The 128,663-nt window shown below is 44.1% G+C and overlaps 2 protein-coding genes across 7 annotated transcripts; both read left to right on the plus strand.

Annotated features, from left to right (window-relative positions):
* Window positions 1–689: 689 nt before the first annotated feature.
* FHOD1 (formin homology 2 domain containing 1) lies at window positions 690–89,656 on the plus strand. Of its 6 annotated transcripts, XM_075189270.1 has the most exons (26): window positions 690–954; window positions 28,470–28,576; window positions 54,132–54,196; window positions 54,514–54,581; window positions 55,100–55,205; window positions 55,752–55,846; window positions 55,964–56,075; window positions 58,214–58,308; window positions 61,739–61,762; window positions 61,943–62,086; window positions 66,053–66,411; window positions 67,832–67,945; window positions 69,510–69,533; window positions 70,610–70,663; window positions 71,783–71,961; window positions 72,889–73,032; window positions 74,042–74,922; window positions 75,994–76,149; window positions 76,790–76,972; window positions 77,102–77,221; window positions 77,709–77,870; window positions 79,255–79,445; window positions 83,975–84,167; window positions 84,642–84,801; window positions 84,965–85,141; window positions 85,991–89,656. In XM_075189270.1, exons 1-26 carry the CDS (start codon window positions 790–792, stop codon window positions 86,071–86,073), a joined length of 4,161 nt encoding a protein of 1,386 aa, XP_075045371.1. In that variant the 5' UTR covers window positions 690–789; the 3' UTR covers window positions 86,074–89,656. The 6 variants fall into 6 exon arrangements, with proteins under 6 accessions (XP_075045371.1, XP_075045375.1, XP_075045373.1 ...); XM_075189274.1 differs by lacking the exon at window positions 72,889–73,032; XM_075189272.1 differs by lacking the exon at window positions 69,510–69,533.
* Window positions 89,657–100,236: 10,580 nt separating this feature from the next.
* On the plus strand, window positions 100,237–110,956 carry PLLP (plasmolipin). Its single transcript, XM_075189276.1, has 4 exons — window positions 100,237–100,528; window positions 104,334–104,507; window positions 105,136–105,255; window positions 108,126–110,956. Exons 1-4 carry the CDS (start codon window positions 100,400–100,402, stop codon window positions 108,219–108,221), a joined length of 519 nt encoding a protein of 172 aa, XP_075045377.1. The 5' UTR covers window positions 100,237–100,399; the 3' UTR covers window positions 108,222–110,956.
* The last annotated feature ends 17,707 nt before the right edge of the window (window positions 110,957–128,663 follow it).

Genomic DNA, 128,663 nt, shown 5'->3' on the forward strand with positions numbered 1-128,663 from the left:
ACAGTCTCTCTCAGTGACAGTCTCTCTCAGTCTCAGTGACAGTCTCTCCCTCTCTCAGTGACAGTCTCTCTCAGTGACAGTCTCTCTCTCTCTCTCAGTCACACAGGGACAGTCTCTCTCTCAGTGACAGTCTCTCTTTCTCAGTGACAGTCTCTCCCTCTCTCAGTGACAGTGTCTCTCTCTCAGTTACTCAGTGACAGTCTCTCTCTCTCTCAGTCACACAGGGACAGTCTCTCTCTCAGTGACAGTCTCTCTTTCTCAGTGACAGTCTCTCCCTCTCTCAGTGACAGTGTCTCTCTCTCAGTTACTCAGTGACAGTCTCTCTCTCTCTCCCTCAGTGACAGTCTCTCTCTCTCTCCCTCAGTGACAGTCTCTCTCTCTCAGTCACAGTCTCTCTCTCTCTCTCCCTCAGTGACAGTCTCTCTCTCAGTTACTCAGTGACAGTCTCTCTCTCTCTCTCCCTCAGTGACAGTCTCTCTCTCTCAGTCACAGTCTCTCTCTCTTTCAGTTACTCAGTGACAGTCTCTCTCTCAGTCACAGTCTCTCTCTCTCTCCCTCAGTGGCAGTCTCTCTCTCAGTCACAGTCTCTCTCTCCCTCAGTGACAGTCTCTCTCTCTCTCTCCCTCAGTGACAGTCTCTCTCTCTCTCTCTCTCTCAGGCCCCGCCCCGCCCATGACGTCACGGCCCCGCCCCGGTGCCCGGTGACTGTGGGGACTGAGGTATCTCCGGGCTGTGCAGCAGACACCGGGCACTCTCCGGGCACTGAGCAGCGGTGACTGAGGAGCGGTGATGGCGCTGATCCCCTGCCGGGTGCAGTACCTGGATGACAGGGACCCGTTCATCTGCACCAACTTCCCGGAGCCCCGGAGACCCCCGGTGTATAACTTCCCGGAGACCTCCCCGCTGGGCGAGCAGCTGCCGGCGCTGTACAAACTGCTGGAGGCCCCGCTGAAGGTACAGTCAGTATGGTATATATATATATATATATATATATATATATATATATTATATTATATTATATGTATATAGGGGGGGTCCTGAGGGCCCCGCTGAAGGTAGAGTGTATATATATATATATGTAGGGGAGGGTCCTGGATGGGTCACTGTCACTGGGTGACACAGACAGTATCAGCCCCCATCATACACATGGAGCAGCAGGATCATTGCACCTAATCCCAGGACTGTGAGTTATTTGTGGCTGCACAAGTCACTTCTTGTAATGTTTTCCACAGATCTGATTGGCTCCTCCAGAGATGCCCCTGACTGCCCCCCACCCCAGTGCCCTGCAATCCCCTATAATATGGCTCCTTAAGAGATGCCCCTCACTGCCCCCCACCCCAGTGCCCTGCAATCTCCTATAATATGGCTTCTCTACAGATGCCCCTCACTGCCCCCCACCCCAGAGCCCTCAATCCCCTATAATATGGCTCCTCTACAGATGCCCCTCACTGACCCCCCACCCCAGTGCCCTGCAATCTCCTATAATATGGCTTTTCTACAGATGTCCCTCACTGCCCCCCACCCCGGAGCACTGCAAGCCCCTATAATATGGCTCCTACAGATGCCCCTCACTGACCCTCCCACCCTAGTGCCCTGCAATCCCCTATAATATGACTCCTCTACAGATGCCCCTCACTGACCCCCCCCACCCCAGAGCCCTCAATCCCCTATAATATGGCTCCTACAGAGATGCCCCTCACTGACCCCCCACCCCAGAGCCCTCAATCCCCTATAATATGGCTCCTCTACAGATGCCCCTCACAGACCCCCCTCCCCAGCCCTCAATCCCCTATAATATGGCTCCTACAGAGATGCCCCTCACTGACCCCCCACCCCAGAGCCCTCAATCCCCTATAATATGGCTCCTCTACAGATGCCCCTCACAGACCCCCCCCCCAGCCCTCAATCCCCTATAATATGGCTCCTGCAGAGATGCCCCTCACTGACCCCCCCCCCACCCCAGAGCCCTGCAATCCCCTATAATAATCCTCTTCTGCAGACCACAGTCCTTCTATCCCCTGGGGCAATCTGACACTTCTTCTGCAGAGCAAGATTGAGGAGTGCAACCCTATAATATAAAAGGCTGTCACCCCACCATATTCAAAAGAGAAATCTGTGCACCCCAAAATTGTGTCTGTTAAGCCTTAATGGGTTTGCAGACGTCTGCTTTGCTTTGTGTCATTCTGCATTTGGATGTTCTCCCTAATCCGCTCCACTGCTAATCCTGGGATGCAAGTAGCTCTGCCAGGTGAAAGGGTTAAGCCCTGTGTCTGGGAATATTTGATCACGCCCTCCTTCCATATATGTGTCTATCCCAAATTTAGCTGAAGTAACTGTTGGCAGGCCTGGCGTAGTCTAGATCCCTGGCAGGAACATACCTTCTCTCCATGACCCTTTGATCACTCCTCTCTGCTTGTACTTAAATCTCTCCTGGCTCCTAAAGGAGTTTGCAGTCTCCATAGAAATCGGGCCCTGAGTGAGATATTCTGGCCTGGCTCATAGCTTGTACACCTGTCACTATGCGGGCACCCTGGTAACTGGCATCGTCCTATAGGACCCACCTTGGGGGGGGGAGATCAGACACAGAGAGTCTGCAGAACAGGTTTCAGTGCATGTGTTGTTGTCAGGTATATTGTGCTGAGATCCCAGGTGTGGGTGTCTTCCGTTACAAAGGAAAGTTTAGGAATGTCTTGTCCTGTGAAATCAGAGGTCACCGTGAGTCATACTTGAGGGTATAAATGACTAACTACACTGTCACAGTCTGCTTACTGCTAATACATTAATGTACTCTTAATCCACGATTAACAATGTTTTGCCTTCTCATTGGTCAGGCGTTTGCATCCCAAGTGCTAGATTTACTAAACTGCAGGTTTGAAGAAATGGAGATGTTGCCTATAGCAACCAATCAGATTCTAGTTATCATTTTGTAGAATGCACTAAATGACAGCTAGAATATGATTGGTTGCTATAGGCAACATCTCCACTTTTTCAAACCTACCGTTTAGTAAATATACCCCCATATGTGTAGCTGCTCTACACGTTAGGAAATCAACATAATAGAATGGCTTTGGGATTCTTACATGTATTGTTTACTAGTATAATGTCGTGGTTTTTTTGTGTCTCATGTAATCATTGCAGTAAAGTTACAACATGCTCAGTATCTTACAAGACAAAACACAACAGGGCTTATTTAATAACCTGGTGCGCTTTGTGCAAAGGTATTGTTATCCATTACCACTACTAAGAAGTTTGCTTTTGACTATATAGACTGCACTAATATATATATATATATATATATATATATATATATATATATATATATATGATCTGACCTGACTCGACTCGACTCTGGCTGATACGTGTTTTGACATATTGTGCAGCTATTAAATAAGCTGTTATATCAGTTCGTTGCTTTATATAGGACATCCATTCTCTTTCTTGTCTCTGCACAATTTCCTTGCCCCGTTGAGCTGACAATCTAATTATGCATGTGACACGGGCAGGAAATGTTTATAAAGTGGTCATTCTTCCCAGTTTTTTGTCCATTATTCGTTTGGTACACAGATCCAATGGGTATGGGACAGATCTTGCAGCGGCACCGATCCTGCCTTGAATTATTAATAAGCAGCGTTGCTGATGTAAAAATAGAAATTACTTGGTTTCCTGGTAAAGCCAAACGACTGTGCTAGAGGAATCCAAGGCCTACGTTGCTTGGAATCCACTAATATATCTGCTATTTTGCCTACCGTGTCATGTAGCTGCCAATATCCCTGATGTTTTTTCTACCTGTCAGTAGTCGCAGCTGATATGTTGACATAATGCCGAGGATGAATGTTACTCCACTTTCCATACTCCTGTGTTTGTTTATATTCCATCTATCCTACAGTTTTAATGCTAGACTTGAGGCCCTTTCACATATGCATTAAAAACAATTATTTTGCATGTGTCCAGGTTTATAAATAAGTGCGGTGAATGGGATAATTGTGCGTATTTAAAGAAGTATGTGCATTTTTTTTTATTCCTAATTGCCAAGAGCCATAATCCTGCTTTCATGTGATCTGAAAAATCTGCGTTCTACACTGCATTGCCTTGTGGTAATCTGGGAATGTTTCCCTATAACTAATGTTGTTTACACTGCACGTTATGTTCAGCATACACATGATTATGCAAATGTGAAAGGGCCCTTTCAAAGACATATAGTTGTGAATTGACCAACATGATGACCGGAAATGATACTGACTCTGCAGTAGGGATTAATTGATCCCTACAGATCGGCAGTAGGCAGCTTATGACACTATGGGGTATATCTACTAAACTGCGGGTATGAAAAAGTGGAGATGTTGCCTATAGCAACCAATCAGATTCTAGTTATAATTTATTTAGTACATTCTGCAAAATGACAGCTAGAATCTGATTGGTTGCTATAGGCAACAGCTCCACTTTTTCAATCCCGCAGTTTAGTGAATATACCCCTATATCGGTGATGGGCCACCGTATACGCTTTGAGAGCCACATGTTCCCTATGCCTGTTTGAATTCTATTTGTGCCCCCCTCCCTCCCCAATCTACCATATCTGCATAAATACAAGCATTAATGAGGAAGATAAATTTTAATTTGCAATTGTCAGTTGCATATATATATATATATATATACTTATGCAAGGATTGCACCACGCTAGGTTATTAAGCCCTTAGGGTGTAATTTGATCCATACTAAGCCATCGCTCTATGCATAAATTTGTGTGGTAGAATGCGGTGTCCTGCTAGCTCTCGCAGAACAGATGTGGGATCAAGTTTTTAGTAAAAAAAAAATATAAAAAAAAATAACAATGTGTTTATAACCTTTCCTTGGCCAGCTCGTATTGTTTTTGTTGCTTTTCTAGTACAAATTGATCCTGTGTAGTTTCTGGGGGGGATTTTGCGGCGGTGCATTGTGAAACTGTAAATAAGACACTTAATATCCTCTAGATGCGACTGCAAATTCCATTGTCTTAAATCACATGTCTTATGGAAATGAATGTCCTTTGTTTGTATTTTGGGTTCTGTTCTCGGGAGCCCCTTAGGAGGCCAGGACTCACTTCCTATTGTGACTGCTGAATATCCTGCTCGTGGGTCATTGCACTTTTGTATTTCTTAGATTTGATCGTTTTAAACATTAGTTGAAAAAATTAATTGCAGGGGAGGAAGTTATTGTGCAGCCGAGATCCACAGGCTTAAAGTGTTGTGTGAATCATTATTCATGTTCCTGCACATGCATTTAACACTCCAGATAGTTCATCAGTATTATTCAGCTCATTGATACCCAGGGGGTATATTTACTAAACTGTGGGTTCGAAAAGTGGAGATGTTGCCTATAGCAACCAATCAGATTCTAGTTATCATTTATTTAGTACATTCTGCAAAATGACAGCTAGTATCTGGTTGCTATAGGCAACATCTCCATCAAACCCGCCGTTTAGTAAATATACCCTCCAGTCTTTGCTCTATATATTTATGTTAGATACTTTAATTGTTCTTTAAACATCCCACAATGTTGTAACAAAAAAACAACATTCTGCAACTTGTTTCAATCTGGATTTGTTTTTCCTCCCAAGCTGTTTGTCTTTCCAATAATGTTGTTTTCTGGTTGTGCAACAAGGTGAGATGGTGACTTCAATAAAAGTCAATGAGAACAGTTTGCAGGGAAGAGATTTGTAGCTTCAGACAAGCTGAGCGCATTTTACATTGCAGACTCAGCCGTGCGTTTGGCTGCGTAAGACGCAGTGACCGTACACGGGAGATCCTCTTTAAATTGGAGTTGCAACATCATCACCCTTGTGCTCGACACAGCTTTATAAGCACTTCCATCTGTTCCGCGGAGATCTCATTACTATTTTGGTCCGAACAACAACCTATTCGATGATACATGATGGTTATTCATCCTATTTTGAAATACCACAGTTTTATTTTTCACCAAGTACACTATTAAGGGATTTCGAAACCCGCGTTGCTCTATATGAACATGTTGAATGTGATTGCTTCACTTTAAAGTGGAACTAGACACAATAGATAAGCACAGTCTTTATACTCCCCCATATACTTCCAGTTTTGTTTACTGCCTAGAAAACACATCCATTCTTCCTTATGGCAATGCAGCCTCTAGAGTTCCAGCTTCGGTCTGTGTTTCACATGGGTTTTATCATTATCATCAACATTTATTTATACAGCGCCAGCAAATTCTGTAGCGCTTTACAATTGGGAACAAACATTGATAAGACAATACTGGGTAATACATACAGACAGAGGTATGAGGGCCCTGCTCGCAAGCTTACAATCTATGGGACAATGAGAGTTTGAAACACAAAGGCATGTGCTACATTATATTGCACACTGGACCAGCTAGACTGCAAAGGTAAAAGTATTGAGTGGACTGTGTGTGTACCAATGTTGGTCAGAGGGTTGTCGTCTTGTGTTAGCTGTGTAGAGGGTGGTAATAGGGTAACCTAGGGAGATTAAGATGGTGGTTGAGGAATATTATAAGCTTGTCTGAAGAGGTGGGTTTTCAGAGCTCTATGAAGGAGGAGCCTTGTGTGTGTGTGTGTGTGTGTGTGTGTATATATGTATATATATATATATATATATATATATATATATATATATATATTAGTATTATATGCTGAAGTCATGTGACCAAACTTGCAGTGATTTTGTCATTTGTGCGACTGATCTACATAAAATTGGGAGCAGATCCGATTGTTTGATTATCTGGCCGATTGGATCTGAGTGCGTCTGGCCAACATTGCACCAACTGTACAATCTTTCAAAGTACTTTAGTGTATTTGCCTGAGTACACACTGTACAAACTATACAAAATTTCTCCCAATGCGATATCCTTAACGATTTTACCAACTAGTAAAAAGAAAAAGCCACAATCAGCATGTTGATTCCTGTGTACACATTATACAAGATTTACCTTCAGATCTGTGCTCTTCATCTGTCATAACAATCGGCTGAAAAGACCGTGGTTCTGTAAACTGAGGAGGACACTTCTGGTCGGGAGTGCTGCGCACTGCAGAATTAGAACTAAATTATTCCATCGTTGAACGAGATTTTTAGTCCGGTTTAAAAATCAAATAAAACGATAAGATTAGCTTTGGAGCTGTAACTGTTCATCGTTGCATGGTACGCGCTAATGCGATATCGGGCCGAGCGGTCGTTTATCGTGTGATTGACCGTATATTCGGCTGCAAACCCTGTAGTGTGTACCCAGCCTTTACGAAGAGTGTAGGCAGGTCTGTGATTATGGAAATGGTCTTATTTGTAAAAGAAAATGTGATATTAAAAAAAGTTAAATGCTGTTATGGAGGAATGATTGGCTAATTACAGTAGCATCTAGCGAGCCCCTTGTAAAATATTTTCCACTAAAGCACCAACCAAGGAAAAGTAACGTAGAGCAGTAAAGAATTCAAAATATTGACCTGCTTAAGGGTATGTGCTCCCAGGCGTTTGCTGAGCTTGCAGATTAAGCGGACCTGTAAATAGTGATCTATCGATCACCATGGGAAACATTTTGTCTATAACCACTGGATGTGGACCAGGCTTCTGTGTCTGCCCAGTCCTGCGGTACAGTGAGTATTGACAAAGCTTCCTCATGATGATCAATAGGGCGCTAATTTAAGGTCCGCTGAGACTGCGCTCTGCTAAAGGTGGAAATTTAGTTACTTTTGGGGTTGCCACAAGATGTTTACAGTGTTTTATTTTGAGAACAGTCCGCTGCCTTAAGCTGGGTGCACACTACACAGTTTTCATCCAATAATCGGCTAAATCAGCCGACATACGACCGCTCGTACAAAAGTCGGGTCAGTGTGTGCAGTGACACGATGGTCGAAAGTCTGCCCAAATGGACGATTGTCGCCTCATTTGGTTGGTCGTACCGTTTAATATTTTCGTTCCAATCTCGTTTCCGCTGTGCAGTGTGTATAAACTTCCGACCGATCCACAACAGTGAGTACGAAATTACAGTCATTGCTCATGACAACATGGCTGTAAAAAGTCGCTAAAGGGACGTCCGCTCTTCCCTTTATCGTCCTAAACAAGGCTAGTGTGTATGCAGTCCATGGACCGAGCGATCGGAACATCGATCACATGTAAAATCGCTCTACATAAAAAGTTGGTGGAAAATTCTGTAGTGTGTACCCAGCTTAACAGACTCCACAAGGGATATAACGCGAGATTAGGTTAGTCCTTTACACCAGATAGTAATTGCACTGATCCTGCAGGATTGCCCTCAGAGATTCCTTATCACAGACCCCATGTTTACAGATACTGGCTGAGAAAACACATTCATACAAACATCTCCTTGTTCTTTTATTACTGTTGTAGTGCAAACAACATGAAATACATTTCTAACTACCTCAAAAAAAAATATTATACAAAAAAACATGGATCTCTGCACTCAGCAAATGCACAATTAATGCTGTTGTAACTACTGTTCTATATTAAAAAATGGGGAATATTCATTGCACTTATTGCAGTATATGTTAAACTGACCAACTTGCGCTAAGTCGTCCCATTCCGGCTAGTCCTAACATGATCAAGTACTATGCTGTTTATGTGGGTTAAAGCAACCTGCCCACAGCTTTTAAAGGTAAATCATCCCCAAGCGCTAGAAGGCATAGGACACCTGGGACTCGTCTAACACCATTTGGAAATAATTCATGTAAAGAACTAAAGATTGGGCTGCAAGAGAGCTGGGACTTCAGCTGGGTGCACACTACAGAAATTACTGCATATGTGATTTCTGTAACAATTTTACCAACAACTGAAAGTCCCAATGAGCATGTAGATTCCTGTGTACACACCTACACCATTTACCTTCTGTGATTTTCATCTCTCATAACCATCTGCTGAAAAGATCCTGACTCTGCAAACAGCTATGGACGCTGCAGGTGGTGAGTGCGTACACACTTCCATATTTGCCCAACATCGTTCCATCATTGAGCGTCATTTTTAGGAAGTTTTATAAAGTCAAATCAAACTTTACGATGTGCTTTGGTACGACAAAACATGATCGTGGGAGCGTGCACAGTAATGGCACACACATGGTCCTCTATCGTTTGATTGCCGCTATAATGGGATGAACAACAATTAATGCGATTCTAACTACTTTTCTGTATTGGAAACCGGGAATGTTAGGATTAGCCAGGAGTGAAGGAAATCCTCAAAATATGACGGAGGTGTGTACCCAGCTTTATAGTGACGGTAGTTTAGTCCTACAGAAATGTCAGCTGTAAGATAAGAAGGATACTTGTATTAGATTAGAATTACAGCAGGATATTGGACAGCACGGTGGCTCAGTGGTTAGCACTTCTGCCTCACAGCGCTGGGGTCATGAGTTCAATTCCGGACCATGCCCTTATCTGTGAGGAGTTTGTATGTTTTCCCCATGTTTGCGTGGGTTTCCTCCGGGTGCTCCGGTTTCCTCCCACACTCCAAAAACATACTGGTAGGTTAATTGGCTGCTATCAAAATTGAACCTAGTCTCTCTCTGTGTGTATGTGTGCATGTTAGGGAATTTAGACTGTAAGCTCCAATGGGGCAGGGACTGATGTGAGTGAGTTCTCTGTACAGCGCTGCGGAATCAGTGGCGCTATATAAATAAATGGTGATAATGATGATGATATTGTAGTGAAACTGGTGGTTCGTGTGAATTATTGTCCTTGTATGTCAGCCAGTCTCATTGGCTTCCTCTAGTTATAACAATCTGCTTTTATAACCGCGGTCTTAAATCTCACATAAAGGATACAGAAAGCTGACGCCCACCCCTGGTTTAGTATAATTACATTTATTCATTAATGCTTCTTGGGATTGGCTGACACTTCACTCCCCAATAGATTGCAATAGAGTAAGTACCTCACAAATGACAGAGGAAATAGTTATTCCAATTGTATTGTTCTCTATGTGACATTTGCATAGCAAAGCTTAATTACATTACTAGTAGTTCTTGAACTACCGGTGTACATTAGGGTCTATAAATTAGCGCCACCTAATGGCCACATTTGTATGACAGTTGCAGGATCCTTGGTCACTGAGCAATAATATTTTGCAGTAAATATTTTTCAGATATGTCCCTGTTTTTATCCCGTAGGAAGTGTTAATAGACTAATCTAATGTTTCCATACAGTACAGTATAACATTCATAAATTATTATATATATATATCCTCTAAACCACTCTAGCATGCTGGGACTTGTAGTTTCACAGCAACTGGAGAGCCGCAGGTTGTTGGCCGCACATCATTAGGACCATGCTCTTTGGAGAAGCCACTCCGCCAGTTGTCCTTGTATTAACGATTTAATTAGCAGCACTTTTACTGTGTGAAAATAACTTTTTATTTAAGGTGGGATTTGTTACATTCTCTAATGAGGTTTAAAGAGCAGCCTGTCCCCCAGATTAGGAACTAACACCAAAGCGTTACCATTGTGACCGCTTTGAGGTTAGTTGGACACTGCTGTTAAATTGCTTCATTTAAGATGCTTTTCATATGCAGGTTACGCTCCTGTAAATAAGTGAAACTAAAGATCATTGTGCCAAACGAAACTGTGCATAATTGCATTTTTACCCGGTATGTTTAAAAACCCCGCCAAAAAAATGCAGACTGAACGCCTTTAGATATGCACCGAAATGCATACATGAACGCAATGCGGTCTTTAAAAAAAAAAACACACATTACAAAAAAGTGCATACGGAGCCTTACACTCCCCCGACACCTCTCCGTCAGATATTTCCTTGTACAGTAACTGCTTTTGTAGCTGGTGTATAATGGCATTCCTTAATCTCCCGGGAATGCTAATCATTTTCAGGGTAGAACTCTCCAGCAGGTAAAGAGGCATTGTCAGCATACAGACATTATCCTGGGTAATTGTTTGCTAGTCAGTAAGAAAATGACCAACACTTCAGTTAAATTCCACCCAAGCTGCATGCACCAGTGCACTGGGGCCCGACTAGCATGACAGACCTCTAATTTTTTTTTATTTTTTTTTTGAGGCTACTTCTTTTGTTTTTAGCAGATTTTGTCATTTCATATTTAGGTGTCAAAAATAAAATATTATTTGTTTAATATAAAATTGTATATAAAATGTTTGTAAAGGTTGGCTGTTCAGGGGAGCTATTGACGCAGAGATAGGGTGGGGGGGCTGGTGACGTGGAGATGGAACAGGGGAACTGTGGCTGGGATTATGGGACTATCTGTTCTAGCACTTAAACATTACAGGTTTAACATTCCTTTCCATGAAGAAAGGTGACTTTGTATAACCCCACATCCTTCTGACAACAGTCACTACAGTCCCCTCCAGCGAGGAGTTGGCTTGTTCCTTGGAGAGGTCAGGGGTTGTGTTTGGCTTACCCCTGTGTGCTAACTATCTTTTCAAAGGCATGTCGACCAAGCCATGTTGCATTTCTGTTGTTGTTCTGTAAGATTGACGTCATTCTCCTTACATATTGCTTTTGTCTCTAGAAATACCAAGTACAACATGTGATTATGCATCAGCGGTACAGAGGTATTGTGACACCCTCCACGAAGACACAATAGTAGCACTTTAAAGGTTATATCTAGCTTTAAAAAAAACCCACTTATTTGTCAAAATGAATCCCTCAGTCTCCTTAACCGGATTGTGGCGACGGGGGATTCTCCTGAAACACCCTCTTCTCTGGACTGTTGGTTTCCCCTGATGAAATTGCTGCTCAGCATAGGAAAGCCCGGTGTTCAGAGCAGGCCGCAATCCTGCTTCCTACTCTGACTTTAGACAAACACAAAATTATGTTTTAAAATTCTACCACCACGACTGTCGGCGCTGGGACTTTGTGTCCTTTTTATGTCGGCCGCCTGAAGTAGCGCAGGAGTTCTAGCAGAACTTTGCGCGGCTTATTTTGTAAATTCGCCCTCCCTCATGTAGAGGCGCAATTCTATCAGGAAATCGCAACAGCTCCGAGCAAGTAAATGAGAGGACAGAAAACAAAGGATTGTGCGTAATATTTTCTATTCGCTGACCAAGGCTATACCGTCGGATGCTACTAAAATTCCGTTGGATCTATCGTTTCTTCGCCTAAGTGCGCTATTCAGGAAATACATCAGAAAAGCGCGCATTGTTAATAATGCATTTTGGATGGTGTTGTACATAACATTAAATAAAGTGATTGTTTAAGGTGACTCTACTTCTCTCTATTCCCTCACCTTTGTATGAAATTTACTGACTTTGAGCACCTGTCAGGAAACAAGAGGGTGTGAGTTGAGGATGTTTTTATGTTGTGCAGTTGGAAAATGACAGATTCACTTTGCTGGATGCCTACAACTCAGGCACACAAACGGTTAATGTGCGACAAAGGTGTGCGTGCATTTGGCGCCCTTGTTTGACCGCAAGGTACAGACTGATTACAGCAGGTGAGGAGCACTGACCGCAGAGGAGTGAAGGCAGCTGGGATTTCACTTAAACTGTACCCACCCGGACAGCTGCTGTCTAATAACAGCGCAGAGACTATTTATAACGTACGAGGTAACCGTTCCTGACCCGACTCTAGTGATGTCACAGCGTTATTTCTGCATGTCCTTCCAGTGTGACACACGGACGTATACACCTTCTATATCCGAATACTCTGGTACCTGTATTCTGTCCACTTGGAGCGACTACAAAATTGTATAGAGATTAGGTAATTAAGTCAGACTGGGGCTGTCCATTAAAGATAAAAATGGGGATTCAACTAAAATTTCCTAACAAAAGGAAAATGTGTTACATCGGCGATTTGTTCATTGAGAAATACGAAGCACGAAATTTGACATAGACATGTCTCTCATCATCATCATCACCATTTATTTATATAGCGCCTAGATCCCTTAGATTGTACGCTCCTCTGAGCAGGGCCATCTCTCCTCCTGTTTCCACCACTTCTAACTCTGCTCTCCAGCTACTTAGCCCTCCTCCTCAAAGGTCCTCCACCCCACATCCACTTTCGCTCCCTCCTCCCCCCTGGGGGTCTCCCTGTCTTCCACGCCCCCCTTCTTGGGCCCCGTCATTTTCGGATCCTCCCTCCCCCTTCCCCGCCCTCTCTAGCTGTGCATTGAGCGTACTGAGTTGCTGTGTTTACTGTACTGTGCTGTCTCCCATTGTATTGTGATTTTGTTTGTCTCTGTGCGGCGCTGCGGATGCCTTGTGGCGCCTTATAAATAGATATTAATAATAGCGCCACTGATTCTGCAGCGCTGGACAGAGAACTCACTCACATCAGTCCCTGCCCCATAGGAGCTTACAGTCTAAATTCCTGAACATACAGAGAGAGAGAGAGAGGGACTAGGGTCCATTTAGATAGCAGCCAATTAACCTAGCAGTATGTTTTTGGAGTGTGGGAGGAAACCGGAGCACCCGGAGGAAACCCACACAAACACAGGGAGAACATACAAACTCCACACAAATAAGGCCATGGTTGGGAATTGAACTCATGACCCCAGTGCGATGAGGCAGAAGTGCTAACCACTGAGCCACCATGCTGCCCAATGTCAAATGCTCTTATGAGGACCGGATGTTTGTCCTGGAGAGGGAGGTGTTGGGGTGAGCGAGGGTGACGCTCGCTATTTACGGAGTAAGCGCGTCTAGTTTTGTAGAGCAACGTAAACACGAGATCTCTCTTGTGGAAATGAAATAATTAAAGTGATGTTGAGCTGGAGAGGGTGTGTTTTTTTGGGGGGCTTTCCTTGCCTTGTGGAAGGGGGACACTTGAATTTGATGCAACATTTGCACAGCGCAAATCTTCAGATTATTCGCACGGTTAATGAGGACCAGTCAGTGTGACTCCATTCCCCATCGCTCGCTGACGGTATTAGTCACCATCCATGTCCGCACACAGCATCGCTCACTCACACATCTGTTACGGGTTAGGCTTTTTCTCTGCCAGTTCCCAATTTTAGTTGCACTGTGGCATGGGATGAACTGTTTTCACAGTCTGGCATCTGCTTTAAGAGGACGGGGTCCCTGGCACAGGGAAGCGTTTTGGTAAATTGGAGTCTGAAAGCTTTGCTGATCCCGTTGTGAAGCAGATGGCTGTTTACTTGTTTGTGTTATTGATTCTCAGAACATGACAACATCACCGAGTCTTGGTTATGTTGCAGACAAAATAAACTGCAGTGTCACCCGTCTGTCGTTTGCTGATAACATTTTTTACAAATTGTCTGGCAGGTTTTGGAAGCATTTTTGTATCCGGTAGCGATAGTAGCTCCTCTAGTATCAGACAATGCTCTTTGTTTTTAGACTTTAAGGGTATCTCCCAGCAATAAAAGCCAAATGCATTGTGGGTCTGGGATTGGAAGGAGCATGTGGATCGTTGTCCTCTTAGGCCCATTAGTGAGGTTCCAGTTTGCTCCTAAGCTGTCGGGCTTTTGGGTCATGCTCGTAATTTGGTTGCCATGCATGCAACAATATCTGCCCCTATAGGGGCCAGACAGAATATTTATTCGGCAATATTTGCAGGAGTTGTGTCGGCAGCTGCTGCTACCAGTCAGTCCGCGGAGATCGCCAAAAAACGAACGTCTTTGGCGACAACGATGACCGTCGAAGCCTCTGGGTTCAGCAGCTGATCCGAGATAGTATCTGGTATCTCTTCTAAACAACCCAGTCCCTGGTTATGACTCCTCGGTCCGACTCTGTAATTTTCCACCGTCGGTCGCACCTTTAGAACAGTTTTTGTGAGAAGATGGTTGGGTAGGAAACTGCGCGGATATAAAGTGCCCATTAGAATCAAGCAAGAAATAAATGAACGCACTTTGTAGTGTGGGACGTTATAAGTGGCCTTCAGATGTGCTGTATGTGTCACGGTCATACATGTGTGAGGAGGATTCATTCCCGGTCTTTAATCCACCTTTGTTTGGCTTTGTCACGTCCAGCGTTAATACTGTAGAGGATTTAAAGGCGCAGTAGACCGGTCACTGTGGACTAAGATGAACAAACCATAACAAAGCGGCTCTATTACTGCTCTCCTCGGCAGACTGATGTCTGATTATATGTTTTATGATGTCTGTAAGGGGTCAGGTGTAATCCTGCCTGTAAGACGTGTTTTATGGCGAGACACCTCCGATATGTGTCACATTCCAGCCGGGGAGGCGTGTAGCAATTCATGTATATGGGTGAGGCCGCCGTTCTGTGACCTGATCTAGAATACACGAGAATGCACATCACTGAGGCATGAGGCACAAGGTGCCGCGTTTTCCTGAATTCTCTCTTGATTGGATTCCCAAACTAGAGCTTTTGGTTGTTGGGATTGCAGTCCAACCAATCAGATGTTGTCATTGTACTAGTACACCTTAGAAAATGAAAGCAAACATCTGATTGGTTGCTATGGGCAATACCACTTTTCCTAAATAGGTACCTGTAGAACAGTTTTCATTAATGTCTTGAACCCACTGCATGCCTTCTGTACACTGGGAATATGGGCCCCCAAGTGTCTGTGTGACATTGTTCTAGGACCCAAAAATAGCCAGTTCACAATAGAGTGCAGAGGACCCCAAAAAGAGATATTGTTACCCCCGAACCATAGGCTGTGCTCCTGTGTTGTATGGACGGGGTCTAGAGTCCCTCAGGGTTCTGGGTACAACTTATACCAGAGTCCTGCGGTTTTCAATAACTTAAGTAAATGGGCGCTGCTCTGGTCACATGGTAACCCCAAAAAAATAACAAGCTGGATCATTTGGAATATACCCCACACCTCCAGCATGGTGTCTGAAATGTCAGAGTTTACCTTATCTAATCTCGAGTGTCTGCGACCTGTCAAAATGTTTTCGCTGATTTTCCACGATCAAAGTACTAAACTGATCATTCATAGATTCACCTGATTCTATGCTGAGAAATCCGTGAACGGGAGTTTGTAGGTGGATTTGCCTGTAATAGATTCAGTGAGTAGGGAATGGATATGTAAAACACTAAAAATAGTGATTTATTATTTTTATTTTTTTTATTGTTCTGCAAATCGACCTTTAGTAGATGCCCCCCACGCACCTCTTCTGGCCAGATCATCGTATAAAACGATTGCTGGATTCAACTCTGTGTATTCTGTGGTCCTTTAAAACAGTCTTTGTCTGTACCCCAGCTTTTTGTTTTTAATATAATCCTTTTGAGTTTATGTAATTATACCTCCTCAGTGAAATCAGAATGACCTTTCCTCTGCAAATCGTACCAGCATTTGTGCAGCAAAACTTTTTCCCCTATACGTAATATTAACCTTTTATTATACAGCACCGACATACTTTAGTCCACAGAGCATTTCAGAGAACGTTTAATAATTCACATCCGTACCCACAATCTAAATCCCCGACCACACAAACAAGCACATGGGACAATTTCGTCCTCGGCCTACTGGTATATTTTTGGACTGTGGGAGGAAACCGGAGCACACGGGGGAAACCCAGGGGGAAAACCTATAAACTCCACACAGATGGTGGCAACGTTCGGAATAGGACCCTTGGCTCCAGTGCTCTGAATCATGCAATGCTCGCCACTGTGCCACCCGGAACAGAAGTAGAAAAGAACCCTACTTAGTAATTCTTTGACTAATGTCACTGTGATTTCGGCGCCCTTTCACGAATAGGCTGACCTGGTTTTGTAGTTTCCTGAACCGTGGCGATACCAGCGCGGTACGTCTGCTGGAGAGAATACGAAGCGTTCTTTGCCAAGAGCTCCCTTTGTGATCCTAATACTGAGCTAAGTGCACAGATTCTATACATTTACTTACTGTGTGTGCAGAATAAACAGGCAGTAAATCCTGAGCTGTCACCGTGTCTGTATTTGATTGACTGCAATAACAAATAGGTAGACTGGTGCAAAGAGATCATTTATTTCCTGCAAGCATTCCTCAGGTATATTAAGTGTATTACTTATTGACTGATATTAACATGCCTGACAACAAGACTGTACGTCTAGAGAACGCTGACACTTGACCTCTGAGGAGAGGGTCCAAATGTAGTGTTGCAACTATCCTGTGCCATCCACACTGATTCTGATTGGTGCATCGGGCAAAGGACACATCATGCAGTTAAAAATAATAATAATGGCGCATGGTTTTATGGCCGCTACGTGCCGTGGTATGATGGAAGGGAGAGATAATGCCTGGCTGGGTGGGGGTTAGCGGTGCGGTCAGCCGTCACACACTGCACTTTTTCAGTGGCGTGTAATTTTATGACGTTTAAGTACTTGGCAGCCCCTCCCCCCCCTCCCACCTTGCAGTCCTGCAGCCAGATGTCCGGGGTCCACCAGGATGGATGTCTTTGCCACATTAATCTCCTGCGACCTCATGGAGCATAGCGCAAAGGCCTTGATTACCTCTTGGCACTGCAGAGTCCCAGGTAAATCCGGTCACCCCCTCCCCATTTTTTAACAATGAGACCTCGCCCACAAAGAGGCTGATAAGTCTCTGCCCATATTTGCATGTTCTTAGAGGTGCGCCTTTGCCATCCCCACCTACTAGGAGTAAATGTATTGTGCATCCAAAGCGCGTTTCAGATCAGCCTCACGCGTTCCACGACACAAGACCGATCTGAAGGAGCGGCACGGTTCTGAAAGGCGTTATAGACTCCTTTATAGGCGGTTTGTCTCCTCCGCCTGCGGTCTGAGACAGATGCTTGGTTTACGAAGGTCTGGTTGTAGCCTACGGTAAGGTCGCTGGTTCCTATTCTCATGGATATTGGGTCAGTACCCAGAATTGTTGCCCTCGCTGTTTGTAGGTGATAGTTGCGGAGTAAAGCAACACGGCCATGAAAACATATCTCATTTGGTGTTATGTCAGTAAGGCCTCGTCCTCCTGGAAGGTGTGAGTGTTCTTCTAGCCACATTTTAATAAGACGGATGAATGTTCTCAGGCTGCTCAGATGCTCCATTGTTACCCTACATCTGCCCCGGAGCGCACAAATTATCGTCCCACTTAGACAGGATAAACCAGTTCAGTGTTTAGTTAAAGCTCCGTCATTTTTAATAACAATGTTTTTTCTCATCCCTAACAGACGTCTTCTATGCTTCACTCTCTGAAGTTTGAATAACATTAGCCGGCATTCAGTGAAAATACATATGTACGCGGCGTTGTATAATTATCAGTCCTGCTAATGGCGTAATATATATTGTATAATGAAGTGTTTGCGTTTTTCCGGCACTGTGAATGTGAATTATTATATAACGCCTCTCTGCCTTGATGAATTCATCAGGACATGGCCTCGTAAGAGGGAGGGGGGGACTTAACATAATTAACCATGGTCTCAGAAATGTTGTAACATTCAAAGAATCATCAGAAAGGGACAAATGAGATGGAAATGATGGTAAAGAAACATTATATTAAAACATTACTTTATAGTTTTTGGTAGATGTATTGTTAGATTAAATAATGATATTCTACATAGCCAGAAATATGTGGACACCTCTTCTAATGAATGTGTCGCCAACATTTATTTGTATATCGCCAGCAAAGGCTGTAGCGCTGTACATTTGGGAACAACCACAGCAATACTGGGTAATACAGACAGACAGAGCGGTAAGAAAGATCCCCTGCCCGCAAGCTTACGATCTACAGGATACCTCCCAACTGTCAGCGGGACAGTCACGATTTTAGGATATGTTTCTCCCATGGATGAGAGCATGAATTGGTGAATGGGTACAGCGGGGGCGGGTGCTGCGGTGTTTGGAGGGTAAAGGAGGTTTCTATTGGGGAACCTAGTGCTGTAAAGCGCTAGGCAGCCCTGGGAGGCGTGGCTTGGCCCCTATTGTAATGTGACCACGCCCCCCGGTGATGTTCTGTTAATCCCTTTGCTGTTGCTGAGGATCAAACTATTAAACGGATGGAAAATGTAGCTCTGTTCCCATTTCCTGGAGCTCCGAGCAGTCACCGATGTTAAGAAGCGATTTGTATTTGCCCTTTTTTTTTTTTCAGTTCACACAAAAAAAGGCAGAATAACTCCATATTCACTGCAGCTGTTTATAGCTGAAAAAAACAAAACCTATGAATCGCTCTTGAAATGAATCAAGGATACAACAAGTCCATGATCCTCCCAGCATTTGTACAAACCTGCATGGTACAGGTCCAGCGTTTGTCTTAGTGATGTGATTATACAGTGCTGGTACACCGTGCAGGGTAACCCTCCGAGGCCCAGATTAAGCTGCCTGAGTATTGGGGTGCAGGGCGTTACCAGGGCAACCGCTGTGATTGACAATCACTGGCACACCACAAGGAATTAAAATAAATTTAATGTATTTTCGTTTAAAAAAAAAAATATATACTTCTTACCAGAAAATCTTATCAGCATAGATGAAAAAAAAAAATGTAGTCGATATAAATTTTGTTATTTATCTAATTTTTCAACAATTGTTCCGTTTAGGAGACGCCAGCCTTTGTAATCTACATGTGCTCGGTCTGGTCAGGCTGGGTACACTCTACAGACAGCTTCTCCCAATGCAAGATAGTTTATGATTTTACCGATGAATCAGAGTCCGGATCAGCAGCAGCCGATTCCTGTGTACACATTATACAAGATTTACCTTCAGATCTGTGCTCTTCATCTGCCGTAACCATTAGCTGAAAAGATGGTAACTCTGCACACTCCATAGACATAGGCAAGCCGAGGGGGGTTTCCTAGTGCCTGTAAACCCCCTCCAAGCCTGGGGCACTGTATATTTGAGGTGGCTGGACCCTGCCCCCGCTTCACACAGCTCTGCTTGAAAAGAGAGAGCTGTGTGCACCTAACAGTAGTACACGCAGCATTGCCCATGTATATTATGGGGATAGGTAGAATTGGAGAGAAGCCAAGTACTCTATAAAATTATAGCTACGCTCCCATGCATGCTGGTCACGCCCACTAGCGGCGTGGTGTGGAAACCCCCCCTCTGCAAAGTCTACGGTTGCCCCTGATTGAGATCTATGGACGCTGCCGGTCCTGAGTACATACACACTGCAGAATTGGAACGACCTTGTTCCATCATTTATAGAGATTTTTAGTCCGTTTATAAAAATAAAATGAAACGCGATGGGGTTTGGAACAATATTGGGCCGAACTTCCGTTTATCATGTGACTGTCCTGATGATAATGTGACAATCCTCTAGTGTGTACCCAGCCTTACCGACCTCATAATTGACAACGCAGCTCATGATTGAGACAGAAGGGGGGGACACAACCCCCCCTCCCGATATGTAAGCTCCATTAGTAAGAAGGACATGGTGTATTTTTCCACCAACGAACACGGCTGCACCCCAGTTATATATACAAATGCATCCTCTTATGCTGCCTGTTCTGTCCTATTTAGAGCCCGGGGCTGGTAGGATCCCAGAATAAATCCACCCTCCACCCTCCTGGCTGCTGACTGATGCTGTGTTTGTGTCTGATATGCTCTGTGTGATCTCTTATGTATGTGTCACACGCTGAACGATCTCTTGTATAAACACTGATGTTTTATGGGCGGAAAGAGCCCTGGGAAACCCGCTGTAGATGAACGAGAAGGCCTCGGCCTCCCCAGTCTGTCCTGAGGCTGTAACCTTGTGACAGGAGCGAACTAGGTGATCTAGTGATCTATATCGTGCCATCAGTGAACTGAAACTTATCTACATGTGATACTGCATTGATGTCTTCCAAGGCCATGAGAGTACTTGGATTTATTGTCCTGTTCATTTCCTCCTGACGCTCTAAGTAAATATATGGCTTTATTTTCTCTTTTTCTTTTCCTGCTTCCGTCTGTGCTTTTGAGCCCCGTGTTTGTATTATCAGAGTTGTCTATTTCTGATGCTTGGGGATCCGACCCAGAGCTGCTGCCCGGATACAATTGTATCCAGTATATAGAGCTTATATGTGCTGTATTCAAGGGATAGAAACCCTACCTTACACTAAAAAGACATTGCTGAAAGGCACAGAAAGAAGGTAGTGTATTTAGTCTGAGTTGTTAGAGGATGTGAACTGAAACAACAAGGAGTTTGTTTAGAGGACCACGGTAAAGACAGAAGGAACTGGCGTTGTTCATCACCCTCCCAAATGTCCGGTGCTAGTAGGGGCCTTTCTGATGATTAGTTGCTGCAGTACCATATAGGTCCAATAGATGGCAATATAGAGCAACGTCCTTCTTCCATTCCTCCAACAAGATGTTCTTGGGCGTTCTTAGTGCGTTTAGACCATTTTAAGGCCAGATTGATGTACGCTCTACAGTTACTATATGTTTTTACCATTCATTTATTCTTGATTTTATAGGATATGTGTTTAAAAGTAGACAACTTAGCAGCTATTTATAAAATATTGCCACTTAACAGGAAAATACCTAAATATCAGAAGAGTCACAAGTCACATAACAATGGCATGTTATATAAAACAATATTAATTATTGATTAGCTTTTGTCTAACAACAAATATACAAAGGGTTAAGAGAGCCCGGATTGCAAGTTTGCAATCTTTAGCAGAATAGGAGTTTGATAAGTGAGGGTGAGTGCCACACACTGCACATCGGTCCAGCCAGTGGCTCAGTGGTTAGCACTTCTGCCTTACAGCACTGGGGTCATGAGTTCAATTCCTGACCATGGCCTTATCTGTGTGGAGTTTGTATGTTCTCCCCGTGTTTGCGTGGGTTTCCTCCGGGTGCTCCGGTTTCCTCCCACACTCCAAAAACATACTGGTAGGTTAATTGGCTGCTATCAAATTTGACCCTAGTCTCTCTCTGTGTCTGTCTCCCTCTCTGTGTGTCTGTGTGTGTGTGTATATTAGGGAATTTAGACTGTAAGCCCCGATGGGGCAGGGACTGATGTGAGTGAGTTCTCTGTACAGCGCTGCGGAATTAGTGACGCTATATAAATGGTGATGATGACAGGTGTTGGGAGATATTTTGAGACAAGGGAAAAGATTTATTCAGCTGCGGTTCTGTCAATGGCTTTATATGTTAGTAGAAACCGTTTATATCAGATTTACAAGTTCAAACAACCGATGCAGGGACTGACAGAGTGGAGCAGCAATGCAGCATTCGGTGAGGGGAAATCAGATTGAAGACCAGTAAGGAGGGAATTACAAAGTTCAATGCAGGAGATTGGGAGTGCGTGATTTAAGGTTTTGCAGTGTCTTGTGTGAGAATCGTAGACATGTTTGTTAGATGTATGTAAACAGGATGAGGGGAACAAAGGACAGTCCTGCATCATGGATGACACCTAGGGAGCGAGCTTCAGGGATGGGGCTTATTTTCGTATTGTCCACAGATACAGACATATCAGAGAGGCGACTTCTGGTGGGAAGTGTTGGCTCAGTTATTGAAAGATGGAGTTTGAGGTGATGAGGACGTCCAAGATGAAACGGCAGAAAGACGTTCCGTAACGCTGGCCAACAGATTCGGAGATTTGGGTATCGTCCACATAGAGCGGACACTGGAACCTAGAGGAGCGTAGTAGTTTTCCCAGAGTAGTAGTATAGATAGAGAGCAGCAGAGGACCTCGCACATGTTCTGGGAGCTAACAAAGAGAATTCAACATCACCTGTCGCCAGCTCACACCGGAGGCAGCCATTTTGTAGCCCTGACCAAAATTCACAATAACGCAGCCTATTAATTGACCAGGAAACGCTGACATCACATTCACGCTTTCACTTGTCCCTAGTGAATTAAAAGGCTGCGTTCTTTATAAACGTTTGTTCTACTCACAAGAGTGGCTGCTTCCATTTTGAGTCTTAGGGGTGTATTTACTAAAGGGTGGGTTTGAAGAAGTGGAGATGTTGTCTATAGCAACCAATCAGATTCTAGTTATCATTTATTTAGTGCATTCTACAAAATGAAAGCTAGAATCTGATTGGTTGCTATAGGCAACATCTCCACTTCTTCAAACCCGCAGTTTAGTAAATCTAGCCCTTAGACAAGATTATTATGTTGACATATTACACATTTTTTTTTAAAAAACTGTATGTCTCTGTAGAGCTGTAGCCTTATTCATCAGGAACCAGTGATATCACTGAGGTACAAACTGAGAAAGTCACTTGTCGTTTGTCTTATTGTCATGAAAGTCGTTTCGGCTCCTAAAATGGCCGCCATACCACAGGATGCACCACATGGCATAGAAATGACAGCTGAAACCTGATTGGTTGTTACCCCCTAGATGTGACCCTGTGCGTTAAATTAAACAGCATTTAACCAGTTAATTTTACCCTGTGCTGTGCAGGGTCAGGAGCCCCCTGCTCGTATCATCACTGCAGCGCGCTGCTTGTACAATGCGATCCAGATGTGTATGTGTCATAGATAAAATAGTTCACATTTCTGCACCATGTTACAATGGGTGTCATGGCCGCCTCCAACCAGTTCTTACCTCTTCTCGTGTGTTTTATTTATGAGGTTAGTGTGAGGGGAGACTGGTGGATATATAGGAAATAAACGCAGATATAACTCTTTGGGTGCCACAAAAATAAAAAGGTTTGAGTAAAATGTTTGTAAAAGAGCCATTATCGTGTGTGTGTGTGTGTGTGTGTGTGTGTGTGTTTCAATTTTGTATTTTGTCTTTTTGTTAATTGTTATCAAAGTTGTGAGAGAAAATAATCCTTTAAATTCCTGCCATAAACGATATAATAATATGACTATCTTTGTATTTAGGATTCACAGTAATTCTGCTGTGATTATATGTCAGAGTTTCCAACCTTGCAAGAATTTAACGCACACAAAGGAAAATGTTATTGACCTTTTGTTATGAAAAGAAACTGAGCTAAGCTGCCTCTATAGCTGCAGGACCGGTGCGCAGGAGGGCGCGGCGCGGTGATTATAGACGGGTTATAATCGTACAGGTGGCAGCTGTGTACCTTACAGAACCATCCACATCAAGGCATCGTTATCTAACCTTCAGATACAGAGAAGCCGCAATGATTTCATATCTCTGTATAACGAAAGTAACCACCCTGGGTGATGAAATGTTCCCTACAGCGGTGGTAGGGCTATGGGTGGCCCTCCATTGTAGAACAACAAGTTGCAGCATGCACTGCCAGTCAGATGCTGGTCCTTGTGGTCTCCTCATGAACGCTAAGCATTATCTCTCTGGTGCATAACACGGGCTTATCCTAAAACACTTTTATTACCATAGTTTGCCAACAAGAGAATGATTCAGCTGAACACATTGATTACTCACATATTTCTAGGATGACGCCATTTTTGAACCGCTCCGAGGTAATTAATAGATCGACTGGGGCTTTGGGTATATGAGTTTGGGAATACTTATTGGACACTCTGCTATAGGGAACAGAACCTTTCCTGCTAAAACCTCCGTATTGCGCAGTGGTACTTGTACGTGCAGTTATTGGGGCTGATGCACAGTTGGTCGCAGTTGCGCCGCAAACAACAGCTGCACGTTTAGTTTACGGGGAAAAAAAAAGACGCATTTGCGGTCATACACAGAGCTGCTAGACCGCGCAGGTCCGCACCAGTACCATATGCGCCCGGTTGACGTCAGTACACTTGCGCCCATGTTTACAACCGTTTGTTTTGTTTGCAAAATACGTACTCAATGCTTAGGCATCAATAGTATTTCAAAAACTTCTCTAATACAGGAGAAACAACTTCTGGGGGAATATTTACTAAACTGCGGGTTTGAAAAAGTGGAGATGTTGCCTATAGCAACCAATCAGATTCTAGTTATCATTTATTTAGTACATTCTACAAAATGACAGCTAGAATCTGATTGGTTGCTATAGGCAACACCTCCACTTTTTCAAACCCGCAGTTTAGTAAATATATCCCCTGGTCTCACATTTGTGAGACAAAAGTGATTAAACACTCATCCAAACCCTTAATATATACACATGCAAACATATAGTAGAGCAGCTTTCAGCAACAACGGAGCATTCGCAAACAACCAATCACAAGTGGTCGGTGTGCTGTTACTGGCAACCGTTATCAGCATTGGTTATTTGCACCTGATTCTGGACACTTGTAAATAACACTGCTTGGACCATTACATGTCTATAATTCACTCATAGCTTATGTAAGGCCGGGTTGGTGGTGTCACTAAGGGAGGGAATGTGGTAGAATTAAATTGTTTTTCCAATCGGACATTTTCCCCCCCTTGTTTCATACAAATATTTCTTTCTTCGTGTTAAACTGATAAATCATTGCAAGACGACCCAGTGTCATTCCCCAGCATAAGCAGCATTCCCCTAATCCTTCCCATGGCCGGCCTCAGATCTGGGCCCTGCAGCGATCCTCCGCTAGAAAACAATTATCAGTATTTGTTCAGCTTGAGCAGATTTATGTAATTTTCTGATGCTCGGCCAAGGTGTAAGTGATGAAAAGACAGATCTGTGAAAATGCTCAATGCTATAAATATTCCGTCCCAACTCCTCTCAGAATTTGTACACATGTCTTGTCTTTGTCTGCAAAACGTTATGGCGACAATTTTTAAGGTGGACCGGTTACCTACACACGGTGTAGGCCGCCATTTTTGTGTCTAAGTGACATCACTGAGGCGTGACGGTAGCCATTTTGTTGGCCCAACTAATATTCGGCCTGTAATTTCACTAGTAACTAACGGCAACGCTGAGGCATGGGGGCAGCCATCTTGTGGCCTACACAAATGTTTTGCTTATCAAGTCACTCGGCCTCCTCTGCTGTGTGTTGGGTCCGCTTTAAATGGTTTCTTTTTCCGTAATTCCTGTGAGACCATTCCCTTTGGAACTGTTGTGTTTTTTTTATACATGTTTTGCTCTATTTGTGCACCGTGTTGGGTAGATTACGTAATGGAACAAAATTCCTCATAAATATAATTTCACTGACATTCGGACTGCGCCAACAATGCCTGAGGATCTGGCAGAGCGAAGGGACAGTGAAAATGTGGAAAAGTTGTGTAGCCTGTTATATTGGATTACCCTTAAGGTCTTATTTTCTTTTTTTTAAGAAGCAAACATTGACAGTTTGGCACCTCATGTAATGAACGCCTGAGCCTATCACTGTAATGAGCTGTGTGATATGTACTTGATGCTGTGGTACTATTCTCTTCTTGCTGTCAAAAGTGATGTATTGCACCAGGCTAGTCTCTCCTTTTTGGTACAGTATTATATACACAAATATAAACAGGGTCTTAACTTCCTCAATAGGCGTTGATTTACTAAAAATTTTAAAAAGGAAAATTGGAGTTGTTGCCGGCAGCAACCAATCAGATTTTAGCTATCATTTATGTTGTACAGTCTAGGAAATGATAGATAGAATCTGATTGGTTGCTGTGGGCAACATCGCCAATCAGATCCTAGCTATCATTTATAAAGTACAGTCTAGGAATTGATAGATAGAATCTGATTGGTTGCTTTGGGCAACACCTCCACTTTTCGTTTTTAGACCGTTTTACTAAATCTACCCCACGATTTAATTTTCCAGAAGACCTTTTAAAAGCGTTGCATTCGTGTCACGATTATGTTTTAATTGGGGTTAGAAGACTAAACCGTTTTGCTTCCCTGTTAGTGGAGATTTACTAAAATTGCACCAAATCCACAATTATTCAATTCTGTCAACACTGATTTATTTAAAGGGACTATATCCTTGCCCACACCTACAGTGATGTCATACCCCTTCCCTAATGATGTCACTAGAATACAGCTATTGGATTGTGAGCGGGACCTCGCACCTCCGTGAGATGGACAGGGTAGCTGTGGGAGGAGATACGGGAATTATGGGGAAGAGAAGAGAAACAATGGCAACTCTTCTGAATGGTGAGCTGCGTGTAAGCAGACTTGTTTGGACCATTATACAAACTATAGTTAAAGTCCTACAACAAGTACATCTATACATTCATCACTTAATATTTACATCAGAAATATATAGACGGAAAATCAGTTTATTGGTAGTTAGGACTTGGAAACAATATAAGGTCTTGTGTGCACTAAAATCACGGAGCAATCAGAATTTTACCGGATCCAAATATTTTGTCTGAATCTTTATCCCCATGCTGGATTCGGTACGCCCCTAGTACTCGTTAACCCTGGTTCTAGTATGATGGACCTGCTAAAAGAAATGACTTGGTGACTTAGCTGGATATGGTTTGGACACATGAGTAACAGGGCAGGGAATTATGAAGCCAATAAGGAAACTCTTATAAAGAGGTGTTGCTATTTTGGAGACCTGGCACCTATCATTATTAGGAGAACCAGGGAGGATGCTCATACATCGACAGATCCGGACCTTAGAGCAGAGTGACTCCGTCTCTGTCCATATCGGCCACACGCGTGTCCTAGCAGGGTCAGAAGATGACCACACGCATGGTAAGACTCGGGCATCGCCTGACTGCTTTCCCTAGTATTCCTGGGTGACAATGTCAAGGATCCAGCTTATATATTGGTTCAGACCAGTTGTCTTTTTGGAACCAATAATATTGTGTTTAGTGCACAATATACTATTAATGTCTTATTAGTGCAAATATGGCTATAGATCAGCACAGGGTGATTGCTTCTGTAGTCATACTTCAGATCCAGTATTTTGCGGTTTGTGAAGGCTGTGTATTTTGGGTGGTAACTATTTAGCTCAGGTGAATCCCCCCCATCCACTAAAGAGATTCTGCAAATTTTGCACAATGTTTTGGACATGACCCTCCTGGAAGATTGGGAGGTTGTCCCCATCTTCACACACATGTAATGGGCAGCACTGTGGCTCAGTGGTTAGAACTTCTGCCTCACAGCACTGGGGTCATGAGTTTGATTCCCGACCATGGCCTTATCTGTGTGGAGTTTGTATGTTCTCCCCGTGTTTGCGTGGGTTTCCTCCGGGTGCTCCGGTTTCCTCCCACACTCCAAAAACATACTGGTAGGTTAATTGGCTGCTATCAAATTGACCCTAATCTCTCTGTCTGTGTGTCTGTCTGTGTGTGTGTGTGTGTGTGTGTGTGTGTGTGTGTGTGTGTGTGTTAGGGGAATTTAGACTGTAAGCTCCAATGGGGCAGGGACTGATGTGAGTGAGTTCTCTGTACAGCGCTGCGGAATCAGTGGCACTATATAAATAAATGGTGATGATGATGATTATGTTCCTCAGGAACAAGTTTAAGCAGCAGTGCATCAAGGTCAGGACCATAAGACAATTTCGGCCCCTTACCCTCCTTTAGATGGGGAAATAAGGAACTTACAACATGTATATTGTTTCTGCAATAAATGGTTTTGATGTAGAATTTCAGTGTTTTTACCCCTCCCAGATTTAATTACAGATTGCTGCTGATTTGTATGTTTCCGTCATTAGTGAATATAAAGATGACACGTGTCTCGCTACTTTCCATACGCAGTAATTAGTTTTGCGAGACGATGGATTGTAATACAGCTTTCTTCCAGCCACTTCTACCTCCGTCTCCCAACCTGGGGCCTGAATAATATTCACAACCTCGTGATCTTAAACAGGGGAAATTAGCAATTCAATGGGAAGTGACCTGTAATCTGTGGGCAAGGTGACTCTCTGCACAGGCTGGGAGTCCTAGCACTTGTACCAAGGTTTAATCCTCTCCGTTTCTCTCCTAGCTGGAAGATTGCACTCTCCAGTTATCTACCAATGGGAACTATCTGGATATAGACCTGTCCTTGGCCGAGCAGCGGGATTATCTGGAAGCTTTCTTTGAAGACATAAGGTACAGACAATTATTTTTATCGCTCTTCTAGAATCATATGTGTCACAGATCCTGTTTAATCAACAAGTTGTGGTTTAGTCACTTGCTGCCGCTTTCCTCTGGTCTCTAAAAGTGGAAGATAATGAATGACGAATGTCTTTGATATTCTTGTAAAATTGAATAATCTAAATGATATCAACAGGCCGTGACCTGCTTCTTTTCGTGTGTTACGTTTGCAAATTTTAACGACAGGAGTTGCAGTAGACATAGAAGGACTGTCTTTAGTGTTTATCTAACATGTAACAGCTTTAAGTTTGAAATAATATTCTAATTCCGTATATTGCGGCTGCCTAGATAAAGTACAAGGTGAAAGTGTTCATTGTATTACCCACAATCCCTTTGTGCAGTCCTGTATCCGCTGTGTATTAGCCGGAATCTTGTGATTGTCGTCTTGGTCTAACGAGGTTTTTACTGCGTAACGAACGACCTCTTGATCGAGTAACTAAATATTCACAGTGACCACATAAAAACAAAGATAGATTCCAAACTCATAAGGAGGACGACAGGATACATTTTCTTTAATGATTACATGGCTGATGATTACTCTGCTTGTTTGGTGTGAAATAGTATCTTCATTTTATAGGACAACATATTTCTTTCTGGTCTTTGATAGAACATTTCCGACAATGATTTTGCCGTTGAAGTAACTTTTAGTTGTGCGAACTTTTACCTATATATGTGTTAATGTTATATACTGATGTTATCACATATATATTGCTTTTAGACTGTATCTCCTTATGCTGTTGATATTGCAGCATGTACTGTTATAGTCTATATATTGCCCTGTGTACAGCTTTGTGCCTTCTAGATATAGTTCATAGATTGTAAGCTTGCGAGCAGGGCCCTCGTGCCTCTCTGTATGTGTTACCCAGTATTGTTTTATTACTGTTTGTTCCTAATTGTACAGCGCTACGGAACTTGCTGGTGCTATATAAATAAATGATTGTGATGATAGTTGTAGCAGTAATCTGCTGAAAGACTGGGTAAACTGACGGATGTTGTCCCCACATTGCGGTGCGGGGGCTTCTAAATGACCTCAATGCCAGATAATCTTCCTATAGAAATAGATAGTATCATTTTTGGACATGGTGGAAATGGAGGTTGGAATAACTTTCTACCACAGTAACGCTGCAGGGATCCAGCGGAGATGAAGGGTTGGATCTTGTCCCATGTGACGCCTGCGGTCGGGCAAAGTGAACTAGGGTCCCGCCTCTGCGGGATCCGCCCACCTTTGGTGATTTTGGAGAAATTACTCTTTCAGACCCATATGGTGAAACCTTTACCTTCTCTGTAGGCTTTACTCATAAACGTTTCCTTTTTTTTAACCAACAAATGCAAAAACAGTGTCAGCTTTGTGCTTCTCGTTATATAGATATTTTGGGGTCATCGTGGGGGACTCTAAACCGAATTTAGCTTTAAAGTCCACCTGTCGCCTACACACAGTAGAGGCCTCTGTTTTACAGTATCGTCCAATCACAATGCAGTCGCAAGGACTGAGTGACCTCTTCGTACGTTGATAGACTGCATAGGAATATTGGCTCTGACAAAATGGCCGCACCCACGGTGTACCTCACAAATGACTTCAGTCATGTTAACACCTCCTAGGAAACTCGCGGACCGGCCGTCTCATAAATTTTGGTCCAGACCTGGAGAATTTTAAATCCAAAACACGACAGTGATCGTTATTTTGAAACCTGATTGGGGTCTTCCATCTCTGACACGCTCCTGGCTGGCGTTTACATCAGCAATCCCCCTGAGCTTGTAACACAGAAACATGTTTTGTTCCCATCCGTTGCTTGGCATCTTCAGCTCGATTTTTGTCCGCTCGACATCCAGTGCGCGGATTGTTGTTTAGTTGCTGTGGCTTTTAATCATCTGGGCTTATGTTTAATTCTTCCCACTTGTCATCAGCTCTGTAACAGTTATAAACATTGACATACAAGCAGACCTCCAACTGGGTTTATGTATGATGATATTCCTAAAGACGGGGCCACAAGGGAACTTGTAGTTGAAGCCTGGCCAACCGGCGGCCCTCCAGGTGTTGTGAAACTACAAGTCCAAGCATAGCTTGCCAACTATCAGCTGGCTATCTACTGGCAAAGCATGCTGGGGATTGTAGTTTTTACAACACCTGGAGAGTCGCCGGTTGACCAGGCCTGGTCTAGGTGATGTGTTCCACGACACCAACAGGCCGCTTCACTTCTCTTACGCCAGGCGACCTTCACTTTCTACTGAATAGGTCTTGTTTAATAATTTAAAGGGCCGCTAAGCACACCCATCGAAATGTTCATATATGAAACCGCAGCATGTAAAAAGTTATTTAGTAATGTCCGGGCCTTTCACAGAAGCTTTCATGATCATCGCTAGTTATATAGCGCCACTAATTCCGTAGCGCTGTACAGAGAACTCGCTCACATCAGTCCCTGCTCCATGGAAGCTTTGTCCATAGAGTGTGGTGGAGAATATCTTCTCTCTCCTATCACAGACACATTCCCCAGCACTTAGTACGGTACGTGTTTGCAGATGTATATTTATATGTGTGTGTGCTCAGCAGTCAGTTTACTAACCCTGGAAGAGGCCAATAACAGGATGCAGTAGACTAGTTTTATTAATGTCTCCGGAGGTCCACAAGACATTATTTTCAGGCTGGTAAAACACAAATAAAGATTGATAGCGTTGAGTTGTAGCTCGTTGGGCTTTTCAGACTAAGACGCCACCTAGTGGACGTATAACCGGGAAGTGATGCAGCAACCAAACTGTGAAATACAATTTATTTTACATTTTTAGTGGTTTTAAAGTGTCTATGTAAAGACAATGCTATTAATCATTTTATGTTAAGGCAGATTGAACTTTTTTGGGGCGGGGGTGCTTTTTTTTAGGAAATCTTGACTCTCTATCACTATATTATTTGTGTCGTTCGCTCTACTTTCCGCACCCCAGTTATCTTTCTATAACCGGAGGAAGTGAGTGGTGCAATGTAAAGATCTGTAGGGAAGGAGAGTGTGTGACACATACTCTGTGGCTTAAATGATATAAATACTGTGCTCCGGATAAACCCAGCCCGCTGCAGAGTGACTGGAATAATTGCAGAGTAGAGAGGAAGTGGGGCCTGTAATCCAGTCCCTGGGAGGTGCCGCTCTTCAGGCTTAATACCGGTGTCCGCTTGCTGTTCGACATATGTAGGACTTTCCTGTTTCTGTACCTGCTAATTATACCGCAGCGCCAACAGCAGAAGCTCTCGTAGAGATGGGCAGCTGTACTTTATGTAAGATGGCACAGAAAGCTGGCTGTGTGCAGTGTTTCTGTGCCAAGGTGAGCATAGGGATAAATACTTAGGCATGCCCTTATGTGTTATCCCTCTGTGCAGTGTGCCTAGGGCAGCCTTGACTAGCCTGTGGCACTCCAGGTGCTGTGAAACTACAAACCCCAGCATGCTTTGCCAATATACAGCAGCCTATTGCTAGAAGGGTATGCTGGGATTTGTAGTTTCACAACACCTGGAGTGTCACAGGTTAGCCAAGCCTTGTCTAGGGGGGCGTATCTGCCACCTCTGTCTGTCTGACTACTTAGGGTAATATTTTGCCTTGCCCTACTCTAACTCTTCTTACCCCCTGCTACTTGGTCATACCCCCAGCTAGAGTATTGATTGACAGGCTGGATTATGAGACGTACACAAGGGCGGTCTGAGAGCTGAGCTCTGCAAGATGACTTCACATTCATAGATATTTGGTAAAATCCTATAATAATCTTACACACTGATCTCTAAATATACCTGTTAGACAAATGTAATAGTAAGTAAATGGGTTAGAATGACTGTAATCAGCCCATATGGCAGAGAGTTTCATGGGGTAGATCACAGTATACGTCTTACTCCGTTATTTGCCACTATTCCCTTATTGAAGACATTTGCCGATCAGCAACAGCCCACAAGTTGCAGGGACTTTATAGCAGAGGATCAGTAAAGGTTTTATTTTTGTGACGGAAGGAACCTTATTTACTGCACCCTCTTAGGACAGGGGAAACCACAAGATCAGGCGATGCCCCCGTCCGTACGTTTCAGATGCTTTTTAGTCCCTATTTTATTAGGGAATAAAATTGTACAGTTTACGATTTGCTGGCCTCATAAATGCAGGTGTGACACCGACCTCCCCACACGCCAGCTGCTATAATTACCCTGAAAGTGGCTGATTCATGTACCCATGATGTAATGACATTGCTGTGTCTCCTGGACCTACAACTTCACCTTGTCCATATTGTAATATTATGATTATTCTGGTGCCTGGGTTAGATTCTGACCAGGGGACTGTCTGTGTGGAGTGTGTATTTTCTCCCCTTGTTTGCGTGGGTTTCCTCTGGGAGCTCTGGTTTCCTCCCACAGCCCAAAAATATATTGGTGGGTTCCCACTAAACCTTAATTATAAAGGTAATGTACATTGTTCAGTGTTTACGGTGACACATGATTGGCTGTAACTCTTGTCCAATCAGGTACAGCCATCACTTCCTCATTCCAGTCACAGCAGATCTGAATTTCCCGCCCAATCCTCTGTGCCGAGCTCAAAGCTCTCTCCTCCCCTTCCTGTCAAATGGCGCAGTCCTACGGCCTATGTGAGCTACCTCTAGGGGAGGGGTGAAGTGCTGTACAGAGGGGAGGCAGCACCGATATACACCAGTCTGCCACAACATTAAAACACTGACAAGTGAAGTGAACAACATTGATTATCTGGTTACAACAGATGTATTAGGCATCAAGTGAAGAGTCAGTTCTTGAAGGTAATGTGTTGGAAGCAAGAAAATGGGCAAGCGTAAGGATCTGAGCAACTTTGACAAGGGCCAAAATTGTGATGGGTCAGAGCATCTCCAAAACGGCAGATCTTGTGGGGTGTTCCTGGTATACAGTGGTTAGTACCTACCAAGCGTGGTCCAAGGAAGGACAACCAGTGAACCGGCGACAGGGTCATGGGCGCCCAGGGCTCACTGATGTGTGTGGGGGAGCGAAGACTAGAATGTCTGGTCCAATCCCACATAGAGCTACTGTAGCACATTGCTGAAAAAGTTACTGCTGGCTGTGATAGAAAGAGGTCAGAACACGCAGAGCATCGCAGCTTCTGTGTAGCCGCAGACTAGTAAGAGTGCCCATGCTGACCCCTGTCCACCGCTGAATGCACATACCATGGGCACCATGGAGCAAGGGAAGAAGGTGGTCTGGTCTGATGAATCACGTTTTCTTTTACATCATGTGGACGGCCGGGTGCGTCTGTGTCCTTTACCTGGGGAAGAGATGGCACCAGGATGCACTACGGGAAGAAGACAAGCTGGCGGAGACACATGTTTAAAACGCACTATTGAGATGTGACCAAATGTATTTTAGCATTGTTTTCTTTGCAGTCACATTTGGTTACAGCATCTCCCAGTAGAAGGGGGTCTTCTCCTTTATCTGTGTGAGGATAGTCTTACTCCATAGATATCCCCAGGGCAGGGAACAATCTCCTTTCTCATGACCACAGAATAGGCTCTAGAAATATCCCCACAACTGTGGTTTGTTGTGATAAGAGCTGACTCTGGGAGGACGGAGCAGTCTGTACATCATCGGGGCTGGGAGAATGACACAGGGGAGGTGGTGAGTACTGATCTTACTATAACACTATATACTGCGTCTTGTACCCCTGATGTGCGTAATACACAGACAATGCGGCTGTATCACTGTCTCTGGTTCTCGGTACAATTATGTCTACTGCAATATAATCTAATGTAATTGTACTTTTGCAATCGCGTTGGGTATAGATCGCTGATACGGACTTTGTTGTTGTTGTGTTATCCACATAGTAGTGAGCTGGTTATATATGTCCCTACATTGAGGGATGGTGGGCGAGTGGGTGGGGCCTGTTTTTATTTCAAAATAAAATAAATCACAGAAAGATTTGTAAGTGCAGGAACTTAGTCGGCCATTGTCCCTACTTTCTAGGGTCAGTCCCAGCTTTAAAGATTTGTGTTTATTTTTCAATATGCATTGTACTCTTATTCTATATGGAAGATACAATTATTACAATCTTTATTCCTAGGAATATAGTTCATGTTTATTGAAGATATTTAAATTTAAAAGGAAACTATATACTGAAGATCAGGCACCATAACTGTAACTGTAGTTTGTAATAATAACTAAGATGTGTTTGCAAAAGAGGGAAACGACAATTCCCTGAAATATGACAGCTAGCAGTCAGCAACTTTTAATTTTGTTTCAAGATAGAGCTGTCCACTTATTAAGCATTCGCTCCAATTCAGAATGAAACAGAGGTCTTTTTTTTTTTGTGTATATCCATCCCCAAAACACTATCTGTGTTACAACTAGCACATTTTCTCCTATTTTAAGCAGTATTTATCCATAGTACAGCATGCTGGTCATGGTATAAGCTGCCATCTGTCGCAGGCGCTCAGTTATTTGGAGAGCTGTCGGTTTTTGTCACTTATATATAGTGACTGAGACCTGCAGGGTTCACGACCAGAACTCAGGGGGTCTCCCCGTAGCTGTCTCAGAACCTTCATGGCTGCTGCTTATTCCTTGTGTGGTTTTTATTCTTGCAGGTCCCTTATCTGACAACGTCTGTTCTGAATTACCAGCCCTCCGATAAATCTACTATGTAACAAATTATGTAACAGTATCTTTGTTTGTTAATGTTTTCCCCTCTGTAATGAACCTGGAATGTGTTCAGTGTTACACTGTATCACTGTGTTCCTAGTGATTGGTAGGCTGGATATTTGTTTAACCCACATTATTGCTATCTCTACTTGTGTAGGTAGAGGGGTACATTTTAAATTCTTTACCACTGGATTTGAAGGGTATATATATGTGTGTATATATATATATATATATATATATATATATATATATATATATATATATATATATATATATATATATATATATATATATATATATATTTTAGCTGACTGCAGTTACATTTTCATTATTATGAAAACCAGCAGATTGCTTTTCCTTATTTGTCAGCCTAGTTACAGTTACATAATTTGCTGGAATTTACAACGTTGCAGGAAAATGTAAATGTATCATGGGAAGATTGTGTGTTAATATTAGTTAGACAAGTTATTGAGTTTGTGTGATGGGCGATCGTACACAATTCAGGGCCACACTCTATCCTTAGTCTCAGGAATATGTTAAAACGATACATTTAATCAAAGAAAGAGATGTCTATCTGTACTAACATATCAGCAGCATTTCATACAAGTATTACTGGGTGTAACATACACGTGTGACAATAAATTAGGAAGGAGGTGAAGGCTCAGAGGACTGTATGTGGTCCCACTGGTATAACCCACGTTACTTGCTTTGCACCCACATAATCCCCGCCTTAGGGTGATGGACTTGCAGCGGTTGCAGGCGGCTGTTATATATTTTATTTTCGTTCGTTGCTAAATGCTCTTTATACCCACCGTACCTTTTGGTGAACGCTGAATACTTTTAAAGCTCTAAAGTGTAGTCCCCTGATCGCTGTTTCCTATCGTCAAAAGCTTTTAAAATAAATAGTTTACTCTCTGTTCTTACCAACAGCGGCGTTTATAAGCAGCGGGGTGATATTATTCCACGGCCGGCCATTAGCTGACACTTAGGAATGGAACGCCGGCCAAGAGATCACTTCCAAGCTCTTATTTAATGGGGATAAAAAGAAACATGAACGACCCTTTATCTCAATATTTGTTTAGCCTTATTCCCCGGAAGAAATACTTCCCATGAGAGGTCAGAGCGCTGTGATATTGGAATGCATCGTTTCATTAGAGTCGCACGAACAGTCAGAGAAGCAGGCGTCTGTACGTGACTGCGAGGGTTAGGAAAGTACAGCTTAAAGGACTACCCTGTCTGTAGCAGTTTGCTATATACCAGTGATGGCGACCTGTGGCCCTAGGGCCAAAGGTTGTTTGTTACAGTGTGTAACACTTGTTTAGAATGCTGCTGACATGTTGTTACAGATGGTGTCTGTTTCTTTTATTAATTGTATATTGTTTTAAATTATTACTGAGATTAAGGGTAATGTGTGGCCCTTTGAAGGTTAGGGGGCCACCTGTGTGGCCCCTGAACTTTATCAGCTCTTCTGTCGCTGCTATATTTACTCTCTGGTATATAGAATCTGCCTCTCCGGCATCACAACCCTGATTAAATGCAGGACAGGTAGGATTAATATAACCAGAGAAAAAACAATCCCGCACTCAGTATATCTCATATTATATATGGTACCAGCTACGCGGTAATAAGACCGCGCTCGGTATATCCCATACTGTATATTAATATACACTGTACTAGATTTGTTTATTTAACAGTTACTTATATATTTTAGATTGTGACAATATATAAACACACTTTATATGTCTGTACCAATGCAAGATTTCCTTTCATCCCTAATCACAGTTAATGCACCGTTCTGTGTGCCAGGCGGTTTTACTAGCCGGAGATTTCATTTACTAAGATCTGAAGCTTTTGAAACCATTAATATATCAAACAAGCAGAAGAGTAAACAGAGCCTGAATCAGACGGCCATGCTGTATAACAATAACACACAGCGTGGTAACCACGGTACATGGTTAGAAGTCACTGGTATATACACAGATCAGTGTGGTGGGATCGGTGACGAGGACAATGTTTACCTGGTTGTAGAACACACCCCAAAAAATAATAATAATGAACCATGAGAGCAAAAGCTTTTCTGTTATTGTAGAATTGTTTCTCTTCGTTGCCCTAGGATCCTGTGTACTGAATACAGATCTATTCAATGAAGAGAGCAAAAATAGGCAACTCTGCCGATGATGTAGAGACGTGGCTGGAGAGCACAGAACGAACCTGGAAGGAAAAAAAAAAGCAAAGCGTTAACTAAAAAATTGCCTGAGGGCAGAAGTTAGACAGGGCCTTTTAAAGCTCTGTGTGTATTTGCCAAAATTAGACTCTTATTGATCTACACTTTCAGGAGCTCTACGTGGCACTTTCCCAAATTACAGGTTTTGTGCTGTCCCGCGGCATGCTAAATAATGATAATATAGCATGCGAGCAATGGGACTCTAAGGGGGATTTAATTGCCGGCTGCTGATCTCTCGTTGTTTTCTATTATTTTTGATTTGCAGCCAGTGCCGAAAATGACACAATTGCAGGCTCCTAACAGGCTGCTCCGCAGATTACCTGTCTGAGTCCTTCTCTCCATCACTGCATAGTAATGAACGCTGGAAATCTACCCCCCCCCCCTCCCGTCTACCCCCCGGCCCAGCGAACATGCTGTACTTTCTGTGCAATCTCTGAACTTTCTCTTTTACAGCACAACTTCCATTACTTCCATATGAAGGAACCCCAGGATATCCCATATGTCCTGCAAATCCTACTAAAGGATTGAACGGTTCATGTTACTGAATATTTTGGCATGCTGCAACACTTAATTTTAGCATTATGAGTAATGGCTTACAGGCATGCGTGCGTTTTTAAAACGAGGGAAATGTTTGGAGTTTTCCATTTGTATACAGCATGGAGGTAGAGTCTGGTTACTGTCTCCACGTCCCGGCTGATGGGACGCTCGTCTCTCCCGCTCCATAATAATCAGAGGACGGAGTGCTGGGAGTCGTGAGAGCTGGATACAGACAGAGCTGTATATTCCTTATAGGCAGATGTCTGGGGCAGCGTTGGCTCTGCTGATGTTTGTTTCTGTTTTTGTACCTTTTCTCCCTAAAATAATTGCAGAGGGTAATAATTGTGCAGCACTAGATGCCAGAGATCCATACGGCACGAGATGGGGCAGTGTGGCGGATTGACTGATAGGCGGCATCATTAAAATGGTTTCCAATGTTTCTTAACAGTTATGGTGATAATAATACTTTTAGATGTAGCAGTTTAAACCTACATAGAAGTACAGTTTGGGTTTTTAAAATGGTTAAACAGTGTGAAATGATAACATGTTTAGCCACTAATTGTGCTGTATGCAGCACAGGTAAATAGCGTACCTGGTACATAGGTCATATCCATCACGTATGTCTACCGTATGTAGCACTATGCCCAATACGCACAGAATAGAGCTCTGTGCCAGGCACCGTTCCCCACGTTCTACAAAATTCAGCCCGATGCCAGCAATACATTCTGTCCTCCCAGTAATATTCCACTCTGTACCGGCCTCCTTCACCCCATTCCTCCAATACTCAGTCCTGTGCCGGCCTCCTCCCCCCATTCCTCCAATACTCAGTCCTGTGCCGGCCTCCTCCCCCCCTTCCTCCAATGCTCAGTCCTGTGCCGGCCTCATTCCTCCAATGCTCAGTCCTGTGCCGGCCTCATTCCTCCAATGCTCAGTCCTGTGCCGGCCTCATTCCTCCAATGCTCAGTCCTGTGCCGGCCTCATTCCTCCAATGCTCAGTCCTGTGCCGGCCTCATTCCTCCAATGCTCAGTCCTGTGCCGGCCTCATTCCTCCAATGCTCAGTCCTGTGCCGGCCTCATTCCTCCAATGCTCAGTCCTGTGCCGGCCTCATTCCTCCAATGCTCAGTCCTGTGCCGGCCTCATTCCTCCAATGCTCAGTCCTGTGCCGGCCTCATTCCTCCAATGCTCAGTCCTGTGCCGGCCTCATTCCTCCAATGCTCAGTCCTGTGCCGGCCTCATTCCTCCAATGCTCATGCCCTTGCCGGCCTCATTCCTCCAATGCTCATGCCCTTGCCGGCCTCATTCCTCCAATGCTCAGTCCTGTGCCGGCCTCATTCCTCCAATGCTCAGTCCTGTGCCGGCCTCCTTTCCCCCATTCCTCCAATGCTCAGTCCTGTGCCGGCCTCCTTTCCCCCATTCCTCCAATGCTCAGTCCTGTGCCGGCCTCCTTCCCTGCTCCCTACATTTACCCATTCTTACCTCTTGGTGATGGTTTCTGGTCCTTCCACATTAGCAGGGATGAGACCACCCTGCCAGTGTTCAAGCCAGGCTGGGGAAGTACAGCGATTGTGTTCAGTGGAATACAGGTGCTTTTGTAGACTGAGATCACAGGTGGTTTTGGACAATAAAACCACCATAATTTCATGCTCTGAAGCTGCAGCAATTTCATATAGTGACCTAATCATATTTCTATGAAGCCTGTCCCACATTCCAAGTCACTGACAACAGCAGAGCTCAGCACGGTGGCTCAGTGGTTAGCACTTCTGCGCCTCAGAACTGGGGTCATGAGTTCAATTCCCGACCATGGCCTTATCTGTGTGGAGTTTGTATGTTCTTCCCTTGTTTGCGTGGGTTTCCTCCGGGTGCTCCGGTTTCCTCCCACACTCCAAAAACTTACTGGTAGGTTAATTGGCTGCTATTAAATTGACCCTAGTCTGTCTGTGTGTGTCTGTCTCTGTCTGTGTGTGTGTGTGTGTCAGGGAATTTAGACTGTGAGCTCCAATCGGGCAGGGACTGATGTGAGTGAGTTCTCTGTACAGCGCTGCGGAATTAGTGGCGCTATATAAATAAATGGTGATGATGATTATTGCAGCACCCAATGAGGAGACCTGTTTTTTTAAAACGTGAAGTATCCTCAGGTCAGATGTAACAAAGGTTCTCTCTCTTTTTAAGCTTCTGGAGTACTTGTTGAATCTGTCTTTATTTGCATAGAAAGCCACAAGCCAATAAATAGCTATAATAAAAAAAAGATCTCTGGATGTACAGTATAATGTAAAGGTAGAAATCTGTGACTGAGGACTAGAAATACAGAACGTTTGCCAGTTGAACAACTGAAGACGTATGGATCGCTGCAGGGAGAATTCGGATCACGCAGGGTTCAAGGTCGGCCGGCTATTAAATATCCAGCTGGAATGAGTTACCCTGTACATGTGTTCAGCTGTCATGTGTTATAGGATGTCTTTATACCCATGACAGGACAAGTCATTTAGAAGACTTATGGTATCTTCTACACGATGTAGCTGGTGTGGCCCCATGCCAGCGTGATTCGCCCATTTACGGAGAGATGGCGTCTGGAGTGTGCGCTGTTTAGCAGCTTTGGTTATCTGGAAACACTGAGCGAGCCGGAGGTCTTACAAGGAAGGGGATATATTGTGCTGGTTCTGTAATACCCGGAGCAGAGTCCGCCCTGCCTCGTAGTTTACAATAAGCCATCTACTAACTAAAGCAGGCCTGGCCAATCTGTGGTGTTGTGAAACTACAAGCCCCAGCATGTTCTGCCAACAGACAGACAGCCGTTAGCTGGCAGTGTATGCTGGGAATTGTAGTTTCACAATACCTGGAGAGCCAGACATTGGTCTAGAGCAGTGAGTCAGAGATCACATTGTGTTAGGGAAGTTTCTATTGTGGAATAAAGGGAATGATACTATGTTATCTGTTGATAATTGGGTCCTACTGACTAGTAGCTTGTGCCTCTTAATTAAATTACTTGCAGCGTGTTCTACAAGCTACTGACTTAGTCATCAGCTGGGTGCTGGATTTATATCCTGGATATAATGGCAGCTCACCAATCTAGGTGAACACCTCTGCCTGTGGCAATGACTCAAAGAAACCAGCTTGGCACCTGTTACCTGCACCCTGGTACGGCGGCCATATTGTGGGCATAACCATTGTTCCTGAGAAAGCCGTCTATCCGTTTACAGGGAAGGCTGTACTGAGGCATGGAATAATATGAATCTTGGTTTAACCTACAGAATGTCTGGCTTGACTGAGTGTGGGACAGGCCTGGCCAACCTGTGGCTCTCCTGGTGTTGTGGAACTACAAGCCCCAGCATGCTTTGCCAGTAGATAGCCAGCCAATGGCTGTCAGAGCATGATGGGACTTGTAGTTTCATAAAGCACCCGGAGAGCCAGTGGTTGGCCGTGCCTGGTGTAGTTGATGGGTACATGTCGGATGGGGCCCTTTCTGGTTGATGCAACTGGTATTTTCGTAGAAGTCAGTATCAGGCCAAGTACAGCACGTCCGAGTCTTATCAGCTCTATCACACAATGTAAGGAAACAATCCCTTCATGCAGAGTTACAGTAAGTAGCAGATGACTGTTCTCGGAATGGTATGATCCAGTCCGTGTAATGACTTAGTGCCGTCCCTCCGGATGCTCAGCATTAGGTCTATACCACAAACACACAGCTACCCCATAACCTGAGATGTATCCACAAAGTGTATTTATACTGATGTGATAGGAAGATATTAAAGTGATTATAAAAGTAGTGGACATGTCCTGGCAGATCCTTCCATTCTGAATTTTATATTTTAGGAACCCTCAGCCAAAATGTACTTGTCTGAGCAGAAGAACTTAGGAATCTTTTATTTATAGGAACTGTTGCACTGACCGTGAACTGCGTGTAAGTTATACCTGGATCAGCAATATGTAGAGTAGCTGGAAACGTTTCCCCTGCAGCATAGTGTGCTGAGTATAATCCACGCTCCCTTAGAATCCCATTATATGGTAACGAGCGCTAATGGCTTGTGAGCGCTACAGGCAACGTCAACATTGACACAAAGCAAACATTTTTCAAATCCTGTGCATCCATTCACCTATATTATTTTGTGTACAATGCGTGTGTTAATGAGTTTGAAATAAGAGGTGTGTGAGTGTCTGACACTGCGTAGGGAGCAGTCAAAATAAGCTCTTCTACCGATTTGCGCAGCTACAGCCCCGGAACCAACTGAAATACACACTCTTAGTGAAGCTCTTTCCATTTCCATGTAAACCCCACTGTGACAGGATGGACCACCTATGCCACCCTGTCTGTTGTTGCTGGGAACCGGCTGGCATTACTTTGCCACCGTTTCCTTTTGTTATCCCAAATGCGCCCTCTTGCCGCAGTAGGAGGTTCTTACAAAGGCTGCCACCACTGGACTCCTATACCAGCATCCAGAACCATTGTTCTTCTGGGTAAATGACGCTGCTAGCGTGTCTCGTTGCTGGTGTACCTGGGCTGGTACTCCTGACCTCTTACTATAGATCAGGGTTGCTGTGGATGGATCCCCCCCCCTGGCCTATCACACTAGCCAGCTGCTGGGTCTAATCTGCAGGTCACAGGATTACAGCAATATTGAAGATGTTTTCAAGCAGGTCTTGAAGCAAGATGTTTATTTGCTCTCACACTGGTGGAAGGTACCGGTGATCAAGTCAGATTCAAATCAGAAGAATGCATTACATTCTCAAACAGCTCATCTTTTATACAGTTCTGACACAGGCTATTTTTAGCATCAGGATGTACTCTATTTACACAAACATGGATTTACATGCATTGGAACGCTAACCTTATTTACACTTATATGTGAAATTCTAGAAACGCTGTGATGTCCTGCATCTGGTTTTCAGATGCAGAGAATCCAGGAGCCAGTCTTAATTAAAAGTCCCTGCCTTCAATGTTGGACCTTCACACATCAAAAGATCAAATTAGCATGGGGCCTTTCATCGGACCATTCAGAATACATATTTACACAGAACAACAAAAACAAGCCAGTTTCCCACATCACAATACACAAAAGGCTTTGTAAACAAAGGCTCATTGTAACAGATATATACATCAGAAATAGACATATCATATAGCAAGGTTAAACAGGAAAAACGTGTTTCTACCCTGGTCTCAGAAATAAAGATTTCCTATCTCAAAATATATACAATATTAAAAATAAGTGCATTGGCAATTTATATAAATAAGCGCCCTGCGCTATTTCCCTTTAAATAAATTGATACCATAAGTTATTTATATGTGATCCAGTCACACCCACCATGATATTGGGTGATTGGAAGATGACCGTTATTCACCTATGTGTGAGGTACTCATCCAACCAAATTTAAAGCTCCTCCGTGTGGTGTGGAAGAGGTCTGGTCACTTATCCCAGATCTCATTCAATGTGGTCTCACATACATGTGTCCAAACTGGACATTGAGGCTTTAGCTTGGACCTCAGACTTGGCCATAGTTTGTGCCGACTGGCCAATACTAAGTCAATGTTTTTAGCTGCGTTTCAATCCAAGCATTCTGATAGGAAAAAAATCCACCTGATCTGATTGGCTTATAAATTGATTTTGGCCATATACATTTTAGCCTATCGGATAGATTATCACCAACACTTATGTCAATTATTTAACAATTTTATAAAGAAATGATCCAGCTTTGATTGAATGCTTGGATAGCAGGGGTTAGAGCCAGAGATCCCTAGGTAACCCTGGTACCTTGAGGGTTCCTTGAATCACACGGGCAAAGAGAGAACATGGATACATCAGTATATTTATTACAGTATGCAAAAGATAACTGCAATCAATGCACTTTATATGAAGCAATAATTAAAACAACACCAAAGTTCTCCCCAACCTTCAACCATCACCCAGCAGCGCTCCAGCGTTCGATAGACCCCAACCACTATAGGAATAATAGTAAAAGTCGTTTGTTGTACCAAGCTGTCGCTATAGGCTTCTCCGGCTAAGCTGTAAGGCAGTATTGGTCCTGAGGCAGTTGCCACGACAACCGTAAGGATGGTACTCCGGTACGTTGTGAGTACTGCAGTGCCCGCCAAGATACTTAGGTCAGTTCCCTATATGAGTAGAAAGCAATAAGCGAGGACCGCTATAATTGTCAATGTCAGAATGCGCCCAGCTTCAAGACTCAGGACAAGCTGCGGTTTCCACCATGAAAGGTGGCCGGGAGGTGTTAGATAGAGATGGGCAGGGGGCCAGGACTATCCTGCTGAGTCGGTGCCTCACTGTCTGTCCAGGGCAGAATGGTGGTGTAAACTGGTTAATAAGCATCCTGATCCCAGTTAGTTACCGGCATCTCCTCTATTTAACTCCTCGCAAGCCTTTGTGACGTTGCCAGGGCTTCAGACATTGCTGGATTCCTGCTTTGTCCGGAGGGAGGGGGCTGCGTGCCATGAAGTGTCCAAGACCCCATTCTGTACTCCTAAAACTCATCCGGTGTTAATGTAACCCACCTGGCATCACTTAAGAATCAGGTGGGGGTCAAGTCCCTGTCATATCCCAAAGAAATGGTCATAAATATCATAAAATACATATACATTCCAGTTTGAATGTTCAGGGTGACACATGGAGAGGAGGAGGTCGTCAGACCCATCGTGCCACCCTGCCGTGTATTAGACAGGGTGTTCAATGTTTATTTCACCTGTAGTAATTGTAATGCCATGTGCCCGGCACTTGTCTGTGACCCGCCCAGAGCGCTGCTACACTCCCACCTACTGTGACTGAAGAAAGTCTTTGTGTATATCTGTTTATCTTAGCGATAACATAGATAGGCTTGTTAGTAAAATAATGTGGGAATCATAATCTGTGTTTGTTGGACATCAGCCAGGAAAACATCCAACCCAGAGATGATAAAACAGGAGGAAAGCACCTGTGGCGGCCATCTTGTTCCTAAATAGACATTGATATTGGGTTGCTTACACTCGAGTCGATGACCAAGAATTCATAACTGATAGTATTTACTTCCCCAAGAGCTAGCAATCAATGTATGGAGAGCATGTTGAAAGTCTCCTCATAGCCTGCACACAGTGGAGGCAGCCATTTTGTGACTGAAACAATTCAGTAACGCAGCCTATGGGTTTGCTAGGAGCCACTGACATCACCAAGGCGGCCATTTTGTGACTGAAACCATATTCCTATGAATGCAGGGAATCACTGAGGCATTCAGAGGAACTTCACAATGAGGCCTACAGTCTTGGGGGAACTGACACACAATCTCTGCTGTAGTGATTGGACCCCATTTTACACGGCGAGCCCAGAACACGTCAGGGTGATACGTGACTAAGTACTCTTGCTCACATTCTCCTCGCGTGGGTAATTAAGCTGGCAGTGGAATATTACCAGCATCTCTCCTCACGCAAGTGCACCGTACGCTCTGCCGGGCTGGTATTAATTGTGTGCGCAGAATACAATGGTGTCAGTGTGTGTCTACACCTATAATTATCTGTTTAATCTCGTCTTTCCAATGCTCCCAGCACTGTGGGAAACCAGGATCGTCCCGAGGTTAGACATTCACCTCACCCCACAGTCTCTCACAGGCACTTTATTCCACTGTCTAAAATGAATTAAGAAGGTGGTATAGTTAATGGACCACAAAGACTGAGGTAAAAGTTTTCTGCAATTACCAGAACTTGTTATTTGTGAGACGTAGTTTTTCTGCTCTCCTCAAACTTTTTCAATAGCCTGATATAAGGGCCGTGCCAGAAGCCTGTTTGGACCTAAAGTGGACCGGTAACCCACACAAAGCAGTGGCAGTGTGTTAAAAACAGCAACGGGCTCTCATTACTCATTGAAAATAAACTAGAGCCGTCCAGTCTAATCTGCCGGTCAGCCTTTAAGCAGCCCACGGACAGGCCACGTCCCCATCAATCGTACAACTAGCAGAATTACTGGAGCAAGCTGGTAATCTTCTAAATCAGGCCATCCTGCGGCTCTCCAGGGTGAAACTACAATTCCCAGCATGCTTTGCCAGCCGATAACTGGCAAGATATGCTGGGACTTGTAGTTTCACAACACCCGGAGAGCCACAGGTTGGCCAGGCCTGTATTAGACTGCCTGCATCTTCCCAGGAGAGCACTGGCGTTATGAGGGACTGCAGTAAATAAGATTTACTGGTACAGATGGGGTAACATAAGCAGATGTACTGTGGAGGCCTGGGGACAGGTGCACCAAATGTAGATCTGCTCACAGTTACTTTAAATATAGAATCTAAACATGTGTCTTCTTCTTTTACGCTCTATACTATGTTGTCTGGTGTAAGATATTGCTCTGTGTGCACTTCTAGCACAGTCTGCGTATCTGTCATTCCCGGTAGCAGCGATCAGAATCTGGATCTCTGTGCTCCGCAGAGCCCCCCTAATCCTGCTGAATGTATGTGACTTCCCTGCATCTCTGTGCTCCGCAGAGCCCCCCTAATCCTGCTGAATGTATGTGACTTCCCTGGATCTCTGCGCTCCGCAGAGCCCCCCTAATCCTGCTGAATGTGTGTGACTTCCCTGGATCTCTGTGCTCCGCAGAGCCCCCCTAATCCTGCTGAATGTATGTGACTTCCCTGGATCTCTGTGCTCCACAGACACCCCCTAATCCTGCTGAATGTGTGTGACTTCCCTGGATCTCTGTGCTCCACAGACACCCCCTAATCCTGCTGAATGTGTGTGACTTCCCTGGATCTCTGTGCTCCACAGACACCCCCTAATTCTGCTGAATGTGTGTGACTTCCCTGGATCTCTGTGCTCCGCAGAGCCCCCCTAATCCTGCTGAATGTATGTGACTTCCCTGGATCTCTGCGCTCCGCAGAGCCCCCCTAATCCTGCTGAATGTGTGTGACTTCCCTGGATCTCTGTGCTCCGCAGAGCCCCCCTAATCCTGCTGAATGTATGTGACTTCCCTGGATCTCTGTGCTCCACAGACACCCCCTAATCCTGCTGAATGTATGTGACTTCCCTGGATCTCTGCGCTCCGCAGAGCCCCCCTAATCCTGCTGAATGTATGTGACTTCCCTGGATCTCTGCGCTCCGCAGAGCCCCCCTAATCCTGCTGAATGTGTGTGACTTCCCTGGATCTCTGTGCTCCACAGACACCCCCTAATCCTGCTGAATGTGTGTGACTTCCCTGGATCTCTGTGCTCCACAGACACCCCCTAATCCTGCTGAATGTGTGTGACTTCCCTGGATCTCTGTGCTCCACAGACACCCCCTAATCCTGCTGAATGTGTGTGACTTCCCTGGATCTCTGTGCTCCACAGACACCCCCTAATTCTGCTGAATGTGTGTGACTTCCCTGGATCTCTGTGCTCCGCAGAGCCCCCCTAATCCTGCTGAATGTATGTGACTTCCCTGGATCTCTGTGCTCCACAGACACCCCCTAATCCTGCTGAATGTATGTGACTTCCCTGGATCTCTGCGCTCCGCAGAGCCCCCCTAATCCTGCTGAATGTATGTGACTTCCCTGGATCTCTGCGCTCCGCAGAGCCCCCCTAATCCTGCTGAATGTATGTGACTTCCCTGGATCTCTGCGCTCCGCAGAGCCCCCCTAATCCTGCTGAATGTATGTGACTTCCCTGGATCTCTGTGCTCCGCAGACACCCCCTAATCCTGCTGAATGTATGTGACTTCCCTGGATCTCTGTGCTCCGCAGAGCCCCCCTAATCCTGCTGAATGTATGTGACTTCCCTGGATCTCTATGCCCCGCAGAGCCCCCCTAATCCTGCTGAATCTATGTGACTTCCACGGCTGTGTCCACCTTCCCTAGACCAGGCCGATGAACTCCGTCTTCCTGCCCAGTGAGTCATCCTTCATCATGAGTATTCTTAGAAGATTTGAGTCACTGTGGGAAGCCACGATCCCCGGAGACCGAGCCAAGAGCTGACATGCGAAGGATAAGAGTCCCAGAACAGCTGTCTGTCACGTCTTAAAGATATAGGGCCTGTATTTATATCTACGCAGCCGGTGATCGCAGCGATAGGGAACAGAGGGAAAAGTCTTCCTGGTAGAAATATATGTGCAATAGATCCTATACATTGCTATATGTTCTCAGATTCCTTCTGTGCTTCTCAGCCCTGCCTTTATATCATCAGGCAGAGTTGGATATTTTTTGTTGTCCTCTGCTGTTCTCTCTGCGTTGGGTACAATTTTATCCCATTTCTAGGGCTTTAACGGGCTTTGTAGTGTGACATTATGCAGAGAAAAATTAATATGTATATTTTGCTGGATGCAAATAGTAACTGCTGTTTATGTTCAGCAGAGACGATCAGTCTTCTGGCAAATGATTCATTTACACACTAATGGCAATTACTTAGGATGTGTTATTGGACAATAACAAATATAACTGGTCCTTGGGGAATGGCTGTTACCTGTCCTGATCCCATCCTTGGAGGATAATTAGTGACACAATGATTGGCCGGGATACCTGGCTGTGTCTTATTGCCTGCAGCCGGGGCTCCTCCAGGGTCTTAGCGCCTGCCATGTTTGTGTGCACTCTGCTAAACAGGCAGCAAGGCCGTGGCGTGTGGCTGTAGGGACATAATAACAGCCGGGGGACGTGTCTTGCTGGCCCGGGGATTACATTACTGAGCCAGCTCACAATGGAGGCAGAAAAGCTCCATGATAAAATATGGTCACATATGTGATTATAAATACACTGTGAGGGGCCGCTGGCTGTAGTTGTCTGTGTCCGTACTGACATCTTACAGGATTGTGCAATGGTTATATTCCAGCAGGTCTAGGATGGCGCCATCTAGCTGCAAGAAATCGCAAACTGTATCATTTACGCTCATTAATTTCCATGATATAAATGTCATATTCAGTGTCTGCTGCTCTGTAGAAGGGACTGTGATACTAACCACTGATCGCCAGGAGAAACGGCAGCGTGGAGGGGCCCATGGGGGGCCCGGGTGGGGTAGGAGCCGCTAAGTAACATGTAAGAGGAAGTGGTAGTGAAGGTTTAGGTTACAATCTCTCTCAATCAGTTATTGCCCATAATAATAATAATAATAATAATATTCTGTCTCTCAGTAAATAAAGTATATTTCCGTTGGGATTAAGGTTTTGGCTCCTGTAAGATTCGGATCTGGAGAAGTACCGGCCCATGGCGTGATATAGCCGACCCACGGTAGGTACCGCTCGGCCCCTGGGACCAGTCGTCGGCCCATTGTTTGGGCTCGGCTAAGAATAACATTTTTGTAACACTATTAGACTGGTTTATGGGACTGGATAAGCTCTGGGCCAAAAGATAATGATCGGGAAGCAAATAAACAATACACACCCTGCGTGTTCTAGAGGCAGCACTGCTCCCAGCCAAAGTAAAGAGAGGTTTGGAAGTGTTTACTTTCCTGTTTAGCTGCAGTAAATAGGATTATTAGTAGTCTGATGTGTTACAGGTAGCTTCCTCCATACACTCTGTATCACTGACATTAGTGTGAGCTGAGTCCACATTACATTAAAGTGTGTCCGTCCTCTACATAAACACCAGGTAGCCGATGTGTAGGTGGGACCAATGATCAGCTCACTAGTGACAGTGCCCGAGGCAGGAGGCACTGGTGAGAGAGAGCCCCGAGGCAGGAGGCACTGGTGAGAGAGAGCCCCGAGGCAGGAGGCACTGGTGAGAGAGAGCCCCGAGGCAGGAGGCACTGGTGAGAGAGAGCCCCGAGGCAGGAGGCACTGGTGAGAGAGAGCCCCGAAGCAGGAGGCACTGGTGAGAGAGAGCCCCGAGGCAGGAGGCACTGGTGAGAGAGAGCCCCGAGGCAGGAGGCACTGGTGAGAGAGAGCCCCGAGGCAGGAGGCACTGGTGAGAGAGCGCCGAGGCAGTAGGCACTAGTGACAGTGCCCCGAGGCAGGAGGCACTGGTTCCTAGTGAATTGATGGGAACGGTTCTGATTAATATTGTAGACTACTATATGAAGTTTGTTTCATATGGAGGTGGGATTGACCCCACAGTTTTCCTGCGTCCGTTTGCTGGGATCACGTCACTATACCCCCTCTCGCTTTTTAAAAGTCAGCAGGTATGTGTCACTACTGCTGCTGGGGACCCAGCTCCTTCCACTATATAACTCTCAGTCTGTGGCTTCCTGCTGCCTCCATTCCCCTCCTCACATCATGTCACTGCCCCTGTCACATGCAGCCCTGTCCTCACTAACACATCACTCATCTCCTGATATACTCTGTGCTGCTGGTGACCCTGCTCCTTCCACTATATAACTCTCAGTCTGTGGCTTCCTGCTGCCTCCATTCCCCTCCTCACATCATGTCACTGCCCCTGTCGCATGCAGCCCTGTCCTCACTAACACATCACTCATCTCCTGATATACTCTGTACTGCTGGAGGACCCTGCTCCTTCCACTATATAACTCTGTCTGTGGTTTCCTGCTGCCTCCATTCCCCTCCTCACATCATGTCACTGCCCCTGTCGCATGCAGCCCTGTCCTCACTAACACATCACTCATCTCCTGATATACTCTGTGCTGCTGGGGACACTGCTCCTTCCACTATATAACTCTCAGTCTGTGGCTTCCTGCTGCCTCCATTCCTGTCCTCACATCATGTCACTGCCCCTGTCACATGCAGCCCTGTCCTCACTAACACATCACTCATCTCCTGATATACTCTGTGCTGCTGGGGGACCCTGCTCCTTCCACTATATAACTCTGTCTGTGGTCACAGGCGTCTCCTGAAATACTCTGTGCTGAACATTGCAATGATCTCATTGGATACATGCTTTTCTATTCCTGTCCACCTAAAAACATCCTAGAACATATATATGTCTGTATAAAATAACCATGCAGGCCTACAGTATTTATATATCCTGGATATTGTATATCCAGCAGGCCGGCTCATAGAAGGTGTGCACTGCCCATAGCCTGGTGCCTCTATCCCAGCGGCTCACCTGGGCCACTTATAGCTATAGATGCTAATGAAGTATGCTCAGTAGAGATCTATACCCCCAGAGCGCAGCCTCTAGTGAAAAGAGTGTATAATATATATTACAGTAGAGGACAGACCATATGTACTCCTATACATAAACCATATGCACTTTAGGAATTCGCTTTCCCCGCTGCAGCAATTATCTGCGATGTCTGGAGCGAGGGTCTGTTTTGTGGCCGGGTTCGGTGGCCGTCAGGAATGTTTGAGCCCATGTTTGTCAGTGTTTATATTGCGGGATATTTCCACTCTGTGCTTTAGGGTAAGTGCCAGACGTACCAGTCTCGGTTTGGAAAAACTGAGCCGGTTACCCCTAAGTAGCGCAGACCTGACATCTGCGCTCCTAATACTTAATCCCGTTTCCTGTTGGATGCTGCCCTGAGTCAGATCATCGGCCGTCTCTGCTTCCACTTGTTGGGTTGTAACTTAGCAACAATGTAACTCCGGGAGAATTCTCCAGATCAACTCCGTAATGGAATTTTGTTCCTAGAAATGTAGCGAAGGGAATCCTATAGGTTGTCATTAAATATGGATTGTTCTGTATGTAATTAAACAGTCATGCTTTATTATGTGATCATCATGAGATAATACATCTCCTGCTGTGTATTGCTGGTTATACATAAATAATATTAACAGAGCTTTGTGCATTGGTATAATATGACGCACAAGTTTTATATCCAGTTGTATTTATTTCATGGTCTCCTCAGTGGCTTCTAAATCAGCGATGGACAACTTGATATACTTCAGGGGCCACATGTTACCCTTATTATCAGTAATAAGTCAAAATAATGCATTTAATCTAATAAAGAGACACCGATCTGTAATAATATATCAGCAGCAAGTGTTACACGCTATAAGACATACATCTGACAATGCAGCAGGAACTAGCTGGGGGCCACAGGTGAAGGCTCAGGGGGCCACTTGTTGCCCATCACTGTTCTAAGTGGTCATTGAACCATACTTGCCAACTTTTCCTCGTTGGCTTAAGGGAGATCCCGTGGGGAGGTGCGGGGGCAGGGCTTGACGAATCACATAATTTGGCCCCACCCTCTAAACAGCTGTCACCATTTTGGCCAATTACAGCAGGGGGTGGGGCTAAGATGATGCGATATTTGCGTAATTAAGCCCCGCCCCAACCACACTTCTATTGCGGGGACCAGAACTGGGAGGTTGCCCTGCTCACCCAGGAGCCCGGGAGGTCTCCCAGAAATGCGGTAGAATCCCGGACATTCCGGGAGAGTATTCAACTATGCGTTAAAGAAAAGCAGATAATGAATCTCTAGAGACTGAAGTGTCTTTTACATTTCTGTCTCCATTACTGAAGTCATGTTGTCTTACCTGTCAGTCTTTGATTAAATCTTGGTCTCCATGAAAATGGCCACCTCCATAGGCATCAATACATGGACATAGGACACAATTTCTGAACTGTGTCATCATGCTACAGATGGAGAAGCCAACCACGTCTTGTACTGGCTCAGCATCAGGGAGAATGCCAGACTCTTCAGGGAGTGAGGGAGATCACCCCTATTTCAGGGAGTCTCCCTGACATTCAGGGAGAGCTGGCAAGTATGCATTGAACTTCTAAGTGACTTCTCATCACTTTATATCTATAAGAGGGATTTATTATCCCTATGTACAGCTAGGTAGATATACCACAGTGTGTATATATAAAATGTGTGAATGTGTTGTGTAAGATTGGAGGGGTGTATGTTATGTCTGTCCAGTCACGTACATGAAACCCAGCCTAATGACTTTATGACAATTGAGGACTTCCTCTTATTAAAGCCATTGTTTTATAGTTGTTCCGACCGAATTTTTGTAATAGATCAGCGTCCCTGCAAAGCATGGATCTACAACAGGCCTTGTGACTTGCTAGCTGTTGTTGAACTACAAATCCCAGAGTGCCCTGCCAGCTACAGGAGAGCTATAGGTTGTCTAGTTTAGTGTAAAGAAAAATGTTTTGGATTCTGGATTCAAGGGACTGGGAAAAACTGTATAAAATACAGGACTCTCCCAAACAAGAGAGACACCAGGCCATCGCATGAGACCGGATTGGATTATTTTGTTAAATAGTTTTTTCCAGCATGTAAACGGTCTAGATATGGGGAACTTTCCATCATAAACCAGTTTGGCACAATAAAAATCAAACTGAATATTGTCTTGGTCCGATGAGCCACGTCCGGACCTACACATTGTACGCTCAGTATTTTGTAACGTTTGCATAACTAAAACATAAACTACTGTGATGTACAGAACACTAACAGAATATAGGGAAATACCAGATCTGTGTTGCACAATCGGGGAGATGGGTTTATTGAAGTGCATCAGGATATGAGTGGAAAAGTGTAAGATCAGGGAATGTGAAATGAGGCTATAACCATATAGCTGGAGGGAACATTTATATTACACATAATAGTATCACTTCCCATGTAAAATACATTCCTCTGTATGTCAGAACAAGTAAAAAAAATTGTGACTCATGAGCTCCCCTGCTGGACGTCCTCCCTCACTGCAGCAGAACATTACTATAATGTGCTATATCTCTAATACCTGTATGTGATATTGGTGTCATTGGACTGACCTCCTGTATCCTGTGAAGGCTCAGATTCATCATAACAAGCACATAACGAAGACCAGCCAGACATCGGAGTGTTACTAAATCATTATCCATTTCATTTGTAACTATAAAGAAAATATTTAATTTTCAACTATATTATGCTATTGTCAGTCTACAGCAGTCTTTGCCAACCTGTGGCTTATGCAGTTGTTATGGATGTACTGTCCTGTCAAAGCATGCTGTTACTTGTAGTTCTACAACAGCTGGAGAGCCATGGGCTGCTCTACAATACATTTTGTTTTTCATAATAACGTGACCTTTAGGTGGCAGTGTTCTCACCAGAGCAATCATAAGATCAGCTGTCATTCATACGAATGGATGGAAAACATGGAGAGAAAACAAGGTTCTCTGTGCTCCATATGAAAATCCCTGTGTGTGTTATTCTGCATGTATTGATTTTCTTTAGGTAATAAGATACCTTATTAGTATATTGATCCTTTTGTACAGCACTGCAGAATATATATCACTGCTATATAAATCCATTATTGTAATAGATGGTGGTACAATATGATCCTTTTAATTAATTATATTTTTTTGTCTTCCAGCAAAGGACGGCGACCGACTCTGATCCTCCGCACCCAGCTGTCGGTGAGGGTGCACGCTATTCTAGGTAAGTAAACCCATAAACCCGCACCAGACAGGGACTTGGCCGCTTCCGCTGATTGCTGATGGATTAATATATACAGATGTTATGCTGCGGCTCTCTCCAGGTCTCCCAATAAGGCTGGGAGAGCCGCTGTGTTATTTCCATCCCTCTGTGAGATGTATAACAGCAGCCTGTGTGTGATGTCTGGAGATAATCTCCCCTCTTATCATTGTGTCACTTAAGTCTCCAGAAGATGCTTCGTGGTCACCGTGAGGAGCTCCGCGTCTCTCTGGGTGGAATAAGTGGGATTTAATCAGAACTGTTCCTGTTTTTCTTTTCAGAAAAGTTGTACAACTCCAACGGGCCGGAGCTGCGGAGATCTCTGTTCTCTCTCAAGCAGCTGTTTCAGGTGGGAATATCTCATTCATAGAGTCGCTCTCAGTGTCTGTGGTCTGCTAGGAGGGGCTGCTTTCAGCTCCCTGCGAATGATGTGTAAGAGGGGGGTCATCCGCCTGAGACCCCCAGTGTCTGTGCCATTATTCTAGGACCACAAACAATAGACTGTATTGTATATCTGGCGATCAGGGACCCCAAAAACAGATGTAATCAGAGGTTGCGCTCCTCTGCTTTTAAGGGGTTCTCCATATATTTCTTTATTCTGGAGGACAGTAATTCATATTAGTACTAACTGCGCTCTGGGCCATGTAAGCTATAACTGATTATATAGTCACTGTAACATGATAGCTGTATCATTGTGGGTCTGTGTGCTCGTACGACTGTGTGTGAGAGATCAGCGTCTTTCCCCCCTGTTGTGTCTACATTCACCCCACACAACAAAACACTTGTTTGCTATAATTGCGTTAATGCTTCAGAGGAAATCAATTGATTTAAATTTGTGTATTAAGCACCATTTCATCATTTTGATAGGAGGACAAAGATCTGGTGCCGGAGTTCGTGAACTCGGAGGGGCTGACATGTCTGATCAAAGTAGGGGCTGAGGCCGACCAGAACTACCAGAATTACATCCTGCGAGGTCAGTGTCTCCCGTGTTCCCGAGAATCTCCGGTCTGCTAACGCTCCCGCTCTGTCGGGCAACCAGCGGGTCTAGAACCGGCTCGCCCAGTATTGTAGTATTTTATTTTCCAACTCAGTGGGGTAAAACTGAAACAAACTATTTCACTTTTTTGCTTTTAAAGTATTCAGTAGTGTTATTATCATTATAAAACGGCTTGAGGTTCTTGCAGTCCTGTATTGCATTGTTACTGAATGTTTACTGCCGTATAAATCTATGAATTATCTGCACCACCATGTCTCTATAATAGTTAGTGCTCACTCACACCTTGTGTCCACTCAGTGATTCTGACTTATTGTATCTGCTATTGAACCAATAAGAAGGAGGTTGAGAGGTCAGGTGACGGATATTCTTACACCTATAAATGGCTTTGTGAAGAACGTAACACCTAACAAGAATCCATAATGATTGAACCCCAGTCATCTGAAGCGGATTGTATACAGCTGTGTAATATGTTCTCACCAGGTCCTATAGAAGTGATAGTGATCCGTGTGTTTGTCTCTGCAGCGCTGAGTCAGATCATGCTGTTTGTGGATGGTATGAATGGTGTAACTAATCACAATGAGACCGTCCAGTGGTTGTACACGCTCTGCGGCAGCCCGGTAAGTGTATGCCAGGGACCGTGGGATGGGGGGGCAGGGGGTGATTATGAAGATTGGGGCACGTCTGCGTTAGACTTGGTTTTATTTATGAGTAATTCTCTCTGTCTGCTCCTATAGTACCGTCTGGTGGTGAAAACAGCCCTGAAACTGCTAATTGTCTTCGTTGAATACACCGAGTCCAACGCGCCGCTCCTGATAAAAGCCGTCAATATAGTAGATAACAACCGTGGTGAGTCCTCTGTCGTCGGTCGCGCCGTATGCCGGCATCTCTGTATTGTTATGTAATATGTATCTGTCTATAAGTCTGATACATGTGTACAGCACATGGGGGACGAGTAGTGTCCCACCCCCAGCACCTCGCACTGTGTGCAGGAACAGAGTACTGGACATCTATATCCCACAGCCCTCTCCTAACGCTGTCACGCAGGTCTCTACCATGTATCTGCTGCTGTTCAGTTACTGTCTCACCGTCACATCCTGTCCTCACTGTATACATTCAGCAAAATGAACGTGATATTGTTACATCAGACAAAACTTAATGCAAAATAATTGCAATGCTTTCTCTTTTTCTCTATCTCTCTCTTGCAGTTGCAATGTCCCTGCGCTCTCTCTCGCTCTCTCTCGCTGGCTCTCGGGGTCCTTCTCTCTCTTTTATATTTATATATAAATAACAACATATTCTGTAGGTCTGCACAATAAAGAAACGTATGTCTGTACGTCAGACCCAGCCCCAGTGCAGCTTACACTCTACATTCCCTACCTCAGGACAGTCTATCCCGGCCCGCTGTGTATAGTGATAGTGTCACCTATGTACTCGCCCTCTCCTGCTCAAACTATTTACTGCAACCTTTACCTAAAATAGACTGAAAGTCACATTTTAAAAAACGCCAAGATATTTCTTTTTTGACCAATTGTAAACAGCTCATTAATGAAACGTTTAGAAGAGAAACCACAAGAGCGCAGATTGTCGCATGAGGTCAGATATAAGCTGATGTCATATTAGAAACCATTTGTAGTATGTCCCAAATCTATGGAAATTCCAGTAACGTTGCAGGATGAAGATAATAAACACGTAGCTGAGCGCCAGCGATTGGTCTCTGCAGTCAGATGTTCAGGCTGTGACAGGTTCATGCGTTAGACTTATAGACTGTGCCTGTGGTGCATAGACTAGACCCCCCACCCACCCACCCCCCCCATACACATCACAGCTTCATCTATAACACCTTCAGTATGATGAGCTCCAGAACCTTTCTACATATATGTTGTGAATGGAGCTGGAAGCTCTTTTAATAGAGGAGTCTTGTATTTTAGGCTGCAGAATTATTCAACACTTAGGGAACGATTTATCAAACCGTCCATAAAGGAAAAGTGGATGTGTTGCCCATAGCAACCAATCAGATTCCAGCTATCATTTATCTACTACATTCTAGAACACGATAGCTAGAATCTGATATGGTTGCTATGGGCAACACCTCCAATTTTCCTTTTTAAAACCTAGAAGGAAACTTGTGTAGCAGAAACTGTGAAATATTAAAATATATGTGTGTGTGTGTGTGTGTGTGTGTATATACTGTTATGTGTATATACAAGTTAACCCGTGCATGATACTCATGCATTCTAGTCAAATCAAGCTACTTAAGGTGTTAAAAAGGTTCTTGTCATGCATTTGGGCCTAGCCCAGGCCTCCTCAGGGGTAGAGCGTTACTTCCCGACGTAAGCGCCCCTTTTTTAACGTGGTTTTGTCCACATGTCACCACCTCATCATTCTTCTCCATCACCTCATCCTTCATCTTCATCGCCACATCCTTAATCTCCATCGTCTTACTGTTCTAAAACCTCTCGATACACAACGTTTCTGCTAAACACCTTATTGCTGTGCTCAATCAGTCTTCCTTAAAGGGCAGTATTCATAACCTGCACTTTCACATCACTGCTTCTCCGTACTCGTGAAAATGCGACATACAATTGTCCATGACCAAACACAGGCTCTGGTAAATAAATACCCACACGGTCAAGAGTTTGAGCCCTCAACTGGTAAATTTAGCCTTTACTACCCCTCCCACGGGGGGAAGGGGGGATGATGGAAGTTAACTGACTTCACTATTATAATTTTTTTGTCAAATAATGTCAGTATACCAAATTTCAGGTCAATTGGATGAGTCCTTTCTGAGAAAATAGTTTTTTACACACACACACACACACTAGCACACGCCGCTAGGCTTATATATATTAGATATGTGCACGTGTATATATAATATATAACATATTTGCTCATTGAAACCTCTTGCTATGTTGTATTATTTCTTGCTATGCATCAGATTATTGTACATACACAGATGATTTTAATGGTTTTCCCTTCTCCTCCAGGTACCAGCCCATGGTCTAACCTGGTAGATATCCTGGAAGAGAAGAACGGGGTGGACTCCGAGCTGCTGGTATATGCTATGACGCTCATCAACAAGGTAAGCCTGAAGAGGTGGCCTGTGCGTAGCATGCGCAGGGCTGCTAGCGGCATGTGACTTCCCGCTGACTGGGCGGTGCGGCTGTGAATGATCTGAGCCCCAGTTTGTGATTCTTTGGCTGCTGCTTGTCGTCCATTTAGCACCATGGACTTGTCCTCAGGTATCCAGAGTATGTAAGAGTTCAAGCTCGTGTGCTGTACGTGGGCTCCGTCAGCGGAAGGACGAGGGGTAGAGGTCTGCGAGGAAACAAGATATTAAAGTGTCTTATGGGCATGTTACCGGCATCCTCGCCCTGCAGCCCTCGGGCAGGTTTCTAAGGCTGTGCCCAGCTTGCCGCAATCCGCTTGTGCTTACACCTATAGCGATGTCCGATCAGACGTGGGCTTCCAAGGTTTCTTCCCTTTGAATCTGAGTACCCACCTGTGCGCTATAAGCACGCTCTGCGACTGTTGGCACAACCAGGAATGCCGCCACATTATGCTCCTTTTTGTTCATTTAGACAAGACGCGCCCACACCTGTCCTGTTGGGCGTAAATGTTTGCCCAGTGCCAAATGCAGAGAGAGGATCATCGTACAGTCCATGATATGGTCCTTCTCCTCCAATCACCTGCAGTAATGATTGTGTTGTTATTATTACTGTTAACGGTTATTTATATAGCGCCTACATATCAGCAACACTGTACAAAGATTACATAATCATTCACATCAGTCCATGTCCCTTGGAGCTTACAATCTATCTACCACGTAGGTGCTAGGATTAATTTCATCAGATGCCAATTAACCTACCATGTATGTTTTGGAGTGTGCAAATACATGGAGAACGTACAAACTCCACACAGATAGGAATAGAACCCATGACCCCAGCGCTGTGAGGCAGCAATGCTAACCACAGTGCTGGCCTGTGTTATTTTAGGATAAATTCTGTAAATGAACCTGGCAATCTAGATTGTTGTAGTTGCATGGGAATTGGTCTGCAGTTGAGTAGGATAAAGTTAGTATCTTGACATTCAGAAATAAGGAGTCTGCATATTCCAGACACTAATTTAATACATAAAGGTACAACCTCAACCCACGTTACGCTGATTATGTAATGTATGTTTCCCATTGTGGGCCCCCGGGCCCTCTACACCTTAGCTCTCTAGTACCTGTCTCCGCGGAGGTTGTGATCAGTAAGTTACACCACACAACTGTGTAATTTGCAGCAGATTCCTGTGACCTTTATCTGGCAACATATGAAACATCTTATTTGTGGAACACATGAAAACCAGATGAATGGTTTCTGCTTTGTTGTCGGTCCAGAACGGCCCATTACACGCTGCAGATGAGAATGACCACACCATTGTTGTGAGCTGGGGAACATCTTGTAGCTGTTCTGTGCCCGACCTGGATGTTCAGACAGAAATAACCATGAAAGGATCTGCATAGGTCTACAGGCCAGCTGGACGCAGACCCCAGGACCTATATCCGGGGTCCGCTTCAGGAGAGAAACTGTGATAGAAAGTAGCAGATGCTTGGAACACACATCAGATGGAGATCTCACAGGGGGATCATTTTGAACTTGCTGAAACGAAGTGCGCTTGGCGGATTGTTTTTTTTTGTCTTTATTTTTTTGCAGGTCTGGGATGTTTATTGCTGAGTGTGGGTGACGTGGGCAGATCAGGGTTGTTCCTTGCCGAGTGTGGGTGACGTGGGAAGATCAGGGGCGTTCCTTGCCGAGTGTGGGTGACGTGGACAGATTAGGGGCGTTTCTTGCTGAGTGTGAGTGACGTGGACAGATCGGGGGGGCAATCTTGCCGAGTGTGGGTGACGTGGACAGATGGGGGCGTTTCTTGCCAAGTGTGGGTGACGTGGACAGACCAGGGGCGTTTCTTGCCGAGTGTGGGTGACGTGGACAGACCGGGGGCGTTTCTTGCCGAGTGTGGGTGACGTGGACAGATGGGGGCGTTTATTGCCGAGTGTGGGTGACGTGGGCAGATCGGAGGCATTCCTTGCCGAGTGTGGGTGACGTGGACAGATCAGCGGCGTTCCTTGCAGAGTGTGGGTGACGTGAACAGATCAACGGCATTCCTTGCCGAGTGTGGGTGACATGGACAGATCGGGGATGTTCCTTGCTGAGTGTGGGTGACGTGGACAGATCGGGGGCGTTCCTTGCTGAGTGTGGGTGACGTGGACAGATCGGGGGCGTTCCTTGCCGAGTGTGGGTGACGTGGACAGATCGGGGGCGTTCCTTGCTGAGTGTGGGTGACGTGGACAGATCGGGGGCGTTCCTTGCCGAGTGTGGGTGACGTGGACAGATCTGCGGCATTCCTTGCCGAGTGTGGGTGACGTGGACAGATCAGCGGCGTTCCTTGCCGAGTGTGGGTGACGTGAACAGATCAGCGGCGTTCCTTGCCGAGTGTGGGTGACGTGGACAGATCGGGGATGTTCCTTGCTGAGTGTGGGTGACGTGGACAGATCGGTGATGTTCCTTGCTGATTGTGGAATTGCTCTGCACTTTTTCTTATTGGCCTTCAGTAAGGAATTTAAATGTGATTTCCTACGCAGAGTTATCATATGTGTAATTCTCACCATGGAGTATGATTTGTAAAACATAAACGTGTAACGTTGCTGAAGTCCTGTGTTTCACCAATACTCAATACTGCAGAATTACTACTGCGGTATCAATGGGACCCATAGGACCCATGGCAGTCAGTTAATGTGTACAGCAAGCGTTTTCTACTTGTGGCAGTTATAGAACTACTAGTCCCAGCATGGATAGACTAAGAGAGGTGAAAACCAGGAAATTGGCCTGGTCGGGAAGGAGTGAAGACCTTCTGGTTATCAATAGGTTAAACAATGTGTCAGACTCCCGCTAACTGGCAACATCATCTACCATAAATCTATAAACTGTAAATGAATATAAAGGAGCACGGGCCTGTGGTCTGCACATTATACAGATTATATTGCAATAAATTCAGATCATTGTATTACAGGGAAATATACCATATTTAAGTGAAATTTTATTTAATTAATCACATATTGAGCCTCCTTTCTCTGTATATTGCCACAAACATAAGTGAGTTCTATTATTCTGCTGGTATAGCCATAGACTCAAATGGAACACTGCCCCCTAGTGGCCAAATTATTATGAAATACTGTTTTGGCTTTATCCAGTAATAACTTTTGAACAAAGCATCTCACGGACATGGCAGTTGTCTTGTTTTATCCCGCAGGACACCCTTCATAAACCCGTTTATGCCATTTATAATTTCCCACTAATACAAAGCAACCGATCTGCCTTGAATTGCGCTGAGCATTACTGTTAATATGTAACCTGCCTGGATGAGCTGCTCACAGCTGTGTATGTCTTACTCCACTGCATGCATGTAAACATTGCTAGATACACATATATGTTCCCAGGAGCTTCTAATGTAGCTGTTGTCTTTTTTAGCAAATCCATTTTTCAGGACAGAAGGTGAGTTTAATCCACAGTTGAGTTTTGAATTCTGAGTTTGATGTGTCGAGGGGCATTTAACCGTCCCCCCTTTAGAGTAGACTGTTGTTTCACCTCGTTGGCCGTGGCTTCCAGCTTCGGTGGGGGGGCCGTTGGATCTAAACGCGGCACTCACACGGATAATGTCCTTTGTTTACGCAGACGCTGGTTGCTCTTCCTGATCAGGATTCCTTCTACGACGTCACGGACTGTCTGGAGCAGCAGGGGATGGAGAAGCTCATACAGCGACATATGAACAACAAGGGGACAGACCCTGATCTGAAGCAGCGTCTCGCCGTGTACGAGGTCAGTCTGAACGCGTTGCTGCAGGATTGGCCGAGACAGCTGACTAATGTCCTGAGCTGTGTTGGGATTTATTGCTGTATTCTGGGACATGGGAGATGCACAATCTCCCAGGCACCTTATTTTCTGTCCATCCATCAGTCTTCTGCTTCCCGGTCTCCATCCGGGGAGACTTCCTGCATTCTTAGCAAGCAGGACAGTAAGTAATTAGCTGCTATCTAAAGACAGTGCTATGGCCCCTCTCAATGACGTGTGACCATCTATGTGTCTTACTGACAATAAATTCCTGACATTGTTTTTATAAACACATCTAGAGGACGTGGTAGAGATGTTTTTTAGGATCTCATTTTAAATGTGTATATTACCTAAACTAAGTGCATTTTGTGAGCTGAGCCAATGATGAGTGCAGCCTATCCAGTCACTAGGAGCCAGTGACATCACTGAGAGTGCAGCCTATCCAGTCACTAGGAACCAGTGATATCACTGAGAGTGCAGCCTATCCAGTCACTAGGAGCCAGTGACATCACTGAGAGTGCAGCCTATCCATTCACTAGGAACCAGTGACATCACTGAGTGCAGCCTATCCAGTCACTAGGAGCCAGTGACATCACTGAGAGTGCAGCCTATCCATTCACTAGGAACCAGTGACATCACTGAGAGTGCAGCCTATCCAGTCACTAGGAACCAGTGACATCACTGAGAGTGCAGCCTATCCAGTCACTAGGAGCCAGTGACATCACTGAGAATGCAGCCTGTCCAGTCACTAGAAACCAGTGACATCACTGAGAGTGCAGCCTGTCCAGTCACTAGGAACCAGTGACATCACTGAGAGTGCAGCCTATCCAGTCACTAGAAACCAGTGACATCACTGAGAGTGCAGCCTATCCAGTCACTAGGAACCAGTGACATCACTGAGAGTGCAGCCTATCCAGTCACTAGGAGCCAGTGACATCACTGAGAATGCAGCCTATCCAGTCACTAGGAGCCAGTGACATCACTGAGAGTGCAGCCTATCCAGTCACTAGGAGCCAGTGACATCACTGAGAATGCAGCCTATCCAGTCACTAGGAGCCAGTGACATCACTGAGAATGCAGCCTATCCAGTCACTAGGGACCAGTGACATCACTGAGAGTGCAGCCTATCCAGTCACTAGGAACCAGTGACATCACTGAGAGTGCAGCCTATCCAGTCACTTGGAGCCAATATTCAGCCAACAAATTGCCTCCACTGTTGGTAGATCATTGCACAATTCAGCAGAGTTGGTGAAAGTCTGAGTTTTGTAGTCCTAGTAATGGTACCAATTATATGTTCTCAGTAAGTGGCGTAAAGTGAGTTCAGAGTTTCATATGTTTCAAATTTAAACTGTTTCAGCATCCAATAAATGGAAACACGTGTTACGTAAAACCTCACATCTATTCATGTCTATATAACTGGGGCATCAGAATCCTCAGCCGTCACTAAGAGGAATACACATTGAGGCGATGGTAACGTGCTGTTATTGTTAATAAATAAAATCACATTTCAATGTGAAATGTAATAATGTAAAAAAAAGCTAAATTATAATAACAATAAAGCATAAGGACCTTTCTATTTACAATGTGGTGGGGAGCATAAGATGCTGTAACCCTTAGCAACCAGTCACTTTATGCGCCAGTCTAGCACAACTGAGAAATGAGATACAAGCAAATGTCTGTTGTTCGCTGTTATCTGGATTGTACAGGAAGATGGTGAGATAAGGAAACAGTGAGTCCTGTAGGCACTCGCCTGAAGCTCTTTACTCTAGAGAGAGACAGAAGGTCACCGCGTGACTGACACCGGCACTTTAAATTACAAATGGAGATTGATTAACCTGATGGGAGAGCGCAGGTCCTGGAGTATTTGTTAGAGCGTAACCTCAGCAGGTTCTCTGGTGATTACTGCAGATCTCAGGTTACAGGGACTGAGCTTCCTGATCACCGTGGGGGGTGTTGTACAACCTCATCCGGTGACAAATTGATGTATTACGTAGCTGACAATGTCCGAGCAGCAGAAATACCACACGGTGCTTCCATTTATAACACACGGGGCACCCGCTACAGACATGTAGGAGCTACATTTATTTATACAGAGCCAGCAGGTCGCTCGCTCGCTATATCCTGTGACGGATCCAATGAAAGGGCCGGTTATCATCATCATCATTTATTTATATAGCGCCACTAATTCCGCAGCGCTGTACAGAGAACTCATTCACATCATCCCTGCCCCATTGAAGCTTACAGTCTATATTCCCTAACACACAGACACAGACACACACAGAGGGGGACAGACAGAGAGAGGCACACACAGACTAGGGTCAATTTTGATAGCAGCCAATTAACCTACCAGTATGTTTTTGGAGTGTGGGAGGAAACCGGAGCACCCGGAGGAAACCCACGCAAACACAGGGAGAACATACAAACTCCACACAGATAAGGCCATGGTCGGGAATCGAACTCATGACCCCAGCGCTGTGAGGCAGAAGTGCTAACCACTAGGCCACTGTGCGTTCGTGAATTTAATAGGGCAAGGGAGTTACATTATGTAAAAGAACATAAGTGCTTCATGCATTATTATGATCTTTAACTTGTTACTTTGTTTTGTTTGCTTTTAAGCAATTATGATTATAACCTAAACTGTAAAATAATTCAGATATTGCATATATACCCCCCTAAGGGTACGTGGTCACCGGTTGTGTTAGAACTGACATGAAAATATCGATGTATTGATCACTTCTACAGGTCACTGTGTTAGAACCGGGGACAACACTGTACTGATTTACAATACTGAATTGAGCCTGTGTTTGTTGGTCAGTCCAGTGTTCTGGGAGCACCGACATTGAAAATAGCTCCATAAATGTTTCGTCGGGACCTTTTATAGGTGACTGCAAAAATATTACACACAGGAATTGCAGCGTTAGAGCGTTCCCGGGAAGAATACTCTCACGTCATTGGCCGGCTGTCGTAGCTAGTGTCCAAAGACGGTGCTCATTGGGTGAAAATTACATCCCAATAAGAATAGTTTATTTTACTTAAATTTAAAAGGGGGTGTGTGTGTGTCACCGACAGCTGTTCATATAAAGCTACTTCTATTCTGAGCTGATTTTTTTCCTTGACTTCCTGCCGCGACCTTTAGACAGTTTTATTGATATCGTTTTCTCATTAGCAACAATTGCTGTGTAACTAGTTGCTCAGACAGTGCCAGACTGATACCGCTGACATTGGCTATTGGCATCCGATCTTGTCATAATGATTATAGATACTGGCAAGGGTTTTCCGCAGAGCTTACTGTCTAATGTTTGCTCCCTGCCTCGCTGTTAGGCGGCTCCCGTGACACGTGGAGTATTTGGTCCTCGTCACTCGTGGTTACTCTTCCTCTGGAACGTCGCTCTGTTTACCTGAGGAGTAACTTCAGTGCCACACCTTAAAAAAAAAAAAAGGTGAATAGGGTTCCACTTGGAAGCCATTTTGGCTGTAAATATGGATTCTTTGACCCACTGACATCACTGGAGTCATCATGATGAGTGCTTCAGTGATGTCACTGGATCGCAGTGAATCGATAGGCTGCAAGTACATAAATATTGGTTCAGCTCACAAAATGGCTACCTCAGTGATGTCATCGGTTTCTAGAGAACTTATAGTAGCATTCTCATAAAGATTGGTTCAGCTCACAAAATGGCTGCCTCCAAGGTGTGTTTATGAATTAAAAGATAAAAGACCTGTCATAATTGAACATTTTCCTAATGCAGTTGTAGGTCTCCAACACCTGTAAACCATGGTAACCGTTTGACCACGACATGTTTGCCTATTTATACGTTACCTGTTTCTCCCAAATGTTTTTTCTGAGCTCTATAAGCTGTAGATAAATGTTGTGTTTTATTTTATTTCCTGTGGGGTTCTGCCACGCTCTGAGTAGTGATTAGTCGTTAACGATATCTCCTGTCTTCGGCACAGAGCGCATTAAGGCAGGAGGACGGCGACAACGAGGAATCCTCCGGCGGCCCTCGCAAGGATCGCAGGAAAAACTCCTTGGGGGTAGAAGAAGTCCGGCGCTCGCGACGGTCCCTGGGCAACAGTGCGGAGGTGTGGGCAAAAATAAACAACAACTCTACCTCGCCAACCTCGCCTCATGAGAACAGCGCCCCTCTGCCACCCGCTATTAAACAGAGCACCTTGCAGAAACCCACAGTCTGCATCGTGCCGCCCTCCCCGCCCAAGCAGCCGGCCGTAGAAAAGCCTCCGAGTCCTCCTACGAAGATCAGGGAACGAACCCCAGACCCACCGACCCCCGATGTGACGGCACCGACAGAGCAGTAAGTGCAGGAACCCACCTCAGGAGAGCGGGAACCAAATGCACGCTTGGGGGGATCATTTAATTCTATGCACACCTCACTTCCTGTCAGTAAGCCAATGCAAGAAAGTAGCAGAGGGTTTTAATAGTCTTGTACTTGTTGAGCTAACAAAACCCTACAATGTCACGTACCCGTCAGGCTATGTGAATTTTGTTATTTGGGCCTAGTAGCTCAAAAATAGTCTGGTATCTGGAAAATGTATTTTTCTCAGGATGTAAATCACACAGTAACCCTATCTATGATGGTACGGTGCCCCCTAGTGACAGGTACAGGGAGTTTATTTGTTGGGAGAGGCCTTAATAAGTGGAGTCTCTTGATATGTGATAAACTTCTCACTTTCCTGATCTTTAAGACGTAGAAAAGTTCAGTATTTGGTTCAAGATTCAGTTGAATGTTTTTAGGAAAGATTTGGATACAGCCAAATCAGTTGAATCCGACTCCTGGTTTCCTTGTGATGTTTGTGAACAGTACAGAGTTCCGTTATACAGAATAGGATTCCGTTTGGTATTCAGGAGAATCTCTGGCAAAGCATTTAGTATTGATTTGGTGCAGCCCTATACTATAGGGGGGTATTCTGGCTTCAAATGACTTTAATTTGCTGTTCTGTGCATGTCTTCCTGTAAGTTATACTTAGTACATTGCTCTGCATCCTGATTTTCTCCTGTGTTCCTCCCCGTAATATCTACCCTGCAGAATTGATTAGAGCACATACACACTGATGGTAAATTTCTCCAAAAAAAGATACTATAAGCTAGTTGACCTATAGACACATTTTCGGACCAGCGTTGGTGTCCCGTAGATTTTGACGTTGCCTGCAGCGTTAACAAGAATTAATGGAGTTCTATGGGCACGCTCATTAAGTACAAAGTACACTTTGCTGCGCAGAGAACGCGCTGCTAGCGCTTTATAAAAAGCTAGGACAGCGTGCAAGGCTTTGTCTACGTCTATAACAGGCGCTGCTTTTATCACCTGTGTGTACGAGCCCTTATGCTCACTGACCTGTTCCCAATTGTAAAGCGCTACGGAATATGTTGGCGCTATATAAATAAATGATGATAATGATGACCTTGGACACGACAGATCTGCAGGCTGTGGATACATCATCTACCTTAACAGAGCAGTTCTATGACACGCCCAGCAATACTATCTTTTTTGGTGGAGGAGGGGGCTCAATGAGAGTGGTTGGGGTATTGAAGTGTTTCATTAATTTAATAAAAATGATAGTCTGCCTAGTCCTCTTGTAGTGAACAGGGAAGAAAAGGGATACGAGAGCTCAGACTGGTCTATTTTCAGACCGATCTGATCCGTGTTGGCTGAAAGCTCCAGCTCGAAAGTTGCTGCAGAAAAGTGAATCGATAAAAACACGTTTTCCCGTCTACAGGTTGAGCTCTGAAAGTAACAACATGCACAGCAGCAGCACCAGCATCTCACTGTCTAAATCTGCGCCTGAGGTGGACAAGGCGGCGGCGCTGCTCAATGACCGCAGTATATTTAAGTAAGTTTTGAATTTTTTAATGCCGGTGTTACAATTACTTTTGTGTCACATTTGATGATTTCACAGTCTTAAGGTTCTATCCTATGCAAACTGTGTAACAAAAAAAAATGATGTGCTTTATAATATTTATTCTGTGGTTTTATATTTTACGTCCCCTCTTCTGGATCGCCCTGGGTCATATGAACGTTTTGCAAAAGTTAGGTCTCATTAGATCACATTGCATAATATAAATGTAGTAATTTGCTGCAGGTTTCCTTAGAATCTAAGTTTGGAGGAGGAAGTGAGGTGATCGGGGTCACTGCACTTTAGGAGCTTCCTCTGATCTTTATATCACTGTGGGCGCTCTCTAGACGTGCCACGGGGCACCTGCGGCTGTCAGCGGAGGGCACGCTCGCTCGGGCAGCCTATAAAGGAGCTGAGCTGGCTGCAGCCTGATCCTGTGAGTTCCCAGAAAGGGGGATGGGAGTGGAGTGTGGAGCCCATTGTCTGGTCCTGGTTACCATGACAGTGTCTGAGGCTTCCTTCCCAGGCCTCTCTCTATTCAGGACCTCTGTGTTCCTTACCGGAGCCGTGGTATGAAGGTGAGTGCTGCTGTGTGCAGGACCCGGGGCGTGGGAGGCTGGGGCTGTGTCCTGGTTCTGGAGCGTTATTAGCAATCACGTTTCCATAGATCAATCCCGTTACATTGATGCTTTGGGGCTGAGTGTGGTAAGTGCAGCGTTGTCCTTGTAGAACTGCTGTCAATCACTTGTGGAGAAGTCACTTTATTTAGCAGTTATGTTACTCGGATTAGATTGCACTAATGTAAGTTACAGATATTAAAAATAGAAATGTTGTTATAGTGTCATACTAGCACTTTGTGTCCCTCCAGGGACTGTCACATGGTAATGAATGGAGATGCTGGTCCTTGTACACACTATATCAGTGTAGGCTAACCTGTGACACTCCAGGTGTTGTGAAACTACAAGTCCCAGATTGCTTTGCCAATATATAGCAGCTTATTGCTGGAGGGGCATGCTGGGACTTGTAGTTTCACAACACCTGGAGTGTCACAGGTTAGCCAACACTGTCCTATATGATCCTAGATGTCTGTCTTTAATCCCTCCGATATAAAGTACCCATGTGACACAGGGCATTTTGCTAGCGGTAGACCACACCTGTTTATCTGTCGGAAATTGACCTCTTGTGCTGATTTCACCATGTATTGTAAAATGTAGTGGAGTAAACGGAGCTTTTAAAGTGCCCCCGTCACTCAGACATGTTTATGAATCTTAGTTTATTGGTCGGAATCTGCCTCCGCTGTAGGAGGGCAGATGGGGCACTTTAAAGCAAGGTGACCGCTGTGGCACTTTGTGCGGTGACTCGGTAACGCCTGGGATTGGCGGAAACGCTCTGGATATACCAAACAACCACACAGCTATGGGGTAACGGACAAGGACGACCGATCTGCTTTTAGGATTATTAGGGGAATACTCCATCAGGCTGGGGGATCAACCTCTTCTCTCTGTCTAATCTGTTCTCCAATTCTTATTCTTTGCTGTTTCCAAATCCTTTCTCTTTCCAGAGTCCACCAAACAGAGCCTGTTTGGTAAGTGCCCCCGGGCTGCATGGGCAGCGAGTGCCCCCCCTTAACCTCTGCATTCTTCGGGTGTGCCCCCCCCCCCTTTAACCTCTGCACTTCCAGGATTTTAATTTCCCAGGATGATGTAACGGGCCCATTTGCTGTGCGTTGTTATTACAAGGAGCCTCGTTGTCTAATTATAGACCTGACGTCCTCTGTAATAATGATATCATATTCCCTGGCCGGTCCTAACACCAGTCTTTATAATTTAAGTGTCTTCTAATTAGACCACTGTGACAACAGGATGTGTCTGATAATCCTGCGTGTTCTGTTCACTAAGATGTCTGTATCTGTTCATCCGTCTACTGAGTAACCCACGTGTGTGTGTATATGTGTATGTATATGTATATGTGTGTGTGTATGTATATATATATATATATATATATATATATATAATAATGTAAACATTACAATCAGAACAGAAGATATTTGACAATGCTTTACTAGTGTTCCTCTAACAGCTGTTGCCATATATGACGTTATGCGTCCTACAACATAGTACGATGTCGCTGTACAGACTCCTCTTACTCAAAATGTTGTTAATTTAGCTGTTTCGTAAATAATTTGTGAATATTAAGATTAACATCATTGGCGAGAAGTGTGCAACGTAGCGGCTGGGACACCATTTGGGGCCCTGGGGTGTTTTGGAGGGGGCCCCTAGCTATCATATATACAAAAATTATATTGGGAAACACCCTTTTTAGGGTCCCGTGAATAATGATGCACCGCTACTAGAGTGTAGACATTAGAACAACCAGGTAAATGTAGTGTGAATAGGACCTTATAATACATGAGGAATATACATAAAGATATTACACGTGAGCAATGTCTGGATCACAATCTCGGACGTTGTCGGTCACTTCTGTCCGCTGTCTCCTTATGATTACCCACAATTCCTCCCGTGTTCCGTGGTAGTTGTGTCGTGTTCCGGAGGCGCTGTGGTGTGAACGCTGCATGTTTGTGTCACTCCCCCGCGGAGCGCTGTGCCGCATGCAGAGGCGTCATCTTCTCCTTTTCCTGCTCTTAACCAATTCTTCCTGCAGGGATGACAGGAATAACCATGTCCATGGCGACAAGCCCATCCTGAAAAAGTTTCAGTAAGTATCTCAAAGGGCGGAAGTGGCCATTATGTGGGCTGGACCGATCTAGCGGAGGACGCAGACAATAACTTCACTCGCTCATGACCTGGGGACGTTACTCGTTCCTAGGCTGACTATTGCCGATTGATACGGCATCCATAGGTGGCCGTCTCATGGTTAAGCCCACAATAATGGCCGCCTCAGTGTGTGCAGCTAACGGGGACGTTTAGTGATCTAAAGACCATCCGCTCACTTTGTGTCTTTAATGTGTTTAAATTGTGCTCACCCATCATTTTCTGTGCATTGTATCATTCGGTAAAACACGTCTGTGTGAATTAATTTGTGGTATACCAGTAGTGGTTCCTTGCATTTCAATGAATGTCACCGTATAGATTATGGGCCTCATTTAGAGTCTGACGCAAAGTACGTCTAAGAAGTGTAGGAGTGGGAGTGTGCCGCAGCTTGGTAGGGTGTTATTAGTTGCGTCCCACTCCTTATACCCTACCGAGCTGCGAGCAGCTCCTGCAGCTAGCTAACCGCTTGCGCCACCTAATTCCTGCTGCACAGCTGTAGCCCTGTTTTGACGTGTGTTGCGTCTGCGCCTCACTGCGACTAGGATGTATTTACATGGTCACACTTCACAATTCCGCGTTCCTCCCATTCTCTCGTAGTGAGTCGCAAGCTGTCGCAAGTGTTAATTGCGTCCAAGTTGCAGGCGGATTTGGTGCTTTTGGCAAATGCGTGATAGAGTTTTTTTGTTGGATGCGCCTAAAACGGACTTTGCGTCCGGCTCTAAATGAGGTCCTATATCTGTCTACATAAGATATCGGTATATGCAGAACGTGGATAGAGTACATAGATGTGTGTGGACAAATAAGTGGGGATTGGATATCTTTGTGGGCACTTCCATGTGGATAACTGTAGCCAACACAAGACGTACTGCTAGTCTGCAGCTACACACAATGGAGACAGAAATCTCTTTCGGTCACAATCACTGTAGGTGACGGTCGGTGACCAGGCACCATGATAGTGACAGTGTAATGTTTGGTATCCTTGTGATGGTGCAGGAGGTCCTGTGGGATGGGAGTAGCACAATCACATATTACTTTCAAACAACGGACCTACTTTTTATTTTAGAAACCGATTTCTGGAAAACTTGGCGGCCACCGAGCTGGAGAAGATGTCGGCCCTGTCCAAGGGAAGGCAAGAGATTCTGTCGGAGGCCTTGCGGAACGGGGGTGAATCGGACGAAGATGCGCCCCTGGAGCCGCAAGAGGACGGAGCCAACGCTGACGACTTTGGGGCTCAAATGGAAGGTATGTTCCCTTGTGTACGTCCCGCACTTCCTGCGAGTTAAAGGGAAACTATCCGTAGCTCTGTAGAATCCATTATTTCTGTCATAGGGGAAGCTGCTGGGATAAGACACCATTGTTACTGGTGTGTTGCTGGAATTGAGATTTTAAATTCCATTTTATACTTGGTAAATCTCACTTCATTATATATTAAAGCAACAGTGGTCTCGGTTACGGTAGTATGTTGCTTTTGGGGTGGATTAGAGTGACATGACCTCAGTTTGGCTGAAGCCTGCCTGCCAAAAGCCTAAGTACACCTATTGTCTCCATACAGTGGAGGCGGCCATTTAGTTGGCTATCAAGAGTGCAGCCTGTAAGATCACCAGGAACCAGTGACATCACTGATGCACAGCGACTGGTTCCTATTGGTTTGTTGGGCTCCTCCCATCTGTCCAGCTCACACGTTGGCTGCCTACACTGTGTTGTAGGTGAAGGGCGCCCTTGCGTTGGATGATTATTATCATAGATTAAGGCTGATGGTTTCCCTTAAGCATAATCCCAGGTTGAGTAGCAGTGAACACAGGACTGGTACACGGTTTCCCTTATGAACGCATTGCATGGATGGAAAATGCGGAGCTTTGGTGTGTGTATATCTGAATTACTAGACATACTCCTGCAACCATACACTAGCCCCTCCTTTATCTTCCCATTTGCATGTAACCCCGCCCATTTGCATGTAACCCCGCCCATTTGCATGTAGCCCCGCCTTACACTCTATGCCTTGTCCATATCTCTCTCCTCTCTCATGCATGTGCGTAAAGTTGTTACATATAAGCGTTCCCGCTGCCTGGGCATGTGCGTGTTCTGTACTAAACATGTGTAAGCACTTGGGGGCTCCTCTGCGTTTTGGGCAGATGTGTAATGAACCCCGCACACCTCTATTGGACACAGGGAAGGGTGATCTGAGTGAGAAGGAAGAAAAAAATGAAAGTGTCAATGAGAAAGAATTGTGCTCGGGATCCAGCGATTCGTCTGCCAGCAGCACCCTGGAGAGGGAGGAACGTGGCGACCGAGAGGAGCCTGAATCACAACCAGGCAAGATTCCCCATTAACCCCATACGTGAGCCAGACTCGCTCGTCACCAGCTGCCCCGTGTATCGCTAACCCAGGTCCTAAACCGGGACAGTGACAGAACATCTCCTGCAGTTACTCCTCTAGTCATGTTTCTCTGCTTTATATATGAGAGAACGTGGCGTGTGTATATCCGTGGCGTCTCTACGTGAGTCTCGCACATACATGATGGCGTCTGCTCTATTCCACAAAGAGCCTGTTGCAGTCTGTCTGACGTATAGACAACACTAGCGGCTAATCCGATATAATGTCACCACCTTGTGTGTATGGAACGGTTACAAGAGAAGCTGAAGCAATAACTGCAGTTTTACCATTTATTGTAACATTATGACGGTCAAAAATTAAACCAAACGTTGAGAAAGACTATATGTAGAAGACTCAGGAAGTTAAGATATTTAATATAAGCTATTGTGGGGGGGGGGGGGGATACATTTTCTACACACCGTAGACTCTCTGTCCATTTTCCCAGTCTCTCCATGGCTGATATCGGAGAGCAATAGCTTGCACTCGGCTACACAGTAAATGTAAATGCAAAGTGAAACCCTTCCGTGGCCCAATCACACCAGGGCCGTTGGTGAAGTCCAGAGATAATCATACTTACAGGCTGACACTGGTCATCTCCTCTTACTGACATCGAACGTATTTATCTGATCGGTTTCAGTTGGATCATTCTTTGCAACTTGTTTGGTTTGCGGCCAAAGACAGGGAGAGTATTTGATTAATTAGCAAAGATCACCGGCAATATCCGGCCAATTTGCCAAGATTGACGGCGATACTGGCAACTGTCTGGTCGGCATAAGTTAGTGTCAAATCAATAAGCTGGAGTAGATCTCTCTTATGTTGAGTTATTTTATTATATTTTATTTAATGGGTTTTTTTGGACATTTCCGTCTTATTTAGTTCACTGTGTTGCTCCTACTTGATGATATTCCATGATACAGATGTTTAATGGTTTGTATTTCTTTCTATCCAGCAAGCCCAGCTAGCAGTCCTCCACCGCCCACGGATCGTAGCAGCTCTAAGAAGTTCATGCTGGACATGATGTACACCAAGAAACAGAGCAGCTCCAACACGGACACGGAAATTCTCAACGCCAAGAACGCAGCTTCCAACGAGTCTGGGAAGCCGCCCAGGGAAAGGAGAGCGACGGCGGTCCGGACGGAGAAACGGGAGACCGAGGGCTCCCCTACAAAAGTCACCGTGGAGAACGGCGTGGAATCCCGGATAGGCGTGAGGGCTCAATACAGCATTGATGCCGAAACCAACTCCAAGAATCTGGAGAAGACCCTTATGACTCCTTTCAAAAAACCTGCCGAAACTCTGTGGGAGCAGGCGGCCCAGCAACCGCACATGGAGCTAAAGATTAAAGACTTGGACTTCACAGACTTGTGCGCGGAGGAGGATTTTGACGTTCTCGATTTCGAGGCTGCCGAATCTGTAGCCACATCCCGACCGTCCAATTTAACTTATTCTTCTCCTCCGTCCATTTCAGGACTGCCTTTTCCACCCCCTCCTCCCCCGCCACCGTTTGGCGGGTGCCCCGGATTTCCTGCAACCGTCCCCCCTCCTCCCGTGTGTCCGCCACTTCCAACGGGCAGGAGCCCCCATCTCCCACCGCCACCCCCAGCTCCACCCAGCTTCGGTTCCGTCTCGCAGGACCCTTTTACCACAGCCTTCAGCAAGAAGAGGAAGACGGTGAAACTGTTCTGGAAGGAGGTGAAGGAGACGGACAGCTCCAGCCGGGGGAAGTTTGGCAAAGGCACTTTGTGGGAGTCGCTCGACAAGGTCCTTTTGGACACAGAGAAACTTGAACATCTTTTTGAATCCAAAGCCAAAGAACTAGTAACGTCCAAGGTGAACACATCATTTATAGTATTACTACATGGTTTACTGAGGCTAAAATGCTTTATATGAAAGAGCAACTGGTAACATTCACAAATATATGTTTCCTGATTTTAATACGGTCAGTAAGTCTATTTACGGACATTGTAGAAAGCCTTTTAGAGCCTAATATGGCTGTCAATGAAGAGGTAGACGCTAAAGGTGACCCGCGGGGTTCTCATGGGGGGGCTATGTGGTCTCCTTCAGCCAGTGCTGGGATTTGTAGTCACCCCGCATCAAAGCTGTAGTTGGGGGTCATAAATCCGTTCCCTCAACGGTCAAATGGTTTCCTATGGGGCTAAAGGTCATTTAGGAAAGGTTAAAAGAACATGATGGCGCTTTGGACTTCCTTTGTTGGTCCAAATTGTCCATCTGGAGCAGACACGCCCACATTCTGTTTTTTAGAAATGCCCCCAGATTTGGGTGTGTTTAGCCGTAAACACACATTGTGTAAAGAGGTAGGGGGAGCACCCTTTTCATTAAATACTACTTTTGGGGAAATTGCCATGGTCAAAGTAAATTTAGACCATGGCTTGGGCCTACTTGCCTTGTGCATAGGATCAATCTGTGCCACCATGATGTTAATACAAACTAGGCTCATAGACTCCAAGGGGCATATTTACTAAGCTGTGGGTATGAAAAGTGGAGATGTTGCCTATAGCAACCAATCAGGTTCTAGCTATCATTTTGTAGAATGTACTAAATAAATGACTAGAATCTGATTGGTTGCTATAGGCAACATCTCCATCTCTTTCAAACTCGTAGTTTAGTAAATATACCCCCAAGTCTGCTGCCTAACTTATTAATAACAGGCTGGGAAATGGGAGCAGAGCAGGGTAGGGGTGAGGAAGCAGGGATGTTGGATTAGGGATTAAGGAGAGAGGTTTGGGAATAGATGAAGAATGCAGAGATTTGGGGAGGAGGAGGTCTTACCTGTTCCATGAGTCCTTGGGTTTGTTTTATAATTTTCCTTGAGGAGTTCCATCCGTTACATTTTGCCTTGGTGACCCTCGTGTTCTAACCCCTTTCTCTTGCCCTTTGCAGAAAGGGGTGGATGTGAAGAAGCAGGCTCTGGTGGTCCTGGACCCCAAGAGAAGTAACGCCATCAACATCGGCCTAACCGTCCTGCCCACTGTGCACATTATAAAGACGGCCATCCTGAACTTTGACGAGTACGCCATCAGTAAAGAGGGGATCGAGGTATGCTTAAATGTTTTTTGTATGGTCACTTCTTTGTTATGTGTGACTAAAAATTCAATAAAAAGTATCTAATTTAAAAAAAAGAGGGGATCGAGGTAAATACGGACTCTCCTCTGTGTCCGACATCGTTACATCACAACTCAGAGAGCTGGGATCCAGGTCTGGAAACTACAGCTAAAGGCCAAGCTTATTATTTACCTCCACAAATGCAAATAATCACAGTTTATTGTCATGTCATCCACTGACAAGCGAGGCTGTGATTCATTGTTCACAAATCCCAGACAGCCAGGGCAGCTGGTGTTTGTGGCAGTCTTCAAAGTGCTCGTTGGGCAGCCGTTAAAACTGTGTCTGATCCTGGTGTAATATCAATAGTGTCAGGGATGGAGAAGAAAGCCTGGATGTACTGTGTATCCTGCAGCATTATAATCTAGTCCTTTCAGACATGGAATCGGAATCCTTGTGTTTGTCACTAATGTTTAGAGATCTATGATTGGCTGTTGAAGATTCTTATTTGCATTAAGCTCATAGGTGGAATTCCGTACTTGATACATTTATACTTTAGTAATGTAGATAATTACAAGGACGATGAATTACTATTTCACTTGTCCTCTGAGACTGATCTCTCCGGTTCTCGCCTCAGAAAATCCTCACAATGGTCCCAACAGAGGAGGAAAAGCAGAAGATCCAGGAGGCTCAGATTGCAAACCCCGATGTGCCCTTAGGGTCAGCGGAACAGTTCCTTCTCACCCTCTCCACTATCAGCGGGCTGACGTCTCGACTGCAGCTCTGGGCCTTTAAGTTGGACTATGAGACCATGGAGAAGGTAGAGATACAAGTTCCAGCATATTACCTGATCTGCGAATAGCAGAATGTTGTTTAATAGGTGGGCTGCGGAGCTCACACTCTTATCGGCCTGTAATAGATACTAATTGTTATACTGGTCTACTCTTAGGAAATCGTTGAGCCGTTGTTTGACTTGAAGCTGGGGATGGAGCAACTCTCCAAGAATAAGACATTTAAAGTCATCCTGGCCTCGCTCCTGGCGGTCGGGAACTTCCTGAATGGATCAAACGTGAGTTGTGTTATTCTCTATGTTCCCGGGATGCCCATCATTCACCACAACATGTACACGACCGGACAATGCCATATTAAAATCACTTTTTTAATAAATCTTCTTCGGTTGATTATAGATGAATTTACAAGCATAGTTAGCAAATTTTCCACTGCCCATGTTTAAAAGAGACAAAAAGCCCACTTTGTGGAACGCGCTGGGTTCCATTTAGAATCTGGCCCTTGATAAGTTTCAAAGTGATACAGAAACAAATCTGTACATTCCGTCATGTGACCCAGAGACTGACCTGGTCAAGTGGTTCTCCATACTCTGAGATTATGAACCATTATATGAATCTTTCTACATACTATTGTCTAATGTGGAGCATGAACGTGTGTTTCCTAATCAGCTTCTGTGTGATATCTGCTGGTCCGTCTGTGCAATCTATAGTATCCCTGGTAATAAGGACTATGACCCACATCGAGCCGTTCTCTCCTCTCGTTCCTAGGCCAAGGGGTTTGATCTGAGTTACCTGGAGAAGGTGTCCGAGGTGAAGGACACCGTTCATAGGCAGACGCTGCTCCATCATATGTGTAACATCGTTATAGAGAAGTTTCCCGACACCTCCGACCTGTACTCAGAAATCGCCTCCATCACTCGCTCCTCCAAGGTAAGTGTCTGTAGACCAGTAAGTGTCTGTATCCCAGTATGTTATCTATTGGTGGTTGTGTGCGGATGGGGGACATCTATCACTTGTCCAGAGAGGTTCAGTCCTCAAGAGCTACCACCAGGTCATGTTTTCAGGATCTCTTTAATCACACACAGGTGAGTTAATCTATTTGGCTGGGTCAGTAATTATCCCACCTGCTTCTACAGACAGAAAACATGACCTGTTGGTAGCCCTTGAGGACTGAACTTCTTTACCTCTGCTCTTGTCAGTCTAATCTAATCTTAGAGCCTTCTACAGCGAGTAGATTCATTACCACTAGGGGGCAGTCTATACACAGTGGTTGCTTTTTATGTTGATCCAACTAATCTCCGTTACGATCATAGTGGATCTGAGGTCCACACGGGACGCCTCACGGGGGTCATTGTGTGAGTCTTGTCCTAGAGAACTGTGCGTTTATAAATAAAAAGAATATTTTTGTTCCTCAACCTAATGATAGAGTAGCAGAGAGATCCTCCTCAATTTTAGGTGTGTTTGAGTAGAGTCAGAAGATCTGTTCTCTATCTTCAAAGCTGAGGACAAACAGATAAGCAGGAGCCTGTAATGTCTACACTTAATATTGAAGTATAACCTGTATTATGTATAATCGCACAGGCTTAGGCTATGGACATTTTTTGGTTAAGTCTGTCCACAGTTTTGAAGTAGGCGGGGCTAGAACAATATGCCGTATATGTTACACTGGTGAAGTCGCATGAAAGTGCAGGAACTGTCCTGTTCTATATACAGCAATACATGTCAAGCTCACAATCTTTAAAGCAGAGTACATTGTAATGTAGGTATATTGCACTTAAACTGTCTTAGTGTTTAATATATTGCCAATTGTGAGCGCAGAGAAATGGAGCACAGAGTATTTCAGCACAGCCCACTCCTACGTGTACATGTTTGGGAAGTGGGAGGGACTAGGCCAACAGGGAGCCAATCGGCAACAAAATGTTACCAGTAGCACAAAGTAGTGATGTGAGGCTACTGTTACTCTGATATTGGAAGACTGAGAGTTATATAGTGGAAGGAGCAGGGTCTCCAGCAGCACAGAGTATATCAGGAGATGAGTGATGTGTTAGTGAGGACAGGGCTGTATGTGACAGGGGCAGTGACATGATGTGAGGAGGGGAATGGAGGCAGCAGACTAAGAGTTATATAGTGGAAGGAGCAGGGTCCCCCAGCAGTACAGATTAGGGATGTGAGGCTCCTGTCACACCGATGAAGGCAGATTGTGGGGTCACCACTGTACAACAACCCCTCCAGCTTGTTCCACAAGATCGGTCTTCTGCATTACCCCTCTGTGATATACCTGGCTGGGATTTAATCTTGTATATGTGCCGCCCAGGTGGATTTCGACGACCTGGCGGACAGTCTGATTCAGCTGGAGAGAAGGTGCCGAGAATCCTGGGACAGCCTGAAAGTTATCGCCAAACACGAGACTAAACCGGGCCTGAAGAACAAGATGACCGACTTCCTGAAGAGCTCCACCGACAAGATAGTCATCCTCAAGATTGTCCACCGGAGAATCCTCAACAGGTCAGATGGAAAATTCCTCTTCACACATAAATTATCTCCGTGGATCTCCCTGAGAATGACACAACAGATTAATGTTCGGGGGTCGGGGAGTACCCCATCCAAAAGTAAAAAAAATAATTTGTGAATATTACCACATATAATTCCTATTGACATTCTGTTAAAGGACATCTCTGTCCGTCCACCTATTATAATAACTGTACATAAGGGATAGAACACATAGATACAGCACTTATACATTACTAGCGTCTTATACCACTGTGCCGATGTGTCTCAGGCTCTGCTTGGCTCCAGAGATTAAACATATAAGATTCCACACCGTGTCCCCAAATGGCACTAGACATTAACGGTTCATTCCAATTTATCAGCATTGACAATGCTACAAGCTGAGCCTTTCCAGTGGGTAGGGGATTGCCCAACTTTCAGTTTTCAAGAGGTTATTGAAAACAATGAGCCGTCTTAGGATCCAGCACCACTTTAACTACTTGGTCTACACCCTCAACAATAATGCTGTGACTTGGGGTAACGCCATATCAGATAATTAAAGTCCCTCGGATCTAACTTACCTCTTAGCCTGCCCTGTACAGGAGCTGGGGTATAATATCTATGTAATATGTATAGATTGAATGAAATCTTACATTTTGCGACTTTAAATATATTGCATAATAAGACTCTATAGGGACGAGACCCTTTGTTGTCCTACAATGTTAGGATTCGGCTGTCGATGAATGCAGTAGGCTCTAATAGCTGTAACCTTAGAAGGGAATTTTATATACATTAACCTACAATATGCCTGTATACGAAACTTAATAAAGTCAAGTACAGGGACCCAATTTCAGTTGACAAAGTCTCCAGCATCTCACAAGTGTCGATTCATCCTCAGGAAAAAGATCTAGTGGCAAAAGGGTGGCAAAAGGGTGGACTTAAGTCATGCGTCTGTTTAAATGAAATAATGGGATTGAACCTATTGTACAGAATGTAGTTATACAATTAATTCACAGCTTACAAATAAGTTCTTATTAGGACAAATTAAGTGTTTCATTGGTCACTGTTGTTTTCATACATAGAGACGTAAAAATGGTCTTGTCACTAGTGTGAGTCTGGATAGTGAAAGGCAGTATCTGCTTGTTGAGGATTAGTCTGAATAGTGAAAGGCAGTATCTGCTTGTTGAGGATTAGTCTGGATATTGAAAGGCAGTATCTGCTTGTCGAGGATTAGTCTGAATAGTGAAAGGCAGTATCTGTTTGTCGAGGATTAGTCTGAATAGTGAAAGGCAGTATCTGCTTGTCGAGGATTAGTCTGGATAGTGAAAGGCAGTATCTGTTTGTCGAGGATTAGTTTGAATAGTGAAAGGCAGTATCTGCTTGTTGAGGATTAGTCTGAATAGTGAAAGGCAGTATCTGCTTGTTGAGGATTAGTCTGGATATTGAAAGGCAGTATCTGCTGGTTGAGGATTAGTCTGGATAGTGAAAGGCAGTATCTGCTTGTTGAGGATTAGTTTGGATAGTGAAAGGCAGTATCTGCTTGTTGAGGATTAGTCTGAATAGTGAAAGGCAGTATCTGCTTGTTGAGGATTAGTCTGGATAGTGAAAGGCAGTATCTGCTTTTTGAGGATTAGTCTGGATATTGAAAGGCAGTATCTGCTGGTTGAGGATTAGTTTGGATAGTGAAAGGCAGTATCTGCTTGTTGAGGATTAGTCTGAATAGTGAAAGGCAGTATCTGCTTGTTGAGGATTAGTCTGGATATTGAAAGGCAGTATCTGCTGGTTGAGGATTAGTTTGGATAGTGAAAGGCAGTATCTGCTTGTTGAGGATTAGTCTGAATAGTGAAAGGCAGTATCTGCTTGTTGAGGATTAGTCTGGATAGTGAAAGGCAGTATCTGCTTTTTGAGGATTAGTCTGGATAGTGAAAGGCAGTATCTGCTGGTTGAGGATTAGTCTGGATAGTGAAAAGCAGTATCTGCTTGTTGAGGATTAGTCTGGATAGTGAAAGGCAGTATCTGCTTGTTGAGGATTAGTCTGAATAGTGAAAGGCAGTATCTGCTTGTTGAGGATTAGTCTGGATAGTGAAAGGCAGTATCTGCTGGTTGAGGATTAGTCTGGATAGTGAAAAGCAGTATCTGCTTGTTGAGGATTAGTCTGGATAGTGAAAAGCAGTATCTGCTTTTTGAGGATTAGTCTGGATAGTGAAAGGCAGTATCTGCTGGTTGAGGATTAGTCTGGATAGTGAAAGGCAGTATCTGCTTGTTGAGGATTAGTCTGGATAGTGAAAGGCAGTATCTGCTGGTTGAGGATTAGTCTGAATAGTGAAAGGCAGTATCTGCTGGTTGAGGATTAGTCTGTTTAGTGAAAGGCAGTATCTGCTTGTTGAGGATTAGTCTGGATAGTGAAAGGCAGTATCTGCTTTTTGAGGATTAGTCTGGATATTGAAAGGCAGTATCTGCTGGTTGAGGATTAGTTTGGATAGTGAAAGGCAGTATCTGCTTGTTGAGGATTAGTCTGAATAGTGAAAGGCAGTATCTGCTTGTTGAGGATTAGTCTGGATATTGAAAGGCAGTATCTGCTGGTTGAGGATTAGTCTGGATAGTGAAAGGCAGTATCTGCTTGTTGAGGATTAGTTTGGATAGTGAAAGGCAGTATCTGCTGGTTGAGGATTAGTCTGGATAGTGAAAGGCAGTATCTGCTTGTTGAGGATTAGTCTGAATAGTGAAAGGCAGTATCTGCTTGTTGAGGATTAGTCTGGATAGTGAAAGGCAGTATCTGCTTTTTGAGGATTAGTCTGGATATTGAAAGGCAGTATCTGCTGGTTGAGGATTAGTTTGGATAGTGAAAGGCAGTATCTGCTTGTTGAGGATTAGTCTGAATAGTGAAAGGCAGTATCTGCTTGTTGAGGATTAGTCTGGATATTGAAAGGCAGTATCTGCTGGTTGAGGATTAGTCTGGATAGTGAAAGGCAGTATCTGCTTGTTGAGGATTAGTCTGGATAGTGAAAGGCAGTATCTGCTTGTTGAGGATTAGTCTGGATAGTGAAAGGCAGTATCTGCTTTTTGAGGATTAGTCTGGATAGTGAAAGGCAGTATCTGCTGGTTGAGGATTAGTCTGGATAGTGAAAAGCAGTATCTGCTTGTTGAGGATTAGTCTGGATAGTGAAAGGCAGTATCTGCTTGTTGAGGATTAGTCTGAATAGTGAAAGGCAGTATCTGCTTGTTGAGGATTAGTCTGGATAGTGAAAGGCAGTATCTGCTGGTTGAGGATTAGTCTGGATAGTGAAAAGCAGTATCTGCTTGTTGAGGATTAGTCTGGATAGTGAAAAGCAGTATCTGCTTTTTGAGGATTAGTCTGGATAGTGAAAGGCAGTATCTGCTGGTTGAGGATTAGTCTGGATAGTGAAAGGCAGTATCTGCTTGTTGAGGATTAGTCTGGATAGTGAAAGGCAGTATCTGCTGGTTGAGGATTAGTCTGAATAGTGAAAGGCAGTATCTGCTGGTTGAGGATTAGTCTGTTTAGTGAAAGGCAGTATCTGCTGGTTGAGGATTAGTCTGGATAGTGAAAGGCAGTATATGTTTGTTGAGGATTAGTTTGGATAGTGAAAGGCAGTATCTGCTGGTTGAGGATTAGTCTGGATAGTGAAAGGCAGTATCTGCTGGTTGAGGATTAGTTTGGATAGTGAAAGGCAGTATATGTTTGTTGAGGATTAGTCTGGATAGTGAAAGGCAGTATCTGCTGGTTGAGGATTAGTTTGGATAGTGAAAGGCAGTATCTTCTGGTTGAGGATTAGTCTGTTTAGTGAAAGGCAGTATCTGCTTGTTGAGGATTAGTCTGAATAGTGAAAGGCAGTATCTGCTTGTTGAGGATTAGTCTGGATAGTGAAAGGCAGTATCTGCTGGTTGAGGATTAGTCTGGATAGTGAAAAGCAGTATCTGCTTGTTGAGGATTAGTCTGGATAGTGAAAAGCAGTATCTGCTTTTTGAGGATTAGTCTGGATAGTGAAAGGCAGTATCTGCTGGTTGAGGATTAGTCTGGATAGTGAAAGGCAGTATCTGCTTGTTGAGGATTAGTCTGGATAGTGAAAGGCAGTATCTGCTGGTTGAGGATTAGTCTGAATAGTGAAAGGCAGTATCTGCTGGTTGAGGATTAGTCTGTTTAGTGAAAGGCAGTATCTGCTGGTTGAGGATTAGTCTGGATAGTGAAAGGCAGTATATGTTTGTTGAGGATTAGTTTGGATAGTGAAAGGCAGTATCTGCTGGTTGAGGATTAGTCTGGATAGTGAAAGGCAGTATCTGCTGGTTGAGGATTAGTTTGGATAGTGAAAGGCAGTATATGTTTGTTGAGGATTAGTCTGGATAGTGAAAGGCAGTATCTGCTGGTTGAGGATTAGTTTGGATAGTGAAAGGCAGTATCTTCTGGTTGAGGATTAGTCTGTTTAGTGAAAGGCAGTATCTGCTGGTTGAGGATTAGTCTGAATAGTGAAAGACAGTATCTGTTTACGGACGGTTACAACAGAACACTAACCCATCTGTATGATTGGCAGGTTCCGATCCTTCCTGCTGTACGTGGGGTACTCGTATTCATCTGCCCGAGACATGAAGATAACTCGCTTCTGCAGGATAATCAGCGAGTTCGCTTTAGAATACAGAACGGCGCGCGAGCGGGTCCTACAGCAGAAACAGAAGCGAGCGGCTTACAGAGAGCGCAACAAGACTCGGGGGAGGATGATTACAGAGGTAACCCACCGCTAGAACCAATTACGACGGAAATGTTTGTTAAGATAACAGCACAATATATACAAAATACACAAAATGGATTTGCATCAAATCACATTATATTAGGAGAGTTAAAAGATATTGTCAGATTTACCTGGCAATAAAATTGCAACAAATCTGAAAATTCCTCAAAGTTCCTTTATGAACTGTAAAATCTGCGGACACGCAGTTGTACCAAACGCGTTCCAAGTTGCTCGTCCACTTCCCGGTCTATGGAAACTGTCTGTGAAATCAATCTGCGCCAATTGTGGTTTGGAATATGCCCTGGAGAGTGCGCTGGGTGGAAACGGTATAAACTTACCTCTTTAGGACCCCCTGTGATTTATGTAAGCTCTTAAATTAGCCTCATTTAGTCATGAGAGTGTTATCGATTTTGTCTGGCGCAGTAGGCGTGTCCCGTTCTCATTCACTGACTAGAACGTCTTATGTTCACAGACCGCAAAGTTCTCCAGTGCCGCCGGCACCACGGAAAATAACATCACCATGACCAGCACCCGGTTACAGTCACAGTCTTCTGAGGACGGCCATGAGAACATGACGAACGTGTTGATTTCCAGCGCAGAACCCAACACCCGCAGGAGCCGGGGCGTCAGAAGTAAGATGCAAAAGAATACAATCCCCCGGCTCTCGTAATCCAGTGTTAATTGGGCAACTAAGTCCACGTAATGAACCCAAACTAGTGAATACGTTATAGGACGAGTCTTCAACTGGCTGAATTATTCCATTTTTCTTTGTCTAACACACAGTTTCTGCCTCAGGTTTAGGTCGTTCCAGCCCTCCGGACCTGTCGGGTAACAAGGAAGAATCAAGCTCGTCCCCTGTGGACGCATCGGACGAGATAATGGACAGATTGGTGCAATCTGTGACTCAGAACCCCAACCAGAGGGTGGTGGCCCCCAAAGAACGCAAGAGATCCAGAGCCAACAGGAAGTCCTGTGAGTATCGCACCAACGCCCGCTGATCCGTATTTGTGTAGTATGTTACATTTATTAGTTCATAACAAAATCTCTAAAGGGTTTATATAATTCCTTATAGTAATATAGTGACGGAACGAGGATCTGATCGTCAGCTCTGCTGTCAGTAATATTAATATAATGTACATTAGGAATATATGACTACCAGGTCTATTTGTAATGCACAGTTACAAGTGCTCTACACAAGGGAACTCCCTACTGCAGTGTTGGCTAACCTGTGATACTCCAGGTGTTGTAAAACTACAAGTCCCAGCCAGGGGCGGATCTAGAAAATGGTTGTACCCCGGGCGATTTAGGGGGGGGCATTTAGGCCCCGCTCCCTTTGACTTCTGAGGCTGCCGGCGGCTGCACACTATGTGCAGGTCCGCTCGGCAGTGGCAGTGTGCTGCCCCGCTGCTCTAATTGTGTTTTAAACACAATCACAGCAGCCAGGCAGCACATTGTCACTGCCGAGCGGACCTGCACATAGTGTGCAGCCGCCGGCAGCAAGCCCCCGCTAAGAGGGGTGATTGCCCCGATCGCCAGCCCCTGGATCCGCCACTGGTCCCAGCATGCTTTGCCATTATATTGCAGCTTATTGCTGGAAGGCTATGCTGGGACTTGTAGTTTTACAACACCTGGCGTGTCACAGGTTAGCCAACACTGTACTATACTCTACTGCCCCACTGTACGGAGCTGCAGTATTCTGTGGCATCCTTATAAACGTATTTATTTAAAGATATATCCTGGGGAAACGCCCACGTTTGACTCTGTATTGACTGCATATTGCATTTCTGGCCTCTCGTTCCTCACCCCAGACCTCTGTTACAGTGAGAAGAACATTGAAGAGCGGCTTATCCGATGACCTGGTGCAGGCGCTGGGACTGTCCAAATCCGCAGAGGTGACCGTGTGATCCACTCCAGGAAAGAGACTGCTTACGCATTAGTCCGCTGCCCCCTGTGGTGGGATCCAGGATGACAGCTCTTCCTTAGACTGATGGGGCTTTAATGGAGTTTTGCACAGTTGCCACCAGACAATGCACAGTGTGAACCAGCAGAGGGCGCTGCGTGCAGGAACTGCGTCACTTTACTGTCCTCCTATAACTCTCTGACTGGTCTCTCAGTCCCGGGGCCCCCAGACAAGTCTCCCGATGGGAAGAAACTGTGTTAAAGTAAAGGCACTATCCGTCCGTCTAGCAGGAAACCTGCTCCCATGGCTGTGATGTCAGCAGTACTAATATAGAGGATAATAGTCCGATGAATGACAAGGAAACCTATCCAGGACCGCTGGACACTAACTCGCTGAATGGGGGGGGGGGGGGGGGTGCTCCTCTCTCTGCCCCCAGACCCGATCTCCGCTTACTCCCGGGGCAGCTCACAGAACCTGTGTCTGGGAACAGCACAAACTTACAAAAAAGTTTTGTCGACAGCAGTGATTGGGTTACGGATGCCACATGGGACGGATTACACCAGAATGACAATTTAATGTGTTACGTCTGCAAACTGGGAATATGGGGACCGCGCAGCCCAGGTTCATCTGTGACTTAAACTGGTTCCCATTAACCATCGTGTTCGTTCAGCAGCTAAACTGTGGTCAACTCTATCTGGAGTACACTATCCCTGTTTTACTTTTCACTCTATTCTAATTAGTCCTATGTCCCCCTTCTTAAATATCAGACAACGGACCCCAGTTCTCTCTAATACAGTCATCTTATTTATTCAGTGGATTGCATCCGTTTTATTATATGGCTTGAAAATTAGGGTCACATCTGGCAGAACCAATGGGGTGTTACTCCCAATATCAGAAAATATTAATTGTTTTACAGACTAACAAAACCCGCACCCCCCCCCCCCCTTTTATTTCCAGGACAGTGCCATTGTGTGCCTGTTGCTCCTGTGGTTTCAGCACTCTAAGGGTTAACCCGAGCATACAGAATGTGCGCTGACCGCTGCCGCCTAGTGGTTTATAATCATATTGCAGTCGTGTATTTAGGCAGCATTGATGACTGGTTCCTGGCAGCGAGTGGACGCAGACACGCACATTTCTGAGCGTTTCCTCACAGCAGTAATAAGTAATAATCCTCATCAAGAGCGGTTATTAAGCTGTAAATACCCCCCTCGGATATGAAAGGAACACAACGTCCTCCATCCCAGCTCTGCACGGCGCCTGCAATTATAACATCTGCGCCGGAGGATTGTCTGTTCCCGATCGGAACATGAAATAATAGATTTGTCCGGAACGCCGGTGTTATCAGCTGTCAGACCCAGCGGAGGAAGTCGGGGCACATCCTATTTTTAGTGTTTAATGAGGAGTCGCTCTGTCATTATGAGGGCGGTAGCGCCCACATCATCCCCTCCTTCGGGTAACACTACTAATTTCTCACACTGTGAATGGATGAATCAGCTCCACTGATACAAGTTATATTCCCAGCCTGATATAATGATCTGTGTCACCTTAAACCACTGCTACCGGCTCTCACGTCAGCCTGGTGCGTATAACCACTGACCCGCGGTTCTCATCCGCCCTGTGACACTGTGGTTCTGTTCTGTGTTTAATGAATGTAAGCAAACTGCTCGATACAATGTAACAAAATCGGGGACCCCAGTGTACCCCAACGTAGTCACCCAGAAATGCCACTTTATTTACCATGCCTCTGGCCTGCTCACTATACACATTGGCGGATGATTTTTACACGGCACGTACATTAAAAGCTAAATATTAATATCTGGTTTACCAATATTCTAATCACGTCTGGGAAATTCCAGGTTACTGAAATATTTACTAACATGGGCATTGGTACAGATCTTGTTAAAGTCATGGATTCGTTGCTGCACAGAGGCGAATGTCTAGTAAACTATTAATTACTAGAGGACCCTTTTTAGACGTTTAAAGCCAGGGACTACCCTAGCGATTTTTAATTGAGTGATTTGTGACAGTGTATGGAAAACCGAAAAGGGAATCATCGTACGTTTTTGGGCGGATGCGATTAATTGCACAGACCTGCGCCAAATTTAATTTGCTATTGTAGCCGTGCTGCCATTTGAAGTTAAAAGCTAACGCACCCACCCACTCTGCTTCCGTCTTATAGTCACACTTCCATATGAATCATTAAACAGTGGGCGATAAACTGCACCGGATCTACATGCGCTCTGAGGGGGGGAGGGGATCATTTCGGCGCAATGTGCCGCTGAACTGCACCTCGATGTCAGGATGTGCATATTACCACCTATTACTGTAAGAGGTCTGCACACGTCTATGGGACGAGAAGGAAAACGAGCGGAGATTTCAGTTGGAACATAGAGGCAATTGGGTATATTTACTAAACTGCGGGTTTGAAAAAGTGGAGATGTTGCCTATAGCAACCAATCAGATTCTAGCTGTCATTTTCTAGCATGTACTAAATAAATTATAACTAGAATCTAATTGGTTGCTATAGGCAACATCTCCACTTTTTCAAACCCACCGTTTACTAAATATACCCCATGTGTCTTCGCGGACTGTTTCACTGCGCTGAATTGATTCTCCCCCAAATAAGGAAATCTGGAAATCCGGCGCGGATATAACAACAATGCAACATCTAAAAATAGAGCATAGTTCTCTCCATTTCCTAACACTTTATTTATAACAAAGAAACTGGTCAGTAACAGCGACTGTACTTGTCCAAAACACAACTGTGCAGAGATCTTAATGGCAAATTCCCAATAATATTTTTTTTTGTCGTAACAACAATAATCAGATTACTGAGTGGTGTCGTCAGTCGAAAAATCCTGCGGCCTCCATCATGTGGCTTAATCAGTGCCAGTAATATATAATCCGTACCCATCCCAGTTCTGCGTTGCTCAGCTTCCCATGATCAGATCCAATTAGGACAAAGTTCATGACAAATTTGTCCCAATGTCTAATGAACACTGAAGAAGGTGGAACATTGTGCGCAGCCCATGGATCATAGATCTTCTATATAAAGCTGAGGTCCGGTTCCTTAATGTGCTGTAATTCCCTGTCTGTATAAGCTATGGGCGAAGGGTCATCCCGCTAGTAAGCCCCTCACCGTCGTCAGTTAACGCACTAATTCCATAGGAGACAGATGGATAACGTATATATTAAATGTACTTCATCAGCCTCTGGTCTTCACCTACATATTTATTTTTTAAGGGCTTTAGCAGCGAAGAGAACTTTTCGTGCCTTGACCAGTACAACATGGCGGCTCCCTGCGGAGGTTTTAGTATAGTTTTTTTTTCTTGCGCCATGTGCAGACTTTATAAAAGCCGCTCACGTCCAGTGTATATTTCTTCACGCGTTGACATTAAGAACTTGTATATTTAGGGCCATGTAGAGACTTTGTGCCATTCGGAGAGAGTGAAGCACAAGGTGGGAACAGTATTATGGAAGAATCGTACCACTTTCCTGTAAATTCACACTAAAGACGTGTAGGGGATGTATGTTCTTGTAAAGCATATGTTTTTGTTTTGTTTCTCCAATAAAATTATTTAAATATATTGTGGGGGTTTTTTCTCTTTATTTTTTTCCAAAAAATCAGAAGTTTGTTCATTGCCTCAAACCGGTCTCTTAAATATCATCTACTATTGATAAATGTCACAATCAGGTTCTATTATATTTTTCACAAATTTCTTTTGTAAATGACCAATAGTACTTGTTATAAGGGACATTTTTGGTGCTAGGATTTTGGAAGACTTATAGTAAGTGCCCTTTCAGGCGGACCGTTGCCCACCCGGAGGCAGCCATTTTGCGAGCTGTGCCAGTATTTGAGAAAACAGCATATTCATTTGCCAGAGACATGAATGAGTCCCACGAAGTACGGCCACGAGTACTTACGTCAGATATGTGCGACGTTGAGGGGGGCACGGAATCTAAAGATAAAAGACCAGTGTAATCTGCCCAATTTGGCTGAGGTGTCATTACATTTTCTCACACTACATTTCAGATGTAACCATGGCCAGAACCACTGTGTTCACCTACCCATGATCCTCCCTGTTAGGACACGCCCATTCGCCCACGCCACCGATATATTTGCACTAAGCTGTGGATTCGTTCAAAGGTTCTTCCACGTGTGGAAGAAATGACCGTTCCCCAGCAGGGAGAGAAACCTCTCCGTTCTGCAAGTGGGGGTGGAATGGTTCTTCTTAAATTATGTTGGGAGGTTCTCTGAAGGCAAGAGAGGTCCTTTAAAACGAACATGGTTTCCAGCATGGAAATATTGCAGTAATAAAGTATAGTCCCATGATTAGACCCAGCCGTGTGTGTGATTCAATGCTGATAGTTCCTCACGTTGAAGGACTGTACTTATCTCCAGTATCCCTGGACTTGGGACCTTAGATCCATCTCCAATCAGTGTAATATAGGAGGAATGCTAACCCTTCACTGTAAGGAGCCGTATTACTGTCCACAGACTACAGAGAACACAGATACCTGACTATAGTCCTCTCTAAATTATTTAACAAAATTCTACAGTTGTCCAAGTGATTCGCTAATATTTAAAACCTCAGATTATGTACAGAGACCCAAATGCAGACTTTGGATATAAGACATAGTACAAGCGTCTTGTGTTCTCCTCAAAGTAATCAACTTGTCACCCTGTGACAGAGATTGCTGGGAGAGTTAAGAAATCATAACTAACAATAAAATAAAATTTACGCAACCTCACGGTCAGTAATGAGCGGAATGTTTGTTACGTTGTCTCTGATTGGATAGAGCATAACTCTGTTATCAGATCTGGATAACAGGCTGCTGGGCTTGGCCTGGGATGGGATGGTTTACGCAGTATATCTAATTCTACACTCTGGTTGCCAGATCCACAATGAAACGTCAACGAGAACTATGAGTAATAGTTAGTGCTGGGAGGGAGAGAAAAGCAACTCCCCCCCCCCCCCCCATGACCAGTATATGTTGTTGACATGATCTAAAGGTCTTCTGTCACCCAACGTTACTATATTTTAATGTCGCCATCTTTAAGGGTTAGTGCTGATCCAGCATCAACACGATGGCCAAGAGGAATGAAAACATTTTATTGCATTCAGCAGAATTTCATAAACACAGCTGTAAAAGTTAAACAGACCTTTGTGACTTTAAAAACAACAATAATAATAGATAATAATAAAACAACCCCTCCCAAACTGTACAACACAAGTACAACACTCTACATAGATTGAAAATTATCAAAAGGACGAAACATTTTAAATAAAGTACAATTCCAGCCCCAGTGACCCTGACACCAGGTTGTATACGGATGTTTTGTTTTGTTATGTTTATTTATTGTACCCTAAAAGTTTTTTGTTTTAGCTTTTAAACATTTCGGCTGTTGTACAATTTGAAGTAATAGGTTATAAGACCGGACAATGTTTTTCTTGGAGGCAAAAAATAAAATAAAAACACAAAACCCTTATCTAAGGAATGAGTCAATAGGAAGACGGCTCTGATAACCAAGGGATGGGCACCGTGCACCTTTACACTGTGTATTTAACAGCACTGCCTTCAAGAATGTGCTTATTCACTGTCCCGCGTGATTAGCTGGTGGCATCACCCGTCGTTACGTAATGTAGAGCTCAGCCCCAGGAGCAGCCAGGAAGATCTATAGACAGGACGCCTGGCATGTATGTACCACGGCTACCTGATCTCTGTTATATTACTGCCATGTCTAGTGCTTCTGAAGCGAAAGCTATCCCCAACAGCCCTTCCCTCGATACAGCGCTGCGTTGCTGCCGGCACCCATAAAAAAAACAATGCTCACTTTTATAAGCGGTACCAATACAGCCAGGGCTAATGCTAGACCCACATAAACAAAACCAAAAAAATTGTGCATTCACCAGAAGGCACAAAAACACAACTATACCCTAAATGTCTTCTAATGCTAAGCACATATTTTTTATATCATGTTGATCATATATCAGTTTATCAGGGAGGCAGAAGAGCTACATGGAAACGTGGGTCTGCAGACCCGTTAAATCCTCACGGTGCAGGGTGAGAGCGGAGAGTCCTGCAGTGGCTGAGTGGATTTACCAGATAGACAAGTAGCAATAAAATAATTTCTCGTGATGGTCATAAAAAGGCCATTAGGAAAGGACGAAGATTCACTTGGATGGAAAACTGGTCATTGGCTCATAATGGGGACGTGTAACATTGTATTTTATGTGACAGAACTGTTTCTGCTTGTCACAAAGCAGTTTAGTAACCACACGAAAAATAAACTGTTTCTAAGGTCGGATGTTCTGTAGTGATGTAATGTCATTATACTGTCAACACTTATAAATAGTATCAAAAGTTGTCTGTCATCTCTTGTAACAGTAACGAAAGCAGACAGTGGTGTACAGTTCTTAATGTATTTACCAATATGCAAAAAAAAACAAAGGAAAAACCCTCAGGCTCACTACTAATTAGTACAAAAGATGACAAAATGAGAAAAACCTGTGTGACGCACAACTTCTTTAAGAACAGAACAACAATGCTATTTGAACAAAACTAGTTCTAACAAAGTGGTGCACATAATAACAATACAAAAAAACTTTCTTAAAATAAAAACACAATCTGCCGCCTGGGGAACGGGTAGAAGTTTGGACAATTTCTCAATAGACAAATGATTCCTAAAAACTTGAACTTCCCATATAATGTCAATACTTTTTAAACCTTTCCTTTCTTGCCTAATCACCGCATCCTCTCTGCCATCACGGAAAGAGGTGTGAGGGCGTGCTAATCTGTTTTACAACCAACTTATTGTCTTATTCTTCAAGACCAGTTCCAGTAATGAGCTCTTACAATATATTATAACTCCCTAACATCTGGAACATAAAGATATGGGGGTAAATGTATCATACTCCGTTTTTTTCAACTCGCCTTTACAAGGCAGCGTCGCTTTAAATTTTAGCTGTCAACTCGCCGATTCCCGGCGAGTTGAAAAAACTGGGGTATGATACATTTACCCCATGGTATAATTTCCACTAAACATTACCATTTTCTGCTCATATACATATGAAATATGATTGTTATATTGATTACTAGGGAGATACATCATCCCTATATGTTCCTTATGGGATTGAGATCTGTCAAAGGTTACAAATTTATAGAAGTCTTCACAAACACTGCATTATGTTTCCTATAAGGAATATACAATGAACTTAGGTTACTGAAATATGGTTCTTCCTGGCAAATGGAAGTGTAGCCAATATTTTAGGGCCTTTAGAATCTGGGCATTAAGAATCCCTAAGTAAACAATCGGGGGAAGGTGACAAAGTATCCTCTGAAGAATTTCGGTTTCCTTCATCAAAATACATTTATTCTTTGTGTGCTTACACACAGTGATTTGCTGGTGACCATTTACACTGAATGAAACATTACATTTTAGAACAGATTGTGGCAAAATTTACATTTTTATAATCCCGATTAAACTACGATCGGGACAAACCTCCAATTCCTTGATGGTATTAACAGTAAGTCACACTCACACACCCATCTCCGCTGAGCTTCCCCACACCCTACACTGGAGGAAAAATATTTTATAATGAACACAGCACACTTACGCTGTATATTACTAAACTGGTGTTCTATATAACTGCCTGCCTCCATCCTCATTACTGTGTCTCCCCATTTTCAATTCATCCTCAACGTAGCTGCTCGACTTGATTTCCTCTCTCCTAATTCATTCCCTACGCCCCCCCCCCCCCCTATCACCCCACAGGTATAAACAGAAATCAAACAGACCCTCTCCATCTCAGCTAGTACATGTCAAGTTATCTCTCTGATAACTATATCCAGTTTCTATATTCACTGCAACATTCAGGTATAAAGTCCTAATTACTTCCTCATTGAAAAATCATTAGCTTAGTCTGGCACGGACCATAGTTCTTACAATCATGTTGATTTTAACAAGTTAATTTGTCTACATTGAATCACATTTATACATGGCGCTAACAGACTTAGTCCAACTCTGAATCGGGCTCAGTAAGTTAATGGAGATGGAGCTTTGTGACTGACTGGCTCAGATATGTGATGTCACAAGGAGGGGGGGGGGGTCATTGCCGTTTGTAACATATGATGCTTTTGTAAGTTTAATCTGTCTATTAGTGGATATTAAAGGTGGAATATATTACTACATTACTCTTGTTCTACTGAATAATTCCAGGATTGGGACGGATTACAATATGCTGAACTACACAACTGTTTTATCTGCTGTGTTACGTCAGCCATTTACAGATCAGGTTTCAATAAATAAATGTATTTACTTTACTTTTGTACATCTAAATGTATTACTGCTATTTGTGAACGTGTCAAAAACAAGAACATATTATTAATAGTCTGTTTATTGGTCAGTGTTACTCAATGGGTTTTGCACAACGAAGATCATGATGAACCAGACGTCTATTGGATCTCGTACGTGCGTCATATAAACACTACGTTCCTGGATGGGACCAGAAGGGGAAGAGCAGGTTTTCTGGTTGAAGCCTCTAAAAACATTGGTGTAATGGATTTGTTATTGTTTCTGTGAATGTTTGTGTAATACACAAAGGGATTTTCCACATTAAAGTTTAAAGGTGAACACCTACAAAACTGAAACTAGTTCAATGGCATAATTTTTTTTTTCTTTTTTAAAAAAGTGTATGAAATGCACCATTTCCATGTTCACCAATTCCTTGGTTTTAATGGTCCTATCACTTTTACTTCTCAGTGGGTATATTTCTTCAGTAAAAGGTTCTTACCCCTCGTTATAGAATTATTAAGCTGAGTACACAATCTAACTTCAGATGCCATTTCTGTAATGATTTTAGCAATGATTGAAACACTTACATGATTTACCGTCAGATCTGTGATCTTCATCTCCCATAACCATCTGCTGAAAAGATCCTGACTCTGTACACTGTACAGATATCTGCCTACACTGCTGGTGGTGAGTGTGTACACACTGCCATATTTGCCCGATATCGTTACATCACTGAAGTTTATAAAACCAAATCAACAGATGTGATGTGTTTTGCTGCGCTAAAACATGATGGTGGCAGCGTACACACTAATGCGATATCTGACCAAACGGCGTTTAACGTGCGATCTGCACTCTAATTGCATAGATGTGTAAACCATGCTCTCTCCCCGCAGCTCGGTGTTTAGGACGTCAGAAAATAAATATTCCCTTCGACGCTCTGCGATGTATCTACACAAAATAGTCACCGTTTTATGGCATGGAAAAGTCTTATCTTTATTGGAGCCCTTTAGCGCAGTAGTAAGCAATCAAGTTGTTTTATAAGACTACATGTAAATGCCTTGAGACAATACACAGTGGGAAAGTATTCACGCCCTTCAGCATTTTCTAATACTGTGGACTCAAATTGGATTTATTTAGGGATTCTCACCAAAGAACAACACAAAATACGATGTCACGTCAAACTCACCAGCAGCTCTAAAGGGGTTTCTTAATTACAAATATAAATCAGACAAAATTGGATTAGAAAAGTCTTCAGCTAAACAAGGGGGGGGGGGGGTAAATACTAATGTAATCAAGTATTGTCAGGGTTTTTTTTTGTTTTAGTGGTAAATAATCCCAAATAAATACATTTTGATTCCATGATGACAGAACATAAGGGAAACTATTATTTTTCATACCACCTATATCGCATTTTCTTTAAGTTCTTGTACCAATTCCCAATCAGACCATCATGTGACACGTCTGAGAGGTGCATGTAAAACAAAATTGCAACAAGTACACAAACTGTGTTATACCAATTATTTTCTATTTGCGCCAATACACTATATATATATATTATGTTTGTGGATAGGTTATAAAACATTGACTTTAACACCAGTTTACCTTAAGTGCTCTAAAGCACAAACAACCTACAGCTCTACAAACGTACCTTGGTGAGTTTATTGCATATATTAATCTTACTCTAAAATAGACAACAAATCACTAGAAATATGCACAGAGGTCTGATAGAGAAACATTGTTTGACTCCACACTGCCTCCTGTGGGGAAAAAAGTGGTACAGCAGCACTATTCTTTACTCTAGGGTGGAGATTCCAGAAATGGGACCCAACCACCTCCCCAAATGTCCTTTTTTAAAAACAAATCCCTAACATTTTTAGTTTTGTTACTCAAGAATTCCTGACTGTACTGTTCTATTTAAGCCTAGAATTTAATTTTACATCGAAAAGCAAATATGCCAACCGCCACTTGATAATAATGGAGATCTCTCGGTTGTAGTATAACACATTTTATTAATTTTATTGCATATATTAATAACAAACAGAGTAACCCAACATGTGAAACCAATACAGAGAGTAGAATACAAAGGAAAGGAAGGTTTGATTAGATTTTGGATAAAGCAGTTTAGTGTTTGTTTTCCATATGGGCAATAAACCAAATTTTTGTTGTGTAATTTAGTAGTTTTCCAATGTCCTCTGCAGATTACAAACCTGTTTATTCAGATTGGGAATTGGTTTGTTTAGTGAAACGTACAAGGGGTTAGGGGGTAGCTGCGTTTGTAACATTTGAGAGAAGTGAAATAATTGTGCCCCCCTTTCCAGAAGCCCTGAATACAAGGACAGTCCCACCAAATATTTCTGAACGCTCCTATTTGGCGATATTTAGATATGATCTTATGGAACCTGAGACTGTCAAATACAATAGCAGATTTCTAGGATTGTTTTTCATAAGGATCTTTTCCTCGCTGTATCCCAAATTAAATTCCACATAAGGAATTTTAACTATTTAATAAATTAGCGATCTTGCTATAGATCTTAAGATCCACGTTGATGAGGGAAATGGCTCTATAGCTGGCACTTGCATTAGGATCACGACCTCCTTTATGAATAAGAGGTTTTTGAGGCTCAAACATTGATTGTGGGAAAACGGTTCATTCATGCAAAATCTGGTGAGGAATAACAATGCCCCCAAATCTCTTATAATATTGATTTGTGAGCACCTGGCATCAGGGATTTGCCATTGTTTATTGATTTGATGACTGTCAAAGGCCATCAAGATGGGGGAAGAGAAGGAGGATACAGTTCATAATGTTTTCTCAGGATTAAGGGTAGGAGATTATACAAAGATTTGATGGAGTCCGTGTCACATTGGAAGCCCCTGTTTGGTTTGAGATTCTACGGCTTCTAGTTGTGCCGCTTGTCTTGGTAACTCAGAGCCGTTCGGCCTTTTTGTAGTATTTTTGTTTCGTCCATTCCAAAGACTTCTCGTTCTGTTTGGTTTGGATCAGACGCCGTTTACCTCTTAATTTGGAAAGTTCACAGGTCTTCTGCAACAATGCGAAGTTATATTTTAGTAAGTCTGTCACCCTCCTATGACTTTTTAACTTTTTCTGTATGAAGCTAATGGTATTACCATTAAACTAAGGATTTGTGAACTGTGTTGGGGACGTATGTGGAATGAACGTGATTGGAACGTTTCCGATGAGTCTGGTTCTGATTATAAAGTTCCACCTGTTCTCTCCTTGTTCACAACCTTTCTGAACTTAGCCAAAACCAAGATCATCTTCCCCCATTTCAGTGTCACTACCCCCCCTTAAATCCCCTTTACCACTGACAAAATTGCCCTCTCCTCTTGCCCGCTGCCTTGGTGCCATCCTTGATTCTGCCATTATCTTCACATATCCAGTCCCTTGAACGTCTTCTTGTTGCCGCCTTTATTGAAACGTTGTCAGAATACATCCTTTTTTTACTCCAGACGTTAACCCTTATCCATTCTCTCATGACCTCCGGCCTCGACTACTGCAAACTCCTCCAAATTAGCATTTAAAGCAACCGTTTAGCTCCAGCTCTCCCGAATGCTGCGGCAAGAACTGATCCTCAACTCTGGACGTTCCACACCTACGGCGGCTCCTCGCCAAAGCTCAATCCTTCACTAAAGCCGATCCCGCCCCACCTGGTACTACCCTCCCTGGCAAAATCCTTTCCGTCTAGATTGTAAACTCTCATGAGAAGGGTCCTCTCTGCCCCGGTATCTTGTCTGTACCATCACCATCCACCTTGTATCTTGTTCTCTATGTAGGATTTGTTATCCCAACTGTCTGTACTTCAGAGTTTTGTGATTGGTTTTTATTCAGTGCATGAATCATCATCATCATTTATTTATATAGCGCCAATAATTCTGCAGCGCTGTACAGAGAACTCACTCACATCAGTGCCTGCCCCATTGTTGCTTACAGTCTAAATTACCTAACACACACACAGAGAGAGAGAGACTAAGGTCAATTGTGATAGCAGCCAATTAACCTTCTAGTATCTCTTATTCATAAATAAACAGTAATGATGAAGATCAGGATCTCGGTCTTTTTGGATGGGCCAAAACATCAGGGGATCATGTTTATTAAGGTACTGACACCTCTTTCTTTTCTTGACCGTTAAAGTTTATGCTCAAAATAGGATTCTTTATGTGACAGAAATTACATTACAATGTGTCTTTAGAGACAATTTTAAGTTTCACGAGTGAAAGTGGAAAAACCTGGGGGTTTATTAAGACGTGTGAGCTGTACAGAGAGCCCAAGATCACCGAGCTCTGGAGTCATCGGGTAGTAACAACCAACAATGAAAAGGAAATGTATTATTAGATGCAGATCATACTTAACAATAAGGCAGTATAGACGTTAAGGGTTGGGAACCGTCACACAATCTCATGACAGCATCAACTGAACCAGTGCAGTCAAACGGAATGTTAGTGAAATTAGTGTGTGGAATTATTGTATGAAAAACTCCATGAAAAAAAGGGGAAACACACTCAATATAATATCTGCAGATGGCAGCGATGTATAATGAAACACCGCTGTACTTTACCATGCGGGGGCTGCTCTGGGAGTCACGAGAAGACCCCACTTATTCACAAAGGTTTTACTAGTTTACCATCTGCAGATTGTTTTGCTATTTACTGTCAGTCTGACATTGCCGGCGGATGGAGGAAATGCGCTGTGCATAACACTTCAAGGGTGAATGTCACAATGAAGCCAAAGAGCCATCAGCTGGACTCCATCTTACTTTGCGTATGAATCAGAGCCTGGCGATGTGGCGCAGTGCCCTGGGGCTAGGCTTTGGGTACTTTTAAACCACTTTCTCGCCCTATTGGCATTTATCCGCCGTTCTATAATAGGGTAGGTGTGAACGTTCTGTGAAAGTGGCCGCCAGTCCCGCAAGACCCGCCCGGGGCACTGCGGGTATATTAACGCTGTACTAGCGCCTAATAAATCATTTTACTAAAGGTGCCTCTCGCCTGGCCGTAGAACTGGGTCCTCATCCGTTGCCGCTCTGACAACGAGAGACTGCGGCTTGTGGTCGGTCCTTTCGCTTAGACACCCATCTGGTGCTATAGGAAGTTAGTTAGCTTAATTGGTTTACTGGCTCTAAATTCATCATCATCATCATCATCATTTATTTATATAGCGCCACCAACTCCGCAGCGCGGTACAGAGAATACTTGTCAGTCTAGTGATGTCCTCGTGATATCACAGCAACCAGAACTCCTGAAATCTCAGCTTTTTTACCTCTTTCAGATCTCAGTAAGAGACTGTCCTGAAAATGTGGGAGGAGCTTCTGCCATCAGTAATGGGGGGAGGGGGGGGGGGCGGTGTGTAATAATTTGTAACTGCTGCCGGGGAATGTCAGGTTACCCTGAACAAAGTATTTTACCTTCGTGACTCATTATCTGAAAATTGCACTTGACGTTTAGTGGTCCTTTAAAATGTGAGCGAGGATTCTCCCTTTTAAAATCAGAAACAAATCCTCACAATCCTAAATATTCAGTTCAACCAGACACTACAGCTGTATCCACAAATGCAGCAGGTTAAACTGCTGAGCGGGACAGGTCTTTGGCCCAAAAGCTTGCAATCTATTCTTGTGCTGCTAATTTTTTCAGATTTTAATCTAAACCTGCAAAAAGATGGCTCTAAGTGCCGTACTTCCCTGCTGACACAGTCTGTAATTTGACAACGCTCTCAGGCAGGCAAGGGGTTAAATAGTGAGCTCTTTCACGCTGCTGCGCGTGCAGGCGAGATCCCGGCTCCCCAGACTTTGTCCCTGTGCTGTTATGTACTAGGATCCGATTACTATTTAACCTGCCGGTTCCCGCCCACCTGCACCTTGGTGTCTGGGGCGTTGGTGAGGAACCCTGACAAGGGAGATAGGCGAATCGACATCTGCAGACCTGCCCTGTCCTGCACACACAGACACACACCGAGCGCTGAGACGGGAGCCTATGTGACCGTCATCTCTCACACACAAGGATCTTATCTACCGGCACAATGGCCGAATTCCCTGCCAAAGTCAGCACCCAAACCAGCACCCCCCCGGAGTCATCGGGCAGGATGTTCTCCGGCCTCGACGTCAACTTCATCCGCTCCATCCCTGGGATCCTCATGATGGTAGAGATGGTAAGTACCAATCTCACTCTGGCCCTTGTTTAAGGCCAAAGGTCAGCGATCTGGGGGCGCTCGCTGTCTTACTTGGTCGCCGGTCTCTGTTAGACACCACACAGCAGAATCCAGGCTGTGGCATTGTGCAACCATCCAACGCACCCCGTCATAAGCGCTCTCCGTTCACAGTACATTCTGTGCCAACCTGCAGTAGCGGTGCCAGCCTTGGGTAGGGATATAATACAGCTTCAAGCAACCGAATCCTAGTCTTTGTTCAGGTTCACCTCCCCCAACCCCCTTTACACTCCTGGGAGCAATTACATTGCCAAGTATGAGCGTACCTGGAAACCTGTATTAATTACCCTCACACACAGAAATACCACTGAGCTATTTAAGGTGATCCTGGCTTATGTTATTGTGTTCGTACAGTTTGATTATAAGCTCTGTGGGTCAGGATGTTGGTGTTTTTTTAATCGATACATAGCTAAAACTTTATTTTCAAGCTTGGTTTACGTTGGAGGCTGCCACCTTCAATGGCATTAACAGAACTATTCAGGGGGAAAAAAAGTTCTGTCCAATCAACGATTGCAAAAGCGATTGTCTCCATTGTCCAATGTCTCCATTCAGTAAAAACCTGTCACACAGGGGTACGAGCTTTGTAGCTGGGATACATTCATCCAAATCAATGATTTAGATTTACTTCCTAAATAGCAGATTGCGTCCTGTGACAGATGTAGTGTAAAAGTAATGACAGCCCTGTAAGCACCAACATCAGCAATTGGCCTCAACTACAGAAGCTCAAGGGAGCAGATTATTATTCGGGTAGAAGAGAGTTGTACACCCAGAACACTCCCTTAACGTTCCCTATTTTTAGGAGCCTTTCCCACTAAAAATCCCACAGAAACTTCACATTGTGTCACATCTGACGTCATGAATAATAATCTGAATATACATTTTACTCATTTGTGCGACACAAAATACATTCTGTTAAGCGTTCGCTTAAAAGTCCTAACAGAATGCATAATAATCAATAAACAATGTGACGTTCATAATACAAGTGACATGAACACGGGAAACAAAGTAATTGATAAGCAAGTGAATGAGGTTATTTCTGTACATTAATGGGAAACCTTCATCACAGTTTCATCCTCTTAATATCCCAGGTGATTTGCAAAATTATTGATATTATATAGTTTTTTACACTTATCAGTTTCTTTAAAGCACCAAGGATGGGCAATTTATAAAATGTATGAAAGTTATATAGTGGAAGGAGCAGGGTCCTCCAGCAGCACAGAGTATATCAGGAGATGAGTGATGTGTTAGTGAGGACAGGGCTGCATGTGACAGGGGCAGTGACATGATGTGAGGAGGGGAACGGAGCCAGCAGGAATCCACAGACAGAGTTATATAGTGTAAGGAGCAGGGTCACCAGCAGCACAGAGTATATCAGGAGATGAGTGATGTGTTAGTGAGGACAGGGCTGCATGTGACAGGGACAGTGACATGATGTGAGGAGGGGAATGGAGGCAGCAGGAAGCCACAGACTGAGAGTTATATAGTGGAAGGAGCAGGGTCCCCCAGCAGCACATTGTATATCAGGAGATGAGTGATGTGTTAGTGAGGACAGGGCTGCATGTGACAGGGGGCAGTGACATGGTGTGAGGAGGGGAATGGAGGCTGCAGGAAGTCACAGACTGAGAGTTATATAGTGGAAGGAGCAGGGTCCCCAGCAGCACAGAGTATATCAGGAGATGAGTGATGTGTTAGTGAGGACAGGGCTGCATGTGACAGGGGGCAGTGACATGGTGTGAGGAGGGGAATGGAGGCAGCAGGAAGCCACAGACTGAGAGTTATATACTGGAAGGAGCAGGGTCCCCAGCAGCACAGAGTATATCAGGAGATGAGTGATGTGTTAGTGAGGACAGGGCTGCATGTGACAGGGGCAGTGACATGATGTGAAGAGGGGAATGGGGGCAGCAGGAAGCCACAGACTGAGAGTTATATAGTGGAAGGAGCAGGGTCCCCCAGCAGCACAGAGTATATCAGGAGATGAGTGATGTGTTAGTGAGGACAAGGCTGCATGTGACAGGGGCAGTGACATGATGTGAGGAGAGGAATGGAGGCAGCAGGAAGCTACAGGTTGAGAGTTATATAGTGGAAGGAGCAGGGTCCCCAGCAGTACAGAGTATATCAGGAGATCAGTGATGTGTTAGTGAGGACAGGGCTGCATGTGACAGGGGCAGTGACATGATGTGAGGAGAGGAATGGAGGCAGCAGGAAGCTACAGGTTGAGAGTTATATAGTGGAAGGAGCAGGGTCCCCAGCAGCACATTGTATATCAGGAGATCAGTGATGTGTTAGTGAGGACAGGGCTGCATGCGACAGGGGCAGTGACATGATGTCAGGTGGAGGTTATTCCAATGAACTGTTTGCCTCAGCAAGATATTGGTTTTGCAAAAAAAAACAAAAAAACAAAAACATAAATTGTAGCTATTTGACAAGCTTATTGAGAATGCAAAGTGTTAAACCCCCTGGCTGCGGAGATGTTGCTACTAATAGTAGATATTACTACACAGCGATGTCACAATGTACACACCCCGGCATTGCAACCAAACCGGTCTTCTTGTGTCATGTACAGGAACAAAGCAGAGAGCTGTGGGAAACAATGACCGAGATTAATCACATATGTGATCATTACTGTCCTGCGTCCAGTCCTCACATCTAGATAAAGATCCCCAGGAATGTTCAATACTTAAGAGAAGAAAAACAAATCTGAAGTATATTCCTTAGTAATGTCCATGCAGATACTTATTACTGGACCAGCAGAGAAGCTGCATTAATGAGGTGCTCTAAGAAAATAAATATTAATAATCAGGACTCCCCCATTGTTACTTGTTGGGATACATGGCTGATGAGTGGAATTGTGGGAGTCTGATGTCGGGGTCCCCAATGGTTCACGAGTTACTCGTCCCAACGGCCTGTGGCCGTGTTGTGATTCAGTAGAGATAATTGTTAGGAGTTATGCAATGGATGTGGTTGCTTTATGGGAAGAATCATTTGTACAGAGTTGGACACTGTTGTTTTACTGGGGTGCTTGTGGTTTATTGACTCTTCTCCCCCCTGTAGTTAAAGGGCCACTAAACACCAACATTGACATTTTCAGATATGAACTCTGATGGTAAAATCCAGTTTTTATGTTAGCCTGACATTCCACTGTAGCTCCCTTAATTATTATCTCCCCACCGCCCCCATTAAAGACAGCTGAAGCCACTCCCACATCTTTTAGGACAGTATCTCCATGGGATCTCATACAGATAAAAAAAAACTGAGAATGCAGTCATTTGAGCTGCTGTGACATCACTGGCCTTGCCTCTGTGTATGAATCCACACTGTAAAGCAAGTCTACCAGGTTGTTAATCCCTCTGTCCGCTTTGTTAGAGAAGCCACTCCCTACACGACAACAAATAATGGCAAACAGGGCTCTAGAGGACGTCTCAAACAAAGAAAAAGTGCGTTTCTCTGACATTACTGATCCCACTATTACATAACGGCTTACGTATGTAAACATATTGGTTGAGTAACATCACATATTTGGAGTTTGCAACATATGACAATACAGAAAGAACCTTGTAGTCTGTGTGTAATTATTACTTAGTCCCTGATGTCTTTACCACAGTACACACTAAAGGACTAATCAAGGACTGCTTTACCGACAGCAATATCTCCACAACGTTGGGCCGTTTGGTGGTTACGTTTTAGGAGATGGGGAAGAAGGGACATTACAGCCACTTAATGTATCTGATTGTTTCTCTGGATATTTCAGGTTTTGGGACTCCTCGTTTGGGTGTTGGTAGCGGACAGCCACTACGGCAGCGCTCCTGCATACGGCTGGGTCATGTTTGTGGCCGTAACCTGCTGGCTGTTGACCGTCATTCTGTTTGTGCTCATCCTCCTACAGATGCAAAGAAAGATCTCAGTCGTTCCCTGGCCCATAGTGGTAAGTAAAGGCTACATTTATCTCTTGATCATACTAGGCAGCCAAATGTCTCCTTTTACCACCGTTCCTTACTGGAAATTCAAATGTTTTCAATTTACCCATGCTATGGCAAAAGTCGAAATTAATCTTGTCCATAGTGACTTCAAAGGTCTTCACCTAACCCTGGGCCATAGATGGACGCCAAAGGTCTTCACCTAAGCCTGGGCCACATGTGGACTTCAAAGGTCTTCACCTAACCCTGGGCCACATGTGGACTTCAAAGGTCTTCACCTAACCCTGGGCCACATGTGGACTTCAAAGGTCTTCACCTAACCCTGGGCCACATGTGGACTTCAAAGGTCTTCACCTAACCCTGGCCCATAGTTGAACGTCAAAGATCTTCACCTAAGCATTGCCTGTGGTGCTTCATTCATTTTTCATACTTAAACCATGTGACCTGACTTTTGATCAGTCCATAAAAGCCAACACATTTATTTTATCTGGTGACACAACTTCATATCTGAGTATTTGCCCTGTATACCATGGATAATTTCTGCCTCTTGTAAATAATTATTTCTCCTGCTGTACACACCTAAATGTTTATATACTTGTTACGTCATCTCTGACATCATTTCCTGCTCATCCGCAGGTGTTTGGTTACCACGCAGCAGCTACGCTTCTCTATATAACTGCATTCATCACCTGCGCCGCGTCAGTGCGGGTAGGGAACCCGGGCGTTAATGAACACAACAAAAGGGCGGCAGCCTCGGTAAGATCTCATTCTCAATGTAGCCGATTTACCACATCATGTAATATCGTCAGAAAGGTCCATTTGTGCGGAGTTACAGAGATATAGATGGATGAAGTCCTAGAGGTGGACAGGACTCCCTTCCAAATTTGCTACACACAGGGGTTATAGTTGAGTAACAAGAGGCTCCGTAGTTTATAAACCAATTTTTATATCATAAGATCTTTACTACACTATCGTGTCGCACTGCATGGTCATTGGGCAGCCAGCGGTCCATCACTGGGAGTTACAAAGAGGTTCTGCAGCAGCTGCAGGTTTTGTATTCCATAAAGTAACGGGGGGGGAAGGCATTAATTCTCCTACTGACAGTGTACAGAACATTACATCAGTATGTGGCTATGTCAGACCAAGCTGCACACAGAGGGTAGGTTTGTGATTGGTTACAGCAACAATCAATTATATTATGTGTGGTCTCGTCACACTGGGTCACAGTACAATCACATTGGAAAGGGTACTGTAACCAACTGGACTGAACAATAGCTTCCACTGCAACATAATTGGGGTTATCTGAGTACCCCCTGAATACCCCCCGATAAGAGCAAATGGTGTACACTACCATACCACTGCTATACCAATACAATGCCCCTTCTGTGCCAATACAATGCCACTACACTAACACTATTGCACCAATACAATACAACTATGGCACTAGAATACCGCTACGTTACCACTACTGCGCCACTACAATAAAACTATCACGTCAGTACCGTACTGTCGAATCTAAATCAGATTGTTCACCTGTAAGTGTCAGTCTATCAATTAGGAGTTATCAGCTGGAGAGAATTAAATACACTGCATGGTTTGCGTGTACAATTAGCTCTGTTTTATTAGTTACAAGTCCATATCTATATAGCAAAAATCACGTATTACAGAAAACTACGCCCCAAAAGGTTTTAACCACTCGTGCTCCCTTTACACAAATGTTACTATATTCTCTCATTATCACACAGGAATACTCCCCGGAAGGGGGTTGGCTTATCTCCTGTCTGCTATGTCAAAGGTTATAAGCATAGTCTTAAAAATAATAAATTACTCCTACAAACCAGGTGCATCTAATCCGTCTTTAAACTATAACAGAACAAAATGGCTATAAGGCAACAAGATGGCGTCAGCTTAGCAAAATCACATTTCTCAGTACCATTACAATACCATACCACTAATATGCCATTAGCGTTCCTCCCATCTGCAATGTACCACTTATCAAAATCTCTATTCAGTTATTATAAATATCTGGTAGAAAATATTAGCGGAACTGGGAATCATCAGAGTCTGACTAGTCACACAAGGTATTTATAGATCTTATATGCTCAAGATTTATAGATAAAATCTCAGGGTCACTGAGCCCAGAGCTCCTATCTACATATTTCCACTGACTTTCTGCTCCTGCAGATGACAGATGATATCGCCCCTGGCGGCTCTCACACTTACAGGTCACAAAGGAGAGAGCTATAAATGGTGATTTAAGGAAACAGTCTGCATGCAATGTCCTCTCCTAGATAATCTGCTGTTAGTGTCGGAGACTTCACATTGGGTGGGTGTCTGAGTCAGTTAAACAGCCCCCACCTGTCTGCATCAACCTTCATTGCACCATCTGAACTACTCATGCACTGAGCAAGGGGGGTCACTAACCAAAACCGCCCACCCCACACTGTGGCCAGAGAACAAGAGCTATGATTGACAGCTGAACTTTCCAAGAGTTCCTGCAGCAGCTGAGACATTTTACATGTAAAGGGACTCACCAGTCTGATGCCTTTATCAGTAGCAGAAGGTCCTTGAGGTTTACTAGCTGGACTACAAGCACCTTCCAGGTAAACTACTTACCCCCCTCCCCTTCAGCCACCTGCATAGTAATATTCACAGCTCCAGCGCCCTCTAGTGCAAGGAGGACATATTGCACCCTGACTGGCAGCATAGGTCAATTACCAACACTGCAGTAATATGCAAACTTTACACTAAACTGAAGCATCCAATCAGGCACCTGGTCTTGCACAGATTAAAGCTAATTGTTGATTGGTTGCAGTGGTTTAAATTCTGCAACGAATTGCAATGCTAAGTGAAGTGGTCTATGCACAGAGTGGTTTAAAATGGAACTGCAGAGCGCTAGGACACTACAAATATAATAAAATAATAATAATAATAATAATAATAATAATAATAAAAGTGCTTCAGAAGTCCTATACCCGCTCCCGTGGTCATGCCCGTCTTTTGCATACCTCCCAATATTTGGGTAGCCGTCACCGGGACAGGTGGTCATGCCCAGGTGGGGGTTGGGTGCACGCCCCAGGCAGTGCTTTGTGCTTTTGAAGTGCCGGACTTGCCCGTACTGTTCAACATAAACAGCATATGTGTATAAAAAATGTTTAAGTAGAACCCCACCATAAAATGTATAGGCAACTCCTCCACTTTTCCTTTTTAGACGGTTTGATAAATCTACTCTTAACTCTTCACCTGTTTCAATCCCTTCTGTGCGCTGCCCAATCTAATGAATGGGAAGTTCATAGGGGAGGGGCATCGACACCCTGGCAAGTAGTCAGAGATCTGAGAGATTGTTATAGGCATTGGGGATCTGTGCATACCCTGCATGTATAACTTTTGCATTTTGTTTTAAATTGCTGGACTCTACCCCATACAATATTTTAAGTTAAATTTTTCTTTAAAGATCAATGCGGTCTATAGATACTGTTAGCAGCCTTGGTCTCTGCAATCGTTGGCTGCCAGGATGGGATATGTGGCGCTAACATGGGACATTTGCGCTGTATTTCATGTGTATTGTTGCATTATGCTGATCTTTACCATTATGTTGGTAACCTTTAACCAATGGTCTCTTGCAGTTCTTTGCCGGCCTGGTGATGGTGGCGTACGGCGGGAGCGCGTTCTTCAGTTTTAAAGAGTGGAGGGGCGCCGGCAGTAACGCCGCCTCCGCGTAGGCCTGAGGCCCCGATGGATATACACATATTACTATTTTTTTTGCGAAAGCATTGACAGACCGGACAAGAACCCCAATGGGGCTCGTTTCACCGTTATACCTGCAATAAGTACCTGGGAAATCTGTGGTACTTCCTCTGCATTGACACTGGGACCTACAACACGAAATAAACAGAGACCGTGGAGGAATCGGCTGCTTTTCTGGATAAACTGTGTGAAGTTATTTTCTCTTTTCTGTGGGGGGACCTGGTTAATGGCCACTTGTTCATGGCAGCTTCCGTGCGGCACGGCTAAAGAGACAAGGACTGGATCCGGCACGGTGACGGCATTATATGGACTCGCCCGTATGTTCTGTCACAACACACAGGACTCTGGGCTGGTCCCAGAACCACAGACTGGTCGGTCACTTGCAGCCAAACACACAAGAAATATCAATGTTGTACAGAACGACACCCTAAGCAACCTGTGGCTCTCCAGGTGTTGTGAAACTACAAGCCCCAGCATGCTTTGCCAGCCAGCAGCCAGTTGACAGCTGACAGAGAATGCTGGGACTTGTAGTTTCACAACATTTGGAGAGCCACCCAGGCCTGTTCTAAGGAATGTATGAGCCATGTGTGCTCCAAGAGTCTGGTGCCCACTGCTCCGAGCCATTATGCTAATGCAGCCTACCAGTTCACTAGGAACAAGTGACTGAGGCATGAAGTGCCTCGTGCCTCAGTGATTTCCGTTTTACTTGGTGACTTAATAGGTCACTGTCTCGTGAAGATCAGTTCTAAGTCCCTGGACACTGTCGTTAATGTAAAAAGATCACAGGTTAGATTTATCCAACCTTCTAAAAGGAAAAGTGGAGGCATTGCCCATAGCAACCAATCAGATTATAGCTGTCATTTATCTAGTACACTCTAGGAAATGATAGCTGGAATCCGATTGGTCGCTATGGGCAACACCTCCACTTTTCCTTTTTAGAACGTTTAGTAAATCTACACCCTTGTGTTTACCGAAAGGAGACCGTAAACATGACCCAGTTCACCCACAAGACAACAGTCTCCTATTTTTTTTTATCACACAGGAGCGCTTCCAACCAATGTAAGATTCAGAAGCTCATTTACCAGCTAATTACACTGTAGATGTAACGTACCTCAACGTACCTTCCCATGGTCCTACATGATAAGACCCCTCACCCTAAAATATCCCCTCTGTTCCTGTATTGTTTATAATACCTAAGGATGGATACGGGATATGTCTGTAAAAAGATCTTCTAGAAAAACCGTCCCACTGTGAAATCTCTGTATAGAAATGTGTAAAATAATATGTTCTCTTCACAGAAATGCCGGATTCCCTTCGCATGATAGTGCTGTCCAATGACAAACTACAAGTCCCAGTATACCCTGACAGCTATCAGCTGGTTATCAGCTGGCAAAGCATGCTGGGGCTTGTAGTTTCACCACACCTGGAGGGCCACAGGCTGACCAGACCTTAATTATAGAATACACTGAGTTATGCTATTTAGATGGGATCTGGCACCGGTTATAGCAGGACATCGCCGTGATATCCTGAGATGAAAGTGAAAGAGCGCAGTCAGCGAGCGAGGAAAGCAGAGCACTTAAATTGCACCTACACACAACGGTGGCAGACATTTTGTGAGCTGAACCAATATTCATATTATACGGTCTTATCAAAACAATTGGAATATTGTTGAAAATCACCTGACGCTTGTCTGTCTCTGTGTAGACAATGGTTGCACTGTAAGAGGATGCGATTGAATGGATGATGTACTGAAATCTCACTTCCCAAATGTCACGTTTTCCCCCAACATTGTACATATGAATAAAATCCTGACATCTCCATAACCGCCCGCTCAACTCCTAAGTGCATAAAAGCGTCCGCCCTCTATATTATTTTGTATTTAAGTTGGTCGTACATAGTTCCATTCAGCCTTACCTCCAAGAGGGCGGATCTGCCGATACAATACAGACATATGTATGACCAGGTTTGGCAGATCTGCTTGGTTGTCAATCAGGCAACCAGATCTGAGAGGGTAGAACTTCTGGGATTGGAGAATATCCTCAGTCACATTTATCCTGACTGATATCTGATTGCTCACATATTAATTAGAATTGGTGGTCTTTTTGGGTGGCTTGCACCTAACTGGGTCTAAAACGGCCCAAAAATTAGATAGATGCTAACCAGAGGTAGTGATCAATCAGGTGACGGATTTATTGCAAACCTCTCACTGCAGAACGTTTCAATTACCGGCTTCCTTTAAAGCTCCAGCACGAAAAGCTTCCATTAGTGCCAGTGAGAAGTGGTGGTAAATTCGGGGTAACTGAGGACAAAACTTTTTTTTTTTTTTTAAGGGATCCCAAGCGTCAGCAGCGTGCCATTACTCTGGGACCCCAAGTCAGTGTGCCATTGTTCCAGGACCCCAAACTAGGCGACTGCTGATAGACTGTATTACATGTCTTCAGGGAACCCCAGAAATAGACCCACACTTTTGGTGTCTCAGCCCACAGTCTGTGCACCAGTAGGTTAAATGGTGACTTTCTTTGTGAGTTTACAGAACTAATTCACTATGCTCAGTCTGCCGTTATATATATTAGTAGAGTGCAGGCAGACCCAGGTCTATCACATAATGATCCATGTACAGAATGATTGATGTCTATGTGTTTTTCTGAACATTTATAGAAAATAAAGAGAACAAATCTCTATTTATAAATATACAGAAAATTAAGTTTTATTTCTTGTGTTATCTATTGAAACATTGTATATGACTGCACCATGTCTACTGGAATATGTGTTGTATGGTGGTCACAAGGGTGCTGTGTATTATGTGACGGTCACAAGGGTGCTGTGTATTGTGCGGCGGTCACAAGGGTGCTGTGTATTGTGCGGTGGTCTCAAGGATGCTGTGTATTGTGTGGAGGTCACAAGGATGCTGTGTATTGTATGGAGGTCACAAGTGTGCTGTGTATTGTGTGGCGGTCACAAAGGTGCTGTGTATTGTGTGGCGGTCACAAGGGTGCTGTGTATTGTGTGGTGGTCACAAGTGTGCTGTGTATTGTGTGGCGGTCACAAGGGTGCTGTGTATTGTGTGGCGGTCACAAGGGTGCTGTGTATGGTGTGGCGGTCACAAGAGTGCTGTGTATTGTGTGGCGGTCACAAGGGTGCTGTGTATTGTGTGGCGGTCACAAGGGTGCTGTGTATTGTGTGGCAGTCACAAGGATGCTGTGTATTGTGTGGCGGTCACAAGGGTGCTGTGTATTATGTGGCGGTCACAAGGATGCTGTGTATGGTGTGGCGGTCACAAGGGTGCTGTGTATTGTGTGGTGGTCACAAGGATGTTGTGTATTGTGTGGTGGTCACAAGGGTGCTGTGTGGTCTTCTGCTGCTGTAGCACATCCGCTTCAAGGTTGGATGTGCTGTGCATTCGGAGATGCTCTTCTGTATACCACCCAGGGTTAATTGAGTTACTGTGACCTTCCTGTCAGCTTGAACCACGCTGGTCATTCTCTTCTGACGTCTCTCATTAACAAGGTGTTTTGAGCACCGTTCTCTGTAAACTCTGGAGACTGTTGTGTAAAAATCCCAAGAGATCAGTAGTTTCTGAGGTACTGAACAACCCGTCTGGCACCAACAATCATTCCACAGTAAGAGTCACATAGATCACATTTCTTCTCCAGTCTGGTGTTTCATTAAATGAAAGTGGTACAGGTGGCAGATTAGAATCTGCTTGAACTTGGGGCTTTCCCTGTACATAATATGATTTGGGGGCACTACTGCGTGGCATAGTATGATTTGGGGGCACTACTGCGTGGCATAGTATGATTTGGGGGCACTACTGCGTGGCATAGTATGATTTGGGGGCACTACTGTGTGGTATAGTATGATTTGGGGGCACTACTGCGTGGTATAGTATGATTTGGGGGCACTACTGCATGGTATAGTATGATTTGGGGGCACTACTGCGTGACATAATATGATTTGGGGGCACTACTGCATGGTATAGTATGATTTGGGGGCACTACTGCGTGACATAATATGATTTGGGGGCACTACTGCGTGGTGTAGTATGATTTGGGGGCACTACTGCGTGGTATAGTATGATTTGGGGGCACTACTGTGTGGCATAGTATGATATGGGGGCACTACTGTGTGGTATAGTATGATTTGGGGGCACTACTGCGTGGTATAGTATGATTTGGGGGCACTACTGTGTGGCATAGTATGATTTGGGGGCACTACTGTGTGGCATAGTATGATTTGGGGGCACTACTGCATGGTGTAGTATGATTTGGGGGCACTACTGCGTGGTATAGTATGATTTGGGGGCACTACTGCGTGGTATAGTATGATTTGGGGGCACTAATGCATGGTATAGTATGATTTGGGGGCACTACTGCGTGACATAATATGATTTGTGGGCACTACTGCGTGGTATAGTATGATTTGGGGGCACTACTGTGTGGCATAGTATGATTTGGGGGCACTACTGTGTGGCATAGTATGGTTTGGGGAACTATTCTATGGTATATTGTGATTTTGGAGAACTACTCTGTGGTATAATTTGATTTGGGGGCTCTATAGTGGCTTAATATCAATTGGGGGCAAGCACTCAGGTGTGAGGGAATTGTGGTTGCACCCTTTTCGGCGTCACAGCTGGGCGGTGACACACAGTTTTTTTTACTAATCCTCTATTGAGGGGGCAACAAAGGTTTACTGTACCCGGACCCCAAATTTCACTTGGCGGTCCTGTACATACCATTGCCTGATACTGCTGCACCCTATGCTGCAAATTGAGAGTTAAGCTGCACGTAATATATTTGTATCTCACGGGATAATGTATAACAATGAGCTTTGCAAAAAGTACTGTAATTATTATTATTATTATCTGGAACAGAGGTGGGACTGTGTGCTTTAAATGCCAGGGCTGATTTTTATTCCCAGTCCTGAGTGTACCTAACTTAAATATTTGTCTCACTAACTGCCCCAAATGTGAGGAGGCCCCAAAGGTCTCTCTTTAACCACTACCACAAACTGCCCCCAGCTGCGATCTGTCTGTTGGAGACATGAGCCGCACCAAAATCATCATCATCGCTCCACATATCACTTGTCACCTTCCCCGTCCTATAGTCCTTGACATGTACAAACCCCACCACAGAGCAGAATGATTTGACACCATTGTTTCAAAGCTGTAAAGGTACCGATGTAGAAAAATAAGATAATCAGATACCAGCGGCTTTTGCAGTCAGAGAAATAGAGGACTCCAGTTGTGTCTGGACTCTCTGCACTGATGGTCAAACAGAGGGTTATTAAGTTTACTGGGACTTGCAGTTCAGACACATGGCCTATTCCTGATACAACGTTACTGATTTAAGACAGTGAGAAAAGTCGCACGTGGCTGAAAGGAGGAAATAGCTCAGTGGGTTAGTAACCTGGTGCTTTATCTGCAGTGATAGAGGGGGATCTGGTTTGAGTCCCCTGTCTGATTTCATTTTAGCACATTTCATGTTGCTTGATGAAGTCCATGAGAAAAGTTTCTTCATGTCTGTAACAAACATTCTAGATTGGTGAACCCAGTAGATAGATCTGTTTATGGTGTTTATGGATCCCTGTGTTTGAATCACCAGACAGGTAACATTTACTAACTTTTATTAAAAGCTGCGACAGGCTTAATGAAGTTCATTAGAAAAGTCTCTCCATATCTGTATCACATGTTCCAGCTCGGTGGCTCGGTCAATAGGTGTATATTGATTCCTGTGTTTGAATCCCCAACCAGGTAACATTTACTGCTCCTTTGGTTTTGCTTCAGGCCCATTGATGACATTGATAGAAGTCTCACTGCAGCACCCATCATGTACTGGCTTGGTGGCCCAGTAGATAGAAGATCTGTTTATGGTGTATATGGATCCCTGTGTTTGAATCCCCAGCCAGGTAATGTTTATATCTTCTTTGATTTTGGTCCAAGCCCCTGGATGACATTGATAAAAGACCCACTGCTGCTCTCCATCACATACTGGCTTGGATGGCTCAGTAGATAGAAGATCTGTTTATGGTATATATGGATCCCTGTGTTTGAATCCCCAGCCAGATAACATTTATAGCTTCTTTGATTTTGGTCTAGGCCCATTGATGACATTGATAAAAGACCCACTGATGCTCTCTATCATATACTGGCTTGGATGGCTCAGGTGATTAGTAGCCAGATTGCTGATGGTGATGTTGGAAGGTCCTGATTTGAATCCCCAGACAGGCTTGATGGTTTCTCTGTCATCATCCTGCTCAGTGGGTGGTCTCCTTGTAAGTGATGGGTTAAATTGATTGTCCAGCATTAATAAATAAACATGGCTGTGGGGTTTTAAAAGAATTAACAGCTACTTTATAAAAATACTACACTTTTCTTACATTATTAACTCTTCTCTCACTAGACTACACTTTTCTCAATATTGATGGGAACTCTTCTGTCCAATGAGCACTTTACTACTTGCCCACTAACTTATATGACTAAAGACTATCTTTCATAAAGACTCCTCCTCAATGTCATGAGTCAGACAAGTCCACCTGACAAAGACATATATTGACAAAGACATATATTGACAAAGACATATATTGACAAAGACATATATTGACAAAGACATATATTGACAAAGACATATATTGACAAAGACATATATTGACAAAGACATATATTGACAAAGACATATATTGACAGCACCTAGATCTTACTCATCTGAGCCAACATCATCATTTATATAGCACCACTATTTCCACAGCACTGCACAGACAACACACATCAGTTCCTAACATGCACACACTGCACAGATAGGGCCCTATTCAGGAACTGAACTCATGGCCCCAGCACCGTGGGGCAGATGTGCTAACCACTTAGCCACCATGCTGCCCACATATGGTGTAAGAAAATACGGAAACTTATCTCAATGTCTTCAACAAGTCAGGTGTAAAATCCAAGGTACAAAAGCTACAGCTGTTTGTGGAGTTGAACTAAGACCTCAAACATTTCTACCAGAAAACAAGTTGGTTACTAGTCCTCTGAGCCAAGGTTTCCTCGGTGTCATAACTCATCCTGGTGAATCAGGAAAAATAGCTGAAAGAAACCTGTCTTGGGGATCAAACCTGAGACACCACCATTAGCTGCAAACAGAGAACCTGGACACAAGCCAACAGAGCCAGCTTGTTTGCTAGATATGAAGGGAGATTATGGTCAATGTCATCAACCAGCCTGGAGCAACATCCAAGGTACTAACAGAATGCTGTCTGGGGGAACATAAACCAGGACTTCAACATCTATGTTAGTAGAGATGTTGACCCAGCACAGTATATTTAGGAGGTAAGAATTTTCTAAATGTCACCAAGCATGTGAAAAGAGTTTCCTCATCATCCTGCTCAGTGGGTTCTCTCCTTGTAATGATGGGTTAAAAATTGTTTGTTCAGCACTATTTAATAAACTGGCTGTGGGGGGGGGGTTCTAAAGAAACTAACAGCCAACTTTAAAAATCATCTCTTGCTACTCTTTTCTCAATATTGATAGCAACTCTGTGGTCAGTTGAGCCCTTTACTGCTTGCCCACTAACATATGCCCTCACTGTGAATGAACAGAGAACATCCTTCAGGTAAGTAGGAAGACTCTTCTCATTGCCACAAACCAGCCAGGTGCACCAGCCATGAATTGAACCAGAGCCTCAGCCACCCTACTGGTAGGAGAGCACCCGGCTATTAGTCATCTGAGCCAACTCGTGGTGCTAGAAAATGGAGAGATTTTTCTCAATGTCATTATCAAGCCAGGTGTAAAATTCAAGGTACAAAAGCTACAGCTGATGGGGGATTAGAACCTGGACTTCTATCATCCCTGCAAGCAGAGAACCAGGAAACTAGTCCTCTGAGCCAGCTTAAGCTTATATAAAAGCTGCTCCTCAGTGTCATAATTCATCCGGGTCCATCATACAAGATAGTTAAAAGAAACCTGGTTAGGGGTTCAAACCAGGGACTCCACCATTAGGTGTGAAAAGGGAAGGTGGACACTAGTCTACAGAGCCATCTTGATTGTTAGGTCTGAGGGGGGAGATTATGCTCAATGTCATCAACCAGCCTGGAGCAACATCCAAGGTACTAACAGAATGCTGTCTGGGGGAACATAAACCAGGACTTCAACATCTCTGTTAGTAGAGCACATGGGTACTAGTCCAGGGACCCAGCACAGTATATTTAGGAGGTAAGACTTTTCTAAATGTCACCAAGCATGTGCAATATCCTAAGTACTAAAAAGTTACCTGTCTGCAGATTCAAACCTTGGACACTACCATCACTGGCTTGATGGGCCAGTTCATGTACTTTTCCCAATGTCACATACCATGAATGTTCCTGGTGCAACATTCCTGGTAGTAAGAAAGAACACACCAAGGGATTCAAGTAACAAACGCCACCATCAAAACCAAATGAGTATCTGACTTCTAGACATCTCCATCATAGCCAGGTGAGTACTGGGCTTCTAGACAACTAAGATAGCTTTTGCCATACGTTTCTGGATATTATTCTCAATGTTATCAGCTACTTTATAAAAATACTACACTTTTCTTACATTATTAACTTGCCACTACTCTTCTCTCACTAGACTACACTTTTCTCAATATTGATGGGAACTCTTCTGTCCAATGAGCACTTTACTACTTGCCCACTAATTTATATGACTAAAGACTATCTTTCATAAAGACTCCTCCTCAATGTCATGAGTCAGACAAGTCCACCTGACAAAGACATATATTGATATTACTCATCTGAGCCAACATCATCATTTATATAGCACCACTATTTTTACAGCACAACACTCATCAGTTCCTAACATGCACACTCTACACAGATAAGGCCCTATTCAGGAACTGAACTCATGGCCCCAGCACCGCGGGGCAGATGTGCTAACCACTTAGCCACCATGCTGCCCACGTATTGTGTAAGAAAATACGGAAACTTATCTCAATGTCTTCAACAAGTCAGGTGTAAAATCCAAGGTACAAAAGCTACAGCTGTTTGTGGAGTTGAACTAAGACCTCAAACATCTCTACCAGCAAACAAGTTGGTTACTAGTCCTCTGAGCCAAGGTTTCCTCTGTGTCATAACTCATCCTGGTGCATCAGGAAAGATAGCTGAAAGAAACCTGTTTTGTGGTTCAAACCTGAGACACCACCATTAGCTGCAAACAGAGAACCTGGACACAAGTCAACAGAGCCAGCTTGTTTGCTAGATATGAAGGGAGATTATGGTCAATGTCATCAACCAGCCTGGAGCAACATCCAAGGTACTAACAGAATGCTGTCTGGGGGAACATAAACCAGGACTTCAACATCTATGTTAGTAGAGATGTTGACCCAGCACAGTATATTTAGGAGGTAAGAATTTTCTAAATGTCACCAAGCATGTGAAAAGAGTTTCCTCATCATCCTGCTCAGTGGGTTCTCTCCTTGTAATGATGGGTTAAAAATTGTTTGTTCAGCACTATTTAATAAACTGGCTGTGGGGGGGGGGGGGGGGTTCTAAAGAAACTAACAGCCAACTTTAAAAATCATCTCTTGCTACTCTTTTCTCAATATTGATAGCAACTCTGTGGTCAGTTGAGCCCTTTACTGCTTGCCCACTAACATATGCCCTCACTGTGAATGAACAGAGAACATCCTTCAGGTAAGTAGGAAGACTCTTCTCATTGCCACAAACCAGCCAGGTGCACCAGCCATGAATTGAACCAGAGCCTCAGCCACCCTACTGGTAGGAGAGCACCTGGCTATTAGTCATCTGAGCCAACTCGTGGTGCTAGAAAATGGAGAGATTTTTCTCAATGTCATTATCAAGCCAGGTGTAAAATTCAAGGTACAAAAGCTACAGCTGATGGGGGATTAGAACCTGGACTTCTATCATCCCTGCAAGCAGAGAACCAGGAAACTAGTCCTCTGAGCCAGCTTAAGCTTATATAAAAGCTGCTCCTCAGTGTCATAATTCATCCGGGTCCATCATACAAGATAGTTAAAAGAAACCTGGTTAGGGGTTCAAACCAGGGACTCCACCATTAGGTGTGAAAAGGGAAGGTGGACACTAGTCTACAGAGCCATCTTGATTGTTAGGTCTGAGGGGGGAGATTATGCTCAATGTCATCAACCAGCCTGGAGCAACATCCAAGGTACTAACAGAATGCTGTCTGGGGGAACATAAACCAGGACTTCAACATCTCTGTTAGTAGAGCACATGGGTACTAGTCCAGGGACCCAGCACAGTATATTTAGGAGGTAAGACTTTTCTAAATGTCACCAAGCATGTGCAATATCCTAAGTACTAAAAAGTTACCTGTCTGCAGATTCAAACCTTGGACACTACCATCACTGGCTTGATGGGCCAGTTCATGTACTTTTCCCAATGTCACATACCATGAATGTTCCTGGTGCAACATTCCTGGTAGTAAGAAAGAACACACCAAGGGATTCAAGTAACAAACGCCACCATCAAAACCAAATGAGTATCTGACTTCTAGACATCTCCATCATAGCCAGGTGAGTACTGGGCTTCTAGACAACTAAGATAGCTTTTGCCATACGTTTCTGGATATTATTCTCAATGTTATCAGCTACTTTATAAAAATACTACACTTTTCTTACATTATTAACTTGCCACTACTCTTCTCTCACTAGACTACACTTTTCTCAATATTGATGGGAACTCTTCTGTCCAATGAGCACTTTACTACTTGCCCACTAATTTATATGACTAAAGACTATCTTTCATAAAGACTCCTCCTCAATGTCATGAGTCAGACAAGTCCACCTGACAAAGACATATATTGATATTACTCATCTGAGCCAACATCATCATTTATATAGCACCACTATTTTTACAGCACAACACTCATCAGTTCCTAACATGCACACTCTACACAGATAAGGCCCTATTCAGGAACTGAACTCATGGCCCCAGCACCGCGGGGCAGATGTGCTAACCACTTAGCCACCATGCTGCCCACGTATTGTGTAAGAAAATACGGAAACTTATCTCAATGTCTTCAACAAGTCAGGTGTAAAATCCAAGGTACAAAAGCTACAGCTGTTTGTGGAGTTGAACTAAGACCTCAAACATCTCTACCAGCAAACAAGTTGGTTACTAGTCCTCTGAGCCAAGGTTTCCTCTGTGTCATAACTCATCCTGGTGCATCAGGAAAGATAGCTGAAAGAAACCTGTTTTGTGGTTCAAACCTGAGACACCACCATTAGCTGCAAACAGAGAACCTGGACACAAGTCAACAGAGCCAGCTTGTTTGCTAGATATGAAGGGAGATTATGGTCAATGTCATCAACCAGCCTGGAGCAACATCCAAGGTACTAACAGAATGCTGTCTGGGGGAACATAAACCAGGACTTCAACATCTATGTTAGTAGAGATGTTGACCCAGCACAGTATATTTAGGAGGTAAGAATTTTCTAAATGTCACCAAGCATGTGAAAAGAGTTTCCTCATCATCCTGCTCAGTGGGTTCTCTCCTTGTAATGATGGGTTAAAAATTGTTTGTTCAGCACTATTTAATAAACTGGCTGTGGGGGGGGGGGTTCTAAAGAAACTAACAGCCAACTTTAAAAATCATCTCTTGCTACTCTTTTCTCAATATTGATAGCAACTCTGTGGTCAGTTGAGCCCTTTACTGCTTGCCCACTAACATATGCCCTCACTGTGAATGAACAGAGAACATCCTTCAGGTAAGTAGGAAGACTCTTCTCATTGCCACAAACCAGCCAGGTGCACCAGCCATGAATTGAACCAGAGCCTCAGCCACCCTACTGGTAGGAGAGCACCTGGCTATTAGTCATCTGAGCCAACTCATGGTGCTAGAAAATGGAGAGATTTTTCTCAATGTCATTATCAAGCCAGGTGTAAAATTCAAGGTACAAAAGCTACAGCTGATGGGGGATTAGAACCTGGACTTCTATCATCCCTGCAAGCAGAGAACCAGGAAACTAGTCCTCTGAGCCAGCTTAAGCTTATATAAAAGCTGCTCCTCAGTGTCATAATTCATCCGGGTCCATCATACAAGATAGTTAAAAGAAACCTGGTTAGGGGTTCAAACCAGGGACTCCACCATTAGGTGTGAAAAGGGAAGGTGGACACTAGTCTACAGAGCCATCTTGATTGTTAGGTCTGAGGGGGGAGATTATGCTCAATGTCATCAACCAGCCTGGAGCAACATCCAAGGTACTAACAGAATGCTGTCTGGGGGAACATAAACCAGGACTTCAACATCTCTGTTAGTAGAGCACATGGGTACTAGTCCAGGGACCCAGCACAGTATATTTAGGAGGTAAGACTTTTCTAAATGTCACCAAGCATGTGCAATATCCTAAGTACTAAAAAGTTACCTGTCTGCAGATTCAAACCTTGGACACTACCATCACTGGCTTGATGGGCCAGTTCATGTACTTTTCCCAATGTCACATACCATGAATGTTCCTGGTGCAACATTCCTGGTAGTAAGAAAGAACACACCAAGGGATTCAAGTAACAAACGCCACCATCAAAACCAAATGAGTATCTGACTTCTAGACATCTCCATCATAGCCAGGTGAGTACTGGGCTTCTAGACAACTAAGATAGCTTTTGCCATACGTTTCTGGATATTATTCTCAATGTTATCAGCTACTTTATAAAAATACTACACTTTTCTTACATTATTAACTTGCCACTACTCTTCTCTCACTAGACTACACTTTTCTCAATATTGATGGGAACTCTTCTGTCCAATGAGCACTTTACTACTTGCCCACTAATTTATATGACTAAAGACTATCTTTCATAAAGACTCCTCCTCAATGTCATGAGTCAGACAAGTCCACCTGACAAAGACATATATTGATATTACTCATCTGAGCCAACATCATCATTTATATAGCACCACTATTTTTACAGCACAACACTCATCAGTTCCTAACATGCACACTCTACACAGATAAGGCCCTATTCAGGAACTGAACTCATGGCCCCAGCACCGCGGGGCAGATGTGCTAACCACTTAGCCACCATGCTGCCCACGTATTGTGTAAGAAAATACGGAAACTTATCTCAATGTCTTCAACAAGTCAGGTGTAAAATCCAAGGTACAAAAGCTACAGCTGTTTGTGGAGTTGAACTAAGACCTCAAACATCTCTACCAGCAAACAAGTTGGTTACTAGTCCTCTGAGCCAAGGTTTCCTCTGTGTCATAACTCATCCTGGTGCATCAGGAAAGATAGCTGAAAGAAACCTGTTTTGTGGTTCAAACCTGAGACACCACCATTAGCTGCAAACAGAGAACCTGGACACAAGTCAACAGAGCCAGCTTGTTTGCTAGATATGAAGGGAGATTATGGTCAATGTCATCAACCAGCCTGGAGCAACATCCAAGGTACTAACAGAATGCTGTCTGGGGGAACATAAACCAGGACTTCAACATCTATGTTAGTAGAGATGTTGACCCAGCACAGAATATTTAGGAGGTAAGAATCTTCTAAATGTCACCAAGCATGTGAAAAGAGTTTCCTCAATACCATCACTGAGCCCAGCTTCTCAATGTCATCAGAGACTAGTGCAACATCCAAGATACTAAAAGGAAGTTTACCTGTAAAATCAAATCAGAGCCTCTACTACTGTCTGTGTATTCCAACTTGGGCAGAGTTAGTAGTTGGCCCAGTAGATAGATCTGTTTATGTTTTGCTCCAGGCCCCTTGATGACATTGATAAAAGACCCACTGATGCTCTCCATCATGTACAGGCTTGGATGGCTCAGGTGATTAGTAGCCAGATTGCTGACTGTGAAGGTGAAGGTCCTGGTTTGAATCCCCAGACAGGTTGGTGGTTTCTCTGTCATTGTCCTGCTCTGTGGGTTTTCTCCTTGTAATGATGGGTTAAAATGGTTTTTCAGCATTCTTTAATAAAACTGGCTTTTTGGGGTTTCTAAAGAAATTAACAGCCAACTTTAAAAATCATTTCCTTCTTACATTTTTAACTTGTCAATAGACTACTCTTTTCTCAACTCAGCACTGTACTGTACACCCACAATGTGAACAGCGTAATCCTTTAGGTAAGTGTGTAGCCTGTTCTCAATGTCATGGTTCACCAACCAATGTACAAAGGGGGATTTGAACCAGGACCTCAGCCATCTGATGTTAGGAGAGCACCTGGCTACTCGTCATCTGAGCCAACACACAGTGTGAGCAACTGGAGACACTTTACTCAATGTCTTCAACAAGTCAGGTGTAAAATACAAAGAACAAAAGTTACAGCTGTTTATGGATTTGAACTAAGACTTCAATCATCTTAATAAACAGAGAACCAGGTTACTAGTCCTCTGGGCCAGCTTGAGACTTTCCTCAGTGTCATAATTCATCCTGGTGCATCAGGCAAGGTAGTTAAAAGTCACCTATCTTGGGGATCAAACCAGAGATTCCACCATTAGTTGTGAACAGAGAACCTGGACATTAGCCGGCAGAGCCAGCTTGTTTGCGAGGTATCATTGAGATTATGTTCAATGTCATTAATCATCCTGGAGCAACATCCAAGGTACTAACAGAATGCTGTCTGGGGGAACATAAACCAGGACTTCAACATCTCTGCGAGTAGAGCACATGGGTACTAGTCCAGGGACCCAGCACAGTATCTTTAGGAGATAAGACTTTTCTAAATGTCACCAAGCATGTGTAATATCCTAGCTACTAAATTCCTGTCTGCAGATTTAAACCTAGGACTCTACCATCACTGGTGGTAGCTTGTTGGGGCAGCTCATGTACTTTTATCAATGTCACAAACCAGCCTTGTGCAACATTCATGGTAGTAAGAGAGAACACATCTAGGGATTCAAGTAAAAAGCTCCTTCATCACAGCCAGATGAGTACTGGGCTTCTAGACTACTAAGATAGCTTTTGCCGTCAGTGTTTCTGGATATTTTTTTTCAACATTCAAATGCCTAAAAATGAAACCTGCCTTAGGACTCAAATCAAGAACTCTTCCATTGCTGTCAGTAGAGCACCAAGGTACTAGTCCACTAGACGAGCTTGTTTGTTATGTTAATGCAGAGACTAGTGCAACATCCAAGATACTAAAAGGAAGTTTACCTGCAAAATCAATCCAGAGCTTCTACTACTGTCTGTGTATTCAAAGCCGGACAGAGTTATCTTACTTCATTCTGCTACTCAGCTAGTAGCTCTCCAATCCCCAGCAGAGATACGGCTGTCTCAGGCACAGTTCACTGAGTCGAATATAGAGAACAAAGGTGCCCCAATTATAGAGAACCAGCCGGTACAGTGAGAGACAAATTCAACACTTTGTCATGTTGCTCAAACAATTAGTGAACAATTCCTGCAGTGTGTCAGGGCGCATTATCCTGCTGAAAGAGGTCACTGCCATCAGGGAATACCGCTGCCATGACGGGGTGTACTTGGTCTGCAACAATGTTTAGGTAGGTGGTACGTGTCAAAGTAACATCCACGTGAATGCCAGGACCCAAGGTTTCCCAGCACAACATTGCCCAGAGCATCACACTGCCTCCGCCGGCTGCCTTCTTCCCATAGTGCATCCTGGTGCCATCTCTTCCCCAGGTAAATGACGCACACGCACCCGGCCGTCCACATGATGTAAAAGAAAGATGTGATTCATCAGACCAGGCCACCTTCTTCTATTGCTCCATGGTCCAGTTCTGGCGCTCACGTGCCCATTGTAGGCCCTTTCAGTGATGGACAAGGGTCACATGGGCACTCTGACCGGTCTGCTGCTACGGGGCCCATATGCAGCGAGCTGCGATGCTCTGCGTGCTCTGACACCTGTCTATCACAGCCAGCACTTCTACAGCACTAAGTTAGATGTGTTTCTACTTTGTTTGTTCTTGCTTAAAACTGGAGGAGGGAAGAAGGGGAAGGTTTGGGGAGAGTGGGCTCAGGTTCAGTATGAGACAATATTTATAAAGCTATTCTAACAAAAATTATTTTAGGATTATAATGGGATGGCCTGAAATAGCTGTAAAACATCTAAGTAGAATGAGGCAGTTTATGTGTCATGAAGGATCCCGTCTTATACGATCATAAGGAGAACCCGGGAGTGAGTCAAAGACATATTTGCAAGACATATACTCATATATAAATAACTCTGATGAGTTACGGTTATGTCTCTGTGTGAGTGGAGGATAGCTGATGCCGCACAGTCATGTAAGGGTGAGTGCTCACTTCTTGTTATAGCCACAGTGTGGCTAGGAGTAGGTGTGAGTGTGACCTCAGTACATTTAGTCAAATAGAATTTTCCTTTAAAATAAACACATCTGAAGGTCTGTGCTGCATAGAATAAGAGAGATATAAGTGTCTCTGCTGCTAATAGGAACAATATACAATCCAATAATACACAGTATATATAGCACAAGGTATATACCCACTATAAGATATCATTCACATGTATGAGTAAATGTATCTCTCAATTTATAGAACAGCTGAGACAGCTCATATATAAAATGCAGATTAAAAACATTGAGTTATCATGAAGGAATAATTCCCACAGCCCTGAGTGTGGAGACATCCAGATAGTTTAATAGCTGTGTCCTTGGCCCATTAGATTTGAGCTTGTTTCTTCTTTTTAAAGGTTCTCTAATTGACTTTCTACACATCGGATCGTAGGATTCCGGCCTAAGACTCCACCAGAGTTTGGCAACAATGAACCAATCTTCTGTCTCACTGGTCTTGTGCTCTACGGTGGTGATTCTGGACGCCGTTGAATCAGTTTTGCCTAAAGAAGAATCAAATGTTTAACGTTCTAATTTTTTTCAAATTAAGTGCGGAATTGCAAAGATATTTCCATGGCAGAAGGAGATGGTATAATGATGGGGACAATACTCTGGTCCTCGTGTCACTATCAAAGAGTTGGAGATCGAGGGCTGGAACAGCGGGATCTTTATATTTGACCGTTTAAACTATACACCCCTCCAAGAAAACAACAATTAAATAAAATATACAATTTGCTGGCAGATAGGAGGAATTATGGGGGGGAAAAAAGGAATAGGAGCGTGAGATACACAGAAGGGAGACCAAGAGCAGACTGCACCTAAACATACAGATATATCGCAATCACTGAGGACAGATGCTGTAGACAAGTTAAAGTCTCAATACTATGTCTGGTTCTCCTGGTACTGTGCCGGGAATCGCCTCCATAAAGCGGCAAATCTCTAGTTGAGTTTCAGGGTCTTAGGTACCTATAGACGTGGTGCAAGTTGCAGTCACCTCCCGTCCATGAATCCGGCGAGGGGGCTGTGAATTGTCCTAGCTGCTCCTTAGGCCTCTGCTTCAAATAATCAGTAAATTCAGTTTATCGTTGACCACTTTCCAGCCCGGGGCCCTCAATCCCCACCAGGGTGTCCACAGGACAGCTGAGGGTCTCCAGCAGTGGAGCAACCTGGATGGCATTGGCACCCGTTAGTGGGTGTTTGTCACCATCCCAATGAGTGTTACAACCTGAGCAGTCCGATGTACAACAGGTTACATTATACTGTGTCGGCGGATATTAGGCCCGGGGTTAATCAGCCACATGTAACGGGTGAGCAGCCATGTATGCCAGCAAAGTATTGGATGACAGAAGTCTTAGAACATGTTTGTAAAAGACAACGCAAGAGTGAATATATTCCTCATGTATCCTATGACTGCCAGGTGAATGGATTTCAGTCCAGCTTTTTGCCAGATGTCTTAATTTTCTCTCCTTAATTAAAAATTTTCAAAATAAAAAACCCTCCCATCTTATAGGTACCACATACTTCCTGATCCTTTATTGTATTTTAGTTACTTTTACTTAGGCTAAGTACACGCTGGCCCGATGATTGCATGAAAAACCTCTAATCAGCCAACCTCCAACTGTTTGGTCAGATATTGTGTGAGTGTGTATAGTGAACAATGATCTGAAGTCGTCCCATAGTGCCGATCACCGGTATTTGGTTGGTCGTACGGTTTTAATATTTTCTGACCAGTCACCTAACGATCATGTAGTATGTATACACTCATGCTCACCATATCCATAGAGTTTATAGAGTTGGGCTCTTTTCCGCCGATGCTAGCGATGAATGTCCAGGTGAATAAATGTAGAGAGTGCTGTAGAAATAATAAATGATTTGTTCGTCCTGAGATAGAATGTTTGATTTCAGAGTCACAGAAGCGAACAAAATTCATTAGGACATGTGGAAAGCTAGAACAAGTTGGTTTTAATCATTGTGACAATAATGATTGAATGAATATTGCACTGTCATTCTCTTAAGACTAGAGGACCAGATGAAGTGCACAGATCTGAAGGTAAATCGTGTCGGTGTGTATGGATGAATCACCAGACTGATTTAACCTTCAGTCGCAGGTACAATCGGTTGAGAGAGCACGTCAGTCGGAAAAATCTTCATTGTGTACCTAGCCTTACATAACTATGAACTTGTAGTGAACAGCCTGCAACAGAACAGCCTTCTGAGCAGATCCCCTGCCAAATATTAGTCACAGGTAATCGTTATCAGCACTCGCATTGGACCGGACGTTGGGGACATCCTGACGTTTGAACCACGTAATGCAGAGACCAGGTGGTTTTTGATGGTGGTGAGCAGGATTCCATTAATTAAAATGATGGCACCGTAGCCACCAGCACCGTTCATGTGAGCTACAGCGACACGCATGTAACATACCAAGATCATACTTCTGACTGTAAGAACTTTATTAGAATTTATTTTACAGTAACACTTAGTATACTACATACATTTTTCTCAACTTCCAGTTTTAATATGTATCTCACTGTATATTACATCAATTACTGAATAAATCGTCATTTTGCCACCTAATGGACATAACATTTCTGAAAGGCGCTGGTGACATCTAGTGGTGGGAATTAACACTGCAACTCGGAAAATGTGACAAGCCCTAACATACATTTTCCAGGATGTCCTCAATGGAAACATTCATTTTTTCCAACACAGAAAGAGAACAGGAACCCGTGCATGACGACGATCCCTCAAGCCCATCTCCAGGCAGCCTACATAACACACACTTTATCACAAGAGCCTTGTTTATGCACTTGACAAAGTATAACAAGAGCAGTAATTTATAATAAAGTGTCCAAGGTCACTTTACTGGCAGCAAATGACGAGTCCGTGTGTTCATCAGAACTGTACTAGTGCAAAGTGCCAGCTGATCCCTGGAGCTGTAACACTGGGTAGAGAGGATGGTTACAGAAATCACTGCGACAATGGTTTTGCATAAATTATATCTAACCCATATGTCAGGAAAATCACCCCTTGTGCCTAGTAAGAGAAGGACTAGCAGAAATCGTACCGTACGGTCACCACATCAGGGTTTGTCCTCCAGGATAACGGTATTTTACTTAGACCAAGACCAGTGACGTATGTAGGATGCATGTTGAAGAACAAAGTTTGCTAAATATCCCATATCCTATCATCTTTATGCTGTGCAAATGAATCTTACATTTTGTTTATGTTTGAAATAATGTGCACTAATTACATCTTCTCAAAACGTAACCAGCTGCTGCTGAATAAAGGTAGGTACACACTGTTGCATTTGACCTCAAATTCAATTTCTGAAACGGTTTTATCAATGGCTGAAAGTCCCAATGATCAGCTGAATCCTGTGTACACACCTACACCATTTACCATCAGATCTGTGATCTTCATCGCTCATAACCATCTGCTGAAAAGATGGTGACTCTGTACACTCCATATAGATCTATGGACACTGCTGGTCCTGAGTGCGGACACACTTGCTAAACATCGTTGATCGTGATTTTTAGGAAGTTTATAAAACTAAATTAACAGATATGATGTGTTTTAGTAAGATAAAACATGATGGTGGGATAATACACACTCTGCAGTATCTGACCAAACGGTTGTTTATTGCATGATCTAGGTCAGGCCTGTCCAACCTGCGGCCCTCCAGATGTTGTGAAACTACAAGTCCCAGCATGCCCTTCCAGCTATCAACAGGTTGTCTACTGACAAAGCATACGGGGGCTTGTAGTTTCACAACATCTGGAGGGCCGCAGGTTGGACAGGCCTGCTCTAGGTAGAGAAGCTTAACACCTTCTCTTTACCTAGACCCCAAACTGTAGACACCCCCTCTGCCGCCACTACATGTATTTCACGTCCCTCGGCAAATCTGTTCTTCTCCGTGACCTCAGGATCTCTATCATTGTACACCTGACTCTAAACTCACCCCCAAAACCCAGGAATGTCTTCACTCACTAAACCGATGGGACTGCGGCCAACTCAGCCCATTTTCTCCGTGTTCCATGATCAGTCCCTACTGATCCCCTCACTAAGCGAACAAACCCCTTTACACAATTGCAGTTGGGCAAGTCCACAGTCACACACTGACATTTGGATAACGCATCTACCGATATTAAAATTTGTAGTTTTTGAA

Source organism: Mixophyes fleayi, chromosome 10 (assembly GCF_038048845.1).
Source record: "Mixophyes fleayi isolate aMixFle1 chromosome 10, aMixFle1.hap1, whole genome shotgun sequence".
Lineage (NCBI taxonomy): Eukaryota > Metazoa > Chordata > Amphibia > Anura > Limnodynastidae > Mixophyes > Mixophyes fleayi.

Excerpts from the sequence above, each read along its gene's own strand:
- PLLP (XM_075189276.1), top strand. The coding sequence starts at position 100,400 with ATGGCCGAATTCCCTGCCAAAGTCAGCACCCAAACCAGCACCCCCCCG. Across the intron at positions 104,508-105,135 it reads TCGTTCCCTGGCCCATAGTG|GTGTTTGGTTACCACGCAGC; the intron begins GTAAGTAAAGGC and ends GCTCATCCGCAG. Across the intron at positions 105,256-108,125 it reads ACAAAAGGGCGGCAGCCTCG|TTCTTTGCCGGCCTGGTGAT; the intron begins GTAAGATCTCAT and ends GGTCTCTTGCAG.
- FHOD1 (XM_075189270.1), top strand. The coding sequence starts at position 790 with ATGGCGCTGATCCCCTGCCGGGTGCAGTACCTGGATGACAGGGACCCG. Across the intron at positions 955-28,469 it reads TGCTGGAGGCCCCGCTGAAG|CTGGAAGATTGCACTCTCCA; the intron begins GTACAGTCAGTA and ends TTTCTCTCCTAG. Across the intron at positions 58,309-61,738 it reads CTATGACGCTCATCAACAAG|CAAATCCATTTTTCAGGACA; the intron begins GTAAGCCTGAAG and ends TGTCTTTTTTAG.